The following is a 144179-nucleotide window of genomic DNA, read 5'->3' as shown; positions in this document are numbered from 1 at the left end:
CTGCTTGTATATTTATTTCATCCTTATTCCTTTTTGCATCTTCCGTTCTCCCGTCCGAAGTGCGTGGTTTAAAAGGCTTTTTTATTTTTTTATGAAAGGTGCCTTTCTACAAGTATCAGAAATAAAACTCAGAAGGACTGGCATTGGTCAGTGGCTTTTGAAACTGGAGAATGTCAAAGAAATGTAAATCATACTCTTCCAGGAGCATGAGTGTCTGTCTTTTCCTAAGACGTTTCGCAACCATTAACTCGTTGGACTCCATCACAGAGTATTCTGGCTGAGCCCGAACTGAATTCCGATCGTTTCTGTTTGTGGAAGGGCTGGGCTGTGGGAACTCACAGCGTTGGTCTGAGGGATTGGGGTTGGCGTGGGGTGTGTCTTTGCTTATTTCTGGCTGATGGAAGGGAGGACAATATTTGGTGGACTGAGGCCTGAGGGACAGAAGATGAGGAAGAAGTGGGATGGTGTTGGGCCTTTCACGTGGCCTTGAGGGATCTGAATGATGAGAGCAGGGTGAGCGGAGCTGGGGAGGGGTATCCTCACCGCATGCCCCTCTGCCTCAGACGCGGCCAGCTGGGGCTCCCTGAACCCAGATGCCTTCCAGACAGAAGGGGTTCAAGGCGTTTCAGGTCACCCTCATGCCGGACCTCACTGCCGTCAGCAGCAACAGAAAACACCAAAGTGTGTGACTGGGACCTCTTTTCTGATCTTTCCCCAGGGCCCCTAGGGCCTGTTCTCACCTTTGGCTCAGTTTCTGCCCGGACTCTGTCTAAAGCTCTACCTGTTTGGGGGACCAAGGGCACCATTCCGAGTTCTGCCATGCGGTCCCTGAGCTGAGGCCAGTCAGCCAGTAGGTAAGGACGCCACTGAGGCTGACAGCCACGCCCACAGCCTGTCCCCTCCTCCACTATAGCCACGCCCCTGGCTGTGACCACGCCCACGGTCTGTCCTCCGGCTCCAGTCACTCCCACTGCCACCGCCCATGGCTGAAACCACCCGCCTGGACATTCCTCCTCACAGCTGCCTTCAGCCAAGCGGCTGCCACCAAGTTCCTGAGAAATGAGTCACAGGAGACTGTCACTCTGGGGGAAATCTCGTGCCAGCTTTATTTGGATGTTGCAAAGACCAGTATGATGAGAGGCCAACAGAGTGGTGTACCTGAACTCTAAAGCTTTCAAAAGTCTGCATTTGCAACTTTCCACTTTCTAGGCTCTGCGCTTCCCTCTGCGCCCTCCTCTGGGCCCTGTTTGTTCTCTTTGAGTGGAAGACAGGCCAGCTTGAGTACCTGGCACTGTTTTATACCTCAGCGTGGCATTGGGGAGGGCACCTAAAAGACCGCTGGCCCTCCAGATGTAGCTGAGCAGCCCAATAACACTTAATTGCCCATTCTGTCCCTTTGTCCCTTGGATCCTCACCAGATCCGACGTGCCAGAGCCAGCTCAGCTCTGAGAACTGTGCCATGCCCCTCGGAAGCCCTCAGTAGGATTTGGACTGGCTGGCCAGCTCCTCCCTCTAGAACATGAGCTCTCCAAGGTCACAGGCTGTGTCTGCTTAGTCCTTGTTTACAGGACAGAAATTATTAGCGTGCAAATGTTCTTATGTCTTCTCTCTCACCCCTCCAGTCGCAACCTTGTAGTTGACGACGCATCTCATCTCCTCCCTCTCGCTGAAGGGTGGTGAGAGACTAGACTGATCCATCTAATAAAGAAAGTGAGAGAGGAGGGGAGAGGAACGTGTATCAGTGAGTGATTCTCAAACCATCTGCATTGGAACCACCTGGGGATTTGGTTAAACTGCAGACTCTGATTCAGTTGGTCTGGGCCGGAGCCTGAGACTCTGCATCTCTGACAAGCTTCCAGGTGAAACAGATGCTGCTGGTGTTCAGACCACATGCACAGCAAGGGTGTGAAGGAGTGGATAGCTGGGAGGTTTGCACAGCACTGGAGAGAGAAATTCTGTGGAGCAGCTTCTGCATGTGAGAGAAAGGGATAGAAGAGGAAGGGTTTTTTGTTTTTTTTGTTTTTTTTTTTAATAAGCGTTATCACAGCCTCTGTATTTAGCTCTCTTCATTCTCAAGAAATGCAAGGACATTTGTTGTTTGTCAGCTGACTCTATTCCTCAGCTAATAGCTCTCCAATGTCCTCTGATTGAATGGTGAGCCAGGTACCGTCCCTTCCCAGCACACGACCGCCAGCGAGGCCAGTGGGGGCTCCTGCTCGGAAATCTGAATCATGGATTCAGGTCCAAAACAGAGAACAGTTGGAGTATTCTCATTCCAGCCGAGGCAGCTAAGTGAGATTTTTGAGCATTTTCTGCTGCCAAGAACCTTCTGGAGTTGCTGGGTGCCTGATGGCTGCAAGCCTGAGTCTTTAGCCTTCCCTTTGCTCTAGTGTACTCTCCAGTATCCTTCCAAGAAATTCTCTTTTTTGCCTAGATCAGCCAGAGTCCGTTTCTGTTGCTTGCAATCAAAGCACCTAACAGATATACTGCTTAACCAGTATAACAGTTTGAGTTATTATTTTGAAATAACATTTCATTTCCTGAGTCTGTGTATGTGTGTGTGTGTGTGTGTTAATTAGAAGACCACTTCATCACTTAGGCTGAACCCATGGGTGCTGCCTTTATACAGCTTACATTTGGAGTCCATGCTTAGTACTGTGCCTGAGAGAAATGCAGTAGGTGCTCAATGAATGGACATGGAAAGAATGAGCAGTCACTTCACAGCATCTGTGCTGACCCCTGGCATCTGTCAGCTGCCCCTGTGCCTGGGGACATGTTAGATGGCCATCAAGCACTAAAATAGCAACAGCTTGTAGGAAAGCGTGTGCAAGCTTGTAGCAGCACTAGCTAATAAACTTCTGACCTTTCCCTTGGATTTTCTTTCTCCCTGTATTTTTTACAAGCAAAGAGCTACAGAATATCAGAATGGAGCGAGGTCTTTGTTCCATGAATATGTGGTGGTTCGATTAAAATATTCCCATTTAAATGAGTAGCACGCCAGCAGTGGTTAAGAATCCTCCTGCCAATGCAGGGGACACGGGTTCGAGCCCTGATCTGGGAAGATCCCACATGCCTCAGAGCAACTAAGCCCGTGCGCCACAACTACTGAGCCTGTGCTCTAGAGCCCGTGAGCCACAACTACTGAGCCTGTGTGCCACAACTACTGAAGCCTGCGCACCTAGAGCCCGCACTCCACAAGAGAAGCCACTGCAATGAGAAGCCTGTGCACCACAATGAAAATCCAATGCAGCCAATCAATGAATAAATCAATAAAATAAAAAAACAAATGAGTAGCACACTAGTATTTCCACTGTGGCATTTCCAGTTGTGGCAATTACTGCTAAAAAGAAGCAAACACTGTATACACTATAAAGCCCAGCCTAGCCTGTGGAGGCAAAAAGGTTTTCATCCAAGTCCATCCCAACTGTGCTGTGAACTAGCTGTCCTTGGGCAAGTTATGGTCTCAGAGCCTCAGTTTCCTCATCTGTAAAATGGGCACAGATGGTATTAGCATCTTCCTCAATGGTTTGTTATAAGCACTGAACAAGGCAATGCATAAAAGGATTTATGTTCCTTAAGGCAACGCATATAAAGTGCTTGGAATGGTGTCAGTACTCTGTAAGTGTAGCTATTATTAAAACACATTTTTCACTAAAACCAGCCTGTGTAATCCTTCCCTCCCACTCTTAAATAGAAGTCTTAAAAAAGTCTTTTGATCCAATTATGGTTAAAAAAAATTATCATATACATGGGGAAAAGACAAAGAAAACATACTACCATTTTAATGTTTGTCTCTGGGTGTAACATTATATATAATTTTTATTTTCTTCCTTCAGCTTTCTGTGCTTTCCAGATTCTTTGGCAATGAGCATGTACATTACTTTTATGACCAGAGGAGAAACGCTGACAAATGCTGTCTTTAAAAGAGAAGAGAAATATAGAAGTAAACTGCAACATGATTTTGTAGGAACTGGGTGAAAAAAAAAATTCCCAAGTTAGATGGAGAAATAGATGTTTTCTGGTCAAGAGCTTATTAGGAGGGAAATGACATCAATTTGGGTTCACATCAGCTCGAGTGGCAAATCATAATGCAAAATGAAAGTACATTCAGCGGGGCTGAACCCACGCTGGGATTTTGTCTCGTGAATCATCGAGCTAGAAATGACCTCAGGAGGACATGTGACCCTGCCCCCTCCCCTCACCTTGGGAAAGCCGGCCCTGCAACTTTTCAGGACAGATGAGCAATGGTCCTATTTATAAGCCCTCTAGGAACTAACTCTACATACATTACCTTCCTCCTAAGCTTCAGGCAGGCTTGATTTATCCTCTGCAGGTGCCCCCAACTAGCGGTCTCCAACCCAGTTCTCCTGCCTGGGAGAGGCCTGCGAGTTGGCCCAGGTCCTTCCTGCTCACCGTGGGTCCTTGCACAAAACTTAGTTCCCCTGGAAGTCCATTTTGACAACTGTATAGCAGGGATAGGAAGGATTCGAGAAGATAAGGCAGAGCCGGGAGTTAGATGTTAAATGGGGGGGGGGGGGGGGGGGCGTCTCTTCCGGCCTCAGAGCCCATGTGTTTTATCATGTCTCTATTACCCTGGTGGGAAAAGTGACACATAGCAGAGGTAGCCTGTCTGCAAAAAAGGTGATGGCAATTTGGAGTTGGGGGTTGCGAGCCAGTGAAAAGGAAGTGAGGGGGGTCTGGGGAGGGAAGAAGGGAGAGATTGAGAGGAGAGGGTCCAGAGCGATATAAAAAGCATCTCGGGAGAGCAGTGATCAGCAAGGGCATATGCAGAGCAGGAGAAATCCCGACAGCCAAGGAACTCAAGGACCAGGCTGCTGGAGATGCCCTTTTAACCGATGGCGCTTTGCAGGACTGTCGCTCCCCTCCCATCATCCACAAGCTTTTGGGAACCAGCCTTGTGTTCGTGGTGCTTTGGGAGGCGTGAAGGAAGTGAGGTGGTCCAGGGGTAACAGAGAGGGGGACAGGGGGCGGCAGCCTCAAGAGCAGTGGACGATGGTTAAGGACCAGGGAACAGAAGTGACCAAGGCTGCAGCCCTCACTGACCTGAGAAGGTAGATCTTTCTGGAAATCTGTGGAGGTTTTGAAGGAGACTTGTCAAAGCACTACTGTGGAGGTTGAAACTGTTTTCCCAGTTTATTAAAGGAAAGGGTGATTACTGAATTCCAAAGAACCTGGGGCTCTCCAAGGGGGAGGTGTCCGGGTGACAAGTATTAGCAGTGCTCCTATGAGTAGTAGTGAAGAGTATTACTATTAGTATTGATATTGGTATTGGCATCAGTATCTTTTATTCCTTTGCCTCCCTCACGTCCTCGATTAGCTCCTGCATCCATTCTCCTGGGGCCAAATCAATGAACCACCAAGACCCTGCCTCCAGGCATGCTGATGAGCATGGCGTGTGGTATCAAATTAAAAGCCCTCCTGAGGTCAGAGAAATACACTTACTGCTCTCTCCCACCCCTCCCCTATTCACACGCCAGGTCACTCCATCACGAAAGGAAATGAAATTGGCCTGGAATGAATTGCTCTTCCCAGAGCCGTGCGGGTCCCTAACCTTCCTAGATGGCTGCCAGCTGAAGGGATGGTTTCTCTTGCTGCTGTGATTACAGATCACCCCACAATTCAGTAGCTTAGAGTAACAATAAACCCTTAATTCTCTCACACAGTTCCTGTGGGTCAGGAAATAGGGAGTGGCTTAGCTGGGTGGCGGTGGCTTGGGGTTGCTCAAGAGTTTGCCGTCAGGATGTTACCCTGGGCTGGAATCATCGGAAGGTTTGGGGCAGGAGAATCTGCTTCCAAGGTGGCTCGCTTACATGGGTGGCAAGTTGGTGCTGCCAGTTGGCCTCAGTTCCTTGCTCCAAGGCCCTCCCCCTGAGCACACTTGTGTGTCCTCATGATGTGGCGGCTGGCTTCCCCCAGAGTGAGTGATCCAAGAGAGAGGAAGGCAGAGTCACAGTGTCTTTTATGACCTAGCCTCAGAAGTCACACTCTGTCATTTCTGCAGTATTCTATTGGTTACACGGGTCAGCCCTACTCAATGGGGGAGAATCCAAGGGCATAAATGCCAGTAAGTGAGAATCACCGAGGCCATCCAGGGCTGGCTACCACTCCCAGGTACCAACTGAAACTGACTAAGCTACCATTCACAGATACACTTGTTGTTTCTTTCTACATGAATGCGAAATTAGCCAATTTTCAGTTACATGAAAATGATAATCCTACTTGACATTTGTGCATCATTTCATCTTCTGAGAGCTATTTCTGCTCCATGCTGCAGATGAGAAAATGAAGCCTCATGGAAGTAAAGTGACTTGCCCAGTGTCCCAAAGTTAGAAGGTTCTAGAAGCCTGGGAACTGAACTTGTGTGTTGTAGCTCCTAATCCATTGCCCTTGCCGTCATACCACACAGCTGCCCCCAAGCCTCAAAGACACCACATGTGTCCCTATCTTCCAGGACAAATGTGAACTGGAGAGCAGTTGTAGTGGAGTGAAGGAAATCTTTTTATTTTTAATTTTTTTTATTACACAGCTGATCCATGCTCATTTGGAAAGGCTACAAAATAAAAAATGATTTTTTAGAAAAGGAAGGAAGAAAAGACATTCCCCCATAATAACACCACCCAGATCTAGCACTGTTAACATCTTAGTGTATTCCCCTAAGAACAAAGGAAACAGTTTTAAAATGCATTACATTTACTACGGCATCTCCAGGGCGGACGCTGAAGGAAACCCCATCCACTTGGCTTTGCCTGAGGAGAGGAAGGATGTGAAATATGACCTCTTGAGTGCGGTGGGCTGTGTGTGTGTGTGTGTGTGTGCGCGCGCGCGTGCTCGAGCGCGCTTGTGCACACGTGTGTACACGCCTGGTACTTCTCTGTCCAGGCCAGGGAGGTTTGGCACACCAACACTTAGCCAAGTTGGTGGGGGATTTATTACAACCTTAGCAGAGAGTGTTTCTTCAAGCTAGAGGCAGGGCAGCCATGGCTCCGGGCGGCAAAGTGGCTCACCCTCTGGTTTGGTTCAAGTTCCTCCAGGCAGGAGAAGGTTGTTTCAGTTTAATTCCATCCATTTGGCCTTCTACGCTGCCCGCTGAGAGGTTGGGGCCCTACGTGCTCCCAGGGCACCGCAAGGCCCCCTTTCATCGTGTTCCTTACACTTAAAATGTCTTATTTGTGACCCGCCCCCTTGCCCCTCCCCCAACCAGAAGGTCAAGCCCCCAGGAGGGTGCCTCATCTGCCTTGTTCACCTGTACCTACCTCCCAGCACCTGCCGCTCTGTCTGGCAGGTTGTCGTACTCAAAACATGTCTGAATTGACCGCAGGGTTTGGGGGTATACACAAGAGAGTTGCCAAGGGCATTCACAGTTCGTATCTACTAGGAACTAGATCCTGCTCAAGGGGGGCAGTCAGTGTCCCAGGCACCTTCTCTATGTCATCTATTTGTGACACAGACCCACCAAAGTCAGATGGCCACCACCTGGAGACAGAAGAGGCAGGCCTACATTTTTTCTTTGAAGAACTGTAAGAAGTGTTCCAATGTATTATGCACCTGTCTGTCCTCAGCTAGAGAGGTGGAATAAAAATGAGTGAGACTGATGAAATGGAGTCAGTCTCAGCTTCTGGAGATTCCATCCTCCAAGTACAGCATCTAGGAGGTAGTGAGAAGCAGCGTTATGAGCAGCAGACTTGGAGTCAGATGACCTAGGAATCAAATGCCGTGTCATCTACATTTCAGTTGTGTGAGTTGAGGGAGTTTTGTTGATCTCTCTGAGCCTCAGTTTCCTCATCTGTGAAATGGGAACAACAGCACTAAATTTTCAGTGTTGAGCTACTTCAGTGAGAAAAAAGTGAGAGTTGCTGGCGTAGTGCCTTGGCAAACTGTCTGTGTCTGAGTATATATACTTTTCCCTCTGGGAAGATCTCCTTTAACCTTGAAAATCTGAAAGCAGTGCCACCTACACGACTCCTGAAGCTTTTGCATGAGGAGTGCATTGATCAATTTTGCCCCTGCACAGCTCCCACTAAACTGCATCTCTATTCATGGACATAGAACCATCTCCTCGTGAGATTAGGAGATGCTGGAGCACAGCTCCAGGCAGTGAGACTGAGTGGCCCTCCCGGAAGTCCTGGAAGCCCACTCTCAGCACCAGTCAGGACCAGTCAGGGCTGAAGGAGAAAATGAGCAGGCTCTGCCTATAGGGATCTCCTTTTTTCTGCTTGGGTTGGGTTGGAGAGGTCCCTTCTCTAGCAGAAATCCAGGTTTGCGGGCTGAAGCTGAAGACCAAGGTTTCAGATGGTAATCCCAGAACCAGGACATTAGGAAGTGCCCTGTGGCTCCCCTGCCTCTGGACTTCTTCCCTCTCTTTGGGCATGTTTCCTGTCGAAGGGACTCTGGGTGCTTCAGGCTCTCTCACTGTGGTTTCTTCTCTCCCCATCACAACTTACCCCTACCAAGTATGACTCGCTAAACCTAAGTGCTTTGACAATCAGATCCATGTGAAAAAGTTACTCGGTCACAGTTTGCAAGGTGTGACAACTTACAGTTAACTAGGGTCTTCCTGCAGATCCCACCTGAATTCTCTGGGCGGGAGGACTGGAAATCGTGTCCATCCCGCCCCCAGGGTCTTCCGTCTTTCCACAGCATCTGGGAAAGCAGTCACAAGTGTTAAGTATTTGTCATCTTTGATCGAGACCAGTGTCCCAGCCCCATTTTATGGATGAGAAATCTAAGAATTTGAGGGGTGAAGTGACCTCCCCAAAGTCCCTTGGTAACTTTGTGGCAGAACGGGGGGTAGGGGTGCGGGTACAGATCTCCTGACCCCTTTCCAACTGCCTGTCCCTAATGATAGAATCTTTACACTCAAACTGAGATCTGTAGACCAGCAGCATTGGTGTCACCTGGGAGCCTTTTAACAATGGAGAATCTCAAATCCAACCTGAGACCTATCGAAACAGAATCTGCATTTTAACAAGATCCGCAGTTGATTCATATGCATTTAGACTTTGAAAAGCCCTGGTCCAGAACTCACTTTTCCCCCCTGGTTCCTTTCTCATTATTACTTTAACTCCAAGGGTCTGTGAACCTCCGAGGCTGAATTTAGCACAATCTCAACACATAATGTTCGAGTCCCAGTGTAATTACATACAGTGCAGTTTTCCAGTGGAAAAGATTTCTACTCTGTTTCTGACATTGTTTCCTTTGCCTTATTTAAAATTCTAAAAAGAAAAGCCTCATTAATGGGGTCCTTTTTAGAATGGGCAGGAGAATCTACCGTCTTAAATTTCTAGCAGAAAAGGTATGATAGACAGTTAATAATCATAACTGGCTGGTGAAATGTATGTGAAAGTACTTAGTAAATTATAAAGCAGCGCACAAATGTTACTGATTATAATTCCTCGGCTGTAGGAGCACAGAATGAGATCCTTCATGAGCCCATTCAGGGTGAAAATGTTTTTCAGGAATATGATGTGAAACTTTAAAGTTTTTAAATTATTTTCATTTTATTAGACATCCAAGGAGCTAGACTTGTGGTTATCAACCCTGGCCATGCATCGGAATAATTTGGGGAGCTTTATTTAAAAATATATGGCCCTGGGCTCTGGACCTAGATTCTATTTCTTGAGGTCTTGAGGGTGGGACTGGGCAAGGGTCTATTTTTAAACTCTCCCAGGTGATTCTAATACACAGTGAGATTGGAGAACCACTGAGCTGGAAAGTTGTTATTTCCAGGTTTACCGTAAATATATGCGAGCGAGCATTTTATCCATATTGATGATATGGCTGAAGTTCAGGTTTTCTAATTTCTACATCTTAGTGATAATCAAACCACCAGGAGGTATAGCCGGAACTGAAATACTAATGGCTGCTGATTCCAAAGGGTATTAAGTTGGTAGTGACCATTTATTTCATCCATCATTCATTCTTTCACAATTTCATGTCCTCGACCAGCTAACATAACAACATCAAGGACTGAGTGAAATCCTGACAGTCTGTTTGTGTGCAGACTTGTACCCCAGCATCAACAAACAAATTCTCAAATTCCATGTGGTCTTACTCCAACGATTAGACATTTTGACGATGCAGGTTTGAAAGAACATTGATGAGGATTTAGGAGGCCTAAATTCGAGGGAATGTTCTTTCCTGCAGTTGTCTGATACTGAGTCAGTTTCCTGCTCTGAAAAATGAGGGTGTTGGACCAGTGGTGATCGAAGCTGGCTGACCATCAGATACATCTGGAGAGCTTTGTAAAGCCACAGATTTCAAGATCCTAGAGTTACCGAATCTAGACAGCTTGGGGCGGGGAGAGAAGTGTTGTAAAGAAGGAGTTTTAAAAGAATCCTGAAAGCTGACTGAATGATCACCTGTGTTTGGAGCCATTGAACAAGATAAGCTCCTAAGTTCTCGGCTCTAAGAATCTATGACATGACACCTATTCAGTTAAATTCTTATATCAGAGGAAACTGGTCTGCGGTTGAGGCCTGGCCAGAGGGCGGGGTCTACAGGGGGTCTAGAAATCTGCATTTTTATGAGCATCTGAGACATCCAAACTGCTTTTGATCTCCCTGTAAAACTTAGTTGGCAGCCTTTCTCAAACTTCCCTTCTGATAAGCATCTCTTGGGTCCTTCAACGAATGAATGGATCAATAAAATGTGGTGTATCCATACAATAGAATATTATTCAGCCATAAAAATAAATGGCATATGGCTACCTGCTACAACATGGATGAACCTTGAAAACATTATGCAAAGTGAAAAAAGCCAGATGCAAAAGGCGATATACTGTATAATTCGTTTATGTGAACTTTCCAGAATAGGCAAATACATAGAGACAGAAGGTTGATCAGTGGTTGTCAGGGGTTTGGAGGGAGAGAGGAATGCAGTGGGACTGCTGATGAGTAGGGGTTTCTTTATCGGGTGATGAAATGTTCTCGGTGATGGTTGCACATATTTGTGACTATATTAAAAACCACTGAATTGTGTACTTTAAAAGGGTGAATTTTATGGCATGTGAATTATATCTTAAAAAAAATTCCCTGGAAATTTGCTTAAAAAACCAGATTCCGGGCTTCCCTGGTGGCGCAGTGGTTGAGAATCTGCCTGCCAATGCAGGGGACACGGGTTCGAACCCTGGTCTGGGAAGATCCCACATGCCGCGGAGCAACTGGGCCCATGAGCCACAATTACTGAGCCTGCGCGTCTGGAGCCTGTGCTCCGCAACAAGAGAGGCCGCGATAGTGAGAGGCCCGCGCACTGCGATGAAGAGTGGCCCCCACTTGCCGCAACTAGAGAAAGCCCTCGCACAGAAACGAAGACCCAACACAGCCATAAATAAATAAATTAAAAAAAAAAAAAGAGGAAATCTATTAAAAAAAAAAAAACAGATTCATAGGCCCTACCCAAAATCCACTGATTTAGTACCTCCAGGGTAGGAACCTAGGAATCTGTTTTTTAATAAACTCCCCAAATGATTCTTATCAAAATTGAAGTTTAGGAAGAGCTCCTTGGTGCTCAAGCCTGAGCTGCCCTTCCTCATGGATCCTGGAGACTCCATCTGTGGTTAGCAGCCTCTAACATGGCCCCCGTGGTCCCTGCTTTTGGTGTTCTGATCCCCTTGAGTGTGAACTGGGCTTATTTACTCTCTTCCAAGAAACAGAATACAACAGAAATGATGGGATGTTGTTTCTGATTTTAGGTTTCTAAAAGAATGTAGCTTCCATCCAAAGAAGATATACAAATGACCAATAAGCATATGAAAAGATACTCAACATCACTAGAGAAATGCAACATCATTAGAGAAATGCAAATCAAAACCACAATGAGATATCACCTCACACCTATTAGGATGGTCACTATAAACAGACACACACAACACACACACACAGAGAAAATAACATGGGATGGTGAGGATGTGGAGAAATTGGAACCCATATGCACTTTTGTTGGGAATATTCACTGGTGTAGCTGCTGTGGAAAACAGTATGGAGGGTCCTCAAAAATGAAAACTAGAAGTACTATCTGATCCAGCAATCCCACTTTTAGGTATATATCCAAAAGAATTGGAAGCAGAGTCTTGAAGAGATATTTGCACACTCATGTTCACAACTGCACTATTCAGAATAGCCAAGGGGTAGAAGCAACCCAAATGCCTATTGATAGACGAATGGATAAAGAAAATGGCGTATGTACATACATTGGAATATTATTCAACCTTAAAAAAGAAGGAAATCCTATCACATGCTACAACACGGATGAACTTGAAGACCTCCTAGATTAAGTGAAATAATCTAGTCACAAAAACCAAATAACTGTCAGTTCTACTTCTATGAGGTCCTTAGAGCAGTCAAATTCAAGTAGAACGGTGGCTGCCATGGGCTGAGGGGAGTAGGAAATGGGGAGCTGTTCAATGAGGATAGAGTGTCAGTTTTGCAAGATGAAAAAGTTTTGGAGATCTGATGCACAACAATGTGAATATACTTGACACTACTGAACTGCACCCTTAGACATGGTTAAGATGGGTTTTTAAAAAAAATAGATTGCAGCTTCCATTTCAGGCTCTCTCACTCCCTCTTGGTGTGCTCACTCTCTGGCTCTGGGTCTCATTCAGATCATCAGCTGCCATGTTGGGAAGACACTCAGACAGCCTATGGAGAGACCCATGTGGTGGGGAGTAGAGGCCTGCCAACAACCATCTGGGTGAACTTGGAGGTCAATCTTCTGAGGCCTGCCAACTTGTGAATAAACTTGGAAGTGGATCTTTAACCCCCAAGTCAGGTCTTCATATGAAACTGCAGCCCCGGCAAACAGCTTGACTGCAACCTCATGAGAGACCGAGGGACACTCAGCTGAGCTGCATGTGATTTGTGGGATAATGAAGTCTTGTTGTTTTAAGCTGCTAAATTTGGGGGTAATTTGTTATGCAGCAATAGGTGACTAATACACCATCCAATGCATTTTGCTCAGTTAGATTGCAGTGCAGACCCCACCGTGTTGCTCCAGCTGTAACTCTGCTTTTCAGGATATGAAAGAATATATATATATATATATATATACACACACACACACACATATTTTTATATATATATATATATAGTGGTAGGTCAAATAGTAGGACCCCCGAAATGTCCACATTCTAATCCCTGGAACCTGTGAATATGTTAGGACACATGGCAAAAGACCATTGCAGATGTAATTAAGGTTACAGACTTTAAAATAGAGAAATTATCCTGGATGATCCAGTGGGCCCAGTCGAATCACATGAACCCTTAAAAGCAGAGACCTTCCTCTGGCTGCAGGTAGGAGAGATTTGGCAGAAGTCGAAGTTGGAGAGATTTGAAGTGTGAGAGGGACCCCGCCATTGCTGGAGGGGACAACGTGACCAGCATGAGAATGAATGTGGGCAGCCTCTAGGGGCAAAGACCAGCTCCCAGCTGACAGCCAGCAAGGAAGCGGTACCTCAGCCCTACATCTGTCAGGAACTGAATTCAGCCAAAAACCTGAACGAGCTTGGAAGCAGTTTATCCAGAATGTCTCCAGGAGGGAATGCAGCCCTGCTGAAACCTTCATTTTGGCCTTGTGAAACCCAGAACGGAGAAACCAGTCCAGCCAACTGGGACTTTGGATTTACAGAGGTGTGGGATAATAAATTTGTGTTATTTTCAGTTACTTAGTTTGGGGTAATTTGGGCAGCGATAGAAAACTAATGTAATTATATGGATATGATATTTATTGGTTTTGAGTACTTTCCTATCAGGTATCATAGCTATGCAGATGTTTCACGATGCTATTTATCATTTTCCACTTATCCCACTGAAGCACTCATTCACTATCTCAGTGCCTCTCTGTACTGCAGGCTTGAGTGTTCCATGCATTGTTTTTCAAGGCTCTCTGGGAAAGACACTCCTTCTTTGGGAGCCTGGCGTCTGGCTGGAGGAAGACTGAGTGCCTGCTGGTTGTTTCTGAGGCTACTAATCAATACTTACCATTAGGACAACAACTCCATGCATCACTAAGCTTTGACCTCTGTGCCCCAGAGCCGTCCCAAGATGCCAATTGATGTACAGGCAATATACATATTCCTCAAATGCAATATCCCTTTCATAGACTTCCCTGAATTAAATTTTAGAGGCTTTAGCCATGGCAAAATAATGTTGCTAATGTACTAGCAAGCCCAGAATATTTAGAAAGTGTGCTTGGATGAAAGTAATTGTGTTTATGCTTTCTTTTTTTTTTTTTTTTTTTTTAAATTATTTATTTATTTATTTATTTAATTTATTTATGGCTGTGTTGGGTCTTCGTTTCTGCACGAGGGCCTTCTCCAGTTGCGGCAAGTGGGGGCCACTCTTCATCACAGCGCGCGGGCCTCTCACTATGGCAGCCTCTCTTGTTGCGGAGCACAGGCTCCAGACGCGCAGGCTCAGCAATTGTGGCTCACGGGCCCAGTTGCTCCGCGGCATGTGGGATCTTCCCGGACCGGGGCTCGAACCCGTGTGCCCTGCATTGGCAGGCAGACTCTCAACCACTGCGCCACCAGGGAAGCCCTGTTTATGCTTTCTAAAAAGATGTTTGGGATGGACACTGCATTTGGACTGATGGCCAGCTGTTCCTGTCTCCTACACAGCTGGGTGGTGCTGGCATAAACTGTCTCTTAAGTCAGCCGTGAAAATAAGTACATACCTACAAGCCCAAGACCTGAAAGCAAGCAGTTGCCCCCCTCTAGAAATCACAAGGCAGGCCTAAAAGAGCCTGAAAGAGCTTTAACTGCACTTTTCTGTTATCTACAGCTTTTGGAATTTTATTTCCCCAGAAGTATGTGTTTTTCAAGGAGCTCTTCCGAATGGTCTGCCGTCACATAACACTGTGGCGCTCTGAGTAAGACCCCTCTCCTCCTGTTTTCCTGGATCTATCCAAATGGGATCAATTGCCAAACAGTTGTTTGGATTAAATCCAAATAGTTAATCTAATCAGGCTTTCAAGAGGCAGTTATTTTGATTAAAGGAGCTATATCTGAATGACCTTTGGCAGCTTTTTATATCTAATCAGTGGGTCCCACACATTTAGCCCTTCTGTGGAACCAGGGGGTGTTGATTGCTCAGGTGAAAAGGGGTTTATCGAAAGAGAAGACTCACAAAACCCTATTGAAGAAAGGATAGCTGAGCCTCAAAGGCACTGAAAAGCCATTAAGAATCCAAAAGGGCTACTGCCTCTGTCTCTTTCTGGAGCCGCCTGGCCTCCCATCATTGCTTTACTCTGGAATTCTCTGCTTACTAGTTGGTGTGCGCAAGGCTGAGAATTCTCTTAGCCTTGAGTTTACATCACTGTGAGTTCTGTACCCATAACCATCATGATGAACTTCATCCTGAGTCTGAATTCCGATCCACTCAATTTTAAATTCCCAGGAGAGAATTTGATTGGCTTGGTGCGGTCAGGTGTCTAGTTCTGGTCCAATCAGCTGTACCCAGGATGAGTCGGGGTCACACGGCATGAAGGCCTGGCTCCTCCAGGTGGTGGATAGGGCAGGGAGAAAATGATGCCTCCAGAATTTTTTCTGAGCTGGTAATAGCAGATGCCTCTTTGCTACTTCTTTTCTTACCCAATCTGCAAACTCTTTAAGGGTAGAGGGGTTTTCTCATCTTTGTCTTCACCACCATACTTAGCTCAGTGCCTTATATAAAGATGCTCAGTAAGTTAAAAAAAAAAAAGTTTTTAATGCCAACTTCCAGTCATATGTACTTCTCATAGTCCTTACCATGCTGGTCTTAACCTATCTGGGTGTTTAGCCAAGAAAAGCAGGGTCAGATGGGCTGAGCACTCCCGCATTCTTTCTTCTAGCACTGCTTAGGTTAATAATAACTATTATGTATTGTCCATTTTCCAAGAGCCTAATGTAATGCAAAGTGCTTTATACATCATTATCCCATTTATTTGCTATGATAACCCTATAAGGATAGTGGAGTTCAGAGAAGTTCAGTAACTTGCCCAAGGTCACATAGCTCCAAAGAAGTATGGTCAATTCTAAACCTAAATCTATAGCCCTGTCCTCTTAAACACTGTCTTTGCCTTCCTCCTGGGACAGGAGGAGTTGTGAATGAGGCTGAGAGATGAAGCTAAAAGGAGAGGTGTTGGCTGAATCAATGCCAATTTTGTGAACTAAACAAAGGTGTTCTGTGCTAACAGGTTTTGAAAGCTTTTTGAACATGGCCTTGCACCTTTCATGGTTCTGAGGTTTTCCTACAACTCTTCTTAATTGAGTCTTTCCAGGCTGAGCTGCAGGATTTAAGTAATTCAACAACAAGAAAAGAGTCCTCAGAATTCTCTTCCTTCCCCTTTAAGCTGGGTGAGAAGGTGTCCCCCAGCTTTCTGCTTTTAACCACTGGAAAACATTCCAGGGAATCCGAGACAAGACCTGGATCAGGGCCGTCATTTTTTATTGTGCTTTGCATAGTGAGGGCTAAAATCCAGGCTGCTCTCCACTCATCAAGTCATGTACCCTGGCACCAGGCTGGCTGTATTGCTTGGAGGGAGAGGTGCCCTACTCTAATTCACATGCTAGGGCACCGTGTGGGTGCACTGTGGTCCAGAGGCAGCCCTGAATGGATTTAACATTGTTTTAGATCCCCCCTGCTTTAGGTTTGGATTATGATTTGTGATGATGCCATTTCTGGATAATACCTCTAATCTCTGTATTGGTAAGAGGAATCCAGATTCTTTCTCAAGGGAGAGAGGGGTTGACACTGGTGCCTAGAACTGAGTTTTCACATGCTGGTGGGAAGGCGGGGTCATCTCCTTGACACTTTCCAGCTGGTCTCTCCACCCACAACCCTAATCCAAGCCACAGTGGGTAATCTTAGCGGTCTTGGGAATGGTGGGGAAAGAAACTGAAAACTCAGTTAGCAAAACAACTGGTCCCAGCCTTAGAGCAGGCCAGTGTTAACCCCGAGAGAGGCTGGCTTGCCTTAGAGCTCTTTCTTTCTGAGGAATCTCAAAGTCCTTCCACCCAACCCCCAGGACACTACAGGCACAGCTAAAGGGTTACATAGTATTTATGCCCTCTTTACTTCTGTTTCTAGATACTGTTAAGATGCCTTTCCAACATGCTGCCATGATTTAAATTAGGCATGTGTGCTCATCCTGAAATATACACACTGGAATATATTTGGAACAGAGATAGGATTTTAAAGAAACAGAGAGATTATGAGTTTCAAGATCCCCTTCCTCCTGCCCCTCCACCAGGCTCATTCAATACCTGGAGATATTTAAAACGTGGCATTACCTTGGTAGTAACGCATAGTGGTGAAAAAACAATCAATCTGAAGGGACAGATCTGGGTGGGTTCAGATCTTATCTCTGCCACTTCCTAGCTGTATAACCTTAAGCAAACTGCTTCAACACTCTAGGCCTCATTTTTCCTCCTCTGTAAAACAGAGATAATAAGTTTCTTCTCCATAACCTCATTGTGAGGTTCCATGAGATAATGCATGTAAAACAGTGAGGACAGGGCCGAGAACATAGCACCCATAAATGCCAGTTCTTCTCACGTCTCGAGGTGGGAAGCTAAATTCTGGTTGAGAACTTGAACACGTGAGACAGTTTTTGTCGTCTTTTGTTGGAGGTCCCCCTGTACTCCACGTGAACGCTTTCAGAATTTGATCCTAGTGCCCAAAACCTTGTCTGCGTCGTTACTTCCACCAGGAAGACGTTCTGGTTACCATGACGTGCACTTAGCCGTCAGCATGCCTCTCTGTCTCAGTCTCCAGGCCCCAGAAGTGCAATGTTAGGCCAGGGAGCTTGTCAACAAGGGTGCAAAGCTGGAAGGAATGGGCTGTCCATTGGACGTACTTCAGTTGCAAAGTTGTGTGGAAAAATGAAATAGTGAAAACTCAGGGCACTGGTGGAGAGACAGAGCTCGTGGCAGCAAATTTTCCATTCTTATGCACAACTGCTTCTCTGTCTGGGATAAAACAAAACTTCCCAGTGACTTCTTTTTAATCTAAGGAGGCAGTCAGTGGATGCCGGGATGAGGCAGCCCTTGGTTAGCTGCTACTAGGAACCTCTGGCAAGTTATTGAACCGCTATATAGCCCAGTTTTCTCCTCTATAGCATGGAAATATTAATAGCATCTATCTATCTCACTTATGTTTTGAGGATTAATTGGGATAATGAATGTAAAGTGTCTGGCACACAGTAAGCACTCAGTAGGTGTACTTTATGGCCAGCATCATCGTAATTATTACCTACATCTTGGTGATACTCAGTATATGATCTGCAAAGCAATCAGCCTTCTGTCCAAAGTTGGTAAATAGATGGTGGATGGATGTCATATCTCTGTTGTGAATATCAACTATGAAATTTAATCATTCTTTTCAAAGCTCTCTAAGCGCTTGTCCCATTCTGTAAGCTCTCTGGGTTGCTTCCCCATGGCCCATGCTCACCCTATGAAAGGATGCTTGCCTATGGCAGACACTGCTGGTTACCCCCCCAACTGTCAGTCCCCCTTCTTTCTTGTGTATAGAACACCAATCTGTTCAGGCAGCCATGTACCATGTGCCTGGCCCCAGGAGAGAAATCATAATTGGTGTAAGCCATTTATGGCTGTCCCCTTTGCCTTTATCTTAATCGGTCTAGGAGAAGGCATGGGATTGAGTTTCCAATGAGATATAAGGGAAAGTCTCCCAATAAAAGGAGAGAGCAGTGTGGGGTGAGCCTCATTTTGGCCCCTGCTGTCTTCCTTCCTGCTTTAGGTACTGTCAGGTGAGAATGTGATGCTTGGAGCTACAGCTGCCATTTTGTAACCACGTGGTTATAAGCATGAGGATGACAGAGCAGAAAAATAGAAAGAGGCCAGCTTCTTAATGACATTGCTAAGCTGCCAGGCTGACTCTGGGGATGCTTGCCTCCAAATTTCTATTTTAGTATACAATAACTGTTCTTATGATTTGGCCTATTGTGAATCTGATTTTCTGCTGCTTAATTGATACCCTCCTTTTCTGTTTGCCAAGTCTGGAAAATGACTGCTATATAAATTCTGCCCAGATATAAAGACATTCAATTCCCATTTTCTTCCTCTATATTTGGATAATCAAGTGTCTTTAAATAAATTCCACACTCACCATTATAGTGAAACTGCTCTTGAAAAGGTCACCAATGACCTCTTGATTGATGTGTCCAACAGCTTCATCTAATTTCACATCTTGCTGAACCCCTGATCCATTGGACAGCTTGACCACTTTCTTATTCTTAAAGTGAGCCCCTTCCTTGGCAGATGTCACTGTTCTTTCTACTTCTCTGGTCCCTCTATTTTCCCTTCTCTTTCTGCCCTTCAACCATGGATGAACCCCGACACTCTGCCCTTTGCCTTTTCCTTCTCATCTCTCACTAGGAGCTTTCCCTGAATGCTTTCTCCACTTCTAAGCCTCCACGGGCCCGAGTGATCCCCACATCTGTGTCTCCCGTGCAGGTCTTTCCTCAGCATCAGATCCACCTATCTCTCTGTGCACAGAACGTGCCTACTTGGACGTCCCTTCAGGACTGTAGACACCATTATTTCTAAACTGAACTATGTCCCCTACAAATTACTTGTCCTCTATGACACACCTCGCCACTCACACTAGCCCTCAGCTGGAAACCTCAGAGTCATCCTCAGCATTTCCTTCTCTCCCAACATCCAGTTAATCACCACCAAGTATAAGAATGTCTGTATTCTCAGGAGTCTGTGGCAGCTTCCTCGTGTTCACGGCCATGGCCTCTGTTCGTCATCTCTGTATCGCAAAAGCCTCTCATGCACCTCGCATCTCTTCCCTTCCCAATCATCTGCATTGCTGTTAGAGTGGATTTTCTAAAAGCAAATTGAATCAGATTGTTGGATTTGAAATTTTCCAAGCGGATAAATGTGTGTGTGAGAGGTGGATGGGTGGGGAGACTGTATCAGCCCATCATGCCCTCCAAATAAAGTTCACACTTTAAAACATGGCATAGAAGGCCTCTAGTCACTCTGGGAACAGACTGGATTTTGTGTGTCGTCTCCTACCGTCTCCCCTCCACCTCCCCTGCATCCTCAGCTCGACCTCCCGGGGACTCCTCTTTCCCTCTGCCGTGTCCTCTGATTAGGTGCCACACCCCCATTCCCCAGCATTCTGAACGCCTAGCATCCTCTGGTTCTCACATCAAACTGCACTTCTTCCCCAAAGCATGCCCTGAGCCTAGGACTAAACCAGGGTTTCTCATCCTCGGCACTGTTGACATTTAGGGCTGGATCGCTCGTTGCTGTGGGGCTGTCCTGGGCATTGCAGGGTGTTTAACAGCACCCATGGCCTCTGCCTGCTAGAGGCCAGGAGCTCCCCTCCCCCACAGCTGCGGCAAGGAAAACATGGCCAGAGACTACAGAATATTCTCTGGGGGACAAAATCGTCCCACCACCCCCGTTGAGAACCACTGAGCTAGACTGAGTTCCCTTCTTATCACCCCATAGCTCCCTGTTCTTCCCCAATCATAACACCCATGGCGCGTTTTTAAAATGACTCGTCTGACTGTCTCATCTGTTTCAACCGACTGTTATCTCCAAGAGGGCATCTCCCAGGGCCTGGCACCCAATAGGCATGCAGTGTAGCTTCATGAAAGAGACGGCTCCATGATGGGAGCAACCTTGCTTGTCCTCTGCCTAGTGCCCCGTATGGTGCTAGCACACAGTAGGGCTCATAAATATCTGCTGAGTGAAGGAACGACCGAAGGATCCCATTCAAACACTCGTTCCCCTGTGAAACTTTTAAGTATCCGAGTGAACGTTAGAATCTTTTCTTCTCTTTACCCTGTAAGATTTTGTGCATGCCCCTGTCCTCCAGCACTTATTCCACTGAATGATAATTACAACCAACTTGTTAAGAAATGTTGGTAGAAATTAAAGCGTGCTCTCTCTCTTCAGGCCTTTTTCTAGAAACAGGAAAACTAGGTCCATTCCTGTTTCCAGGGATCGCATGGTCTCCCTTTTCCTTAAACTGCTACACCTGTTCTGCCCCCGGCTGCTCTCAGCCACACCCTCCATGCACCCTCCATACCCCTCCATACACACCTCATCCATCCTCCTCAGCTGACTTCAAAGAGGAGGACGGTCTCAGAGCTGCTGAGAATTAAGAACCGACTTCCACTTCAAGGCCCCTTTTTGCCCTGCTCTCCCCTGACTGTGCTCCCAGCCCTGGCAATGAATTCTGAGAGGTCTTAATAACATGGTGGTCACTCACAGCCTCTCCCGCTGGGAGATGGGATGGGAAAGACCACCTCTGCAGCATGCCCATCCCTGATGACTTGAAATGCAAGAGGCCACAGTGGGCTCCACGGTGGAAACGAGCCTTGTATTATTCAAGTGAACAAAGCGGTGGTCAAGAAGGAGAGCAGCCTGCTTGGGAAAAGAGATCAGGAGTCAGAGAAGAGTTGGGTAGCTTTTTCTGCACAGTAGACGGTTAATATGCATTTTTTAGTCGCAAAGGCCTGTAGGGAGAAGATGCCGAAGTTAATATTTATATTTGGCACCCAATCCTCCGCATAAATAACAGCACGGAGGCCCGGTGTTTGGTTTGAGGTCAGCTCCGTTTAAACAGCCAGGCCAGGTGCAGACCCACACGCTGGACCTTTGAACTCACTGTGTAGCAATCCAGATGTTCAGCAGAGGTGATGAACTTGGGTCACTGATGATGAGAGAGTGTGCAGTGTTCTTCTAGCATCTTCCACGGGGAGCCCTGGACAGTAGACTTGGCCCCGAGCCCATTTTCCTTGCTAGAGTCAAGAAACAGTAGCAGCTGCAGTTGTTGCTAGGGATGAGGGATCATCCACTGGGGAGTTGAAATAGCCAGGAGGGGGAGGTGGGTAGCAGGAAGGAGGTCATGAAATTGACCGTGCTTAGCCGCTGCCCTCATTTGGATTACTTGGAGCCATTCTGCAATGGGAAAAATATTAGGCTTTAAATGACAGCCCTGACAAACATGATCCGTGTGACCAAATCAGTCTCAAAAGCAACTGCTATCATTTATTAATGGAGGACTTGCCAAATCGCATGGTTCTTCTAGGGTTTTCCAAGTCCCACACTTTGCCTCAAAAATGTGCCGAGTGAGAGGGGTTTGAACTTTTTGAATTTAATGCAAAGCACATATGTTGTTTGGGGTTTGTTTGTTTGTTTGTTTTTACAGTTGCAAAATATGTTTTATAAAAAAGAACCATATAGCAATAAAATGGTAATGTAAACACAAACCCTCCAAAAGGATGCAACATATTTCTAATGAAAGGAAACAACCACCTTCGCTTCATCCACAAAAGAATAAAAAAAGATGAAGAGAGGCCGTTTCATTCGCAGATTGTGGAATCCTACCGTTTACTGCTCTCTGAATGAGTATTTTTGAGGCAAGACTTAAAAAACGGGAATTTTCAGAACGAAGCAGCTCCTGGCATAGCGGAAAGGGTGCTGATGTTGGCAGTCAGACAACTTGAATTCTGGTCTTGACTGCTGACCCCCTGCTTCCTGGCTTCCACCCCCAGCACTCCATTCGAAGTGCTCTTGTCAAGGGTACGAGTGACCTTCTAATTGCTAAATCCAAAGGGCATTTTTCAGTCCACTTCTGACCCGACCTCTCTTCAGCAGATGACATAATTGCCCACTCTTTCCTCCTTGAAATCCTCTCACCCTGAGCCTTCAATGACACCATCCCATCCTGGTTATACTCCAGATTTCCCCGTCACTCCCTCTCAGACCCTCTCTAGGCTGTTTTCTTTTCCACCAACGGCTACCAGCAGCTGCCGTGGGCTGAGGTCATGCAGGCTCTGTGTGCATTTTCTTGTCAGCTCCTCACAGCAACCCTGGGAGGTAGGACTTAGTGGTTCCACTTTACAGACAAGGAAAGTAAGGCTCTGAGCGATGAAGCAATCTTCACCCCAGGTCACATAGCTGATAAGTAGCTGGACTGGAATTCCCATCTAGGTTTGTTTGAATCCAGAGTCAAATTCTCAACGACCACACTGCCATTTATCTTCCCCAGGTAGCCCCCTAAATAGGCGTGTTCCCCGGAGCTCTGTGTTTGGCCCCTGTTTCTTCTGTCTGCCCCGTCCCTGTAGAGGTTCATCTACAGCCTTCCTCTCATAGCCCCTCTATGATAGCTTCAAAATACAGCCAAAATCTGTCCTGTGCTCCAAGTTGCCAGCTGTTCCCAAGATTTCTCCATTTGCATGTGCCACAGTCACCTAGTAGAGGTGGTGATGGTGGACTGACGACCATTCCATTCCTGATATTTTACCAAAGTCCGTGATTGCTTAAGGAGTGGGCGCATGACCTGATTCTGCCAGGAGAGATAGCTGGGAATGTCTAGCAATAAGGGGTTATTCTCCCTCTTAAATGGACACATGAAAAACGGTTCCTTTTCTTCTTCTAGATGATGTTGTGCCTTGTAATACTGCAGTGGTGACGACCATCAGCAACCACGAGGGGTAGGTTGAATCCAACAAGAGATGGAGGGAATCTGGGTCCTTAATGACCAGCTGATTGTATCTTACTGGGACAGGGGCTTCCAGCTATGTTAAATAACACATTTTCTCATTGTTTGTATGGGTTTTTGGTTTTGTTTTATTGTTGTTATTTGCAGCCAAAAGCATCCTAAGTGACACATCAAATTCATCATATCTACAACTCAACTCATTATGTCCTCCTCCAAACAGCCTCCCCTCCTATGACTCTATCTCTGTTAATAGCACCATGATTGACTCAGTCACCCAAGTCCGCAACCTGGACATCATCCTTGACTCGTCACTCTGCCTCACCCCCAAAAGTGCAATCATGAATTATGTCCAGGAGATTCTACTATTGAAAATCTCTCGTTTTTTCTTTCCACTTACCCTCTCCTTGTTCTTTTCAGTTCTTTGCCATTTTACTGGTTTTCTGCCCCCTTTCTCAGTTTGACTCAAGCCACCACCATCTATATTGCTCCCAACGAGATTTTTAAAACTCAGTACCAATCCAGCAACTTCCTTGATTAAAATGTGTCGACAGTCCCCTTGTCTTCAAGATGAAATCCATCCAATCCACATGGTTTCTAAGATGCTTCAAGATGGCACTTACCTCTCTGAACTCTCACTTCCACCGCTCCACACATGCTCTAAGTTCTAGCCCACTGATTTTTATGGTCCACGAGCCAAGTGTCACTGCATGTGTGGCTCCGTGGACCTGGGATGTCCTCCCTGACTTGTCTCCCTGGACAATCCTGGTTGGCCAGTAGATTCTTATGCACCTTGGCTTGCCACTCATACAACACAGCAGGTGTGAATTTCAGGCATGCCAGAAATAGCTTCCCTTACTTTCATCTCTCTCCCCTTGATTTTTATTTTGAACCCCCATCCCAACTCAATCTTGGTCCATTTGGTGCGTCCCCTTTCTCTGGCATTGTATCCAAGTTCTAGACTCTCCGGCATTGTATCCAAGTGTCAGGGTGCTGAGGGACGTGTCTGCCTGGTCTCAGGGCATCTGTTCATCACAGGTTGCCATAGAGACATCCCTGGTTTTCTGTTCATGGCCCCTTCCAGTCCAGGAGTCATCTTGGCAATGCCCACTCCATGCTGGGTCCCTGGAATCTCTACAAGGTGGCTTTTGCTGTGCCCGCGTAGGCACCCCTCTGCCTGCTCTGGGGTCTTGCCACCTTCCTGGGGGTTTGTGGACGGACACCCCTGCTCTCTGGCCCTTGCCCTCTCCATCTCGTTACCTCCTTGCCATCTCCCCCTCCTTCAGCACCTGGGAAGTTTTCTTGTCTCAAGAAAGCACATCCATCTGCTTTCTTCTTCCGAACATTTGCTTATTCCTTACTTCCCCTAAACTCCCCTGTGGGAACGTGGAGAGTTTAGAATTAGGGAACGTGAGAGGCAGACACTGACAGGCCTTATTTGCTTGTACTGTGTCACGTTGCTTCCTTCAGGCAGAGAATTAACTGCTTGGGAAAGAGGAAAATGCCAGGAGACAGAAGAACACAGAGGGACCGTTACAATCACCTGACCACTGCTGCCCTCCCCACCCTGCTGTCATTATCTGCTTATGGCCCGTTTCTCCCAGCCCGTGCGTTCCAGCGGCCCAGGCCCGCCGTGGCCTCCCCCTCCCAGGGGTTGTCAGCACCTGGAAGCTGGCACATGGTAGATGCCTCGTAAACAGTTGTCAAATCTAAAGCTAAAAGTTAAGACGAGAGTAGACGTTGGAGCCAGGGAGAGCTGAATGAATCCTGCCAGCTGCCTTCCCGGGGGTGTGACCTGGGGCCAGTTTCCACAGCTCTGTCTGTGGGCAGTAGCCACAGGGAGGTGAGGACTCGAAGAGGAGGTGAGAGACAGTGCTCCTTAAAGCCCTGGCGTTTGTACACCCCCTCCTCCTCGCCTGCCCAGATCCTGGCTCAATTTTATCATCTTCCCCTCACCCTTTGTGTAGCCCAAACTTCTATATCAGACGCCTCTCCTTCGCAGATGCATTTGGTGAGACCAAACGTTTTTGCCCTGACCCTTCCAGGTGGGTCCCTACTCTCCCTCCAGCGAATGACTTTCAGGATTCTTGAGTTCCAGGGATTCAGTTTGTGATAAAGTGCAGAGAACTTGGAATTCTGGTTCTGCCATGCCCTGGCTGTGGGAAGTTGGACAGGTTTCTGAGTCTCAGTTTCCTCATCCGGAAGATGGGAATGATGGTAACTAGACTCAGGCTGCCTGGGTTCACATCCCAGCCCTGCCGCTTTCCAAATATGCAGCTCAGGGCAAGTGACTTTTGTCTTCATTTCCTGTCTATAAAAGAGGCATCGTCATAGAACCCATCTCACAGGATTATTGTTAGCGTTCACTGAGTTAACAAACCTAAATTGTTTAGCACCTCGCCTGTAAGCGCTCCATGTATGTTGGTTATCATGATCCTGCGGTGGCCTCTCTTTAGCTACCTACAATCTTATGACACTTTATTAGTCTGCTTGGGCTGCTGTAACAAAATACCACAGACAGGGTGGCTTAAAACAACAGAAATTTATTGTCTCACAGTGCTGGATGCTAGAAGTCCAAGATCAAGGTGTCTGCCGGTTTGGCTTCTCCTGAGGCCTCTCTCCTTGGCTTGCAGACAGCCGCCTCCTGCTGTGTCCTCACGTGATCCTTCCTCAGTGCATGTGCATCCCCAGTGTCTCATCCTCTTCTTACAAGGACACCGGTCAGATTGGATGAGTTCCCACACTAATGGGCTCATTTTAGCTTAATCACTGCTTTAAAAGCCCTCTCTCCAAATAGTCACATTCTGAGGAACTGGGGGTTAGGGCTTAACATATGAATTTGATGTATGAATTTGATGTAAAGAAACCCCACCATCAGACGTTCTTTGGGGGAGCCTCTTTCTTAACCTAATTCTTGATTAATGAATCCCAGGGTGTTTGGGTTTAGGGGATTTCTTTTGTGGTTTAGTAGAGAGGACCCGCACTCAGAGAAGCAGGTTTTGAAGCTCCAATTTAAAAGCTGCTCATGGGTCTGTGGCCTGCCTGACCCTCAGCGAGCGTCTTCATCCTGAGGAGGAGGATGGTAACTCACATGAGGGTGGCTGTGAGGACCAAGGGTGCAGTGTGGGTGAAACCCTCCACAATCTCCACATCCCCAGGTTTTTGCCTCTGACCTAAAAAGACAGAACTAGATGGATTGTCTTGATTCTCCTTTGCATCCTCAAAATTCTATGACTGTGATTCTAAGGGTGGAAATTCAAGCATCAAGAACAAGCTGCTGGGGAAGCAGTTTCTGGGCCCAAGGCATCAGCAGATATTGTTGAATCAATGAAGGAAATCACACCCATCTTAGGGAGGCTCCCACTCTGCATATTCCCAAGGCCCAAACTGCAGCAGTGCCGATGTGTATCATTCAGTCCCTGGGTTCTGGCACATGTGGCGTGTCTGCTTTGGCAAGAACTCACAGTAACGTGGGCTCGTTAACTAGGTGTGCAAGGGGCAGAAAACCTACTTGTCTTTAAGAGGACCCCGGGATGCTCTGTCAAAAAAGACCACTTGAACTTCCACATCTGTCCACCTTCCTCAGGCTCCCTCCAAAACCGGCTGGTTCTTTTTCAATGCAAGGTGTGCTCTAGAAGGAGAGATGAAGGGATGGAGTCAGAGAGTCAGATGCCGAGTTTGAATTCAAACCCTGTCCCTGGCTCCGCGCACATCACTGACTCAGTTTCTTCATCTATCAAATAGGGTCATAATAGTTCTTGCCTCACTGGATCATTTGAAGTTTCAATGGGGTAACAGATGTAAAAGTGCTTCATTCATTCCACCAATAATTTTTGAGCTCCTGCTACGTGTAGGAACATTTCCCACACTGTTCTAGGCACTAAGGATACAGAATGAAATGAAGCAAAGCCATTGTCCTGAGAGAAATTAAATTCTAGTGGAAGAGTTAGGCAAAAACAGTGCACCGTGCGATGCCAGATCATGATAAGGATGTAAAGAAAAATGAAGCAGGATGAGGGGATGGCACTAACTGGGGGTGATGCCACGTAAGATGGCTTAGTCCGAGAGGTCCTCTCTGAGGAGGGGGCATTTAGCAGCCAGCTGAACCATGAGAGAGATGGAGCCATGGGAACATCGGGGGGAAGAACAGGTAGAAAGGCCCTAAGAGGTGGCTGCACTTGGCAGGAAACTGCAAGAGGCCCGTGTGCCTGGAGCTGAATTGGGAGTGCATGAAGTCAGCGGGCCTTCAAGACTAGGGTCAAGATTCTGGATTTTAGGGCATTCCCTGGTGGTCCAGTGGTTAGGACTCTGCACTTTCACTACTGAGGGCACAGGTTTGATCCCTGGTCAGGGAACTAAGATCCCACAAGCCACGTGGCGCAGCTGAAAATAAAAAAAGATTCTGGATTTTATAACCTCTAAGCATTATATGTAATGTTTAGCTATTAATTCCATTTAGCTCATGACTCGCTCAGGAAAATGTATGATTTATTAATTTTTTATGTACTGTGAGGTTGGAATAAAAACAGAACGTTTACTTTGTCATCTCAAAATTGATTAAGAAGAAAAGATCAACATCCTTGATACATTTTATATTGATATAATAAAGAATATTAAATGTAAAGACAGAAGGAAAATGTTAGAGGAAAAAAATAAAAGATTCTGAATTTTAACCAAAGTGTCATGGGAAGTCATTAGAGGATTTTCAGCAAGGGGAGTGACTTTGTCATCTACATCCTAGAAGGATCCTCTGATTGCTGTTTGGAGAAGAGACTTTAAGGAATCATGGTAATCACCAAGCTGATCGCCAAATATTTCCTGCACCTCTCGGGCACATGGTGGGCTGCACTTTCTGTTGCCAAGTGACCAGTGAGCTGGGGGCAGAAGTCCACGAGTGTCATTTCCAGGGCAAGCAGTCAGTTGCCAGTACAAGACCCTCCGGAGTTCCTTTTCCCTCTGTGTCAGCAACCAGTAATGTTGGAGGTGAAGCCTGGGTTGCAGGGGGAGGAGACAGGGAAAAGAGCTGCAGCTGGCCTGCAATGGGCACATCACTTCAGCAAGAAATCAACCTTTGTCAGGATAAATCATGAAGATTTGGGAGCTGTAACCATAACCTAACCTAACCTATCCTAACAGGTACCAGGAGCAAGAGGGGAAGTAGGAAGCCAGTTAGGAGGCTGGAAGGTGATCCCAGCTCGGACTGGAGTGAAAGCAACAGAGGATGAGGAGTGGTCAGGTTCAGGATATACTGAAGCTTAAGTACAAAGGATTTGCTGACGGACAGGAGGTAGGGTATAAGGGAAAGTGAAGAGTCACGGATGACTCCAGGGATTACGGCCTGAGTAACTGGGTGAATTACTGAAAAGAACACCCAAGAAAGCACAGGGTTACCCACAGTGCTAGGTGCACAGCAGAACTACAAAATGCTAGCTCTGTGGTTAGTACTATGAAGGGAGCAGGCAATGTGGAATGTAGAGGCTTTGGGACCTTTTCAATCCAAAACGATCAAGAGTCAGATTTATTGAGGCATAATTTATATACAGTGAAATTTGCTCTTTGGTGTGACTAGGTCTGAATTTTGACAAATTCATTTTGTCTTGTCACCACCTGCACAGTCAAGATGTAAACTGCTTCCATCACTCCCCCAATTCCCTTTTGCTGCTCCTCCCTTTGCAGTCACATCCTCCTTCCACCCCTAACCCCTGGCAACCACTGATCTGTTCTCCATCCCTGTCGTTTTGCCTTTTCTAGAATGTCACATGAATTCAATCACACCCTGTGGGACCTTTGGAGGCGGCTTCTTTCACTTAGTTTAATGCATTTGAGATTCACCTGGGCTGCACAGATGTGTCAATAGTTGATTCCTTTTCCTGGCTGAGTGGTATTCCATGGTGTGGAGGTACCTACCACTCTTTGTTTCCCATCCACCAGCTGAAAGACATTTGGGTTGTTTCCAGATTTTGGTGATGATGAATAAGTATCTGAGTACAGGTTTTTGTGTGAACATATGTCTTTATTTCTCTTTGTAAATTTCTAGAAGTGGGATTGCTGGCTCATATGGTAAGTGTATGTTTAACTTTGTAAGAAACTGTCAAACCGTTGTTGCAGAGGAATCATACCATATTGCACTCCCACTGGTGGTGTTTGAAGGCGGCTCCATGTCTTCCCCGGCACTTGGGAATGTCAGGATTTTTTGATTTAAGCCATTCGAATGTGCAGTGGTACCTCGCTGTGGTTTAATTTGCATTTCCCTAATGAATAATGATGTGGAGTGTCTCTTCGTGTGCTTATTAACCATTCATACCTCTTTTTTGACAAAATGTCCATTCAGATCTTTTCCTCATGTTTCATTAGGTTGCTTGTTTTTTAATTGTATCCTAAAAGTTCTTCATGTATCCTGGATACAATTCCTTTATCAACTATGTGTTTTGCAAATATTTTCTCCCAGTCTTTGACTTGTTTTTCATTTTCTAAAGTGTCTTTCAAAGAGCAGAACTTTTTAATTTTGATGAAGTCCAAGCTACCAACTTTTTCTTTTATGGGTCATGTGGTTTTTTTTGGTATCATATCTAAGAAATCTTGCTCTATCCAAAGCCACAAAGGTTTGTTCTATATTTTCTTCTGGAACTTTTATAGTTTTAGGTTTTACACTTAGGTCTCTGATCTATTTTGTTTGTTTATTTATTTATTTATCAACGGCTGTGTTGGGTCTTCGTTGCTGCGCACGGGCTTTCTCTAGTTGCGGCGAGCGGGGGCTACTCTTGGATGCAGTGTGTGGGCTTCTCATTGCAGTGGCTTCTCCTGTTTCGGAGCACAGCCTCTAGGCGTGTGGGCTTTAGTAGTCGTGGCATGCGGGTTCAGTAGTTGTGGCTCACAGGTTCTAGAGCGCAGCCTCAGTAGTTGTGGCGCACAGGCTTAGTTGCACTGCGGCATGTGGGATCTTCCCGGACCAGGGCTCGAACCCGTGTCCCCTGCATTGGCAGGTGGATTCTTAATCACTGCGCCACCAGGGAAGCCCTCTGATCTATTTTGAATTAATTTTTGTAAATGGTGTGAGGCATAACCCAGGGCAAATGTGACTTGTGATATTTCCTACTTGTGCAAGAAGCAGATCAATAAAACTTCCTATCTCTGATGAGCACATGCACAGGTGACAGTGTGGCTCGTTGCAAAATCTGGTTAAGGTTCAAACACAGCCCGGTCAGGGAAGCTCCACCTCTTTCTGACTCAGGGGCTGCTTCTTCAGAAGTTAATCCTGTCTTCTGTAACAGCTCCACAGATGTCGCCAGTGATATCAGCACATGCAGGCCTGAGTCTTTCAGTGAAATGAGCTAGGTTTTCCCCAGTTCCTAAGATACTCCAGGTAGTTAGATGCTTCAAGAAACAATGTTCTCTCTTAAACCACTGAAGGAACATTCAGTGCAAAGTAGGGCATTAAATCTTTGCAATTACGATCAAAATCTTAACCTTCCTAGCTTCCGTCCTTCGTGGGTGACTTTTTCAGTCACTAAGTGATACTGTTTTTTCCTTACTGTTCCCCTCAGTAACACCATCTTGAGAAGTTTCATTAAAATTATTTAGATCTTGGTACACTTAAAACATCAAGAATAAAATTGATGAGGAGAGTTAGGAAGCCAATAGAGAATTGTCCACTTGTGATTTGGTCAACTGAGGACATTTTAAGCAAGGCAAGTACTGTCTACTATTGCCAACACTCCATTTAAAAAGGAGGATTTAAGTTACCCAACCCTCCAAGAAAAGAAAAAACTTGGAAGGACATAATCTCAGAATAAAAAATAGTCTTTGCTGAGAACCAACTAATTGGTAATTTACTTGGGTGTAGGAAAGTATTCATACATTTCCCCTTTAGTTTTCTCATTTCACTGCTGGTTGGGGAAAACCTCACCCCAAACCACAGTTTGGACTCAGACCATAGGAAGGTGTAACATGGGTGGGGCGGAGTAAGCCCTAAGGTATCTGGAGAAAGGCTTTTTTTTCTCTCACTTGTGTGTAATACCTTTATTGGGTGTTGCTAAAGTTCAGAGCCCCAGTCTTAGTGTTTAGGTTTTCTGCCTGGAGTAGCACTTGCAAATGTAAAGGCAGGAGGAAGCTGAGCTGATAACATTCCAGACCCTTCCTTTGACAGGCACCAGTAGGTTTTGCTTCTTTCTGGAGCATAAGAAAGGGGGGAAGCTCTTTTAGAACTGCCCTTCCTTGTCCAACTCCCAAGCTAATCTAAAGGTCCTCCCCCTGCCTCCCTGCTCTAAGGGGTCTGCCTCTCCCAGTTCCTCATTCATGAAGGCAGACCAAAGACAGTCCCAGGCAGACAGAGAGTCTTGGTAAACTCATCAGTGGTTTCCATGGCACTCAGGATAAAGACCCCGCTCCCATCTCAGCCCACCCTGCCGTATAGGACGTAGCCAGGGGCTACCTCTCTGGCCCCATCTCTCCTCTCTCACAGGGCGCCTGGCACAGCTGCTCACCTCTGTCTCCTTCAAAGCCCCACATCCCTGAATGCTCTTCCTTTCTCTTCTCCTAGGCAATCTTGCCTTGCTTCCTGTACTTTGTAGCATTTGTCACAATCATAATTAATTACTCTGATGAAGTCTGCCTGCTCAAGTAGAATGTAAACTCCAAAAGATCAGGAATTAAGTCTGTCTTGCTTATCTGATCTTCCCATCCCTGGCATGGGGCAAGGCATGGAGTTGCTGTGCAATAAATTACTGTTAAATGAAAGAAATCCTCTTCAATGCATGTTTACCAGGCACTGTTCTAGGCATTTATATATCACAGTGTGTGTGTTTTGGAGGGGGTGGGGGGGTGTGGTGAGGAGAAAAAGAAAAAAAAATTCCTTGCCTTACAGAGCTTCTATCCTACTGGGTAAAGATCTGCTAAAACAAGATAAGCAAACAGCATGGTATGTCAGATGGTGATAAGTGCAAAGGAGAAAAAAGAAAGGCAGTTAAGGGACACACAGGGAGCTGGTGGACGATACTTTTAGATTTGGTGACCAGGAAAAACCTCATGGAGAATGTGACTTTTGAGCAAAGACCTGAAGGAGGTAAGGCAGCTGAAAATGTGGTTATCTGGGAAAAGAGCATTCTAAGCACAGGGAACAGCAAGTGCAAAGGCCCTGTGGTGGGAGCATGACTTGTTCCTGGAAGAGCCCTTGTGACTGAAGTGGAGTGAATGAGAGGGAAGGAGGCAAAATGTCCAAATGTGGTCTTTTAATTTGCCCTGTGTATCCATGGAATCATTTACACCAGACATTTCTTGGGAAGTGCTTCTAACCAGCGTCTTTTCTAAAACCACGGGCTTCTAATAGTTTTGAAAGCAGTAGAACCCTTCCTTCCAATTAAATATGAAGTGGAAGTTCAAGATAGGAAACAGAGGAGCAGGAAGGCAGCTCTCTGTCAACTCCCACTCATCCCTTCACCCCACACTGGTTCAAGGTTACGCTGTGGCGGAAGATTTGTTCCCCACCCAGCTCAGGTTGAAACCACCGCTTTAGAATCATAGTCTGATGCTCTGCCTAGAGTCATGCTGTTCTCCAGCATGAAGTAGTCTTCTCTGGCTCCTGTAACTATAAGGAGACTTTGAGTAGATATTTACGTCCAACATGTGAACGAACTTAGAGCTTCTACAGTTACAACCACATGGGGATGTGTGGGTCTGATATGTTCCTAGAAACTAGTTCTCTATTCTGGAACTTCTTTTTTCTTCAAACCAGTTTTTAAACTTTTTCTTTTTTTTTGAAAAGATAAAACAGGTCAAACACACACACACACAAATACACTAAAAAAGTCAGTCTCCTGTGGATAACTAAATGACCGTGTATTGGCAATGGAATTTCACACCCTTAAGCAAACAAAAATGAATTACTGAGATAGGCAACAGTATGGATGATTATCACAAATATTTTTTTGAGCAAAAGGTGCCAGCTAGACACTTCAGTACATACCGTGTGACCCATGTGTATGATGTTCAGGCAAAGCTAATCTGAAGGGAGAGGAGTAACTCGCCAGAAAGATGAAAAGATTCTGTATCTTGATCCAGATGGTGCATGCAAAGTTGCAGTGGATACACATAAAAATTCACGGAGCTGCAAAACAATTCGTGCATTTTACTCTTGGTAAATAGTAATAAAGTCCATCTCCTTCCCACTACCTGTGGCTCCCAGCTACCCAGTTTCCCTCCCACAAGGCCACTCCTCCAGCCGGGATTTCTTAATGCCCCTTTTCTCGCAGTACCTTCACGCTAGGGGCAGAATCCTGGGAGCATGCCAGGCAGACATCAGAGGCCAAGGCTGCGGGCACTGTGCCATGGCTTGTGTGCATGCCCCTTGCCTTCCTCTGGCCTCTTTGGCCCTCAGCCCCGTGCCTTCCTCCTCCTCTTCCTCCTTTCCTCCCAGGAGGGTAGCGGGAGGTGGCTGACCCTGGCTGAACAGTGTTGTCCGTGCTGGCCCTCCAGGGTGTGCCTGCCTAGAAAGGACAGCGTGTGCTTATCAAGCTTATTGTTGACACATTCCCTCCCTCTTTAATTCTCTCCCTTCTGATCCCTGGACTGATCCTAGGACTTCTTGCTCCCTGGGCACTCTGTCTCAGGGAAGTGAGCTTCCCTCGTCTCCTGCCCTGGAATGCTTCCCTTTTATGGGGCAGTCTTGACAGCAACCCACTTTGTGTTTGCATATAAACTGGGGGGAGGGGGGCTGTCTCAGTGGAAGCTGAGGGCCCATCTTATCTTCCCCACCCACCCCCCAACTTCTAGCATTATCCCTTGAGCCTGTCCCTACCCCACCCAGGGCTTCAGCCCAGCCAAGCCTTTTATCTTATCATCTGTGGTTTTCCCCCTACCACGATTCCCTATTGCCTAAGGCCAAAGGGCCCTGAGTCACGTTCAAGTCAATTTGGCAAGCGTCCTTGGAGCAGGGCAGAAAGTAAAGGGTACTACTTGTTCCCCGCCTCTAAGAAGCTTCTAAAGCAGGGGAAATGGTGCACAACCCAGGCCCAGTTATAATAGTTCTCAACCCACTACTTTGTGTTGGTCCTTCCTAAGTGCCAGGCACTGACCTGCCTGCTTTTCGTGCATTACGTCTCTGAATTTTCCAAAGAACCTAAGGAGGATGATTATTAGCCTCATTTAGGAGATGAAGGCGCTGAGACATAAGGCTTAAACTGTTGGCATGTGGCTGCCCGGATCTGAACAGCAGCTTCCCTAGGGAAACGCCCTATTTAGGCTCTGGGGGGTTCAAGCAGGAGCTGAGTGTCGGGCCTTGGGGGACATTCAGTTTTGCCACACCCTTTCCGCACAGTTCCCTCCGGCGTCAGGGGCCTGGGAAGGGGCTTCGGAGCGGTGTATCGGCTGGAAACAGGGACTTCACGAGAGGCAGATACAAAGCTCCGCGTGGCAGAGGAGCAGAAGGGCGCGGGGGAGCCCGGGCCAAAAGAGGCCCTGCCGGCTCCCGGGGCACCACAAGCCTCGAGGCGTTGCGAGCGTAGCGGCTGTTGCAAGCCCCAGCGGCGCGCGCAAACTGCGCCCAACTACTTCCCCGGGGCGGCTTCGGGGCCCGGGGCCCGGCGATAGTCCCACGGGTCGGTCGCGCGAGGCCCGAAGCCCAGACCCGGCACCCAGGCGCGGCCACGTGCGCCCCGCCGGCCTCGCACGCTCCACCGCGCCGGGCCGCGGGGCCACCGGCAGGCACGCGCGCCCCCAGCGCGCACACACTCCCGGGCACGCACACCGACGGCCCGGCCCACGTCCGCCACGCCCCGCCCTCCCCCGCGCCCCGCCCCCGCCCTCGCGGCGCCGGCCGCCGCCTTCCCATTGGCCGCCCGGCGCGTGACGCGCGGCGCCCGGCCCCGCCCCTCGTCAGTCACTCGGCGGAGGCGGCGCTGGTGGGGACTAGTCTCGTCCGGAGACTGGCAGCGGCGGCGTCGGCGGCGGCCGGAGCTCGAGCCCCAGCGGCTGAGGGCGGGCGCGGGGGAGGGAGGGGGGCCGGTCCGCGACGACTCCCCGGACGGCGTTTCTCCTCCGAGCAGCGCCGGTTTCGGCTTTGGGGGGGGCGGGGGTACAGCCCATCCATGACCATGGGCGACAAGAAGAGCCCGACCAGGTACCTGCTCCGAGCCGAGGGGGCGGAAGGGGAGGGAGGGCTGGGGGCGGGCGGGGGCCGGCGACGACTAGGCCCCGGAGCCACCCGGGGCGGGGGGAGGCGCTGCTAAGATGGAGATCCGGGGGCGGGGGGAGGCGGCGGCGGCGGCGGGCGGTGGCGGCGGCGGCGGGAGGCGGTGTCGCTCCCGCTCGGGGCCGGCGGCCGTGCGCGCCGCAGCCATGGCGGCTCCTCCTCAGCCGCCCTCCGCCGCCGCCGCCGCCGCCGCCACTCCTCCCAGACAAAGGGAGATTTAACCAGGTGGGGAGGGAGGGAGGACGCGAGCATGGGAGGGGAGAGGGAAGGAGCCGGCCCACTCCCCGCCGCCGGCCTCGGGCTGCCCCTGCGCGCCCCCTCCAGATCCGGCCCGCGGCTCCCCTCCCGGCCCCCCCAGCCCCACGCTCAAGTCCACAAGTCCGCCCGCTTCCTGCGCCCGCCGCGGCCCTTCCCGGGGCGCCGCCGCCGCCTACTGTGCGAGGCAGCACGGCCCGGGCCCGGAGGCTGCATGGTGCCGGTGGGGGCGCCCCGTTCCCTCCCCCAGTTCCTCCTCTCGGCCCCGAAAAGGGTGGGTGGGTGGTCGCCAGGGCGAAGTTTCCAGCGCCGGATTCCTGCGAAATTACGACGGCTCACCAGCGCCTGTGTTTTGCTGTCTCTCCCCCTTTTTCCTGCTCTCTGACTCTTCCCTCCCCTTTCCCCCACTCCTCACTCCTCTCTCCTCTGAAGGCCAAAAAGACAAGCAAAACCTGCTGCAGACGAAGGCTTTTGGGATTGTAGCGTCTGCACCTTCAGAAACAGCGCCGAAGCCTTTAAATGCAGCATCTGCGATGTGAGGAAAGGCACCTCCACCAGGTACTTGAAGCTCTGTGTTACCTTTTGTTATAGGACTTTTTTTTTTTTTTTAAGGTGGGGGGAGAGGGTTGTGAGCTCTACTTTCTGTCTTCTTTCCAACTTGTTGATTACGGCATTTTCTGTACGTGCGGAGTGGGGTGGGGGGGATGATGTCGGTTTGGGTTGTGTATCTTTCATGTTGGGTGCAAAGCCTCATGTTCACTGATTTATGGGAGGGAATTTTTCCAGGTTTCGTCTTGTTTCAAACAGACGCTGGGTTTATTTGACACTTGTATCCATTGGCTTATTGGTATTGGCTCCAAAAGAGAGGAAGCTTTGCTATGGATTGTAGGACATTGGACCTTTTATTTTTGCCATGTGCAGAATGTTTTTAATTTGCCTGTCCTGAATTATTCTTCTCTTCCCTGAGAAATTTGGTGGTGGTTGTACAGTAACGCGGTGGTTGTGCTTTTCCTGTCTTGAACTGCAAATGTCTTTTTTTTGTTTTCCTTGCACTTGAAGATAAATGCTGGGGTTTGATAAAGTGCATTTTTTGGAAGACTGAACTGTCACTGTGTGTGTGTGTGTGTGTGTGTGTGTGTGTTTCTGATTAGCTTATGAGGAATGGTGATGGAGGACGATTTTTGCAAAATGTAGAATGAATAGTGTGATTATACTGAAGTTTGTGTTTAAAGCTTTATTAAAATGAAAAGAATGTTGAAGGAATTCCTCATTTTAGTGAAGGTGGTTAACTGTGTGGTATCAAAACGAGTTGAACTACTCCAGATTTAACATTTAGATATACTTGAATGAAATGTAGAAGCTGATTTTGTAGTCTTCTGTCATCTTTTAACTTGTAACTGGAATTTGTTTCAGTGATTAGAGTTTGAAGTTAAAAACTATTCTTTGTGTCATTTAATGGGCAGACATTGGGGGGGGCTGTGTGTGTTCGTGTGTGTGTGTGTGTGTGTGTTTGTGTGTGTGTGTGAGAGAGAGAGAGAGAGAGAGAGAGAGAGAAAGCAAGACGGAATGAGTGAGTTCCTTGGGGATCTTTAAAGTTGATTGCCAAAAGTCTCATTTCATCAGGTACTTGTTTCTGAATTGGTGGCATTCCAACATGACCGTGTAGTAACACTGCACAGTTCTAACTGGTTATTGTTCTTTGATTAAATGAATGTGTCCTGTTAGGGTTTCATTGCTTTATTTATACCTGGGAATAAATAGGGTATTGGGCAACTTTGTCCAATTACTGGTGGAACAGTTCTGTGAATTCCACTAACTCTAAATACTGAGACTTTTGAATAAAAATATTCCAGAACTAAAAATATTTCCCCATAGGTACTTCCCCCCCCCATAGGTACTTTTTAAAGTAAATTCATATCAATATTTTGTATTATCATAGAGCAGATTTAGTTAAAATAAGCAACACTCATTGGGAGCTTAGTAGATTTTGTTTTGCTATCTAAAACAAGGAATTCCGTCAAATGGCATGAAAGTTTAGAAATGTATTTGTTATTTAAAGCAATAGTGATTGTATTTTATTTGAGTAATGTTTTTTTATATGTAGAATCCCTCAGAGGCCAAACCTCTTTATTGTGGTTTTGCTTTGAGTGTTACCGTAGATGATGTTAAAGTAAATGACTAGGAAACTCCTAAGAACTTGAGAACTTTACTAGTGAAGAGAAACTTAAAGCAGATTCAAAAGTTTACATCCAGTGTATTGCTGGGAACAATTATCTCATAATAAAGTGCATTTCAGTTTCTACACATATAAAAAAAATCTGACTCATCAGCTCTTTGGAAGCACGTGGAAGGTTTTGATTTTAAAAACAATATAGATGTTGAAAATTTTTTCAGAGTCACAGATGACAACATTGGAATTGTTTTTTTAACAAATATATTAAATTACTAATAATGAAAATGTTTCAGGAACAGGATACTCACCTACTATCTTCAAAAGTCTGTGACTTTTTTAGGTCTGTGGTTGTGTAGGATTTGAAGACAGATTTTAGAGATCTGAGGATTTAAATTCTTACCAACTCATGATACTTTTACATAACTTAATTTCATCTTGGTTATTGTCAATATTTTTGTGTGTTAGATCTGGAAGTCTTTATAAAAGATTTTGTTCTAGAAGTCATTGATCAAAAGGCAAATAACATTTGGCTTTCTTATGCTGTGAATGGGTTTCATGTGGAAGGGTGAATTTCACAGGTTTTCCTCCTGTGTTGTCCAGTGTATTAACTGTTGGTTAATTTTTCTGTGACACTAGTTACTACTGCTTTGTTTTTTTCCTGGGCCTTTTTTGTGTGTGTGTAATTTTCTTGATACAACAAAGATTTGACGTTTGTTGCCTTGTATAGTTTTAATCAGACTTGGTATTGATGGCAGTAGAAAACTTGTTGGGTTTTGGATGCTGGGTAATAGGCAAAAATTAGTGATTTTTAGAATAATTTTTAAGTAATAAAAGGACTTCTAACCTGTTGACTGGCATAGAAATTGGGTGTTATTGCTCTGAGCTGATGTTTTGTATTATAACAGCCTCGCTGGTTGGGTAGCCAGTGGTAATTCTGGAGTTTGTTCATCACTCTTGTCACTGTCGTTGCCATCATCTGTCTACCAATCAAGCAAGGAAGTCAGCTTTGAATTAGTGATAGTCCACTAGGACGTAGAGCTGTATTTACTCTTTGAGAATAGAATTGATATCCTCAGTTTCATTAGGAAAATATTGCCACTCATCCAAAAAGCATTTATTAAATTACTAGGGTGTGAAAGAGTCTGCTCAAGACATTGGGGACGGGAGGCGGGTGTTGAAAGGTTGGTAAGACATGTATAGGAATGGCCGTAATCCAAGTTATAAAGGCTCTAAGAGAGGTATAAATAACGTGCTACGGGGAGGTCTGAGCAGTCTGGCTTGGGCATCAGTTAGAAGAATTCCCCCTCCCCTCAGTTCTTCTGGATAAGAAGAATTGATTTCTACAGAATTAGCTGCCATCTTTCACTATTATTGCCATGTGTACCAGATAAATTTAATTCTGTGGGTGGAGTCATGAAAGTGATTCAGAAGGTCTTTTCTTCTTTTTGTAGCAGCTTAGAGCAGAGGGTCAGAAGTTCGAAAGGAACGTGTTAAGGGAAGAAGGAGACAACACTTAATAGGCTACTTGGAGGTTCAGGGGGCAGTGGAGAGCTTTATTTTGGATGTATTACCAATTTTGTTTTGGGTCTGTTTAGTTCTTAAATACACTCCTTTTTCCACTTATACTGTTCCACTCTCTGCCCTGCTGTTTTTTTTTTTTAATACCTTTATCAAGACATAATTTATATACCATACGATGCACCAACTGAATAAGTGTACAATTCAGTGATTTTTGGTAATTTTAAAAAGTTGCACAGCCATCACCACAAACCAGCTTTAGTACATTTCTGTCACATTGAGTGGCTTCCTCATGCCTCTTCTGTGATACACTTTTTTTTTTTTTTTAAATAATAGTACCTCACTGGCTAGTTGTGAGGATTAATTTTTTTTTAATATTTATTTTTTTAGTTTATTTATTTATTTATTTATTTATGGCTGTGTTGGGTCTTCGTTTCTGTGCGAGGGCTTTCTCTAGTTGCGGCAAGTGGGGGCCACTCTTCATCGTGGTGCGCGGGCCTCTCACTATCGCGGCCTCTCTTGTTGCGGAGCACAGGCTCCAGACGCGCAGGCTTAGTAATTGTGGCTCACGGGCCCAGTTGCTCCGCGGCATGTGGGATCTTCCCAGACCAGGGCTCGAACCCGTGTCCCCTGCATTGGCAGGCAGATTCTCAAGCACTGCGCCACCAGGGAAGCCCCTGTGATACACTTTTACTAAGTCTTTAACACTAGAGCGTGGAGGAGGCACCTGCAGCTGAGAAGTTCGCCTCCCCACCGTGCTGATGTACTCTGAGCCTTTCAAGGTAGTAAATAAAGGAGTGTCTGTGGAAGGTGGTGGTGAGTGGGAAAGAAACACTGCCCCTTCCCTAGGTAATAGCCAAAGTAGTATTTCCCAGCCCACTTTGCCTGTCTCATGAAAGAGGATATCAGCTTTTAAAAGGAAGAAAAGCAACAAAACCACAAACTCACAAATTTACCTAACCGTTGTTCTGCTAAGTTGAAGTTTTTGAGTATTGGGCAGAGTAACTTCCTAGACATGGTGATAAATGAAATATATTTTACTTTTGGTTTTGTTATTTCTCTGAATGCAATGATTTCTATTGTAAAATTAAAATTACTAAAATATTGCTGCAATTCTTCTTGATTAGTGGTTCTTTGATAATAGTGCTGCACTGAATACTATTCCCCTGAAAAATGTACTGTATTTAGAGTTTTTACAGACAAGTAAAAGTGAGGAATTTGCTTTAGATGTGTAATAAGATTGTGTGGCTTAAAAAAAAAAAAAACAAAACTCTGGTACTAAGGATATTGAATGGGAAGTTGGTAGTACTCAGTAGTTTGTGTGTAAAATATTTTCCTTGTCCAGGAACTCCCTGATTCTTTGCAGTTGTAACTTTGGACTTTTTCTCCTCTTAAATTCAGATACCCTGACAGTTGAAAGTCTCTTGACTAGTCATGAAGTACTTTAGAAGTTTTAGGGGAAAACACACATATTTAGTGAAACGTGACAGTTTTGATCTTTGCTGGAAGCTTCAGAAGAGCATCATCCTGTGGTACTTTTCGGATAGGAAGCCTCCCAGAAAGCAGAGGGGTGCCTGACCTAGAGAGGAGCCGGGCCCTTCCCCGCAGTTCTGGGTCATTCGCCACAGTGGTTCTGCTCCTTAGGCCACATTGGCTTTATTGTAGTGTTTGTCTTTTGTAAAATTTCTCCATAAAATACATAGAAAAATTACCGGTCCTCCAAATCATCAAACCTTGTCAAACCTTTTGGCCTCGATGCTGATACAAAAGCAGGTACAGGTTTAGAGATCACTCTTACCCAGAAACGGAGTGATAATTTATTTTGTGTTTGCTATTACACTGGACTTAACTGATTTATTAGTACTGACTTGATCTTATGTATACTTGGTGACCTTAAAGTAAATTACCTGGGTAGTTGACAAGTTTTCATTGAGCACACAGACATCTGGGCTTTGGGTGTACAGTGGTGTACAGACAGATGAGATCTTTGTTCCTGTGGAGCTTAAAGTACTATGGCGAGGACAAGAAAATAAACAAGTGAACAGAAGAATAAGATCATTTCAGCTAGAGACCAGTGCTCCGAAGAAATTAGAGCAGAATAGGGAACTACAGAGTGGTGAGAACTGGGCAGAGCGACTGCTTTGTAGACAGTGTCGAGATACACATTTGCCTTTTTAGGAAACACTAAAGCTGCTTTCTTTTGGAGCAAGGGGCTAGTTATTTCTGGAGGTTTACCTGTGCCAGTTAGCTCATTTGGTGGGGGACAGTTTAGAGTTCAAGCCTTTCTGCACAGGCTACTCAACTTTTAGCTACACATCGTAGACTAAAGTCTGGCCAGCTAACGTGCCAGTATATCCTGTTGCAGTTGACCCTTGAACAACTGGAAGGTGAGGGGTGCTGATACCTACCCCCCTGTGCATAGTTGAAAATCCACGTAACACTTGTCCTTTGGTATCTGAGGGGCATTCGTTCCAGGACCTGCCACGGATTTCCCCGGCTGCTCAAGTCCCATAGTTGGTCTCCGTATCTGCAGGTCTGCATCTGTGGATTCAACCAACCACGGACTGTATAGTACTGTAGTATGTGTTTATTGAAAAAAATTAGTGTATACGTGGACCTGCGCAGTTCAAACCCATGTTGTTCAAGTGTCAGCTGTTACTAGGATGGGAGGTTTTGAATGGATTCAGTATGTATTATTTTTTCATGCATCATGTATTTATTGTGTGCTTCCGTAGATGCTGAAGAAATTCCAAGTGGCTGTGGTTTACGAAAATAGTTATCAGCACTAATTCGGTTCCTTAGTACTTTAGGGAATAGTGGGTCTCCAAAAGTCTCCTTTACAACTTGAAGTAAAACATTCTATAATCACTGTGGTTCTCATTTGCCCTCTTGTCCCATCGCCAGGGCCTTTTCTCTTTGTGACATCTTCCTTTATACTTCCTATCACTATCTCTCCTCCTGTTTTTTCTTTTTTTTTCTTTTTGCCTGTTTATTTTTAAGTAAACTTTTTGAACTGTAGCATACATACAGAGAAGTGCACAAATCATAATTGTAAGGCTTGATGAACTTTCACAAAGTGAGCATACCTGTGTAACCAGTACCCAGATTAAGAAACAGAACATTAATTACCAGGATCCCAGAAGCCCCTTGTTCACTCTGCAGTCACTTCCCCCTACCCAACCCCTATCCTAACTTCTGACACTGGAGATGAGTTCTGCTTGGTTTTGAACTTTATTTAAGTGGAGTCATACAGTATGTACACTTCTGGGTCTGGCTTTTTTCACTCATTCTTATGTTTGTGAATATCCATGTTGTGTGTGGTTCTTGTGTAGCCAATCACTGCTGTTTTATCCTAAGAATATCTTAGAGCTCAACTCTACATACAGACCCCTAACACATTGGAGAGATGGGCTCTCTCTGCACCTTCTGTTCATTACCTGCACAGTTGAACACAGCCATCTCCTCCCAGCAGCAGCATGAAATCCACACATCATTAGGTGAAAGGAATAAAACCTGGTGTGTGGAACTTTCTGGAGTATGCAAATGGAGTAAGCTTCTGGCTCTCATGAGTAATATTGTTCATCGGTCATTTATATTTCAAGGCACTGGTTGAATAAACAAGGAACCTAACAAACTTGTTGAAAAGATAAGACCATAAAAAGATAGCCAGTGGTGTGAATGCAGTGGTAGGCATGGAGTGAATGGGTACCTGGTAGAGACCCTAAGTGCTTTTTAGAGGAGGTAGAGACAGTATATGGGGTATGTTGGGGAAGGCCTCACTGAATCTGAGGTTTGAACTAGGCCTTTTTCGTTCTTGGATGTAGGGTTTGTTGTACAGGTTGGTACAAGTTAGTTAGTTCTTTGCCTCCTACCTCCTTTTTAACTGTTCGCTCTCCTTAGATGTCACCCATACCTTTCCACTTGTGTTCACAGGCTGGTAATTCCCAGATACTGTTTATTAACCACCTGTCACCACCCCCATGTACACATAGACGTGACAAACAGATCCGACTGGTTCTTGGGCCTCTCCATTTGGACAGCTTAAATTATCTCCTGGTTCTCATTGCTTTTAGGGTAAAGTCCAAATCCTGAGCATCACAAGGGGCTCCTGATTTGGTCCTCTACTGTTTCTTTAGAATTTCTGGAAGCAGCCTGCCACCACCCCACCTGCCCTCCACACACAGCATGTGTGTGTTTCATACCGAACTGCTTGGTGTTTTCCTAGCATGGACCGTGATGTCTCATTTCCATACTTTCACACATTCTTTTCCTCTGGATTTCTTCTAAAATGCCCCTCCTTCCTTGTAGCCTGGCTGACTCTTACTTGTCTTTCTACGTGTCTCTGGAAGCCTTTTCCAGCGCCCTACAATCATGTATACCTCTTCATAACATTTGAACTGTATTTTTGTTTGATCACCTTTGTTATGTTTTCACCTTCTTTTTGAGGGCACGATCTTTCTTTTCGTATCTTTTCCTGTGTCTGTTGCAGTGCCAGGCACTTGGTAGGGGTTCACTCAATGTATGTAGAATAGATGAAGAGTGGGAGTTTGGAGTCGCCTTTATACTGTTGCAGTTAAGAGTTCTGATACATATTCTTGCCCTTTGGGGCTTGTGTCTTGTCTGTAAAGTTATTGGATTACGGGAAATTTGTCTTTATAAAGTATGTCCTTAAGAAGTAGTGTTCTCATTTTTCTGATTTTGTTTTCTAAACATGTTTTAGAAATTAAACACAGACTTTACAACCTTGGAGACCTTGGGCCATGCATTTAAAGTACTTCCTGGAGTGGTTTTGGGCTTCAGAGCTTTAGCACACTTAACTAAATAACAATAACTGTGATGATTCTTTTTCCTTTTTTGTTGCCCATTTAGTGATTTAAGCTGCCGAAAGTCATGTCGAAAAGTGTGCTAATAAAGCAGAGGATCAGTCACGTTGTGGAAAACCAGTTTTGAGGTGTGATAAGGAACTAGGTGGGTGCGCTTGTAAGCTGGCACCTAAAGGGAGTTTAAAAATGGCTACGGAACATTTTGGGTGTTTTTGGAAATGTTTTGCTACGCTGTTCATTGTGTTAAGTTCTGTTGTGTTAACATACCCATAACTTGATAGTTGTACCTTGTACGTGGTATACATTACTGTTATTTGGATTAATTACTGCTGTTAAATCTTGACTCATTAATTTATGTGGCTATTTTTTCACTTCTGTGCAGTGATTGACACAGACTGTGGTGCCAAAGATGAATTCTCAGTAAAGGCATTGCAGATAAACTCCCGTGTTACTCAGAAATCATAAATACAGGTTTTTCTTGACTTTAAATGGGGTTGCGTCAAGATAACCTGTAATAAGTTGTCATAAGTTGAAAATACCGTAAGTCAAAAATGCATTTAATACGTACACCTAACTTGCCAAACATCACAGCTTAGCCTAGCCTACCTTAAACGTGCTGAGAACATTTACAGTACCCTATATTTGGGCAAAATCACCTAACACAAAGCTTTTTTTTTTTTTTAATTTTGTAAATTTATTTTTGGCTGCGTTGGGTCTTCGTTGCTGCGCTCAGCCTTTCTCTAGTTGTGGCGCGCGGGCTTCTCATTGTGCTGGCCTCCACCGCTGCAGAGCGCAGGCCCCAGGCACACGGGCTTCCGTAGTTGTGGCTCGCGGGCTCTAGAGCGCAGGCTCAGTAGTTGTGGCGCACGGGCTTAGTTGCTCCGCAGCATGTGGGATCTTCCCGGACCAGGGCTCGAAGCCATGTCCCCTGCATTGGCAGGCGGACTCTTAACCACTGCGCCACCAGGGAAGCCCACAAAGCCTATTTTTAACAAAGTGCTGAATATTTCATATAATGTATTGATACTGTACTGAAAGTGAAAAACAGATTGGTTGTCTGGGTACAGAATAGTTGTAAGTACATCGGTTGTTTGCCCTGCTGGTCACGTGGCTGACTGGGAGCTGCGGCCCCCGCCTCTGCCCAGCATCACCAGAGAGTACTGTACCACAGATCTCTAGCCCAGGGAAAGATCAAAATTCAGAATTTGAAGTGCGGTTTCTACTGACTGTGTACCACTTTTGCCCCATTGTAAAGTTGAGAAAGCCATCGTAAGTCAGGGACCATCTGTAGTTGAAATCACAAGGTAAACAGATGAAATTTTTATTTTTAAGTATGATTAGCTCTTTATTCCTCCTCTCCTTTCCTCTCTTTGTCAATTTAGAAAATCTATTTAAATTATCGTTTGACTGGGAAAAGAAACTAGGAAGGGGGGACGTAAAAGAAACATCTTAAAACTTGTTCAAAACATTTTCTCTGTAATTTCAGATCGTAAGCAATACAATTGAAGAGGAAACTTTGATAGCCTTTGGGAGGGACAAGAAATTAAGGGTGATATAGGATGTCAGTTTCATCAGTTTATCGGGTCTTAAAACACAAAAGTGCATGGTGGTTTCTCAGAGGGAGAAAACAAACCTGGTGACTGTTTTCTAACAACAGATCAGATTTCATATGTAGGCTATGAGGTTTTGATTAAGTAGGTCTGGGGTATCCTGAGAATTTGCATTTCTTACAAGTTCAAGTCCAAGGTGATGTTGATGCTGCTGGTGTGGGGAGCACACTTTGAAGACTGGTTTAGATGACCTTAAATTCTCCTTTAAAGAGAAGCCAGCCACGCTTCCTCATGAAGCTGAAGATCGTTTTTGATGTCTGTTTTGGAAAAATTATGTCTTGGTATTTTGAAGTGAGCTTAAGAGAAGTAAGTGATCAACGTTCTAGGAACCATGTTTTTAATCCAGAGATGGCATTAGAGGTGATTCCTTAATTAATAAATACGTTGTGTGAAGTATAGGAATTGATAAATTGGGGGACCATATCAACTGAACTAGTTTAATTTTTACATCCTAAAATCAGCAGTTATCTTGCATTACTAACACTTGGCTTGAATTTCAGACGTTTATTTTAAAAACCTATATTTTTGCAACATAAGTTAGAGAGACAGAACCAGGTCTTAAAATCAGTGAACCAACATTCCAGTAAAATGTTGGCAAAGAACATGAACAGGTAATTTATGAAAGAACTGCAAATTAAGTTAAGAAGTGTGGGAAATGTATACAACCTTCCCATTATTCGAATAAATACAAAACAAGGTAACATTTTTTGCAAGTAAAAAATTAAAGATTAAAAAAAAGTTTTTAGTGAGGCTAGGAAGTGGGCATTTTCACAGACCCTTGGGTGGGTGGTGTGTAAGTTGATTTAAATTTTCCAAAGGCCATCACGGCAGTTGGTAGCAGATGCCTTTAAAATATTTGTATCCTGTTCCCCAACAATTTAATTTACAGGAATTTGTGTGATCTGCATGTGAAAATTCTGTGTATGTATATTAATAGCATCGTTATTTTAACAAAAGATGAAATTACCTACATAGGAATCAACAAGGAATTGTTAGAAACTATCGAATAGCCATAAATATTTTGCACCTCTTAAAAATGGTTTGAGATCTCTATCAAGTGGTGGTGGGAATGTAGAATGGTACAACTACTCTGGAAAATAGTTTGGGCAGTTTTTTATAAAACTTACCATATGACCTAGGAATTTCACTCCTGGGCATTTATTCCAGGTAAATGAAAACTGATATTCACACAAAATCTGTTCACAAGTATCCATGGCAGCTTTACTTGCAATAGCCTGAAACTGGAAACAAAAATGTCCTTCAGTATGTGAATGGTACATCCATACCATGGACTGCTACTTAGCAATTAAAAAGGAAGAAACTATCAACGCATACAACTGGCATGGATCTCAAAGGGCCCTTATGCTGAGGGAAAAAAGTCAATCTCTAAAGGTCACCTATTGAAGGATGCCATTAACATTCCTGAAGTGACAAAATTACAGAGAGAACAGATTAGTGGCTGTCAGGGGTCAGGGATGGTGGGAAAAGGAGGGAGATGCCTGTGACTGGAAAAGGGGTAGCAAGAGGGAGGTCTTTGTGGTGATGGAACAGATCTGAATCTTGATTGTAGTGATGGTTTCATCTATCTACATGTGTGATTAGATGGCATAGAACTGTTTACATACAGTATACCAATGTAAATTTCCTGGTTTTGATACTGTACTATAATCAAGAAGATGCAATTTGGGGGGAATTGGGTAAGGGTTATTTGGAGCCTTGTACTATTTTTGCCACTTCCTGTGAATCTATAATTATTTCTAAATAAAAATTTAAGAACACATTTAGAAATAATACGTAATATAAGAAAATGCTCTTAATATATTAAAAGAAAGCAAGTTACAAAATGATAAACAATATAATCCCACTTGAAATAATATTTCATACCATTTCATCTAATATACATATACCTAGAAGTAATGACTGATCAAAATACTAATTCTGCTTGGTGGGGTGATGGGGTTTTTTTGTATTTGTGCTTTTCTCTGATTTCTGTAGTGTGGATGAGTTGGTATCAGTTTTGCAGTTGGAAAAACCAGTTTTCATAATAGGAAATTTTTAAAAATCTAATTCTAGAATATTGAAATTTAAATAAGCAAAATCAAATTTTAGATTAAGGGAATTTAAAGTTTTGTTTATATTGGTTACACTAACTTAGTATTAAAACAGCTGTTAATATTGGAACATATCTGTATACTCTAAAATATGTTCTGTTTGTAAATTTAAAATTGTTTTGTGCTCTTGTATGATATCGCTTATATGTGGAATCCAGAAAAATAATACAGATGAACTTATTTGCAAAGCAGAAATAGAGACATTGATGTAGAGAACAAATGTATGGATACCAAGGGGGAAATGGGGGTGGGATGAATTGGGAGATTGGGATTGACATATATACACTACTATGTATAAAATAGATAACTAATTAGAACCTACTGTATAGCACAGGGATCTCTACTCAGTGCTCTGTGGTGATCTAAATGGGAAAGAAATCCAAAAAATGGGGGGATATATGTGTATATATATACAGCTCATTAACTTTGCTGTACAGCAGGAACTAACAAAACATTGTAAAGCAACTATACTCCAATACATATTAATGAAAAAAATATTAAAACATTTAAGAAAAAAAAATGTTTTGTGCTCTTTGATTTACAAAATCCTGTATAATATTCTAAATCAGTGTTGCCCAGGAGAAGTATATGCATTATAAGCCACATGTAATTTTAAACTTTCTACTAGCGACAGTAAGAAAGTAAAAAGCAGGTGAAGTTATTTTTAGAATATATTTTATTTAATCCATTATATCCAAATCACTGTCATTTCAACTTGTAATCAATATTAAGTTGCAGTGAGATATTTTACATTCTTTTTTCATATTAGGTGTTCAAAATACGGCGTGCATTTCACAGTTAACAGCATGAGTCAATTCAGACTAGCCATGCTGCAAAATGCTCAATAGCCACAGGTGCCTTGTGGCTCCCATATTGGAGAGTAGTAGCAGTAGTAGTGGAAAGTCAGGGCTTTGGTCGTCAAACCTAAGTTTGAGTAACACCAGCTCTGTCATTTGCTAACCTTGTAACCTTGGATATGGTACTTTAAAACTTGTGCTTTAGTTTTTCAGTTTTGGATAATAACTTCTCTGTAGGAGTATTCTAAGGATTAAATGAGTGAATGTATATAGCATAGCTGGCACAGGACCTGGCACAGAATACATACTGTAAACAATATATAACTGATGGTAATGTTACTATTCCAATAGATTGTGTATTGATTGAATGATCAATCATTCTAAAGGCACAACTGATTTCTTAATAATATTACTAGTGAATAAATATGTAAGGAGTACATGAGATAACCTTTGTTTTCCAGAGTTAAAGTTTTGGGGCCTAACTTTAAAGTTATGACTGAATGAATGGACAAATATTTGAGCACTTATGTGCAAAATATTGCATGAGGCACTTGAACATTTAGACTGTAAGTCATAAGATGATATCCTCAAATACAGTGTATTTGCATAGTACTTTACATTTTGCATACCAGTTTTTTGTCTTGTTTTCCCAGTGCAGTACTCAGAGCAATCCTGAGAGGTAGTTGTTATTCTAGCTTTCACAGTTGAAGAAGCTGAGGCTCAGCAAAGTGAAGTAACTTATTTGATTTCCTACCCAGTTAGTAGAATAGAAGAAATAGAAAAATGACTATAATTAAATGGACAAATTAATATGGTACGAAAGTGTTTGAACTGTATTCTTTTGATTCAGAATTGTTCTGTCATTATTATTAGCCTAATCAGATCACCTGTGATGTAAAAAGTTAATACAAGCCTGCGTAGATTAGGTGGTGTATTTTGCTTGTTGTGATGTTTCCCTTTATAAAGTTGAGTGTTTATCATTTTGTTTCTTGGTTAAATATACTCATAAAAATGGGCCAAGAATATGCTATATATGCTGACTGCCTTAAAAACAGATTATTTGAAGTGCTATTCGTCTCAGAAAATTAAAGAATTCTTTGAAAGAACATTGCATGCCACCATTAAAAGTCAGTGGTGAGAGGCAGTTTGTGAATGATTGACTCTCCCCGTGTGGTGGTGCAGTGGAAGGCAGTCATCTCCTGGGCAGAGTCAGGTGCAGCATATATCATCAGGTATTCATTCTTTGTGTTCTAATATGTAGATTCTTCTTTCAGTGTATGCATTGCTGACGTTTTTTCTGGTTTCTTCTTCAATTAAGAAAATTGAGGAAGTCACAGGACATCCAATTTGTTGCTGGGTACCCTGGGACAGAATGTGTGACAGTAAACTATCAAGTCATCTTGACACAAGTACTTTTGGTGTGCATCGTTGAAGCACATTTATAAGAAGGGAAGTTATGTTTTGGTGCTCAGGACCGAGTGATGACAGGGGGAGGTAGGTGGAATGTTCTTTGCCCCTTGGTTTTCCCTCTGCCTTTTCGGATAGTTTTACTTTGGCTCAGCACGATTTGCCTGACAGTGTCTCTCTTCCTGTCTGTGTAGCCTTTACCCTTATATAGTTCAGGGCTGTAAATCTTACACGAAGAACCCATCAGAACTCCTACGAAAGACTCATCATTTCTGATCTTGGTGATTCTTACAACATGAAATTCTGCTTTGGTATTTTTTTTTTCTTTGTTGAAGAGTTGTGAGGTTTGTGGAATGTAGCCATTCTGATTGACTTTGGGGATGAAGTTTGATGTTATCATGTTTCAAAGATTTCTACTATTTTGGCAGGGGCAATCTTAATGCCTAGGATTTCTTAAAAGTTTCACTATACACAATGTCCGCTACTACAATTATATATATTTTTTAAGTAATATATTGTAAAATATATATGTACAGATTTGTGTGCTAGGTTGGAATGTAAAACTGTGGGTTGCAGTTAACACTTGAAATGCCCTGAAATTCACAGAATGAGATGATGTCTCTGTTTCCTCCAGTTTTGAAATACTGTGATTTATGTCAATTTTGTTAGCTTTTAATATAATGACTCCTGAGTATCATGATGCCAAATAACTTGTCTTAAAATATATAGAAAATAATGTATTTGTAATGTCTTACCCTCCACCCCCAAGATACATCAGTAGATACACATTTCAGAATCTCGAATAGGAAAACTTTATTTGTTAAAGCTTTTTGGCATTGTCAACTTTATGTGTAACTAAATAGTTTCCTATTTAAGTTATAGTTAATCTTTTTATTTTTAAATTCTTCATTTATGGGTTAATAAATCCTTGTCCCTGATTTTCCCAAATAAATTAAGCTCATTGTAGACTGACCAAAACACTAGATTCATTTCATCTCCTATTAAGGATCTTTAAGATAAGGGCTTTGGGACAGAACACCTGGTGTGGAAGATGAATGGTTTTTTTTTAAGTACAGACAGGTGTACTGCAGCCCTAGGGGTATGCTTACTTGGTCTTTATTATATCGTTTAATTAAAAGAAAGACTGTAGAATGGATGAACAACAAGGTCCTACTGTATAGCACAGGGAACTATATTCTTACCTCTTACTGTTGCCTAGGAAATGCCACCTTCTGCTTCTAGACGTAGCTCATGTCAGCTCTTTTGGGAACTCCTTCTTCATTCTTTTTTTCTGTGATCACTTTTTTCTGTGAAGCACTTTGTATGCACCTCTAGCATAGCATAGCATCATTTTTGTACCGAAACTTCTTGTTTGCGTTTGTTGCCCCAAGTTTACGTTTGAAGCCCTCATGGGCAGGCACAGTGACATACTGTTATGTCTTCAGAGGCAGGGTCTTCTGTGCTGCTGCTGTTGTATTCTTCATGGTACCCTTTAGAGTGTAATCCATTCTCCTAATCTCTTAAAAATCTTGTTTCCTTTTTAAAATAATTGTGCTGTATATTGGTTAACCCTCTCTGCAAATGGGTATGTCCATTTAAAAAAAGAACACCTTGGTAAATGACTTGGAAATACTGCTAACCCTAGTTTACCTCCTCTCTTTAGTTTCTAATTTTACATTACTCTTTGCATAGTCTGTTGTTACTGTTCTGTTGTTACTGTTTAGATAGGTCCCTTGATTATCTCCCTTTCAAGTTGATACCTGCTTTTCTGCTCACAGCTGAGAGGACAATTGATTGCAAAATAGAATTCTTCTGAAGCAGTATCTTTTAAAAAGGTGATCCTTCTCAGGAGAACTCCTAAAGAATGACCTCCTCTTAAATTCCATTCCGCTTGCTGGCTTAAGGTTTTAGAAACAGAGCTATCTTTAAAGGTTTGTAAAACAGTGACTAGAGGGTCTACTAGACTCAAGAGTATGGCTTAAGGAGGAAAAGGTGGATTAACATTGACAAGATCGTGAAGTCTTTATTTTTCTTAGAAATTTTGCAGCTACATAGGACTCAGAATGATTGTAATTCTCTTAGCAAAAGGATGTTCAAGAGATGGGCTAGAGAATTTTTTGAATTGTTTAATAATTTAGACATGTTGGAATTTTACCTATTATTTTTCAGGAGTGAAGTCCCAGATCGTTCCCTTTCAGCTGGTACTGTTTTATAAACAAAGCCTCTGAATTGTTAGTATTTTCAGAAATCTTTGATCTAATAATGAATTTCATGTGAGAAGATATTTTCCCTGATTAATTGGGATGTTTTGGTAAAAAAGTGAATTTGTTGCATTTTAAATAAAACTATTAGCTATTAATAAGCACTTAATAACTGAAGTGTGAATTTTAAGAATAAATTATCAGTGAAAATAGAGACTAAGGTTTCTAAATAGATGTTAATGTAGAAACTTCTGTAAAGTCAATACCTAGTTTTAAAGAATATTTACAAGCAGGAAATGTCTTTACAAAATTGAATAAATGTAGTACACAGCAACCAGGCTGATCAGTAGATTGGGAAACTTTTGCTAAACTTAGTATTAGAGTTAATCCTAATACTTAATCAATTTATGCTAACTTGACGAGTCATTGTGATCCTCTTGTGGTTTTGAGAGGTGTATTTTCAGAATTAATTTTGTTCGTAACATGCTCACAGAAAAGTGGCATAAGGATATTGCTTTGTGTTTCTCAGTGACCAATAGAATCTTTAAAGTGTCCTTTTTAGTTTTGTTTTCCTGTCACTGGAAGTTTGTTTTATTTCCAGTTCAGTGATTTTGTCAAGTAAACAGGTCCTGATTATCTTTTCCTATTCCCCTTTCCTTTATCCAGGCTCTATAGTTTTGTATGAAATACTGCTTTAGAAATTTTTGTAACTCTTGTTCAAATGTCTATAAAGTAAAATTCAAATTTACAATAGTTTTTATTCTCCAGCTTCTTAGTAATAGGCAGTGTGGTCAAGTGGAAAACCTTTCAAAGTCTGACATAATGACATATATATTTTGGATTTTTTTGTGTCATTTTAACTTTTCTAACCCTCGTGCTAATGAATGAGAGTTTCGATAGGTCAGAGCTAACTTCTAACTTCGACTTTATGGTGGTGTCTGCTACTGTGAATTTCATTTTAAAACTCTTTTACCTTTATGTAATTGAGTAAACCTATCCGGATTGTAGAAAGTAAGGTATAGTATGTGGTCTTCTTGTGTTCTTTATATTTTCCTTTAAAGAATAGGCTTTTGGACTTACTGATTGTTCTTTAGGGTCAGAATATTTGTAGTGTGCAGGTAAATCAGACTTTTTCTATAGTTCTGTTCTTGAGGATACAGTTTGACGTTCAGTTTAGCATATATTTGTGGAATACATTTTATTACCTGTGAATGAACACATTTTCAATTCTTTCCATTGGCTGTATTTAGAATCAGAGAAACCAGTTTAGTTGGCCTCCCCTGCTTCTGCTTTATGAGATAAAGCAAAGAGCGATGAATGCAGAGCATTAGAGCCAGTTTCAGTTGTCTTATATGATTTAGAATTTCCTCATCTAACCCCCAAATTCATTTTAGCTTCAAACTTTTTATCATTTCCCCGCCCCCCACCCCACAAGAAAAATCCCCAAACAAAACACCAAACAGCAGACACTGGAATTAGACCACACGAGGCTTCTGGCAAGTGGAAATTGATATATACTTTTCTTTGCTTACCTCTGGCTTTTCAAGACTCATGGATTCAAAAGTAGGGAAAGAAGTCCCAACTCTCCGTGTCCAGCCCCATGAGAAGTTTTAGGTGACGTGAAGCAGGGAAGAGCTAACTAGGTAACTGACCATTCAGTAAATTCAGCCTGGCTGTGTTTCGTCCCTTTCATATCTTTTCTTGTGCTGGACATGAAATTGTTTGGATCAGATACTGGTGTGGAGATAAGAAGAGTAGGATTACTCTACTGTAGGGAATGTGAGAAATAGCATAGCGACCCCAAATACACGACACGAAGTTGTAAACAAGCTAGATTTGTGATCTCTTCCAGTCATCAGGAAAACCACTTTATGCCTTGGTGAAACTCTGGCAGTGCGGATTGTTTCTGAAGAGATGCATGTTATAATTTATAGGGTGTGTTTTGTGTGTGTGTGTGTGTGTGTGTGTGTAATGGTAATGATGGTATTGATACTAAATTTACAGCTAAAATGTCAGGCTCTATTGCCAGTTAAAATTACTAGGAATGAAGATAGAGTATTTTGAAAATACTTAGAAGCTAGCAAGAAAATAACTCTGCTCTACAAGAGGATCTATTTGTAGCATTTCTACAATGTGTTGTCAAATAGTACTAAACAGCTAGATTTTTTATCTCCTGATTTTAAAAGATGATAAACAGTAAAACCTGTATAAATTTTGTACACTAATGTATAATTTCTAGTATTAACTCTGTGTGACTTAATCCTTTGTATTATTTAAGAGAAACCAAGAAGTATTATACTGCAGTCAGGAAAAAAAAGCACAACATCTTGTCATCTGCGTTTCTTTCTCGGTTTTATTAAGGTATAATCGGCATATAAAAAACTTCACATTTAAAGAGTAAACTGGGAAACCACCACAAAGAAGATAATGATCATATCTATCACTCCTAAAAATTTCCTCTTGCCCCTTCATAATTGCTTTCGCTCCTTTCTGTCTCCAGGCAACCACTAATCTGCTTTCTGTCACTATAGATTAGCTTGCATTTTCTTGAATTTTACACAAATGTAATCATACAGTATGCACTTCTTTGGGTCTGTTTTCTTTCAATCAGCATGCTTATTTTGAGATTCATCCATGTTTATTACTTCTGATTGCTGAGTAATATTCCATTGCATGCGTATTCTGCTATTTGTTTATTCTTTCATCTGTTGATGGACCTTTGAGTTTCCATTTTCTGGCTCTTACAAACAAAAAGCTGCTTTGTACTTTCCTGAACAAGTCTTGGTATAGATGTATACTTTCACTTCTCTGGAGTACACACCTAGGAGTAGAATCAGTGGGTGTGTTTAATAAACTGCCAGACTTTTTTTTCAAAGTGGTTATATTATTTTAAATTTCCAAAGCAGTGTATGAGAGTTCTAGTTGCTCCACATCTTGCCAACCTTGATGTGGTCAGTCTTTTTAATGTTAAGAGGGCTTCTGATGGTATCTCATTGTGGTTTTAATTTGTGTTTCCCTAATAACTAATGATGTTGAGCGTGTTTTCATGTGCTTAGTTGCCATCTGTGTATTTTCTTTTTATTATCTTTTTTATATCTTTCCTCCATTTTAAAATATGGTTGCTTGACTTATGAATTGTGAGAGTTCTTCTAGATTCAGATATATGTTTTGAAAGTGTATTGAAGAGCAGATATACTAATTTTGATGAATTTTAATTTCTTTTTTCTTTTATAATTTTTTGTGTCATTTAAGAAATCTTTCCCAAACATCACTAAGATTTTCTCAGATCATCTTCTAGAAGTTTTATAGTTATAATGCCTACATTTAGGTCTTTAGTCTATTTTGGGTTAACATTTGTATACAAATTTTGTAAGGGTGAAGTAAGTTGGGTTTTTTTGGTTTGTTTTACATATATGGCTATCCAGTTGTTCTAGCACCATTTATTGAAAAGATTATTCTTTCCTCATTGAATTGCATTGGCATCTTTGATGAAAGTCAATGGACTGTATATTTGTCACTCTATTTTGTTCCATTGATATATTTGTCTTTCTTTACTACTGTCTTAATTAGTATAGCTTTATAATGTCTTGGAATCAGGGCATATGGTAGATCCTCACTATCCATGGGGATTGGTTGTAGGACCCCCTTTTGATACCAAAATCCATAGTAGCGCAAGTCCCCTATATAATATGGTGTATTTGCATGTAACCTATGTACATTCTCTTGTGTACTTTAAATCATTTCTATAGTAGTTTTACTATTTAACACAATGTAAATGCTATGTAAATAGTTGACGACATATGGTAAGTTCACGTTTCGCTTTTTTGGAATTTTTTTCCCCCAAATATTTTTGCTTGGTGCATCTGTGAATGTGGAGCCCTTGGATACAGAGGCAGACTGATAAGACTTTTAACTTTACTTTCAAAGTAGTTTTTGTTATTCTAGGTCCCTTGCATTATCATATAAATTTTAGAATCAGCTTGTCAATTTCTACAAAAAAGCCTGCTGGGATTGTTGTTTGGATTCGTTGAATCTATAGATGAACTTGGAAAAAATGGACATCTTAACATTAGATTCCATATTCCAATCCTTGAACATGGTGTAGCTATCCATTTACTTAAATGTTCTTTGAACAGTGTTTTGTGGTTTTCAGTGTGTAAGTCTTGCATATTTTGTATCAAATTTGTCACATTTTTGATGCTTTGTGAATGTTGGTGCTTTAAATTTTTCAGCTTCTGGTTGTTTGTAGCTAGTTTATAAAAATACAGGGTTCTTGTTTTTTTTCAGGTTCTGTAGTTTTTTTCATCGACGATCTTGTCTATGAATTAAGAGTTTTACTTTTCCAATTTGGATGCCTTGATTTTTTTTGTTTGTTTTTTCTAACTTGCTTATTGCACTGGTCAGTTGTCCAGTACAATGTTGAATAGAAGTTGTAAGAGTGAAAATCCTTGTATTGTTCCTGATTTTTAAGGAAGTAAAGCATTCAATCTTTTACCATTAGGTATGGTATTGGATTTTCTTTTGGTAGGTTGAGGAAGTTTCTGTTGTGGTTTGCTGAGAGTTTTTTTGGGGGAATAGATGTTGGCCTTTGTCAAATATAGCTTCCCCCTGGATTTATTAAAACAGTTATACAGGTTTTCATGTGTAATGCTGAATTACATTGGTTGATTTTTGGAATTTTAAACCAACCTTGTATTTCTGGGATAATCTCATTTTGTCATGATGTATTCTCAGGGCAGTAATCCATGTTGGATTATTTTGTTAAGGATATTTGCATCTGTGTTCACAAAGGACATTGGTTTGTAGTTTTCTTACCTTGTATTTGTTTGGTTTTACATTCAGGCTAACGTGGGTCTCATAGAATGAGTTGGTAAATGTTCCTTCTCTTTAATTTTTTGTAAGAGTTTGTATGGAATTCATGTTATTTCTTCCTTAAATGTTTGGTAGAATTCACCAGTGAAGCCATCTGGGCCTAGAATCTTCTTTATAGGTAGTTTTTAACTACAAATTATATTTCTTTAAAAGGTATAGGAATATTGAGATTACTTCTTTCTTCTTGCACAAGCTCTGACAGTTTGTGCCTTTCAAGGAATGTAGAACTTTGTCCATTTCACTGAAATAAAGTGGCTTATAATATTCCCATATCATCCTTTTAATATCTGTAGCATCTGTAGAGATGTCACCTCTTTTATTCCTTATTGGTAATTTGTGTTTTCTCCCTTTTTCCTTATGTGTCTAGTTGGGTTTACCAGGATTTTATTCATCTCAATGAGGTTTTGATTTCACTGATTTTTCTTTGTTTCTCTTTTGTATTTCATTGATTTCTGTTTTAGTCTTTACTATTATTATACCTTTCTAGTTTTTTAAGGTATAAATTGAGGTCATTGATTTGAGAGCCTTCTTTTTTAAATACAGGCATTTGATGCTATAAATTTCCCTCTCAAGTGCTATTTTAGTTACAACCCATAAAATTTGATAATGTGTTTGCCTTTTCAATCAATCCAAAATACTTTTTTTTCCCTTTAATTTCTTTTTTGACTGATGCATTATTTAGAATTATGTTACTTAGTTTCCAAGTGTGTGAGGATTTTCCAGATATCCTTCTCTTTGACTTCTGGTTTAATTATCTCAATTTTGTTATTACGGTGTCTAAACATTTAGAATAATGTCTTTTTGACGAATTGAGCTCTTTGTCATTGTGAAATAACCTTATTTATCCCTGGTAATTTTTTGCTCTGTTACCTACTTTGTCATATATTAATATAGTAATTCCAGCTTTCTTTCAACTAGGGTTAGCGTGGCATACCCTTTCCCATATTTGTATCTTTATTTGACGTGGGTTTCTTACAGGCAGTATGTAGTTGGGTTTAGTTTTTCTGATCAGATATCACAACGTTGCCTTTTTAATTGTGTTAAGACCATTTACATTTAATGTGATTGTTGGTATTATTGGTTTTAAATCTACTGTCTTACTATTTGTTTTTTATTTTTCCCACCTATTTTTTTTTTGATTATTTATTTTTGGCTGTGTTGGGTCTTCATTGCTGCACGCGGACTTTCTGTAGTTGCACTGAGTGGGGGCTACTTTTCCTTGGCACATAGGCTTTTCATTGCAGTGGCTTCTCGTTGCGGAGCACGGGCTCTAGGCACGGGCTTGAGTAGTTGCAGCACGCAGGCTCAGTAGTTGTGGTTCGCAGGCTCTAGAGTGCAGGCTCAGTAGTTGTGGCACATGGGCTTAGTTGCTCTGCGGCATGTGGGATCCTCCCGGACCAGGGATTGACACTCCCTGCATTGGCAGGCGAGTTCTTAACCACTGTGTCACCAGGGAAATCCCTTCCCACCTATTCTGGATTCTTCGTTCCCCCTCTTCTTTTGGCTTGAGGTTTTTTTGTTTATTTGCTTGTTTGTTTTTGTTTTTTTATTTCACATATGTCCTTTCTTACCTTCTCAGCTATTACTCCTCAGCTGTTGTTGCTTTAGTATATATACATCTTTAACTTAGTTTACCTTTAAGTCATATTACACTTCTTTATATATAGTATAAGAACCTTATTGTAGTAGCCCCTTTCCTGTACCTAGTCTTTACACTATTATTGTCATAGATTTACTTCTGCGTATGTCGTAGTCTCCCACAATTAACTTTTGCTTTAATTTGTCAAGTTACCTTTTAAAGAGATTTTAAAATATAACGAGAAGTCTTTTATATTTTCCCAACATATATTTTTGGTGCTGTTCATTCCTTTCTGTAGATCCAGATTTCCATGTGGTAATATTTGCCTTCTGCCTGAAGGACTTCCTTTAACATTTCTTGTTAGTGCAGGTCTGCTGGTGATTGATTCATGTTATAGTCCATAAACAGTTATTACGATCTTCGACTTCCAACATTTATGTTGTCTTTGGAAGTCTGTGGTTTGGTGTGCTTGACAGGTAGACTTCTTATTTGAAATGAGGGGGTTCGGGGCGTGAACTTTCTTTCTCTTGACATATGTTTCCGTTCTTCAACCCATCTAATTTCCCCCAGTGGGAAGTATGTGAGAGTGATTGGTGTTTTTTTAAGTTGCCATCTGTATCACATCCATAGCACTTCCTTTCCCTTTGTAAGATGTCCTTTGTTTTTAGAATCCTTTCATATTGATTATTCATCTTGATGACTTTCTTTATAGATAATTGTGGAGCAGCTGGCATACTTTGACAGAGGTAGAATGCTTTACATGTCTTTTTGAAGCTTATCTGATTGGTTGTACATTTCTATGCATTGGAAACATACTGTCTAGTGATGTGGAACAGCCAAGTCATCTTGTCTTGCAGAGTTGAGGTTTGATGAAGCTGGTTATATGAGGCTCTCAGGAGGCCATCTAGAAGGACATGATGAAAAGAGTTTTTGAATGGAAAACTGAAATGATAAAATATTTTAGAGAAAATACTTAAGAAAATATATGAGAATTTTTTTAAAATCTGGTTTATTGAGGTATTTATATATAGTAGTATCTAACCTTTTCATGTATTAGGTCTGAACTTGGTCTTTTAATTACAAACAAGGAAAAGAATATTTCCTCATCCTAAAAGTACCACTTGGCATTCACGTCAGTAGTGTAGGAATTCCATTTCTGTGCATCCTTATCCTTCGCAGTACTTGGTATTGCCAGTTGCTGTTTTGTGTAGTAGGTTGTAGTGGTACCACATTGTAGTTTTTAATCTTCATTTCCCTAATGAATAATGATAAGCCTCTTTCCATTTGCTTATGTAACTCACCCATATATCTTTGGTGAAATGAGGTTAGGGTTTTTTTGCCCATTTTAAAATGTTTTGTTTCTTTGTTATTTAGCTTTTAGAGTTTTTCATGTATCCTGGATAGCAGTTCTTTATCAGATATGTGTCTTGCAAATGTTTTTTCCTAGTCTGTGGCCTTTATATTTTCCTAATAGTGTCCTTCAGCAGGGAGGGAGAATTGGAATGAGATGGTTAAAATGTACGAACTTCCAGTTTTAAGAGAAGTAAGTAATAGGGATGTAGTGTACAACATTATGACTTTAGTTATCACTGCTGCATGATACACGGTAGTCCCCCCTTATCCATGGGAGATACTTTCCAAGACCCCCCAAGGGATTCCTAAAACTGTAGATAGTACTGAACCCTATATATACACCATGTTTTTTTCTATACATACATACCCATGATAAAGTTTAATTTATAGATTAGGCACAGTAAGAGATTAACAACAATAATAATAAAACAGAACAATTATAACAATATACTATAGTAAAAGTACCTGAATGTGTCTCTCACACACTCACTCAGAATACCTTATCGTATATATTTAATGCCTTTTTCATCCTGTCTTAGCATGCATGGTGGCCATAACTTGTGTAGTTTGAGGTGTGACAGCAAAACTAGCATAGATTCTCTCCCCCCCACCCCTTTTCACACTTTGATGGATAGGCGATGCATTCTTGCCCTAGATCTTAGCAACCTCAGCAGACAATTTTTTTTTTCTTATTAAGTTAAGAACTTTCACTTGTTTACTTAAAGGAAGCACTTTATGGCTTCTCTTTGACAGATTCAAATTGCCAGCATCACTACTCTTGTGATGTGGGCTTGTTACTAAGTAAAATAAGACTTAACTTGAACGTAAGCGCTGGACTACTTTGATATTCGATCGGACAACCAGGACAGCTACTAAGTGACTCATGGGTGAGATATACTGGACAAAGGGGAGATTAACATGCTGGGTGGGATGGAGTGGACAGCACGAGATTTCATCACATTACTCAGAAGGGCCCACAATTTAAAACTTATAAATTGTTTATTTCTGGAATTTTCCACGTAATATTTTCAGGCCACGGGTGACTGAGACTGCAGAAAGTGAAACCGTGGATAAAGGGGGACTCTATTCTATAGGAAAGTTAAGAGGGTAGATCTTAAGAGTTCTCATCTTTTTATTGTATCTATATGGTGGATGTGAACTAAACCTATTTTGGTACCCATTTCACAATATATGTAAATTAAACCATCATGCTGTACACCTTAAACTTATATACAGTGATATATGTGAATTATTTCTCAATAAAAGGGGAAAAAATAATGTCTTTCAAAGAGCAGACATTTTTAATTTTTATGAAACCCAGTATATCCATTTTTTTCTTTTATGGCTTATGCTTTTTATGTTTTATGCAAAGAATCTTTGCTTAAACTGGGATCGTAAAGATTTTCTTTTATGTTTTATTGGCAGCTTTATAATACGTTTGAGGTTTTACAATTAGGTGTATGATCCATTTTGAGTTAATTCTTACAGATGGAGCATGGTATGGATTGAGTCTCTTATTTTTGCATATGGACGTCCCAATTTTTTCTGCACCATTTGTTGAAAGACTCTTCTCTGTCGAATTACATCGGTGTCTTTGTTAAAAATCAAATGTGTGGATATATTTCTGCACTCTGTTTTTCCATGGATTCTACGTGTCTGTCCTTTTGCCAGTACCATGCTGTCTACTGCAAAGTAGTCAGCGTAAATCGTGAAATCAGGTAACCTTCAACTTGGTACAGTTGGCCTTCCGTGTCCTTAGGGTCCGCATCCATAGAGAACCAAACATGGATTGAAAAAATATTTTTTTAAAAAACCACGATTCCAGACAGTTTCAAAAAAGCAAAGCTTGGAGTTTGCTCCTTGCCAGCAGCTATTTGAGTAGCATTTACTTTGTATTAGGTACTATAAGTAATCTAGAGATGGTTGAAAGTATCTGAGACGATGTGCATAGGTTATATGCAAACACTACTCCCTTTATGCAAGGGACTTGAGCATCTGTAGATGTTGGTATCCGTGGGGGTTTCTGGGACCACTCCCCCGCAGACACCAAGGGACAGCTCTACTTTTTCAAAATTGTTTTGACTTTACTAGGTCCATTGTTTTGTCGTCTAAATTTTAGAATCAGCTTGTCGATTTCTATGAAACTTTCTGGGATTTTAATGGGATTGCATTGAATCTAGAGATCAACACCGCCCAACAGCAGTAGAACTTTCTGTAATGGTAGTCATGCTTTGTAGCTACACTGTCGAATACATGGTAGTCACTAACAACATGTGCCTATTGACTTCTTGAAATGTGGATATTGAGACTGAGGAAATGAATTTTATTTTTTTTAATTTTATTTTATTTTTGGCTGCGTTGGGTCTTCATTGCTGCGCGCGGGATTTCCCTAGTTGTGGCGAGCAGGGGCTACTCTTCGTTGCGGTGCATGGGCTTCTCATCGCGATGGCTTCTCTTGTGCAGAGCACGGGCTCTAGGTGCACGGGCTTCAGTAGTTGTGGCACATGGGCTTAGTTGTACCGCGGCATGTGGGATCTTTCCGGACCAGGGATCTGCATTGGCAGGCGGATTCTTAACCACTGCGCCACCAGGGAAGTCCGGAAATGAATTTTAAATTTCATTTGATTTTAATTAAATTGAAGTGTAAATAGTCATGTCACTAGTGGCTACTTTATTGGGATAGCTCAACTGTAGATCATTTTGAGGAGAATTGAGTTCTTAAAAATACTCAGTCTTCCAATCCACGAACGTGGTGTATATCCCCTATTTAGTTGTCTTTGATTCTCTTGTCAGTGTTTTGCAGATTGCAGCATACAGATCTTGCACATATTTTATTAGATATATCTCTGAGTATTGCAGGTGTTTTGATGCTGTTGTAAATGGTACTTTTTCATCTTTAGATTTCCATTTGTTGTTCATTGCTAATATGTAGAAATAAAATTGGTTTTTGTATTCACTTTTTTTTTTAGAATTTTTTTGGTATGTTCCTTGGGATTTTCTGCATACACAGTCATGCAAACTATGAATAAAGACAGTTTTATTTTGTCCTTTTAAGTCTGTTTGCTTTTTATGTATTTATTTTTCCCCCTTATTCCATGGGCAAGGACCATGGGCAATGTTGAATAGAACCCTTAGTTTGCTGCCTTTTTGAAAATTATGATGAATGGATGTTGAATTTTATTAATGCTTTTTTACTGCATTTATTGAGATACAGTTGTGTTGTTGTTGTTGTTTTGGCCACGCCTCTCAGCTTGTGGGATCTTAGTTCCTGGACCAGTGGATCGAACACAGGCCCTCTGCAGTGAAAGAGAGGAGTCCTAACAGTGGACAGCCAGGAAATTCCTGAGATACAGTTTTGTTTTGTTTTGTTTTTTAATCTGTTCTTCTTGGCCAGGGAGGGAGAGGTTCTTCTGGTTTTGTTATTTTAATTGCTGAAGGTTTTTAAGTACAAATCAGTTTATTTAGTAGATATAGGTCTATTTATGTTCTCTTTCTTCTTGAGTGAGCTTTGGTTGGAAAAGTTCCTTGACACATAGTTCATCTAAGCAGTCAACATTAAGCGTAAAGTTGCTTGTAATTTTCCCGTATGTATTTAATGTTCATAAGAGTTGTAGTGATGTCTCTTCTTTCATTCCTGATACAGAGAATTTTTATCTTCTTTTTTCCTTGACTAATATGCTAACCCCTTTCAAAACTTAAGAAAAAAAATAACCCTGCAAGCTAACAGAAAAGTACAAAAGAGTAGGAAAAAGTACCTCCATACTCTCTATCCGTTGTTAATAAATGTTAGCATTTTTTCCTACATCTGCTTTGGGCAGTTTTAATTAAAATGTTTAAATAGTGCACACTAGTTGGGCTTTAAATGGTGAGTACACCGCTGTTACTGAAGCAGATGTATATCATTCATGTGCATATTTTCCTGTTTTTAGTACGTGTTTGTATGAATTCATTATCAATATAAACCTTTTTTCTTTGTTTGGACAATCAACCTAAATAGTGTACAGTACCTGTCTTATATCTTGTTTTTTTCACTCAGCATTGTTTGTGATACATCCATGTTGATACTAGATCTGACTTGCACATGTTAACTGTTGTGTAGTATTTTATTGGGTAAAATACAGCTTGTCTATTCTTAGATAGATTTCTTTTCCTTTTCTTTATTATAGATAGCACTGTTGGAAGCATCTTTGAAATTTTTTTTTGTGATAAGTATGTGAGTTTCTTTAGATTAGAGATTTTTAAGTGGAATTGATGGATCATAAGATACGAGCTTCTTCAGTATTAAGAAACACTGTCATCCCTGGGTATTACCACGGGATTGTTTCTAGGACCCCCTGCAGATACTAAACTCTGAGGATACTCAGGTCTCTTAAATAAAATGGCATAGTATTTGCATATAACCTACGCACATCCCCCCGTTTCTAGAAATTTTTTCCTTTTTTTCTAATAGTTTTGGTCAGCAGTTGGTGGAATCCATGGATGTAGAACCTACAGATAGAGGGCTGACTGTCTATTAAATTGTCCTCCAGACTCTTCTTGCCAGCAGCAGAATTCCAGTTTTCCTTTGCGTTTCACAGGTGATGCATTTTACACATGGAATGTTGTGGCAATCCTGTGTCAAGCAAGTCTGTTGGCATTATTTTTCCCAAAGCATTTGCTCACTTTGTGTTTCTGTGTCACATTTTGGTAATTCTTGTGATATTTCAGACTTTTTCATTATCATTATTATATCATGATGATGGTGATCTGTCATCAGTGATCTTTGATGTCACTATTGCAAAAAGCTTACAACGCGCTGAAGACTCAGATGATAGTTAGCATTTTTTAGCAATACTTTCTAATTAAGGCGTGTATTTTTTTTTAAAGATGTTAACACTTAATAGACTACAGTATAGTGTAAACATAATTTTTATATGCACTGGGAGACCAAAAAGTTCCCATGACTCACTTTATCGCTGTGGACTGAACCCAGAATATCTCCAAGGTATGCCTGTAATTACAACACTTAGGGTTATCAGATTTAAATTTGAGAAGGGAGAATGGAATCTATAGGATGGGAAAGGGTTTTTCATTGTTCTAATTTACATTTCCCTTATCAAGAACGTTAAACATCTTTTCACATGTTTGTTAGCTATTTGAAATCCTTCTGTATTTGTTAACTGTGTTGGAACGTTGAGAGGGTTTAATCTTCTGAACATACTTCCCTGAGTTTGAACTTTGGCATTCCTTTTAGTTCCTTTAGCATCTCTTCCCATGTTTTGTTATCCTTTTGTCTTTAGTTACCTGTTTAGTTCAGGGTGCAAAAAGACTACAGTATGTGCCCATTTTGCTTTTCTTTCTATTGTTCTAACTATCAGGTAATGTTACGGTTTTTCAAATGGCTACTTTACAGCTGCACCTTTCTTTGAAATGGGCAGGAAGGCCTCCCCACCTCTACCCAACACTCCTTTTCCTGGCAGCTGTCCATTCCATTTGAAGTCTTGATGGTGCCATCAGTAGGTCACCAGATTCCAGGGGCGGAGCTTCACAGGCTTTCAGTGGGCGATAGTAGGTGAAGGAAGATGAAATTAGGCACACCGAAGACAGGTAGAAGCAGAATGGCAGTTTATGATGATAGTTCTTTCCGCTAACCAGAATGCTCAGATATCCTTATCAGTTGCACTTTGTTACATGTCAGGGTGCTGAGGAACCCAGGTTAGTGATTTGAACTTGCTTGGTAAACCTGGAATTCATAACAAAAGCTGTGCCTGTTTGTGTGTCTTATAGTTTTTTAAAGACATGGCTTATACCACACTGTAGAAAATACCTTTCTGATTGATAAGATTGTTCTTGTTTTTGGTGAAAATTTTAAGTCTACTTCCAGAGGTTGTTTTATGTTGCTTGGTGTAGAAGTTTTAAGTGCTGAATTTCTTTCCTACCTTTTTTTCTCTGGTGTTTAGGGGTCGAAAGTTAATGATTGATTTTGATCACAACTTTTCTTCTGATGAGGAGGTTTATGCCCCATAAAAAAGAATAATACATCATAAGACTTAAACATAATGCAGCTTCAGATTATGTGATTTATTGGTATTCCACAGAAGAAGTAATGCAAATATAGTGCCTTGATTTTTTTTTTTAAACTTAAAAAAAACCTTTATCTTGAAATTCTTATAGGTTCACAGGAAGTTTTAAGAAATACTACAGAGAAATCTGATGTATCCTTTTTACCCTGTTTCTCCTAGTGGTAACATCTTGCATGACTAATACCACTTCCAGAAAATTGACGCTGATACAACCCACAGACTTTATTTAGATTTCTGTAGTTTTACTCAGACCCATATGGTGGTGGGTGTGAAAGCATACATATTCGCTTCTTTGTAATGTTGTCACACGTGGTTTGTGTGACCACCATCAAAGTCAAGGTGCAGAATTGCCATCGCAAGAGCCCCTCAGCTACTCTTTTACAGCCACAATTACCTCCGGCACCCCCAGCCTCTCTGGCAACGACTGATCTGTTCTCCAGCTCTATAATTTTGTCTTTTCAAAAATGTTATATGGAGTCATACATATGTAATTTTTTGAAATTGGATTTTTTTTTCACTCATCATAATTCCTTTGAGATCCATTCAGGTTGTGTGCATCAATAGTTCATTCCTTTTTTTTTTTTTAAGAAATTCACGTTCTTTAATTAATTAATTAATTTATTTATTTATGACTGTGTTGGGTCTTAGTTTCTGTGTGAGGGCTTTCTCTAGTTGTGGCAAGTGGGGACCACTCTTCATCGCGGTGTGCGGGCCTCTCACCATCGCGGCCTCTCTTTTTGCGGAGCACAGGCTCCAGACGCACAGGCTCAGTAATTGTGGCTCACGGGCCCAGTTGCTCCGTGGCATGTGGGATCTTCCCAGACCAGGGCTCGAACCCGTGTCCCCTGCATTGGCAGGCAGATTCTCAACCACTGCGCCACCAGGGAAGCCCAGTTCATTCCTTTTTATTGCTAAGTGGTATTCCATGGTATGAATATACCACAGTTTTAACATTCACCCATTGAAGGACATTTGGGTTATTTACAGTTTTGAGCTATGAACAAATAAAACTGGTCTAAATGTTTGTGTACAGCTTTTTATGTGAACATAAGTTTTTCTTTCTCTAGGATAAACACCCAAGAGTACAATTACTGGGCAATGCTTTTTTCTTTTTTTTTTTTTTTGACACTACAGATAAGACTGGAATATGTATGCTATGTTAGAATTTTCTAAACAGCGTGTCTTAAATGGGAAACTGCTACTATCGAGTTTCCTTTAATTCTAATACAATTTATATTTGAAAACAGTCTATTGTCTAATTGGTAAATAAAGAATAAGGAGTGAGAATATTTTGAAAATTAGCTTCTATATTTAAAAAATTTGGAGGATTGGGTTAAAGTTAACAGCTTTATTGCATTATTTACTATACAGCTCACCCATCAAACAATTCAGTGAGTTTTAGTGAACTTATGCAGCTGTACAGCCATCACTAAAGTCCAGTTTTAGAACACAACACTTCAGAAACTTCCCTTGGGCCTGTTTTCAGTGAGGCCTCACTCCAGGCAACCATTGATACTTTTATAGTCTCTGCATAGATGTTATGGCAGTGGAATCATTCACTGTATAGTCTTTTGTGTCTGGTTTCTTTCACTTAGTGTAATGTTTTTGAGGTTTGTCCACCATGTTTCATTATTGCTCTGAAGTATTTCGTTTTCTGTATTCACCGGTTAATGGATTAGGATCATTTCCAATTGTGGTTGTTATGAATAATGCTGCTATAAATGTTTGTGTGGTTATTATTATTATTATTATTATTATGTTGTTTCTCTTGAGTAGGTAACCTAGGGGTGGATTGCTGACTTGTAATTGTATATTTAACTCCAACAAAACTGTCAAAGGGCTTTCTGAAGGGGTTATACCGTTTTATATATTCCCACCAACAACATGCAGGGGTTCCATTTTCTCCACATCCTCACCAGCACTTGGTTGTATTGTATTTTTTATTATAGCCTTTTTAGTGAATGTGTTGTGGAACTTCATTGTGATTTTAATTTGTGATTCTGAAATCACTAACGAAGAGCATCTTTTCTTGTGCTTACTAGCCATTTGTGTATCTTCTTTGGTCAAATGTCTATTCACATATTTTTGTCCATTTTCAAAAATTGGGTTGTCTGTGTTTTTAGAATTGTAAGAGTTCTTTCTATGTTCTGAATGTATGTCCTTTATCAAATATATGTGCCTTTTCATTTTCTTATTGATGTCTTTTTTTTTTTTAAAGATCAAATTTATAGAGAATGTTTTTGCTTATCTCTTTTAAATTTTATTTTTATTTATTCATTTATGGCGGTGTTGGGTCTTAGTTCCTGTGCGAGGGCTTTCTCCAGTTGCGGCAAGAGGGGGCCACTCTTCATCGCAGTGCGCGGGCCTCTCACCACCGTGGCCTCTCTTGTTGCAGAGCACAGGCTCCAGACGCGCAGGCTCAGTAATTGTGGCTCACGGGCCCAGCTGCTCCGCGGCATGTGGGATCTTCCGGGACCAGGGCTCGAACCCGTGTCCCCTGCATTGGCAGGCGGATTCTTAACCACTGCGCCACCAGGGAAGCCCCTTATTGATGTCTTTTGAAGAGCAGAAGTTTTAAATTTATCATTTTCATCCTCTTATAGAAAAATATTTTTTAAGAAGGCAGTCTTACTAGTGAAAAATGATATATTTTGACCTTTGTTAGTCTGTTTCTAAAATGATACTGGGTTCCTGACTTGATTATTTTCTTGGTTTTTAGCTTTTTTTACCCAGCAATGAAACAACAGCTTATAACGTCTATCTATATTTTTGCCCCAGAACCTTCTGAATGTATTATAAATCTTGTGTGAAAAGTTAGGTTTTCATCATTTTACTTTATAGTGAAAAAGCAGTAAATAATTCTACCCTAGGCCTGTTCAAGACAGTTTCTTGAACAAGTAATTAAGCTTCATTGAGATACACAATATATATTAAAACTAACACCAAATGGCTCAGATTATTAGAAATTCAGGGTAGTGGGGAACAGGTGTCTGTGTTTGAGCTCTTTTTCTTCATTCTGTTTAGAACTCAGCAGAAGAAATAAAATGGCTTTTTAGTTTCTCCTTTTGTAACTTTTTAATGTATATTTTATTGATGCAGCAAGCTTTTTAAAAATTGCCATCTGGAGATCAATCACAACAGTGTAATTCTGGCTTGAGAGTGTCAAGTTTTTATCATCCTTTTTCTTCTCTGCATATCTCACTTTTGTCTTAGTTTGACGTTGGCTCACTAGTAATAACTTCCTAAAGTGCAAGGTAGATCTTGAGTAAATTTTGTTTTAGAAAAGAAAACTTGATAAAGGAAGGAATGCAAACTGTACACCTAATTATGGCATTCGAGTTGGATTTTCTTAGCCACTCATCATCTTCATATGCAGAGTCATATGCAGAGGGCAGCAGAATGATAACACTTAATTGAAAGTGAACTTCTCAGGTGGATTTCAAGATGGGTACAAGTTGAAGGTTATTTGAGTACTTTTTCCACTGCTTTGCATCAACCATCTTTTATGAATTTTCCCTGTGGAGAACAGTCCTAGCTTTGGTGCAGTGTGTCATCATGTATGGACAGCAAGCTATATAAGAGACTCTGATAATGAAGATCAGAAACTAGAGGGGACTGAGATCACCTTTCAGATAGGACACATTAGTATGAACTGTGTGTACACTTCCTACCTCATATGCATATTTTTGCCAGTAGAAGTTAGAATTTTTCTTGCTAAGAAGTAAAATGACACACCGAAAGTTGGTCATAAGATGGGGGAAAAGTTAGTAGGAGTTTAGTTGTTGCTTCACTGAGTGCCTCTTAAATGAGAGAATTCGATGAGGGAGAATGTGCCTGGCGTGCGGAGTGCTGGCAGAGTAACTTGTTAAGCTCTTGTGCAGGCTCATTCCCATCAGAGAATTAGCTGTGCCTTTTTGGAAGTCGTCTCCTTTGTTTTGCATTGTACACCATGCCGTGGAGGTTCATCTTGTAGACATGGAGCACCTGATTGTGCAAACAATTAACTTGGTGCAGTTTTTCCCAGCGTAGTTGATAGCACAAAAGTGAAAATACAGGAAAGTGTTTTAATAAGCATGCTGTATATAATCTTTTAAACATCTACTCTCTTGGAGTTTGCCAGAAATGTATTTCAAGTACGTAATAGTTTTCAGGCCTTCTATGGTGATGGGTCCTGCTGAGTTAACCACAAACTTTTGGTTAGGCTGCAGTTAGCCAAGCAGCAGTTAGCTATACAGGCAATCTGATCCTGTCCCCTTGTTACCTGCCAGGGTTTTTGGCCTCCTTAATCAATAGAAATTGATCAGAGGCCAGACAAGAAATTCAGGCAAGGCTTTATTGGGGCCCCTGCTGCAGCAGGGGGGCAGTGGGAACAAACAGCAGGTTCCCTTGCTTGTTCGCTCCCCGGGGGGGCGGGGGGTGGTGAGCTTGTTCCTTACATGGGGTGAGGGTAGGGGTGTGGCCAGGGGTCCGGCCAGAGGGGTGGCTGAGGTGTTTTGCCCACCCCTTAGGTGGTGGTGTGTGCAGGGGGCATGCGTGCAGTACCCTGCTTTTGCTCCCGATGCCCTGCTTTTGTTCCAGGCTCTTCAAAAGTGGCAGTTGGGTTTTTTGGTCTCTTTGTATCTTTTGTCCAGAATTTGCCCCAACTGCCAGGCACGCAGTTATTTTTAGTCCCATACGGTTTTCTTTGTATTTTTTTTTGCTGGAGGAGAGGTGTGTCCAGGTGCAAGCATTGCAGCACTGCAGCAAAGGGTCCCAGGTCCTAGCCTGTCTCACCCTTACCAACCTAGTCTAGTAAACGGAGGGCGCTCCAACCTGGCTTGTATGCCTTCCCTGAATTACAAACCAGGGTGCATGTTTTGCAGACTGTTGAGGAAATGTGGAGAGTTAACAAGATGACTGGACTTAACTTCCTGTCTTTAATTCTCTTCCCCAAAGTGATGGTGTTGCTCTGACTGGCTGTGTTTTCACTATATGATATAATAAGGTTTTCTTCACAGCATTTAGGGCTGATGATGAGTTTCAGTTTTCTGTTTTTGAAGAATATTCTCTGATACACTTGTTTGTCAGTGTCAGACAAATGCCAGGGAGGGTTTTTGGGGAAAGAATTTTGATTTGGCCAGGAAACTTGCACTGGTGGATGTCTAGGCTGCTCTATTGCACTTAAGCATGAATATGCATAAAGAAAGTGAATGTGCTAACAAATAATGGAATCCCATTTGCTGCAATATAGAAAAAATGTTAGATATTTGTCATTCTTTATTTGCACCATTAGTATAGCTGCATAGGGTCGATGGGGACCCTTCTGAATCTCTTGAGTGGTAAGAGTGACCCATCCTCACTGTCGCCTCCCTGCAGATCTTGGCCTTTAAAGCTGCCAAGGTGCATATGTCATCCTGGTCACCTGTGAAATGATTTCATGGGCTGTGGAGGACCCTCTTTTTACAGTAGGTTCTAGAGGTAAATACTGAGGTGGCTTCTCATCACAGATTTACAAATTGGCTGAATCATCTTAATTTTTGCTATTCGTTGGTCTAGGATTTGTCATGTGGGCTAAAGTTGATTGATTGCTCATTTCTCTTACATATAAATTATACTTAAGTTTGTGTTCTGAGGTGTCTGTATAGTTTAGAATATACTTTAAAGTTTCTAAGTAGATCTTGTCAAAAAGTTAAGTAATAACCACTTTTAAAACCCATGGCACCTTGTAAAGCAATTATACTCCAATAAAGATGTTAAAAAAAATAAATAAATAAAATAAAATACAAGTTACTGACCAAAAAAAAAAAAAACCATGGCACTGTGAAAATAAATGACTTTGGCTTAAGCCAAGTAAATTCAAACTTTCCTCATTCTGAAGGTATAAATGAGACATGAGATGTTAAGAAAATTGAATTTGTAAAATATTTTCTTAGAGAAGCCTTAAAGAGGGAATTTGTATTTTATTTTTAACTTTAATTTTCAAAAATTACTACAGAATTAGATATCTATAAGTTAGATGGTCTTAGCATATTTCTCCTGATAGTAGTCAGTTTTTCACTGATGAGAACAACAATGTCACCAATAAGTAAACAAATCTAAAAGTATTTTCACACTTCAAAAAGTTGACATTGAAATGCAACCGGCCAAGCTTAGTTACTACAGTGTGTGTTTCAAGTGAATATAAACGGTGAATTTGGGAAGCATTATAAAGTAATGCTTCTTCTTCCCCGTCGTTGCAATTGCTAATTATCATTCCATTATATATCCTTTATTTTGAAGTGGTGTATGTCAGCTGTAAAGAGGACGGGTAGTGAACGCAAATGGAGAGTGCCTGCAAAGGCCTGAGCTCCATGCAGCCTCTGCCTGAGCATGGGGTGTGACTCTAAACTTTCCCTGGCTTTTGTTTTCTAACCTATCAGATAAAAGGTTTATATTTAATAGATCTCTGTAGTGCTTTCCAGCTCCAGATCCTCAAATTTCATGGGTTGTAATTTTTTTACCCAGTTTTGTTCTAAATAAAAACATCATCTGATATGCTTAGCAATTAAATTATTTGCAAATACTTTACAGACTGTGGAAACTAGCATATCTTGCTGCCTTCCTTCCCCCTTTCGCCTCTGAGAAAAAACTATAACACCAATGGAAATTCCTTACCGTCTACTAACTTTCAGATAAGAGCAGAAGCCTCAGGTTGAGTTTCTATACATTCTGTATTCAGTGTTAGGATGCCTGCACAGAGTTCTTAAATCCAACAGACTTCCTTAAATGGTTCTGAAGAGAATTAATCTCTACTGCTCTAAGGCTTCCGTTGGAGATAGTGAATTACCTTCTCTCCTATGCGTTCAGAATCATACGTGTGTGTGTGTGTGTGTGTGTGTGTGTGTGTGTGTGTGTGTGTATGTATGTATTCCTATCTATATCCTTGGGAGACTTGAGAAAATAATCAATGAATGACTTTTTGGTGTTCTGTGGTTCAGGTTGAAAAAGGCTGTGGACACTGTGATGTGGTATAATCAATTCTTATGTGAATTTACAAATGCAAAACAAAACCCACAGCAGAGATGTTCTTTGTACTTGAGACTTCACCACCTGGCGTATGCTTTTAGTTTTCCAGCAACCCAAACACTTAGTGAACACATACAGTCCTTTCTGTTACTGGTGATCATGTGCTTTGGCTGCCCAAATTATTTGGCGTTCCCCGCACTTACTTGTTTGTCTCTCCCCTTGCATTTATTTCCCCCTCCTCGGAATATTCCCTTTGTTCACTGGTTCACTGCTTGAAGACTCCCTAGTCAGCTTCCGTTGAACTCATCTCCCAGGACAGTTGGTTTTGCCTCTTTTGTACGCCAGTACCTGGCCTGATAACCATCATCTTTCATATTTGAAAAATCGTATTTTACAGAATCATCTCACCAACCCTGTCCCTACCCATCCCCAGAAGGACTGCTAGACTTGTCAGCACCTGCTCTGTGTTGGTTGACTATGGAATGATCCGTTTACACTCTCTTGCTCAGTGTAATGATAGGCATTTATAGTATGGTTTTGCAGCAGTAACAGCAGCAGTGTATGGGGGTACCAAACAGCAAAACACCTTGGTCTACGTGGAGACAGAAATGCAATCTTGGCTTCGTTAACACCACACTCAAACCACCTGAGCCCATAAATGCTGTTACTGCCTGACAGGAGCATAAAGACATTAAAAAACAGCTTAAGTGATGTAAAGACTGTATATATCAAATACAGATATGTAATTAGTGGCATAGAACAAGCCAGCAATGTCTTTAAAAAATAAATAAATAGAACAGCGCTTCAAAGGAGGTACGTACCCAGGAAACCTAAAATGAAATTGCCTACATTGTCACTATATGGACGGTCTTAAAAGGTCAGTACCATTCTTGGGCCTCTCTCATAGTTTTCTCATTTGTGAAATTGTTGTTTTGAGAGAATTGCTTGAGGAGGATGTATGAGCAAGTGTGTTGAAAGTGAGAAAGCAGCAAAATAGAAGTGTGAAGTGTTAGTGAAACCGAACAGATTCTACGTTTGAATTGTTGAGAGGTTTCTAGGTCTCATCTCTTTTGTCAGTCAAAGAGGTTAATACATAAGGTCTTACATACAGTGTATGTTCAGTAAATATTTGTTGAGTCAAGGAAACAAGTGAGGCTTGGGGATATAATGAACAAGAATGACACTGTGGGTTGGATTGGGGTGCAGAAGAGTGTTCCAGACAAAAGGATCCTCTGGAGAATGTCTAGAAGTGTCAGTGCTACCTGGCAATGGATTGTGAAGGTAAGAACTTTAGATCCGGCTCCCATTGCACGTGGGAACTCGTGCTGATACTCTGAGGAAGGGAGTGGTGTAAATCAGTGACAGAGAAAGAATGAACTTTGACACTCTTGTGGTAAACTAAAGAAAGGACAGTATTAGAGGCCCGGAGGTTTGTAGTAGAAGTAGCTCAGGTGAGCTGTACTTTGATCCACAGTGGGAGGTGGAATAATAACCGTTTATTGAGGGACCATGATATGCCAGGTCTGGTATGAGGCATGTACTTTTATCTTTACAGCAGCCCTGGAGACACCTGGTATTACTTCCTTTTTAAAGATGAGGATAGACGTAACCCATCCGGAACGTACGTGGTGTTAGTATGATGTACTAACTCGAGTTGCAGAGAAAGGCGTTACACGGCAGAGAAAAGTGCGGGTAGGGTGGCAGCTGGGGTGGGGTGAAATATGGCCCTTAACGTGTGGGCCTCTTGAGGCGTTGCCTTTACAGCTTTGGTGGAGAAATACCACCCAAGCTGGTGCTGGTAGCTTGGTGAAGCTCATTTTGATTTCTTTGGAAACATTACTTGTTTTTGTTCAAATTGTTTACTAATTATTATTTAAATAAGTCAGACCTTTATATGTTTGTTCTGTTATACTGAACATTAGCCTTACTGCGAGGAAGGATCTTTAACCACTTGGGAAATGCATACTACCTGTTTTAAAGAGATCATTTGATGAATGAATGGTGGTACTGTATTGTAAAAATTTTGAATTGGGGGAGAAAAATAACAATTACTACATATGTTTGAAAGTAAAACGAAGAGCTCTGTCCGGTAACTAACTTGCCACTTGAGTAACTTAATTTAACTACATTAACCACCCAAAGAAGAAATGAAAGTAAAATTTTTTATCATTCAAATATTTGGCTGTGTCCACTGTTTCTGTTGTTTTATATGCCGAAGCCCCTTCCTTGGACAGATGACGTTTTCCCCTCTGATGTCTTCACACTTCTTTGCCTTATATAGATCTTACAGGTTTATACACAGCAATCCACTTCATTTAAGCTTTCTATTCCTGCCTGCAAGCCTCCTTTCTAATTGCATTTCTTTCTGAAATGCCTTATATCAGCTTCTCAGCTTCCTCCCCTCAGTAACCCCAGAGATTTGAGTCAAGTAGATTCCTATAATATCAGGAGGTGCAGCTATTCTATAGGGAGTCATAATGATTTATTGCAGCATACTGCTAGTATTCCTTTGCCTATTTATTCACCAGTCTACTGAATGCACTGTTTAGCTTGATAAGATACTTTGTTTTTTTTTACTGTGTATGTTCTGAATGTTTTTATAGGTCTAGACCATAATGTCCAAAAGGGAACTGTAATGTCTTTCATTTGTTTGGCATTGAGCTTAGTCCAGTGTGAACAGGCTCATTTCTTCAAAAAAAAAAAAAGGTTTTAGTAAGAAAAAAATTTAGTGTTTTTTGTGTGTTTTAAACTACACCAATTGGATGAAATAGTAAAGGTAGAGAATATGATTTTAGGAATATGAAATTGCTAAGTTTATAGAAACAATTTTTAAGTATCACACGAAAAGCATTGTATTTGTGAAAGATGCCTGATGTATTATAAAATAATTTTGACTTGTTTCTGCCAGTCCAAAGATTTATATTAAGTTAACGTTTTAAACACAAAGACATACTGTTGCCTTAGTGGTGGTGATGATGAAATAGGACACATTTCCAAGAATGCAGCCATCGTTAAAAGGACTTCTATTGGATGGCATTTTTTTTTTTAATTATGACATTTATTTATTTATTTATTTATTTATTTATTTATTTATTTATTTATTTATGGCTGTGTTGGGTCTTCGTTTCTGTGCGAGGGCTTTCTCTAGTTGTGGCAAGCGGGGGCCACTCTTCATCGCGGTGCGCGGGCCTCTCACTGTCACGGCCTCTCTTGTTGTGGAGCACAGGCTCCAGACGCGCAGGCTCAGTAGTTGTGGCTCACGGGCCCAGTTGCTCCGCGGCATGTGGGATCTTCCCAGACCAGGGCTCGAACCCGTGTCCCCTGCATTGGCAGGCAGATTCTCAACCACTGTGCCACCAGGGAAGCCCTGGATGGCATTTTTAAGTCATCTCTTTTTTTCAAAGTGTAATTTTCAGGAAGGAAATAAAAATCTGAACGAAAAGTGTTTTTTATTATGTCATCAAAAGGTGGAATGAAATATTCTTGTTCCTGGATTTAAAGAATAAACATTTCATGTATGTTTGAAACTTAGAAGTTTGGAGGTGAGAGGCATTTTGCTGAGCAGACATTGCTTTTTATTTCATTAATTCCTTCAGGACTCTCCTCAAGACACTTGATGTTAGGCTGACAGTTCCATGTTAGTTCAGGCACAGTGCCCAGGGTTCAGCCTGTAGCTAACGAAAGTAAAGGCATTAAGAATCCCAGTAATCCACTCTCACTCACATCAGCTCTGTATATTCTGGTCAGTGGAACTGGGGAGAAATTGGGGGCATTAAGTGGGCTAGACAGTGAAAGGCACTTCTGCCATTGATGTGTGAGACTCTTTAAATGGAAAATGACTTCAAATAATGGTGCCAGGATGGTGTCCTTTACAGTTGGCCCAGGTTCATCTTAGAATGGAAAGTTCTTGGAGAGAGCTAATTTTTCTCATTGTGTCACCTGTAATTGTTCTTAAAATGGCTTCACTTTTAAAATAGAGAAGGTGAAAATTGCATCGCATCTTTTGAGATAATTTTCAGCAACAAATTCTGATTTTTTTTTTCCTTTGTAAAACTGCCTACTTAAAATCTTTATGCTTTGTGTATCAACCTCATACTCAGGAGATATGCACAGAAAATCCAAAGTTGCCAGTGAAATCTGAAATTACTCATAAGTTGCATTTAATTTTGAATTATTATAAACATGATCTTTGTATATAACCAGAATTCGGGGGTAGAATCCTATTATTACAGATAACATCGACTAGCAATTTTCTTATATAACAAACATAAGCTATAGCCAAAGTCTCTCTGCTTAAACTCTGGCAATTTTAATAGCTTAAGAGTTGACCTACATTGACTTGTGTTTGGGTTCCTAAGACTGTTCGATGCTTGCAGCTTCAGGAGCAGGTTTGAATGCCCTCCTCCTCCTGTTCTTGGCATCCTGCTGTCTAATAGTCTCTGTTGGTTTCTCAGACCTTTTTGCCTGAGATAGCAAGCAGACACGAATCCAGTGGTTTCCCTTTCCCTGTTCTTTTTCCTTTTTTTGGCTGGTGTTGGGGGTTGGGGGGAAGCTTCTCTTGGACAGAAGTCACCCTTCTTGTTTTGTCTGCCACCTTAGGGATTTTACTCCTTTCCCACAGACAGGAGTTTTGACTAGAGTATTCAAGGCTGAACTTACTTTCAGGGTGGTTTTTTTAATTCCAGCTTAACACCTCACTCCATCCCCACCTCATTTTTTATACCAACTTGATTGTTTGAAAGGGTGTGGAAAGAATGAGTGTGGTTCCTGGGACTTAGCTCTTCAGATATGTCTGGGGACCCCAGCAGTTGGGTTAAGTCTAGGAGGAATCGGGGGCAGTGTCTAGCAGTTAAGGAAGGGCTATGAGAAACACAAGGCTATTTCTGAGAGGCTTGTTAGGAGAGTATCCCTAAGAAAGATGGTTCTCCATGCAGACGTCACATTAGCCTCCTGGGGAGCACAAAACCTTTGTATAGGTGGGGGCCCATCTCGGACCCATTCAGTCATTGTCTCTGTTGGTGGGACCGGAGCCTCATTCTTCGTTAAAGCCTCCCATGTTGATTCTAACGTGCAGTCAGTTCTGAGAGTCACTGATCTAGCGGTAAAACATAGTTGACAATCAGTGGTATGAATCTGGTAGGATTGTCTACCAAGCTGTTCATTTCTTTAGCAACTTTTGTGTCTCTTAATACTTTAGCATATTCCTGTTGTTGAATTTAACTTTTCATTCAGCTAGTGAATTTTACCTTTCTGGTTAAGTAGCACTATGGTAGACAGTACAGAGGGTTTACAGTAGCTGAGTACATGTTCCCTAAGTAATAGTGTTGATCTGGCTCCCTGCCTGCCCTTCTGGCCTCATCTTCTGGTGCCCAGTCTCTGCAAATCTGCCACCTTGGTCTTCGTATTACCATACTATTTTCCTTCCAACCACAGGGCCATTTTCCATACTTTGCCTACCTGAGACTGTCTGTCCTTGACTCTTCCCTCCCCCCATTCTGGTTAACTCCCTCACCGCCCCCGCAAAGCCACTTTCTTTGAATGTGCCCTTCATGTTCCTGTCTTTTGGAATGCTTTCCTCAGTTGTAATTTCCTACGTATGTGTGTGATTATTTGCTAGTTTGACTCACTATTTAGACCTAGCTCTTTAAGAGCAGGGATCAGGCTGTTTTTACTCACCATGGGGTATTTCTAGCACCTAGCACAGTGCTTGAGATAACAGCGTGTGTTGAATGAATGAATAAAATGCAAGGTAACGGGACACAAATTCCATTAGCTTGTATATGTCTATAGAACCAAATAAATAGGAGAGTTGATAGGAACTCAAGAGACTTCTGAGGCTTCAGATACTGAGCAGCGTACAGGTTTTATCTTAAAGCCTTCAGGAGTGTTGTTTTGAGGATTCTGGAGCCCCATTTGGGCTCTGCTATGTTTGCTCTGGGTTTGGAAGGGAGAGAAATTATGCTGGCTATTTGTCCTCCAAGGGCTTTGCAGGATGGACGCTGAAGAGTCACTGTGGAGAAATAGTGGTTTATAAAGAGTGGTTATTTTTAGAGAAATTGTTACTCAATGGTGGCAAAATTTATGGACATAAGTAATTATGACTTTTCTGGGCACCTTTTTTTTTTTTTTTCTAAGGAAATGGGGATAATTCATACTTTTTTAAGTTTAAAATTGGCAAGCAAACCAGTTGTTCATTAAATCACCTGCTTATTAATAGCAGATGAGTTTTAGGATACATGTCTAATACTTAGGAGTATATTTTCACATATCTATGAATATTACTTTCAGAATATTTACATGAATTTTATAAGGAAGGCAGTGTTATGGGATAAAAGGATCAAGACCACTGTACCCAGGAGTCAGAAGACACTAAATAACAATAAAGCCTTTGGCAGACCGCTAGGTATCTGCATTTCATTTTTGTCATCTGTAAAACAGAAGAAATTGAGCTAAGTATTTTCTCACAGGGAAGAACCAAGAGAACATGGTTAACTACTACTCTTTTTTGTCTGGACTTACCTCACAGCTTAAAAGAAAACGCATTGTAATACATAAACCAAGGGAAAAAAGGTAATCATAGATGGCTCCCCACCCCCCATTAATTCCTGTTTTTAATTGTCCAGGGAATAAAATGCATGGGGATTCACCACTGTTTTTTTGCTAATGACCAGCCTTGCAGGAAGCCTAAGGCTTAATTAAGCTCACTGGAAAGCATTAGCAAAGCCACAGTATTCATGGCAGTAAAACGAAGACCTTTCTGTGATCTTGGTGGGCAGCTCTTCTGAAAAGTTTCCAGGCAAAAATCACCCTCCATCGCCTATCATGTAGAACTTTAGGGGGTCAGTTTAGTACCTGTACATGTGCTGAGGTGGGCTCTCTAAATAACAAGAAACGAGACTGCCTGCAGCTGCCTCTGCTTGTTCACCTGACAAAGGGGGTCGTTGGCCTGGTTTAAGTGCCGTAATTGTTGTCATGCCTTAGGACTCACCTCTGTATCTGGTTGCTGGTGTCCAGGCCCTCATCAGAAAATTCCTCCTCCAGCTCATTTTGTTCAGCTTCTTCCAAAAATTGCTCCCCCCAAAAAAATTACTGATAACAAAAGATTAGAGAGACTCAACAGTCCATTTGTCCCTAAATTCTTTCCCTTAAGGATCTAGGGGCCCTAAGTGGAGACTGTTGCCCATTGGTTTTTAAAAGTACCAGGGAGCCATGGGAACCTCAGCCAAAATTTGCATTTTGAGTAACTAGAGTGACAGTGTCAGTGCCGTATATTCTTTTTCCTGGTCCTAATTTTCTGCTCTGGTTTTCATTAGTATTGATTTTTTAAATATATAAATATTTAATCTGTGATTAAGAAAATTTGTAATCCACTGCCTCCTTTGTGGTATACAGTGGAGGTAGAATAACGGTTAGATTTTTGAGAAAATGTAAGTTTTCTTAAAGCATTGGATTTCCCTAATGTACTTAATATTTTACAATTTTTAAAGAATTTTACTTCAGTATGGACTCTAAATACATTCACAGCTTTATGCTAAGTATGTCTAAAATATTGAAGACTTTAAACAATATCTCAATACGTAGCATACTTGGATTCAAACTGGATCCTTACTTGTCACTAGATGTCAAAGATAGGATAATGAGGTCTTCCTTAAATGCTCTCAGCCACCAAGCAAGAAAACTGCGTTAACCAAGTGAGTGCAAGACTTTATGTATAATTTCCCAGTGAGTACCTGGCTACCCATTTGTGGCAGATGGAGCTTGATCCTGTTGTTTTTCCTATGGGGATTTTCAGGGTCATTGATTGGCCCACCAGACTGGTTGCAAGCACTGTCAGTGATATTTCCACTTAAGAGAGGACATTTAACAGGAAACCTTTACTGGGGGAAAAAGATTTCTACTGAGAAGATTAATGGGTCTACAATTTTAGAGACAGAGACAAAACACTGTCTTAAGGCAAATTAAACAATGAAATTGGCATTCCCTTTAGAAAACATTTCACTGGCTTCTTAGAGAATTTTCATAATACAAGAACATAAGCAAATGATGTATCTTCCAGCCCTTAATTTTTCTTCATTGTTCTGCCTTTTTTTTTTTTAACTATAAGAACACCTGCTTACTGCCTAATAGCAGTTAAGTAGACAGAATTGAATTATTTTAGGCTTTCTCATATTTGTTTTAAATATATGTTAGAATCATGGTCTTTTGTCATTCAGAGGATTCAGATGTAATAAACTTGAGCTGCATCATGTAGAATCTGAATCTCAGAGAATGCAAATGACTGGGAAAGGTTTGAACAGCTAGTCACAGAGTATAAGGACTAGACTTGGGAGTCTCCTGACTATTATATTGTTACAAGGGCTAATTTAATAGGATTAACCTCATTTTAGGCATCCAGTGGCCCACATAAGTTGAGTTTGCAGAACTGCGCTCTCTTTTTTAAAAAAATAAATTAGGAAACCTGTCACTTGAGGAATTTTACAACCAGAGGATGTGATAAGGGCAATAGTTGAAGGTGAATTATATATGATTCCTTGCTGTGTTGGTTAACTAGTATGTCATTTTTACTACTCAGACCCCTTACTTGTTTAATGATAAATTTATTTTCTGGAAACATTACCACCATCGTTCTCTTGCCCCTAATATCCTGACTGAAACAAATTTATATTTTTTCCAGTTTGACAAGAATGTGTGTGTCTTTGTTCTTAGAGTTCCAGTGTTGATGTTGTTTTAACTTTGGAATGGCAAGTCTTGTTCTCTTATGAAAAAGCAGCTATTCTAGTTTCAGTTGCTTTTTTATTAAGATTTGCATAATATGCAGCCTATGGGGAAGTCCTTTGACATACAGACACTGAAAGCTTTGGATTTGCTTTAGTGTGAGAAACCGTATGCTCTTTGTAGTCTAGACTTGTAATCGGCAAACTGGCCCACCACCTGTATTCTGAGCCTGGGAGCTCAGAATGGTTTTACGTTTTTAAATGGTGGTTGTTTAAGTGTCTACGTAATCTTCTTGATTTTGTCTCTTGGCCTATAAAACCTAAAATAGTTACTGTCTGGCCTCTTACAGAAAAGTTTGACCCCTGGCCTAAAAGAATGCAATAAATATTATTGATAATATTTAACTGAGTATCTGAAGAGTTGACTAGGAGGTCAGAGCTGAGTTACTTATATTAATTAAGATTCACTTCGGGCTTCCTTGAATTAACCATTATTTCCTCTAGAGTAGATCTGATCAGAATGTAAAACCGTAAAGGTTTTGTAGAAACTCAATGTATTTTAACATGGAACATGAATCCTCTTTCGTAGGCATTTTTCTTTACTTTTAAACTGGTGTCTCTTTGAGAAATGTGGGAAGCATGTGTCTGTTTGTGAACTATCTATTGCTGTGTAACAAATTATCCCCAAAGTAGCAACTTAAAACAAATGTTATCTCACACCTTCTTCTTTCAGTTTTATCGATATATAATTGACATATGAGTATACACACACACACACACACATATATAGCACTGTATATAAGTTTAAGGTGTATAGCATCCCTTGACTTAGATATATTGTGAAATGATAACCACAATAAGTTGTTAGCATCCATCGCCTCAGATACCAAAAAAAAGGAGAAAAAAATTTTTTTCCTTATGATGGGAACTTTAAGATTTACTCTTTTAGCACCTTTCAAATTACTATACAGCAGCAGTGTTAACTGTAGGCATCATGTTGTATATTACATACTCAGTACTTATTTAATTTTGTAACTGGAATTTTGTACCTTGTCACCACCTTTATCCAAATTCACACACCTTTTAAAAGGGTTAGGAATCTGGGGGTGGCTTAGCTGGGTATTCTGGCTAATGAGGTGGTATCAAGGCGTTGGATGGGGCTGCAGTCAGCTGAAGGCTTGACTGAGGTGAAAGGATCTGCTTTTCAAGATAACTAGTCCTTACGTGACTTGGCTGAAAACCTCAGTTCCCTGCTGGCTGTTGGCAGGCAAGGCAGGAGGTCTTAGCTGCTCACCACATGAACCTCTCCTTAAGGCGTTGTAAGCGTCCTCAACACATGACTTCTGGCTTCTCACAGTGGTCCAAGAGAGAATGAGGAGGAAGCTGCACTCCCTTTTTATTCTCAGCTCAGATCACTTAAGTCATATTTTGTTTGTTACATGCATGTCATCAAGTGAAGTGACAGAAGGAAGGTACAGGAGTATGTATCTTTTGGGTGGAATTAGGAACACTGGTTTATTTGGATGGTGTATTTGTGTCTATTTCGTTGGTGTCATGGTGTGTGTGTTTGAAGACCACGTGCTTTTGGGGGGTGTGAAACTTGTGTGGGGTGGATTTGGGGGATTGCTCAAGGGGCGTGGGTGGGCATGTGTATGTGTCTGTCTGAAGAGGGGTATGGTGTGTCTGAGATGAGATTGAGACAAGGTAACACTGGGATGCTGTTTTTATCAGGAAGGAAGGCTGACTGGTGGGAAAAGGTAGACTCTTCACTCTCCCAGGCGGGTTGAGGTTTCATTTGGAGGCCTCCAAGAGAGGCTACGTTTCTGCTTTTGGAAGCTGCCTTTGCCGTCCGTGAACTGGGATTATTTCATTACACACATACATATATATATGTATGCATATACATATATGGATTTTTATATGGATGGCTTTTCTACACAAGCCTGTGGAATTTGCCTCACCCAAGCTACCCCATTTTAGTCTGCCCCGGTCAATTCAGTCAGGGATCTGTTTGAGGTATCACCAGTACATTTTCAAACTGGGCCCAGTGGATTCAGTTATGAAGGAGATTGAATAAATCTTTGTATACAAAGTCTTATTCCCTCACGTTGAAACATATTCCAAAACATTTCGATTTTGAGAGGACTTTAAAGTGCAGATTTTGAATTCAGGGCTATTGTCCAAGGTGTCACAGGGGAAAAGAAACACAACATCCTATAATACTAGACATTGGTGATTTTCCTTAATCTTCAAGATAATATTTTACGGAGGCTTATATTTCAAGAAAGAATAAAAATATTCTTGGGTCACAAAATGCTTACAATTTATTAGTTATGGAAATTAATACACAAGCAAAAACTCACTTTAAGAATAGATAAGCAAGTTTAAACTCTGTGTTAATTCTTCTCTAGTAAATGGTAATGATGGGACCAGGGTGGAGAGGGAAAGGTGGAATGATTCTTGGATGTGTGTGTTCTGTCCGCACCGTACCGCGAATAATGTCGGTGACTGTATCTATAGAAAAAAGGTGGCATTTGTGTGTGGCCATGTTCAGCCATTTCCATTTAGCTAAGTTTTTGGATACTGTTCAAGGACTGATTCAACTTAAATTCAGCATTTGCAGTTCTCATAGTTGATAAAGGAAAAGTCAGACAGCTTCAACAGTAACATCCTGAGATTCTGAAAGTCCCAGATGGAATCTTAGCTAGTCATCCCTGTTGTTCTTGTTTGTTTTTATACAAACTGGTATTTGCCGGACCAGTTGTAACTGTGGGATCTACACATCTGAAATTGCACGCCATCGTTTACTTGTTTGTGCTTTTTTCTGAGTAGGTTAATAGCATATTCGCAGAAGTTTCCAAGAGGGACCCACGTACTCACCCAGGTTAAGAACTACTGAAGAATCTATTTGCGATACTCGTAGTGTTCTTTATCTCTGTTTCCTCAGCACTTAGCACAGTGACTAAATATGTCCCAGGGATACAAGCTGGTATTTTTCTGGGAAAATTTTATTACTATAGATGTCTCATGATTCCCTCTATTAACCCATGTTTTGCTTCCTTTTTCTTCTTGGGCCCCAGAACCTTTTAAAGAGAGCACTTCTCTTGGATCATTTGGAGAATTTTTATTTTTTAAGGCACTAGATAGACGTGGTCTGAAGCTTTTAGGGGAGAAGTATTAACGAAAGTTAAATATTTTGGATTAAGTGGGAGTAGAGGGGAAGAAATCAAAGCAGACCTCAAAACGAGAATACTAAGAGTATTTAAAAATTGATTCAGTTTTTTAAATCCAGTTTTATTGTTAAGCGTGATGTCTTTTTACTGCAGTGGTAGTAGCAGCGACTGCGGACAGGCATAGAGGGGTCCAGAGGAGTAAATCGCGTCACACCGTGTTTTGCCTGCTCTGTCACATTCCCATATTTTAACCTTTCTGGCATGGTGGCACGTATTAATATTGTTGACATCTCAGCTGGCGTTGGAAAGTAGAGGTGTAAAAATTTCCCTTTGACATGTGGTAAGATTAAGAAAACATGACATCAGTTGGGGCTTGGAGTAGATGCATAGTTTTAGTTATGCACTGACCCTTCTGCTAAAAACTGGGAAAATTTTTTAGGAGTCTTGGTTAGGCACTTACCACTGTGTGGAGAGGCAAATTAAACCCAAATTCTTGAGAAGATTGCTAGCTTTCCCTAAGCCTATTGCTTATCTGTAAAATAAAGGAAATTTTTCATTATTATTAAAAAACAATTACTTTGAAACTAAGCAAAGGAGAGAGAGTAGCCAGTGTACTCCAGCAGCCTCTGCAGGTGTTCTCCAGTCTCTGTCTGCATTCTTGGATGGCAGTTATGATCATGCAACCACAATAAGATTACCCTGGGAATTGTAATGTGTGAAATGCGTAAACTCATTACCCTATTGGTTGCTAACTCAAACTTTTATCACAGACACATAGCACTTTGGGGAATTAACTTTTATTACTAGAAAAAAGGAAAACAGTGAATCACATTTTCGTTTAGGATAACAGAAAATACTACCCCCATCCTGCTCTCCTCAAAAAAAAAAAAAAAAAAAAAAAGAGCACCAATCCTCATACTTTAATTTAGTTCGATGGTAAGACAGATGGAACATGAAAAGGACACTGTATGAAAGTTAGAAAGTCAATGAATGTAATAAATAGGGAAAATAGCAAAACCAAAGACGGTTCTTTGATCAAAGCAATGTGGGATCATTGGGTAAAAACAATGCTATGCAGATTCAGTGTAGAGTTTTTTGGTCTTCAGTGTTTACCGTCTGTTGTGAACTTTAAAGGGGATACTAGGACGTATAGTTCTCAAATTTATTTCTTCAAGAAACTCCTATTTATACCTCACCAAACACTACTTAGCAACTGCTCTAGGTCACATTATGACCACGAGTCTGAGCTAGGTCTTCAGAAGCTTGAAAATCCTGTTTATTTCCTACATTTCACTTGAAACCTCCTCCCCCTTAAGCATATTTTTCATCACACCAACTGGATGTATTTTCCCCTTTGAACAAAATTCTGATACACTTTGTACCTTTGGGGTATTTATCCTGCTGTATCTCATTATGGTCTCCCTGGCTTGTTCACCGTTATTTTCTTGTAACATCTAGTATGGGGCCAGTTTTGCATTTACTAGACCCTTAAGGTACGTGCTTGAACCCCATCCTCCCTGATAAGGAACAGAAGTGAGAGACAGGCTTCTGGTTTTTTCTAAGCACCATTGATTTCCTCTCTTGGCGGCTCGCTGTGCACAGGCAGTGCTGGGGCTTCGGGCAAGATCCTGTTGACCAAGAGATGGGGTTTTCAGGAACTTAGGAAGAGTGTGGCTCTCAGCCCCCTTGTCCGGTCTAGTCACTGCAGCCTGTGGGTCTTGAACTGTGGGTAAAACTAACTCTTCACAACTCAAAAACTGAGTGGAGGTATCGCTGTATGCTGTGCCTCCCCCCACGATTGACCCTCTTGCTCTCCTTATCACTTCTTCTATTTTAAACATGTTCATATTTTTCTTAACTCTGTGGGAGAGTATGTTTAGTTTTGCCAAAACATGGTCAGCAAGCTGTTCATCATATTCTTCAGTAGTTGAGAAGGTTGAATGAAGCTAATTCTGTTAGAAGTACAATAAAGAAGATAAATTGGTAGTATTATTTAGAGTTTTGTGCTTTTCTAAAAATTCTGAATTGAATTTGCTAGCTCTTTAGGAGTCATTTGTTGGGTAGGAAACACCTCTACTGTGATGAAGATTTTAATGGTTAGTCCTGATGTCCTCACCCGTATCCCTGCCAATCAAGAGTATTATTTCCTAGCTCCTGTTTGAAGGGAAGGGTTTTGGTCTTGATTTGCTATGTTTGTTGTTCCCAGGAGTTAATATTTTCTGCTTATAAAATGAGTATGACTACTGATGAGTTTGTGTCTTCCTGAAGGTTCCTTACTAGATTTTAAGTTTGGCACGTGCATGCATATTGAGATTACGTGGCTGTGGCTTATTTGTTAAGAACTGTTAGGTATGGGAAGTTTTAAATGTATTTTTTATGATTGATGCATTTGATGCAGTAGTAACTCATGTAAGAGGACAAGTTCCTTCAAAAGACACTTGGACAAGACCCTGGATTAGTGGTCAGAAATTGAATACATTGTAATCTGCTTCTGAAAGAATTGTGTTCTCAATTCTAGCATGTTATTTTAAGTGCATTCCAGTTTCCCAGAACGAGGTCTGGGTATGGGTGTGGATGGATGGCTCTTATCTTAACAGGAGGAACAGTGGACAGCTGCTAGGTAACAGAGATGGCATGAGTATAGGACACGATCATTGATCGACACCATGAAAACAGCTTTATGGGCTGTACAGGGCTAGAGCAGCTCTGCACTTCTCCAGGGAATTTCAGTTTAATAGCAGCGTAAAGTAACCAGAAGGTTAAATTGTTTTCCATGTAGTCTTTAATAATACAAGGAATTAGGAATACAGTTTTTCAAAACCTTTAAAAAAAGAACTATTTGGCAAATTGGCTCATGACTGGTGGTGCTCAGTAAATGTAGTGTGGCAATTAAGGCTTGTCTTTTTTTCTTATTGAATGATTTTTTTATGTAGTATCACCTCTCTGAGGCATATATTGGTATGAAACTTGGGGAAGCATTCTTCTGTTTTTACTAAAACCAAAATTTTAGAAGCTTGCATTTGCTTTATGACTATGCATACAAAAGTGTGTGTGTGTGAATGTGAAAACCAAAATAGCTCTGCTATACTTGCCCCCTCCAAGTGTATGTTTTGCTGGTTCCAACATTTTATCTCGCCTGTACTGAGAAGAAGGTAGGACAGGTATTGGTTGGCCAAAAGGTTCATTTGTTTTTTTCTGTAAGGTGGCTCTAGTAGTGCTTAGTTGTCTTTAACTTTGTTCGAAACAATTTTGTTAGATTGAATTGTGGCAGCTGTCATATCAGAGTGCATTAAAGAAAAACATCAAAATTGGTGAATTTTTGTGTAGCCATTTGAATATTGAAGATGGAAGAAAAGCAACCTTTTCGGCATATTATGCTTTATTATTTCAAGAGAGGTAAAAACGCAACTGAAACGCACAAAAAGATTTGTGCGGTGTATGGAGAAGGTGCTGTGACTGATCAAACGTGTCAAAAGAGGTTTGGGAAGTTTCGTGCTGGAGATTTCTCGCTGGGCGATGCTCCACAGTCGGGTAGACCAGCTGAAGTTGACAGCGATCAAATCGAGACATTCATTGAGAACAATCTTCATTATACCACGTGGGAGGTAGCCGACATACTCAAAATATCCAAATCAAATATTGAAAATCATTTGCAGCAGCTTGGCTGTGTTAATCGCTTTGATGTTTGGGTTGCACATAAGTTAAGCGAAAAAAACCTTCTTGACCGTATTACCACGTGTGATTCCCTGAAATCAACTGAAACATAACAAAAATGTTCCATTTTTAAAACAAATTGTGATGGGTGATGAAAAGTGGTTGCTGTACAATAATGTGGAATGGGAGAGATCGTGGGGCAAGCGGAATGAACCACCAGCAACCACGCCAAGGGCCGGTTGTCAGCCAAAGAAGGTGATGTTGTGTTTATGGTGGGATTGGAAGGGAGTCCTCTATTACGAGCTCCTTCTAGAAAACCAAAGATTAATTCCAACAAGTACTGCTCCCAGTTAGACCAACTGAAAGCGGCACTGGGTGAAAAGCATCCAGAATTAGTCAACAGAAAACGCATAATCTTCCATCAGGATAACGCAAGACTGCACGTTTCTTTGATGACCAGGCAAAAACTGTTACAGCTTGGCTGGGAAGTTCTGATTCATCTGCTGTATTCACCAGACATTGCACCTTCAGATTTAAATTGATTTTGGTCTTTACCTCTCAATGGAAAAAATGTCAGTTCCCTGGAAGACTGTAAAAGGCACCTTGGAACAGTTTTTGCTCAAAAAGATAAAAAGTTTTGGGAAGGTGGAATTATGAAGTCTGAAAAATGGCAGAAGGTAGTGGAACAAAAGGGTGAATACATTCAATAAAGTTCTTGGTGAAAATGAAAAATGTGTCTTATGTTTTTACTTAAAAACCAAAGGCACTTTTTGGCCAACCCAATATTTTCTCTCTTTTAACGGTTGGGAAAACTGAGGCTGACGGCTGTGGTTCTTATAAATCATTCTGCAAATTGGTAAGAGAACCAGCAGTAAAATTGCATTTTCTTAACATCTATGACTCTTTTCACTAGACCAGTTACATTCAGATTAAGAAATACAGCAAGCAGATTACCTCCGTAAATATTGCTTTCCTGTGACATCCTATTGTCTGATATCAAATCTGTTATTCCAGTTCGCTGAACCCCTTCAGATTGCCATTCTGTCATCCATGGTGGCAGGTATCCCTCCAGCTCACCTTTCTAGTCTTGCCACGTGTCTACATCTAATGCATTAATTTGTACAGACCTTTATATCGTACATACACTCTTATTCGTCTGGAGCAGCTGGGTAATTTTTAAGAATTAGTTGATAGTAGGTTCTTGAAAAGCTGTTTAGCTCAGAGTCAAAATGCTTTTATTCCATTACTCTGTACCTAAATAAGACAAGTAGTTGTCTTTACTTTAATTCTCTTCTTTCTGAATCCTTGTACCTCAGTTAAGACCTCAACTGAGGTCTTAACTGAGGTACCTCAGTAAGATATTCTCAATAAGATTATTGAGGGGCTTCCCTGGTGGCGCAGTGGTTGAGAGTCTGGCTGCCAGTGCAGGGAACACGGGTTCGAGCCCTGGTCTGGGGGGATCCCACATGCCGCGGAGCAGCTAGGCCCATGTGCCGCAACTACTAAGCCTGCGCCTCTGGAGCCTGTGCTCCGCAGCAGGAGAGGCCGCGACAGTGAGAGGCCCGCGCGCCGCGGTGAGGAGTGGCCCCAGCTTGCCGCAGCTGGAGAAAGCCCTCGCACAGAAACTAAGACCCAACACAGCCAAAAAAAAAAAAAAAAAAGTTGTAGAACCATTAAAATCCCTTAAAAAAAAAAAAAAAAGATTATTGAGAATTATTGTACCTCAATAATTATTGTACCTCAATAAGATGTTCTCTGGGCAGGCAACCCAGCAGGCTTCTGGTTTATTTTTAACTTTTTTTCAGTGGACACAATTTAAACACAGAAGTAGAGACATCGGTCTCTCTGCCCATCACTCAGCTTCAACAGTTATCGTATTGGGAAGCTTCTCGATCTTCACAAATACTATAAAAGCTTACTGTTTCCGGGAAGCCATCAACTGCATTTGTGTAAAAATGCATCCTGGACAAAAAGTTGGCTCAACATCTTTAGTCATTGGGGAATTGCAAGTTAAAGTCACATTGAGATGCTACTGTACACGCACTAGAGGGACTCAAAGAGACTGACAGTAGCAAGTGCTGTTGAGGGTGCGGAGCAGTTGGAATGCCCATACTTTGCTGGAGGAAGTGTAAAACGGTGCAGTCACTTTTGAAAAAGAGTTTGGAAGTTTCTTCTTGTCAAGTTAAATATATACTTGCCATAGGTTTTTTTAGCCAAGGGAAATGAAAACAGGTCCACACTAAGACTTGTATGTGAATGTTCATGGCAGTTTTATTCATGAGAGCTGAAAACTGCATACAGCCCAAATGTCCATCAGTAGGAGCCTGGGTAAACAAAACACACAGCAACAGGGATGAATGTCAGAAAATACTTTGCTCACTGAAAGTAGCCATAAGAAACAACGAATATATACCGTATAATTCCATTTATGTGAAACTCGAGGAAAGACTCATTCAGTTCACAGTGAGGGAAAACAAATCCGTGGTCTCTTAGAGCTGGGAGTGAGGATTGTTTGGAAAAGGACGCTAAAGAACTTTGGTTGGGGGTGGTGATTACACTGCTCTATATATTTGTCAAAACAAACTGTACCCTTAAAACCACGTGCGTTTTGTTGTGTAAATTGTATCTCCTTAAGATTTGTCCCAGGCAAAGATTGTCCAAGTCAGCAGACCTCAGCAGCAGTTGCTATTTCTAGCCCCCCCCCCAACCCTACCCTTTTTTGGGGTGTTTGGATGGCAGGTGATCAGGCACCTGTAAGCAAGCAGGGAGTAATTTTGGGGGTCCCTCTCTTCTTTAGTGCTTTTGGAGCCGTGGAGAGGGCGCGATAAAGTCAAAAGGAACAGTGTCGTCGTTGCTTCCCTCCACCACAGGCTGTTTACTCTTTGGAACATGCACTCAGCCTTGGCTCTTGTACCCTTATTCCTCATTCCAGAGTCTGAAATCTTTTCCCTTTCCCTCTGCAGAATGCCAGAAAAATACATTGTGTGTTCTTAGAGGACACTTGTCTAACTAACTGGAATCTTATTCCACCTGGAATTTTCACCTCTCGCCACAAAATGTTTGATGATGAAGTATGTCTTTAGAACACAAAAGTTTTCTGTTAATAGAGGCATTAGATAAGTGATTACATTCTGAGAAAATGTACTCCTTAAGATATCCAGAGCTCTCACTTGCTTAGCTATCACCCAGCTTTTGTTAGTGGTTATGCTGTGTGGAATATAACGCTGATTGTGATAATATGTAATGATTCATCACTTCGAATGACTGTTTGTTTTGTTCCTTCTCTAGCTTGACTGTAAGGGTTTTCTTTGAGTATAGTGCTTAGGAATGTAAAATAGTCCAAGGAACATTGGATCCTAAAAACTTCTAGGGCTTCCCTGGTGGCGCAGTGGTTGAGAATCTGCCTGCCAATGCAGGGGACACGGGTTCGAGCCCTGGTCTGGGAAGATCCCACATGCCACGGAGCGACTAGGCCCGTGAGCCACAACTACTGAGCCTGCGCGTCTGGAGCCTGTGCTCTGCAACGAGAGGCCGCGACAGTGAAAGGCCCGCGCACTGCGATGAAGAGTGGCCCCCGCTCTCCGCAACTAGAGAAAGCCCTCGCACAGAAACGAAGACCCAACACAGCCATAAATAAATAAATAAATAAATAAATTTATTTAAAAAAAAAAAAAAAAAAAACAAACTTCTAGACTTTTTGGGATCAAAAAAGGGTGGGGGCTTGTCAAAAGAACTCAGCCTGAAGGAAGAGCTCCTAATGGCCACAGCTGGAACAACTTAAGCAACAAAATAAATAACGATAGAATTGGGTTTTAACCCATAGGATAAGATAAAAAGCCATGAATTCATACTGATAAAAATAATTGAATGAATGAATTTGAAGAGACAGCTCTTACTTAAAGAAGAATTCCAGTTAATAAATGTGGAAGACCAAATCATCATGGGGCCAAAACAAAACAATAGCAATATTTGCACAGTCCACGTTTGAATGCTGAAGTTAGTGGGTGAAAGTTTGAGAAGAAACGGCATATTGGTATATAGAGTCTCAAGGTAACTCTTTTAAAGTCTTTTATTTAATAGATAATAACTTTAAAGTGGAGAAACCTGACAGACACTACCTTAGTCACCTGGTCATGGTTAACATCGGGGATAAGACATGGAAACATCCGGAACCCCTTGCTGTGATGCAGTCAGGAGAACGCACGTCTTTGCTTTGGTATTGTCAGAATGTACAACCTCATTCTGGTCATGAAATAAACCCAAATTGAGGGATGTTTCTCCAAAACAACTGACTAGTACTCATCAGGAGTGTCCAGGCCGTCAGAGACAAAGAACCTGAGGAGCTGTCAGAGATAGGAGGAGACTGAACGTGAGGAAAAACAAACGGCAGCGTGGATGCCTAGATGGGAGGCTGCCGGGGACAAGGACTTCCGTGGGGAAACGAGTGCGAATCCAAAAGAGTGTCCGGTTTAGTTAAGAGTACTGTATCAGTGTTAACTTTTCTGGTTTTGATAATTATCCTGTTTATATAAGATGTTAACATTAGGAGAAGCTGAGTGAGGGGTATGTGGGAACTCTGTGCCATTTTGCAACTCTAGCTTAAGATGAAACATTTAAAATTCTGTTTTAGACTTAAAAAAAAATAAACCTTGCAAAATCTCCATTGTACTTCTGCAAATTAGTGAATCAGATGTTCAGCAGATCTTTGATGACAGTGCACTTGCAGCAGTGTAGTTTAAGAAGAAAAAAGTCCCTTTCAGACGAAGACATTTCAAAGTCATTTTTGGCACACACAGGCCTTACCTTGTTGGAAACTTATTACAAGGCATGCAAATTCGCTTACTTTGATGCCAAAGGGAGATGCTTCAGAGTGGAATACCAACTTGAAAAAAAGTACCTGTACCAGAATGATGCAGATATGTGTGTGTGTGCAGTATACCATCGTCCCAGTTTAAGTGTCCCTTTTTATAAGCTAAGGATTTAGATAAATCTGTGTAACTGGAGAGCTTGCTGGTAGTGTGAGAATCCCACTTGATTCCACAGTACTTACTCTGGTGATAATGTGGTTTCTCTAAGGTTAAGTAAGCAGACTTATTAATTGTGTCATGCTCTGTGAAGTCAGTAGTTACTACCCATAGATCTTTTTTACTTTGATAGAGAAACAGAAGACCAAGAGCATTCCTGAAGGACTTAGACTTGACTTCCTAAGAATTTTGTCCTAATTCCCTAGCCCTAGATATTTAAAAATACAGGCACTGCAGTACAGAATGTCATAGTCTGCTTTTTTCATACCTGTATGGTTGTGAGTATAGGTGGAATATGTTGAAGTAGTTGAGATATTTGAGGTAAGAGGAAAGGTGGAAGGGTTAAGGGGCACATATGTGACCTAGTGAAGGAATGGAAGAGAAACACTTCGTTTGGAAGGGCACCTCCTTGACTGGCAGATTCAGAGACCTGTTTTCAAGTTTTCATTTGCTGCAGTTTTCAGTATTACTGACTACTTCATGAAAACTTTCTCCTGCTCTCTTTTTAGTGTTTTCCTTTGTTTTCCTCACTTTCACTGGCTCCAGTTGGATTCCCTTTCTTCTCAAGGTTCTTTGGGTTGGGCCATGTGGCTTAGTGGAAGGAGCATACACTTGGGGTAAAAGGTCTCAGGATTCTTCTTTCCGAATCCTACCCTCTTATAACCCCAACCAGTTAGAATGATGAATATATTATATATATTTTTGGTAGATATCTTTGGATAAAATTCTGATGGGTCAAGTGCTATTTTTTGCTGGGCTGCCTTCCCATGTTTGTAAATGTTTCTACTCCTTTTTATTATATTCTTCTGTAGACCAGTGTTTCTCACCTGGGACTGATTTTGCCACCCAGGGAATATTTGGCAGTGTCTGTCGGAACTTGGGGATGGGGGCGCCACTGGCATCTGGTGGGTAGAGGCCAGGGATGCTGCTAAACATGCCACACTGCATTAAGCACAGCCCCACAGCAAAGAATTACGAGGTCTAACATGTCACCAGTGCTGCGGTTGAGAGACCATGCAGTAGACGTCCCTTCCAAAGTGATGATAGGCTTTTAGAAAGTTTTGACTACCAGCGATTTAGGAAACCCATTATAATTTGACCGTGAACTAACCTGTTTGTTAGAACTCTTATTTTCTACTACATGTGTTTTTGTTTTGTTTTAAGGATTAGGTTTGAGGGAATCCTTAAGATTACCTTAATTTAGTCCAACCCTCTAATTTTACAGGTGAGAAAACCAAGACCTGAAGAGGGCAACTGGTTTGTTAGATCTTGGATTTCTTTAAATTATCTAAATAACGTTTTTTTTTGCCGGGGGGGGGGTTTCCCTCTGAAGAATTACAAATTCTTCTGTGTGCTTTGTAGGTGCCCAGTTTTGTGGCATGAACTGTAATTTCAAAATGGTTACGTGCATTTTAAATGGGATCTCTGAGAGCTATAAAGTAATTTTCAGAGCAGATTGGATTGCTTTAGTATAGTTTCTTGGAGAAAGACTTGATACATCATCAAGTTTATTTGCATCTGAAGATATATAGTTTACGAAGAGATTTGTAGTGTCTTGTGATCTTTCTTAAAATCATTTGCATGATTTTAAAGGTAATTTTGTGTATCTTCTGGAGAGATTGGGAGAGGTCATATCAAAGTCACTAACCCAGCAGTATAGTTTGTCGAATGTAGTTAATGCAAACTTGCCTGTACGTTAAGAACAAATAACTGTATTTGGTTGTTTTTATTAAATATCGAATACAAGTATCTGAGCTGAAGGAGCCATAGAGATTGCTTAGTTACTCTATTCTGATCTCTTTTATCAGTGAGGAAACTGCAGTCTGGAGAGAGTATGTAATTCATCCAAGGTCATGGAGTTAGGTTCTAAAATAAATACAGAAAGCAGAGGAGAGAGCTGAGGCACCTCAGCCTGCTAAGTCCTATGATCCAACTTGTGTGAAAGGGAGCAGCCCAGAAAACACAAAGGACCCTCAACAGAGATCTTGGCTGTTGAAATCTAAAGCGTCATATTTTATCAGCTTCTTGGAAAAGAAGCATATACCCGTACTCAGAGTGCAGAGCGCCTGCCTTGGCATAGAGTAGACACCAGGAAAAGTCTGTTTGATGAATTTGGAAACATAAGCCCGAATGCCGGAGGTGAAACCAGGACAAGAGACAGCACGAGGAATGTTGCATCTCTCTCTGCTCCTTTATTCAGATGGGCTTTCGAGGTAGGGACGCTGGCCCAGAGAGTTGGGATTTGGTAACCTACATGAGCTTTCCCCCTCAACGAGGCGGGCGAGGGGAGGTGTGTCTCCACCACTTCTGTAGTCACAATACCGCAGCTACTGTAATTCTCACACTGCCTCAAGCGTGGCAGCGATCCTAACACTGCTCAGACGAAATCCTCAGCCAGCAAAACACCTTTCCACTCTTAACACCAGCGTCTTTTACTGTAGAATAAAATTTGTATTGAAAATTTGGAATGGCAGGTATCAAAAAGAAATGCAGTTAGCCATCTTCAAAGAAGGTCCATTTTGAAGACAATTTAGGAAACATTCTTCTTCACATGATGTCAACTAGTCCATTCTTTGTCAGTGGATTTACTTTTGGAGAAATGCTGTGAGAGATCTAAAGGGCATATTTATTATGGGACATTTACTTTAAATATTTGAATGACCACAATGAAATTCTGTTATTTTAGGCACCACAGGGGAGAGGAAGTGGAAGGAAGCCAGATTTATCGTCTGTGGTTGAAATACTTTAAGCCTTGTTCTTGAAAGTTGTGCTTGTGTTTAGGAAGTTTAAAATTTTTTCTTTATCTTTGAAATGTTCTCTTAACCTGCATTTGGAGGTGATGCTGCTTTTCATGGTGGTGGGGGTTTTTTGTTGTTTGTTTTTTTGAAGTTTGCTGAGCAAGAATTTAAGCTTGAGTTGTTTTAGAAGTTGTCTTCTGAAGAAAACCTCTTCTTTCTTTACCTGTGATGAAGCAGCAGACTTGCACAGTAAAATATTTGTCATGGTCCTAGGGTAGCAGCTCTCAAGCTTTTTGGTCAGAGGATCTCTTGCACTGTTTAAAATTATTATGGACCCCAAGTAGCTTTGGCTCATGTTGGCTATACCTGTAGATACTTTCCACATCAGAAATTAAAACTGAGCAATGTTTAGAACACAGGAATATACAAACATACATTTCATTAGCTCTCAGAGCAATGATGTCACGTGTCATTTAGTCTTTGGAAAACGAAAAGGCAAGTATTACTGTGGAGGTAATTATTATAGAAATAGTTTGCGCCTTGTAGACCCTCCTCAAAGGGTCTTGAATGCCCCCAGGAGTCGCTGGACCACACTTTGAGAACCAGCTGGACTAGGCTATCTCTCCATTGCTGCCAGCTTCGTTTATAAAATAAGGGTTTTGTTTTCAAGAGCCTCAACCACTTGTAGCTCCGTTTACTTTCTGAACATCTGTTCCAGAGTTGCAGAAAAGTTACAGTGCCGACGGTGACTGGTGCTCAAGTACTTTTTAAGTAAGTGTGTTTTCGGAGCATAAGAGACATTTGAATACAATGATAATTTTGAATCTGTAGTAGAACATTTCAGATTCTGCTGTTAAGGATGCTTATGTTAGTTCTCTTGGAGCCAGTTGTTTCTAACCAAGTTGTATCATCTGGTGAGTTTGTGCAATACCATGTATAGTATTGTAAAATTGAAGTCCGGTAGCCTCCCCTAAAGGCATTCTCTTTTAAAAGGAATATCTGCAAAACTAAAATTCTGTCTGAAGTAACGCAGAAAAACTGACAGCTAAGTCAGTGAGGATCTTTAGTGCTGCCTCTGCTACCAGACAGCATGATTAACATAGGACAGACACTAAGCTACGTGACGGATTTCTGTCTCTAGAACCATTTCCGTAGGGCAGAGCTTACCAGCTTCTTTCATTTGTAAATATTTCCATTGGCCTCCAAGTGTCTGTGGAAGGGTAGTAGATGCATCTACAGCTGGAAAAGTTAGTACTTTGAAATGTAGATATTACTTTTAAGGGGGATTATTTTGTGGAATATCTGCATGTTCTGTGTACATGTACTATGACGAGCTAAGAGAACTTCACCTCCTTTAATCTTGAGTTCAGCCCTGTTATATTAGGTGTGGCCCCCTTTCCATTTTGAGTAATTTACCCAAGCTCAGTAGCGGAGTCTGGATAAAGTCCAAAGACTGTCCTAACTCTAAAGTCCGTACTCTCCCTATTACCTGTGAAGGTGAGGATGGAGAGGTAAGTGGAATAAAGGGGATGGCTTGACTTTTTTTTTTTTAATTTGATAGCTGGAGTCCGAATTAAGGGGGAAATTTTAGTTTTCTGGTACAAGGCAGAGTGGTTCTCCTGAGTCAAGGATGTATATTGGTGGGAAAGAGTAACCTAGAAGATGAACTCAGACCCCTTCGGGCCACCCAGTGGCTCATTCTAAAAGATTTGAGAAATTTCATGAAAACAGGTGTTTACATGAGAGGCGAAAGAACTATTTAAGAGAGAAAAGAACAGCAAGAAGAGATACTATTTGGGGAGCAGAGAGAATTTAATAATGCCACGCAGTGTATGATTGTAGCAGTGAAGGTCACAAGGTCATAGAAGTTTCGTATTACCCTGGTGTAGCGTGGCCTGACTCTGTGGCAACAGCAGCTCTGGGGAAGGAAGGCCATGAGTATTCATCTTTCCAAAGCAAAGCCAGCTAGGTCTGCGTAATGTTGAACTGAGCCTAAATCAGCAAGCTGAAAGAGCACCCTAGTCACTGGGACTGACAGCTAGTACAAGGTCTTATGTTTCCTGCGTCAGGAAAGAATTTGACTGGAGCTCTTGTATGGTTTCATCCCGTAACTGAACAGATGAATATTTGTCCATTGGTCTCTTAAGATAATCAGCCCTTTAAAATAGTGGCAAAGAAGGTGCTTACCTAGAAACTCCCTGGGAACTTATTTACGAAACTAGATTATCTGCCATATTTCCTCATCTATTATTCTTCATTGGGCTGGATTGACTCACCTGGGTGATTCTTAGTAATAACTGTACTATAACGTGCATCAAATATGAAAAGGTACAGAAATTTTCATGAGATTAAAACCCTTTGTTACAAAACTCTCAGCCTAGCATGGTACACCTGAAAGACTACCAGACTAATTGTCTCTGGTGTAGTTGTAAATCCTCTCTCTCTTTTTAAACTGAGAATACTAGTGGTTGTGTAACATATCTTTTAGAATTGTTGAGGATAAAGTGAGGCAGTAGTTGTTAAAATATAAGTATAGGTGGAGGGGAAAGAGCCCTGAAGTAGCCTAATTACTTCAAATCCGTTCTACCTGTGCATGTCTAGAGTTTAAAAGAAGTCTTGTATCACCCTTTAAGATCTCATGGTCAGGGCTTCCCTGGTGGCGCAGTGGTTGAGAATCTGCCTGCCAATGCAGGGGACACGGGTTCGAGCCCTGGTCTGGGAAGATCCCACATGCCGCGGAGCAACTGGGCCCGTGAGCCACAACTACTGAGCCTGCGCGTCTGGAGCCTGTGCTCCGCAACAAGAGAGGCCGCGATGGTGAGAGGCCCGCGCACCGCGATGAAGGGTAGCCCCCACCTGCCGCAACTAGAGAAAGCCCTCGCACAGAAACGAAGACCCAGCACAGCCATAAATAAATAAATAAAATAAAATAAAATTTAAAAAAAAAAAAAAAAAGATCTCATGGTCATTGATGTTGGAGCCAGAGTCCTGACTTCTGTGTTCTGTTCACAGCATTTCTCCTCTGCTTTATCTTTGGTTTGTAACATACAATGGGTCAGCAGCGGGTGGGTAAAACGAACAGAAAGCGAGTTGTTCTCGTAGGGCCTCTTTTCTGTTGTGCTCACCGAAGCCAGGAGCCAGTAGTGTGTGGTTGGCAGTGTTGCTGGGACAGACCCTGAATCTTAATGCTTACGTGGCCTTGGAGCTAAATACAGGCGTTAGCCGGCGTGAAAATGGGTTCACAGCTTCTTTTAACTTGGAATACATATTGTATGCAGACAAAGATCAGATTTATTTACCCTCATTATGGCTTTAACAGGTACTTCTGCAAAGAAAAGTGTGCAGTTTATAACGCACTTTACACATTTGGCCCACCCGCTTCCCTGAGGTTGTATTTACTATTCCCCTTTCATTTTCAAAATATTTTAGTCGGTAACGGCTGTGCAGAGTGCTCTGCTGTGTTCCCAGCTGGTGTGTGTGTGTGTGTGCGTGTGCGTGCGCGTGCGCGCGTGTATCGTGGGCTCAGTAATACAGAAGTTCAGTCATTGGTGCACACGTGTAGAATAACCTTTTGAGTGTAGGGACAGGGAAATGGGTCATGTGGAGAAGTCTCCTTTTAATTACAGAGCCATGATGTGATCTCTCATAAAGACTCGTGGGCTCCTGATAGAGTGAACTAAATGGACAGGCATTTTCAGAGTAGTTCAGTCCTGGAAATTGCTAATTTTTCAACCGACAGATTGCCAAGGCAAGGAAGGGCTTGGTGGGGGAGGTAAAGGCGATGGCAGGAGAACTCAAGGGCAGTGTCAGTTAACTTGGCAAAGATGTTTTGTAAGTTGCAGGGTACTTTTTTTTTTTTTTTTTTGGATAAGTTGATTGTCTGATTTCAGAGCCTTTAGGGTATTTTAACTGAAAATGGAGTTCCATAAGTGGACAAAACATAAGTGTTAGTTTAGGAAGAGCTGAATATAATCAAGAAAAAAAAAAAAGGATTTGTTATTGCTCTTTGTTGCCTGAACTACGAGAAGATGGCTTTGTCCTGTTTCTCATTGTGGGAGCTGAGATACAGAAAAGCACATGAGAAATGATCACAGATCTCAGGTTCCGCTGAGCACACAGTGGAGAAGGAAAGTGTTGTATGGGGGAAACATATGGTTTGCCCATGTTCCCCCAAAGCAGTCCAGGAAGATAGCTTGTTTTTTGCTCTCATTTGTGTTCATGTGTGCTCGAACTCTGAAATTTTTCTTTTTCAAAAATTAAGGATGTCCCTAGATAAAGATTTGCTTCACTTTATGGAATCAGCTGTTCTCTGAAATATTAGCTGTTCAAATGCAAATAAATAGACAAGATTTCCTGACGATGTCCATTACTGAAATGTCACAGCAGATTTTCCTTTGTAAACTCTATTGGAAAAGTAACAATAAAGGTATGAAACAATTTTCAGAAGCCTAAAAATTTTTTATTAAAAAAATACAGTTTTGAAGAAGATCGGAAAAAACTTTTGTTGGCAAACGTACTTATAAAGGAAACCAGGCCCCATGTTATATACTATATAGTATTTCTGGTCAAACAGGACTTTTTGTTTGTTTGTTTGTTTTGCTGGTGGTTAATGGGCTTTGAGGTGTAGTCACCAAAAGCAATAAGCCATGTTCTTTGATCTAATGTTTTCCCCTGTATTGGGAAAGCTGTCAATTGCTTATTTAAGATTTGTTAGTTGGGAAACTTAGGTAATTTTGGAGAACCCCAGACTCTCAGCTCTATATTGAAGAATTGACGTCCTGCAATATGCTGGAAATTCTGCCCATTAAGCGAGCTATATACAGTGTGTTGTATGACACTTAAAAGACTGCGTTGAGCAGTGTAAATCTGTGGGAAGTAACTATTTCTCACTGATCAGCAGTGTTAAATGTCGTGATACGGGTTCATTCCTTACAGGAAATGTTAAAAGACATTGGAAAACATACTTTGCCATCTCCTCTCCCCGTGCCCCTTCCTCTCTCCCCTTAAGGACAACCAAGTAGTCCTCTTCTTACCCCAGTGACGATGGTGGGGCTAACGAGAGTGCTGGAATTCTTGGGCAGGTATCTGTTGAAACCGTAGCCTGCGTTGACCTGGGTCTTCCATCCCTAGTACCCTGTGCCCCCTCCCCGCCCCCCGACACACACACGGTGGGGAGACTCATTTGAAGTTACTTTCATAAGAGGAGTCTTTGGGGACTTCCCTGGTGGCGCAGTGGTTAAGAATACACCTGCCAGTGCAGGGGTCACAGGTTCGATCCCTGGTCCGGGAAGACCCCACATGCCACGGAGCAACTAAGCCCGCGTGCCACAACTACTGAAGACCGCGTGCCTAGAGCCCGTGCTCCGCAGCAAGAGAAGCCACCGCAATGAGAAGCCCATGCACCACAAGGAAGAGTAGCCACCACTCACCGCAACTAGAGAAAGCCTGCGTGCAAGCAACAAAGACCCAACGCAGCCATAAATAAATGAATGAATGAATGAATGGAGTCTTTGAAAAGTTCAGGTGGATCTGGGTTAAAAAATCCCAGTTTAGCCACTTACTGTGAACCTTAGACAAGGTTCTTGATCTTTCTGCTCTCAGTCTCCTTAATTTGTAAAACAGAGACAATCACTTCTGCCCTAGAGGATGTCGTGCTGACCCTGGCCTCGCAGTGTGCCTGTCCTGTGGTGGCTGTGAGGTAGCTCTGCCCCTGCTGCTTCCGGGCAGTTCATAACATCTAACCTGGGGAGCGCGGCCGGGTCGATTGGGGTGCGCGTGGCTCTCCGTGGAGGTGGCACGTTCCCACCCTTATGCCGTCAGTGTGCCGGCCTGCAAGTAAGTAGGGGACGGATGGCAGGAGCTGCCACAGCAGTTATGGCAGGGTGGCACCTTTGGAGGGTCTCCCACCGATGACCCTTCTCATTTCTTCACCTTCTCCAAAAAGTATGCATTTTGTTCAGCAGCACCGCACCATTTCAAGATGAATTAGGTGCATCTCCCCATCTCACCCTGTTCCCTGGTCTGAGAAGGAATGTGGGATTTGTTGGGGGAACTAGTTTGAAAAAACCACTCTAATAATTAAAATAATAAATTCCCACCTGTTGGTGAGGGTTTTTTGTGGGGAAGGAGCAAGTGATGATGGAAGAATTACTAGGTTGTTATTTGAGGACGTTGAGAACACAGCGGTACTTGTGAAACAACACAGGTGCTTTTAGCAGACATCCCATATTTCTTGGTAATAATCTGATCCCAGTGAGCCTTGGGTCCTTTTCATTTGTGAAGTTTCAGTTTGGTTGCCCATTAGAGAGGAGGAACACTTTCACTATTCTAGTCAGACATCATTTTCTTAGGAACAAGTGAGAACATCGGCGCGGTTGTGCACACGTGCTGCATTTGAGGAGTTGCCACTTATGTTACCGTGTGTGTGTGTGTGTGTGTGTGTGTGTGTGTATACTGTCCTACAGATACTGGATTGTGGTACATGCACTGAAGAATTCTGAGGGTTTGCTTGCCTTGCTGAAATGTTAGAGAGTGGTCGTCCGCGGGAGGAGTATGAGACAGGCACCTGGCCTGTTGCCCACGCTGTGCCCATGGCCTCGGCGAGCCGCCTGTGAAGGGATAATCCATCTTGGATCAGCACGGCGTCTGGGTGGTTGAGAGCTGCTTGCAGGTGCACCGCACGCCTGCCGTTGGGGCTGTTTGTGAGGCGAGGGTGACTTCCTCTACTCTCTGCTCTTCCCTAGCTCTCTGTTGTGCTGGTAGTGCCAGCTGCTCGCCAACCCAGGCGCCACTTCTGAGGTCCATCGTTTCAGGATCTCTCACTTCCATATTCTGCCAATAATCCCCCAGTACCTAGCATCCCTCCCGTCTCAGAAGAAAGTGTCTCTGTTCCTTTCCCAGCACTTTTTTTTTTAATTTTTGGATTTTATTTATTTTTTTATACAGCAGGTTCTCATTAGTCATCAGTTTTCTACACATCAGTGTATACATGTCAATCCCAATCCCAGCGCTTTTCTTGATTGTATTCTTTCCCTCCTTTGCCCCATGGCTAACCCCTCTCTTCTGCCTGCCTTCAGTCTTTCTCCCTTTTCAGTGTACAACATGATTTTTAAGCTTCCCGTTCCCAAGGAAATCTCCTCAAACCCTGCTGACCCCTTTCTGCAGTGGCAGGGCTGTCCTTAACCTCAGCACCACAATTCTCAAAAGGGTTCCTGTTGGCCGCCTCTAGATTATTCCTCTGACATCCTGTAATCCCTTCATCTTTGCAGCCCTGATCGCGTGTGGCTTGCTCTCCTGAAAGTCGGCAGTTGACTTCTGGATCACCAAAGCTTGGGCCCTTTTCTCAGTCCTTATCCTACTTTGTCTTTCTCTGAAATTTTCGTTTATTCTTTATTCATCCAGTAGGTAATTTTATTGGGTACCTGGTACTGTGCTGAATGCCACAGTGAGAAGGATGATTAAGACACGGTCGTTCCATTCTGGAGTGTACATTTGATTGGCAGTTACAGTGCGGCGTGCTAACTGACATCACAGAACTCTGTAGGATGTGCTGGAGTGAGACAGGCCCCCCCAACTCAGACTGGGTGGGCTTGGTGATGGGGCTGGGGGTGGTTTCTCTGGGGCAAGCGTCTGGTGTGCCACGTGCCGTTGGTTCTTCTCGGTGTTGAAGGTGGTCTTGGACTGGTGTCCAGTTGTCCTCTCTTGTCAGACTTCCATGCAGTGAAGTACACATACTGGCTTAATTGAAAGTCTCCCTCAAGGTGTAGTTCTTCATAAAGTTTTATTCAGTTAGTTAGTTTTCACTTGGCTGAGTTATTTCATTTTGACACCTGAGTATTGGTTAGTATATGACAATTTGTTTAAACTCTGATTTAAACTGCTTGGTAATCCCTGTAGACAGCTGGTCTGTTTGTGTCCCCTGTGAGTACTTGTGAAATAGTTTGTAGTGGTGATTATCTTCTCTGTAAGTATTAACAGATACACATCCTCTTTGAAAGAGTAGAATGTGTTAGAATGGCTGCTGCTGCCTTTGTTAGACCTGTAAAGAAAGAATGTTACCTTTCACCTTTCACTTGAGGGGCGGGGGTTTAGAGGTTTTGTTTGTTTTTTTTTTTTGTTTTTAATTTATTTTTGGCTGTGTTGGGTCTTCGTTTCTGTGCGAGGGCTTTCTCTAGTTGTGGCGAGCGGGGGCCACTCTTCATCGCGGTGCGCGGGCCTCTCACTATCGCGGCCTCTCTTGTTGCGGAGCACAGGCTCTAGACGCGCAGGCTCAGTAATTGTGGCTCACGGGCCTAGTTGCTCCGCGGCATGTGGGATCTTCCCAGACCAGGGCTCAAACCCATGTCCCCTGCATTGGCAGGCAGATTCTCAACCACTCTGCCACCAGGGAAGCCCCAGTTTAGAGTATTAAGTACCTTCCTCCCTTTGTCTCGGGGCACTTCACATCTTTGAATCCCTTGCTAAGTGGCATGTGAGGCTGCTTGTGGTCCAGCCTGAGGTGACTGTACCTGTTGTGGGCTTCATCGTATGCCGCCGTAACCAAGGCCTGTGTTTGCCGGAAACCATTAGGAAACTTGCTCTGGGATTGCTCCTTTGTTGGTGTGCTTTCTGCAAAGCCACACTATTGTGGAACCAGCACTGAGACACTCAGAACAAACCCAGTGACTTCCCCTAGCAGGCTAGCCTTGATGAAGTCAAGGAGTAGGTGTCTGTCCCCTCCTTGTCCTGTATTTCTTCTTCGCCACATCACACCTCCTCCCAAGAGGTGCTTCAATAACTGTGCTTAACTTAGGAGCCAGCGTGTCCTGTATCTAGCAACTCTTTTTGTTTGTTTTCTTGAAAAAAAAAAAATGGTGGAATTATTTAAGAAAGAAACTTTTGTTTTGTTTTTCGTAGGCTTTTTTTAAAATTTTTTTTCCATTTCCGTTCTTCCACCACTGGCTCCCTCATTGATGAGGCAGACCTTGTCTGTCCAGTTATTTTTCTCTGGCCAGTGCCTCCATCGTTGGGAACAGAGGGGGATGTAGGGTCTGAAGGGGATCATTACATCATGGCAGGTGGTTGCTTCACCTCATTAATCACCCACTTAGATATGTGTTTTCTACCTTGTACTTGGAGAATTTATTATATTGTAAATGTCGATCTAGATGCTAATGTCTTTGAAAATTAATATTGTATAGAAATAGTGCCTAGGTTTTCCTTTCTCCCTTTACCATTTGGGTCCGAATGGTTATGCATTGTGAGAAGCGTTTGGTACCGTTTAGAACTTGTAAACAATAGTGTTAAGAGCCAGTGTCAGTTGGAGACTGGTGCAGACATAATGGTTGGTGGCACAATGAATGTATCACTCGTCTAAGATTTTTTTATAGTGACTTTGTCTTCACCCCCTCGGAAGCTCGTATGAACCACAGTTACCTTTTATTGCTCTGTACGTGTTGTCTGTGCCAGTCGCAGAGCAGCAGGGGAGCAGAGCAAGTCGGAGTAATTAGATTGAGGAGTGAATGTCACACTTCTAATTTCATTCTCTTTTCAAAGGATTACCAGTGTCCATTTAATAAAATGAGATTAACCCTCTGCAGCAGGAGTATTTGAAAGCTGTCAGTCAGTATAATCTTGACAGCTCAAAAGAAGTAGTGTTCTCAGCACTCTGAGAAGCAGCGTCATGTTTGATTGGCTGAAAGTCTTGACTGCACAGGGATGTGTATGTTTGTGTGAGCACATGTGTTTATGTCATTAAAGGTAGATGTACGGAGAGTGGATTTGAAAGAGGAAAAGTTTTATGGACTTAACCGTACTATCTGGAAATAATAAACACCATATAATTTACTTTGAGTTGCCAGATACCAGTAATAAAATACCTAAAAATTATGAGACCAAAATTTTAAAATTAAAGAAACAGTTAAAAAGCAAATGATGAGGCATCTTTTCTTGAATGTTTTAGAAAACCTCGGATCAATTCTCAGCTGGTGGCACAGCAAGTGGCCCAACAGTATGCCACTCCACCACCCCCTAAAAAGGAGAAGAAGGAGAAGGTTGAAAAGCAAGACAAAGAGAAACCCGAGAAAGATAAAGAAATTAGCCCTAGTGTTACCAAGAAAAATACCAACAAAAAAACAAAGTAAGTTCTTGGGTAACTCAGTACAGTACTATATTATTTTGCAGGTGAATCAAAGATGTCTTTTAAATGCCTCTTTTTCTGTCTCCCCATTTAGACCAAAGTCCGATATTCTGAAAGATCCTCCTAGCGAAGCGAACAGCATACAGTCTGCAAATGCTACAACAAAGACCAGTGAAACGAATCACACCTCAAGGTATTTGAAACTAGAGTGAAATACCACGTCGCTGCCCTGATTCACCTGCTCATAATCAAGAGTCAGGGGTGCTTTTGTGCCTGTGGGTTTGTAGGCTAAGAAGGGGTGGGGTGAAGATCTGGGGGGGTGGGACTGTTAACTTTCAAAATACATGTACATAGATACGAGCTGCTTTTTATATGACTGAGTCCAAAACAGGAGAAAGATAAATTGATCATAATTTGGCAGTGGTCCGAAGCTTTGCTAACTGATGGCGGTTTCATTTCTTGCTACGCTTAGTCGGCAGATTTGGTAGTAAGCGCTGGTATCCGTGCTGGCATTCTAGATTCATTGCCACAGCGACATGCAGTCTGTGTGTGTGGCGGGGTGACGTTGGGCCCGAAGTCCTTTGCATCCGCAGCCGATTTCATGGGCTGTCCCCCTGTGGTGTTGCTTTCAGGCCCCGGCTGAAAAACGTGGACAGGAGCACCGCACAGCAGCTGGCAGTGACTGTGGGCAACGTCACCGTCATTATCACAGACTTTAAGGAAAAGACTCGCTCCTCCTCGACCTCCTCATCCACAGTGACCTCCAGTGCAGGGTCAGAACAGCAGAACCAGAGCAGCTCGGGGTCGGAGAGCACAGACAAGGGCTCCTCCCGCTCCTCCACGCCAAAGGGCGACATGTCAGCAGTGAATGATGAATCTTTCTGAAATTGCACATGGAGTTGTGAAAACTATGAATCAGGGTATGAAATTCACATCCTCCACCTGCCCATGCCGCTCGCACCCCTGGAGAATCTTCTGTGGACATCGACCTCTTAGTGATGCTGCCAGGATAATTTCTGCTTGCCATGGGCATCTGGCCCCCAAGGAATTTCGCACCCTGACGATTACTCTTGACACTTTTATGTATTCCATTGTTTTATATGATTTTCCTAACAATCATTTATAATTGGATGTGCTCCTGAATCTACTTTTTATATAAAAAAAAAAAATCTGCTGTGCACAATTTTCCATGTACATTACAACTGGTTTTTGTTTTTGTTTTGTTGGGGGGGAGTGGGGTGGGAGGGGGAGGGAGCTTTTATTTATTGTGTTCACAGACTCCATCCTTTCAGCATATCCTTTTAAGTTTAGTTCTTTCTTCCAGTTATACTATGTACTATCAGTTTTGATATAACTATATATATATAAATATAAAATTATATATAAAGGGTTATTTGAAACCAATCCATGGCAACGCTGGTGCTTGATACACTGTGAAGTGAATTCAACATTGAACAGTTACAGATCTGGGACGGTCCCTTCTATGAAAGTGCTGAAATTAAGTTAAAATCAGTCTTACGTGAAGTATGTTCCAACCCACGTGGGAACTTGACTCTCTCATCTGTCTAAAGAGTACTGGACGATAGAAAAATATATATTTTTTAAACAATGTGATCTCAAATTAAAGACTGCTCCAGATAGCCTGCATTTGCGATGGAATAACTGACAAATCACAAGTGGTTTAGTTGGGAGGGCTTTGATCAGTCAAAAGTAACGAAACTAGCTCCAGAATGCCAAGTATTCGTGTAAATTACGGTTACATGTTAACATTGCTGTTCTTACATAAGCATTCATGAAAATGTGGTATTCTGTAACTCGAATTCCATCCATTTTCCAGACCTCTACTCATGTCTGAGGTAAATTGATAAATTGTCTCTTAGTTTTAGGATTCAAACTGTCTAACCTGTATTTTTGGGCCATACAAGAAGCAAATCCCTGTCTCCACTTTGCATGTGGTGTTTTGTTTAATCGAACTTTGTTTGCCTCACTTCCCCTCGTTTCCCTTACCCTACCCATTCAGTTGTGAGAATTCTTTTTTCTTTCCTGAAATCTAGTCTTGTTGTTTTACTGAACAAAGGTTATCAACCAGTACATGCAGTCCCCACATGGAGCTTTTCAGTGTTGGGAGACGTGTCTCAATTCCCTGCTGTGGGAAGGAACTCAGTGGTGAATAAATGGTTGAAGTGCTGGCAGCCAGAGTTGCAGGGAAAGCTCCTACTTCCTGCGAGCCTGTGATCTTTTTCTTCCTCAAGATAAAGATAGCTTGAGTAAACTCTCTTTTAAAAAAGATTCTTTTCACTCTCTCTTTTTTAAAACTGTCTTGCAAAAACAAACAAAAAAAGGGGGAAAAAAAAAGACCGCTAATATGAATCCACCCCTCCTCATTTTAAAAATGTTCTGTTGTTTTGCTTTGTTTAGATTTAGGGTCTGTCTTCTCTTTGACTCTTACATTCATATCCGCAGAGTTCATAGACTTGAGAGTCATTTCAAGCATGGGAACTTGATGTCACCTTCCTTTATTTGATGGTACTTCCGGGAGGGTAGCAGATTAGTAATGAAACACCACATTTTGGTGTGAAAAACCTGGTCTGCTTAAGAATAGAAGTAACTTCTGTCTGTGGAGGCAACAAGTAAACAGAAAAATTAACAGCTTGATTTGAGTAGCCAACAGGAAGGCTCCTTTCACGTTTACATTAAAACTATTCCTTAGTCACTAATGTACCATCATTTAAATTCTGTTCTCAAAGGTATAGATGATAAAGCAGTGCCATTTGTTGCTGTGGTCCTATTCTCAAATGCATGGACAGTGTTCCCCTTCTTTTTAAAATACTGCTTGTATCTGGGATGCAAGCTATACTTACCTTTTTAAATACATTTTTAAAGTATTTATTAATGAACCAAAGGAAATCAGATGCTTTCTGTAAGCATCAGGATATAGAATACATAGTGATTTGACTATGAATTTTAAATCCACATTTTAATATTAGTGGAGTATTGCAAAGACATTCCTTCTAAAGTTTTAATATTCCTTTTATTAAGGGTCTCAGGGAGGGTGAATTAGTCAGCCATATTTATTTTCCAGAGGTGTAAGGAATTGCTAAGTTTTTTAATTAACTTTTTAAAAAAATTTAAACGTCACCAAACTCATGTGGGTTGCACTGCTTTTGGAACCAGTAAGTGTTGGTTTGCACTTTGTTCAGAAACACTGTGTACTTTTTCAAAATTCGTTTCATGTAAAGTGATTGGACCCCGAGATGTGTGGGAAAAGCTGGTTCACCAGCTACTCAGAGGCTGCTAATTGATTCATTGCCAATGTCTTGGTATTTCAGTTTTGCCTCCGTGATAAATTAAAGAATGGGGAGGGGTGAAGGAAGGGAGGATTGCTTTAGAACAGGTGAGAGGATGAAATGGCCATTTTGGTAGAAACTGCAGCGCACGGTGGGACTGGTCTCAGCAATCAGATGTTCTTGGGCCCATCCTTTAGCTGCTGTTGTGTGTTCTGTTACGGTAGTGCGGTGGTAGGTACTTCAGGCTTTTGATTTCCGAAATGGATGACATCCCTCAGGCATGTATTCTGGAAATGGAATTCCTGTAACTTTCTGCATTTGCAGTCTGCCCTACAATTAGTAGGCAGTGTGTGAAAACACTAGTGTAGATGATAAAGATACATATTAAAAGAGGACCAGAAATACTTGGTATTCAGCGGCACAGTAAGCAGGTTATAAAAACAAAACAAACAAAAGCACAGTGTTACGCTTGCAAGTTTCCATTTGTTTTAATACCACACAATTCTTCACACTCGTGCGTGCGCGCGCGCACAGAGCTTATCTGACCTGCTCTGCTTGAGTCATGCAGTTCAAAAAATAATAGTAGTAATAATAAGGTAAAGACATCTTGACACCCAGAAAAAATTTTAATCAAAATCTTTCAGTTTCAATCTGGATATTCAAAACATTGGCAGAAGCTTCTGTGAGTTTAGTTCCACTAAGATGTTTCACCTGCCTTATCAAGACCATTCTCAGTCTACTTTTTTAAGCTACCGTATCTTAAATTATTGAAAATTTATTAATTGCTGAATATATAATAACCTTTGCTTGTATGTAACCGAAAATGGTTTAAGAGCCAACATTTAGAGTATGACAATGGAGCTGAACAGTTTTTAATGCGCAAGCAGTTCTGTTCTTGTGTATGACTTGTAACCTTAATTTACTGTGTAAAGATGGTTACATTATTTCCTTAGCTTTGTTTGTTGGAGACAAATAGAGAATGCTTGTTAAGTATGTCAAAACATAATCTTACCTTGTGAATTTTTGTTAATGTATTATACGAGCTATATTTTTCATTTGCCCAGAAAGACAGCTTGTATAACGCTTTTGGAAGTTCCTGCTCTGTAACGTCTTTAGAGCTGACAGTCTGTTAGGTTTGTTTTTTTTCTTCATGCTAAAGTGTCGGTGGTTTTGTGAACTGGTCAGAAATTCACAGGTCTTAAATGTTTGGGGGAAATTTATATTGGACACTGCTCTTTGTCTAGCAAATAAAAGATGTTAATATATTCCTGTTACTGGCATGTGCACGACTATGTTATTAGAAGCCACTTTATCGTTTTCCTGCTTTAAATAGAAATGTCTATTTATGAATTCTGCTTGTAGTTTTTTCACAAATAAAATAGTAAAATTTACATTGAAATCTTTATTTTTGTCTGTGTAGACTTTAGCCTGTAGGAAAACAGTTAACTTTTTGTACTGAGATTTTTCACTTGTGTAATATTTCCAGTAGAACAGGAGGCCAAGAACTTGAGTTTATCAGATGCTGAAGTTGACTGGGGTGTCTCAGTGCACGGCTCAGAGCTGCAGCAGAAAATATAATGGAACCAAAGAATGGCCGAACTTTGGAAGAAAGCGAGCTAGTGTCTGTAAATGCATCCTTTGAGGTAGGTTGCAATGATTTAAGGAAGGAAGTGGAGATGATGGGTAACGATGATTAATTCAGTGCATGACTGAAAACCCTCAGAAGACAACCCCTTTCTGGCCAACTACAGTTAGGTAAATTGTGACTCTGATGTAAAGGAAATGCAGTGTCAAACCTAAAAGCCCCACAAACAAAGCCGGCTTATTGCCCCGTGCTAGGGAGACTGCTGCTGAGACAGTCACTTCCAAAGAATGTGGAAGTCACTTAACAGCACTCATAAGAGTCATCTGTGATTACTGTTCTTTGGCCCGAGTCTGCACTTGAACTAGCACGGAGAGGAGGAGAGTATAAATGGTGCAGGACTGTAATTGGAAAATGGGTTCGTCCTGGTAAAAGAAAACTTAGCAAACTTCATTCTTTTTTGTCTTTGCTCCTGGCTCCTCGGGAGTCTTGGAAAGGATCTGGAAGGATCGAAGAGCAGGGAGCAAGTGGTCTCTGATGTTTCCCAGGGCTCTCAGATAAGTGATGGGCTGTACCCCGACCCGTCAGCTTTCCTTGATACCTGAGGAGTCCTTTTTGAGGGTCCCTGCTGCCAGTGGCACTGGCACCACCTTTTGAGGAGCACGGAGGCTGCTTCCCACACCAGATGGAGGTGTACAGCAAGATGTTGGCCCCTACAGTGAAAGTGCAAGGATGTCTTTTAGGAAGAGTGGATTCCTTGCGGTTGTGAAGATGAGAAGGGAGGTGAAGACTTCTTCCCTGATGTCTTTAGCTAAACCCCAGCCTTGATACCACATGTCCATACCCCTACTGAGGAATACTGTGGCCGCGGTGGACACCATCGAGGTAAGAAGCTCTTGCTGAATTAATCTTGGTCAAGGGTAGGATGATGTGTTCAGCCGGGAAGTAACCAGGCCGTGCTCTGCTTTCCTTGTCCTGTAACATGGAAACAAGGGCAGCGAGGAGAAGAAGAGGGCTCTCAGGGAGGCCCTGCATCTGTTTCATCCTTGACCTCCCAGCAGTTCTGAAGAGCTCCTCTGAAATTTTAACAGCATAGCAAGGAAAGCTTCAGAGCCATTGTCGTGTTAGGCTTAAAAACTCTTGATCAAGGTCTTGTTTGTTAATCATCAAGAGAAGCCAGGTTCTAATCTGGCTGCCCTTAATGACGTTTGTCAGGAAAGGACAGTCTTCATCCCAGCAGCCTGGGCTCTGTAAGCTCAGTGGAAATGAACCACTGAATACTGCAGGGAAGGCTCTGATTTTTCTAGAAAAGATCGTAGGCCATGTCTGGAGAGATTGAAGGGAGGGGGCTCAGATCTGGGTAGACCCTAGAGTGAAAGTAGGTATCCAGCTGTTGTGTTCTGCCTGGTCAACCTGCCTTCTCTCCAGGCATAAACCGCAAGGCTGGGGCGGAAGCCAAGCTGTAAGGCATCCAGTGCCCAGTTACACATCCACCGTGGTTCTGAAAAACAGCAAATGGGGCAGAGTGTGTGGAGACAAGGGCACGGGCTGAAATTGGCCCATTCCTGCAGGTGCTTTTGACCTGGACCACCGACCCTGTTCTCCCCACCTCGAGCTTGTGCCAGGCATCACAGATCGATCACAGTACTGTTTTTCAGCTGAGTTCAGCCTCTGAAACCTCAACACAGCTCTCCAGGCATCCTTACCCCACGTTCCTGTGAGGCAAAACTCATTTGCCCTTCCTGCCCTGGACCAAACCCACCCAAAGCAATCGGGGAACCCTACAAGGCAGTTTTGAATCAACCGTTCGGTTGTGGAGCACTTGCTGGAGCCATAGGGACTCCAAGCAGTAGGCAGCTGAGAGGCTTGAAGGAGTCAGGAAAGAAGAGAACAAAATACCCAACACCAGCTCTTACCACAGTTCACAACGGGACCAGAGGAGGAGGCCGACCTTGAGCACTGCAGCTTTGAGTGCCAGACCAGCAGCCCGCCATGTAGGCTGGACCAGGACCTGCCCAGGCTGTCACACCGCTTCTGCCAACTCGGGGACTCTCAGATGACAGGGCAGAACACCAAACGGGTGTGATTCCTGGAAACAGCAGGATACACCTTTGGAGCCAGATTCCTGGAAACAGTAGGATACACCTTTGGAGCCAGAACTGGGTGAGACTCCCACCTCCACCTGACTGGGTGACCTTGGGCAAGTCAGCTTTCTCAGGCTCATTTTCCTCACCTCTGAAGCAAACTTCTCCTGCCCTGGTCTCTGCTCCCAGGGGCCATGGGCCAGTGGCCCCGTCGTTGCTTGTATTTTGCTATGTTTCTAATAATGGAGAGCAAAACTTTTCTCGAACGTTCATTCTGATGCTTCACTGATGTTAACACCAGGAGTGAATGAGAAGAGTTTGTTTTGTTTTGTGATTGTCTTGTTTTTGAATATTTCCTTTATCTGTCCGTCTGTCTGTCTTTCTCTCTATCTGCCACTTCCCACCATGGAGGCCACATTTGGAACCACAGTAGCTTTGCGAGGGGATTGCTCGTCTCACCTTCAGGTACCAATTAGTTGCAGAGATAGGACCATTCAGAGCTGTAAACCGGAACTGCCACCACAGAAGAGGGAAGGTTCTGGCGCTGTAATTGCAGATGGGGAAATCCTCCTGGAACATCTGCGTGCCAGCACCGTGGCCTTGGCGGGGTGCCGGCTCCCCTCCCTGTGGGGTTGTCCACCGTCACTTACCAGGGAGGATTTAACAGTCTGCTCCGGCTGTCAGCCGTGCTTTTGGATCCTCTCTCATCTTAGTCACACTTCTGCTTAAGTGAGTCGTTCTTGACTCCCTGGACGCCAGAAGCCTTTCTTCCTGACAGCAGGTGAGATGCTGGCAGCCTCTCGACAGGGACCATCCACTTCAGTGCCTGCGAAAATCCCCACCGCCCCGCGACCCAGACATCTGAAGATTTTGCTTAAGAGAGTCGGCTGCCACTGGAGGGAGGTGTGCTGGGCTGGCGGGCCCCCCCCCCCCGCTCCCGGGCACCGCTGCCTGGGAAAGGCTGGTGCTGCTGGAGGGGAGTGAGGGGCGGGGGCAGGCCGCCTGGCACGCAGGAGGAGCGAAATTGACAAGATCGATTCCGGAAGCCTAGGGGGTGGTGACATACTACTTCAGCGTGAATTTTCACAGTAAAACGCAGGACCTCAAAGAAATTTCACATTCTCCGTATACTCTGCTGCCTTGACGGGTGCTTCTGTTGAAAAGTTTGAGGAAGCCTGCTATTTTCCTGCTCCCAACCGCACAGAGCTTAGTCTGAAGAGGGGATGGAGAAGGCGGTAAATATATATTTGACAAGGCGTGGGTTCCAAGGCCCTGCTATGGGCGTTTTCTAGTCTCTGGCAGTCGGCAGATAGAGCCAGGGCCTTCTCTCACACATCCGCCTGAGTTCCTCTAAAAAGCCTGGCACTCAACCACGTGAAAGCTGGCCCGTAACTTCCCTCTTTTCTTAGCCGGTCTCTGCCGCTGTGAAGCCATCCCCCCTCACAAAGCCCAGCACTGACTCTGCTGCTGTCTGGTGGTAAAGGACATAGTTCCAGGACAGCGGCCAGCCGGTATCCTCACCCCCTTCCCCACTCCTCCCCACAAGGAAGGTTCTGGCTTCGCCTTACAATTCTCGTGGAGAACAGGCTCTCCCACTCCAGGGCCACCAGTCCTGCCGGGAGCTTGCATCACAAGAAGCAGCAGGCCCTGTGGGAGGAGCCGGGATGGTGGCCAGCCTCCCACCGTCATGTTGAAAGACTTAACATTTTATTTCCTGAGTTTTGTTTGGATGGCTTGGCTGCTTTTCTCTTTATTTGTCAGATGTCAGCCCACCCTGGAAATGACAGTCTCATCTGGCCTCCCACTAAACCACTGCTGTGGACCATACACAAACAGAACTGTCCTTACGTCTTGACAACCCTCACTCAGGGTCACAAAGGGCACAGCCAGCCCGAGCCCAGGCCTGTCTGATCAGAAGGGCCATAAGTGAATATAAGAGCAATAACATCTCCCAGTTATGCAGTAAAGACCCTTAATGTCCTTGAATGATGGAAGGGAGGCAAGCATCCTTATGCTTTGCCTGATTCCTCAAGCTTTCAGCTTGGAACTTGAATGTGATGGCTGCAGCTCGGTCATCTCGGCCTATGAGGTCGCCTTAAGGATGGAAGCTACACAGTAAGGATAACAAGAGCTGAAAGATAGCAGCCTGGGCGCCCTGCCCAGCTCCTGACCTCTCACAGGTGAGACATAAACGTCTCTTCTATTTAAGCCATTCTGTATTAGTTAGGGTTCTCCAGAGTAAAAGAACCAAGAGGAGATGTACAGTTGACCCTTGAACAACACGAGAGGCTTAGGGATGCAGACCTCCTCCCCATGCAGTAAAAAATCCAAGTATAACTCACAGTTGGTCCTCTGTATCTGTGGTTCTGCATCTGCAGATTCAACCGACCAGAGATTCAACCCATCGCAGATCGTGTAGTGTTGTCGTATCTATTTATTGAAAAAAATCCGCATATAAGTGCACCTGACTAGTTCAAACCGTGTTGTTCAAGGGTCAACTGTAGATAGATAGATAGATAGATAGATAGATAGATAGATAGATAGATAGATAGATAGATAGATAGATGAGGGATATGTATATCTATATATATCTACCTATCTAGAGAGAGAGATTTTTTATAGAAATTGGCTCACATGGTTATGGAGACCAAGAAGTCCCACAATCTGCCATCTGCCAGCTGGAGAAACAGAAAAACTGGTGGCTTGATTCAGTCTGAGTCTAAAGGCCTGAGAATTCGGGGGCTGATTGTGTAGATCACCTCAGTCCTCCTCTTTCTTGCTTTACTCCCTCATTTTGGCGGAGCTCATCCTCCAGTAGCCTCCTGAGAAAGAGTGTATGTGTAGGAGGCATATTCTTTGAGTCCTTTCCAGACCAATGACATGTTTATTCTTCCTTCACACCTGCCTGGCACAATCGCTGGGTTGGAAGTCATTTTCCTTCCTCACAGCCTGGTGATCTGATGCTCATGAGAAGCCTAAAGCCCTCTGGTTCCTGACCTGTGCATGGGACCGATTTTTTCTCTCTAGACACTTAAAGAACTTTTCTGTGTCCCCAGTGCACTGGTATTTCATGGCTGTGCTCTTTGGTGTGGGTCTCTTTTCACCACTCTGCTGAATGCCCAGTGGACCCTCTCAATCCCCAAATTCAAGTCATTCAGTGTTCACAAATTTCCTTGAAATATTTTGCTTATGACTTCCGTTCATTTACTCTCCGTTTTCTTGCTGGAACTCCTGTTATTCAGATATTCAGAGAATCACCTCCTGTGATTTTCTTGTGATTTCTCTTTTGTGTTCTATCTTTTTATGTTCTTGTTTTTCTTAGAAAGAAACATCCTCATGCTATGGGTTGAATTATGTCCACACAAAAGATGTGGATAACCCCGGTGTCTGTGAATGGGGCCTTATCTGGAAATAAGGTCTTTGCAGAGGATTGGGTTAAAATGAGGTCAGTAGGATGGGCCATAATCCAATATGACTGGTGTCTTTATAAAAGGGGAAATTTGGACATAGAGACAGACATGCACATAGGGAGAATGCCACATGGAAATGAAGGCAGAGATTGGAGTGATGCTTCTACAAGCCAAGAAATGCCAAAGGTTGCCAGCAAACCAGCAGAAGCGAGGAGGAAGGCAAGAAACAGACTCTCCGTTGACAGTCCTCAGAAAGACCCAACCCTTGCCAACATCTTCATTTTGAACTTGCAGCCTCCAGAACTGTGAGACAATACGTTTATGTAGCTTTAAGCCACCCAGTTTGTGGTACTTTATTACAGCAGCTCCCAGAAACTAGTGCATCTCATCTTTGCCTTCCACTTCTTCTGTTAAGCTCATTTCTTCTGTCATGTTTCTGATTTCCAAGAGCCTTTTGTTGGTGTTGTTTTTCTCTGTATATTTTCTTTTTGTCACATCCTCTTCTTATATCATGCCTGTAGTATATTCTCTCATCTCTCTGAGAAAATTAGTGACGATTTAAAGTTTTTTTTCCCAGAAGTAGTCTCTACTGTTAAGGTCCTTGTTTTATGCCCGGTTAAAGGCTTTCCTCAGGTGTCTCCTGTTGAAGAGGGGCGGGCTGAAAGGCTGAAACACCAAGCCGAGAGCAGAGCTTGTTATCTGTTGAGGGATGTGCTGGGGCTGCTTTTTGGGAAACGCTGAATGTAAATGTCTTTAGGTCTGCCCACCTCAGGAGTCTCAGACCCTTCCAAATTCCTGTCTGGAAGTAAAGACCGACCGGCAACAGTCTGGGGCCTCAGTCTCCATCAGGTAAAGCCATGCATCGTCTGCTTCACCTTCTTGGGGGAGTAAACCTTCATTCTAGGGTGGAGTCGGGGAGGAACGGGCACCCTGCCTCCGGGAGTGAGAGGTGGGCCCAGCGAGCTCATCTGGGAAACCACCCACTTCTTTAACAGCTTTAACCAGTTCTCCTTATTCAGTCAGTCCTACCCTTCACCTCGACTTCTAGGGTTACACGAGGAACACATTCCTGACCTTCTGAAAGATTTGGTTGATTGGTGGTTTTTACAGCTTGGCTTGAGGTTTGGCTTTCTTAAGGCAGTGGCCACCTACCCATCTATTTCCCAGCTTAAATCTTTTCTTATTGTTGTCTCCTCTTCGTTCTCCCAGACTTGTGTTTGTTTGTTTTGTTTTTTGGGTTTTTGTTTTTGTTTTTTTGCTGAAACAAAAAACCGGCCAAACAAAAAATACCCCCCGCCCCCAAACCCTAACCAAAACCTCGACTCTAGTTTAGATGGTACGCCAAGAGGGAACGAAATGATATGTGTGTACAGTGCTCCATCTTTATGCGAAAGCCTCAAGGTCTCTTTTTAAAACTAACTTTTACCTTCATGATGAAAACACTCAACAAACTAGGAAAGGAAGACAACTTCCTCAACCTGATAAGACTCAATACTGGCCAGGCAGAGGGTCTAGGCGGTGGGTGGTACTACCCACCGGCTACAAGGAGATTTCCAGGCATGGCTGGAGAGAAGTGAATTTGGGAAGGCTGCAAAGGGCTCGTGGTGAGCAGGGAAGCTCACTGGCACAGCTAACGGTGGGGGAGGGCTGAGCCTTGGCGCTGGGGGTCTGCTCCCTACTGCACCGTTCCAGTTCTCGCTAGGAAAATGAGGCCTCTCCGGCTTCCTCGAGGCTGAGGAATGCCATGTGGTATGCATTACCTGCCAAGTAACAGGCCATTTACCTTCCCCAAGGCCAGGAGCAAACAGACCTAATTGATGTAGCCACTGGGATATTGTATGTCTCTCACTGTGGTCCCAGAACTGGAGACCCTCTTCCTTTTGCAACCAGGATAACATGTTGAAAACATGGTGGTCTTCAGTCTCAATGGAAAAAGCAACAAAACCACATTTTAGACGGTTTGGGGGGGTGGTTTGAAGTGGTTTCTGGTTAATCCCAGCTGCATCAGGCCATCTGAGAGGTTGGCTACAGCTGGGGGCTGCTAGAATGAGGAAACGATTTCACTAAGCTGGCCTGCGTCTGCATTCCCAAATGTGGAGTTCAAGGATTCATCTTGGAGAAAATGAAACAGAAGCTTCCAACAAAGGGTTCTTGGAAGTCGGTTTGTAATTAACCTTTCTGTGTAACGTGAGATTTCTCAACTAAATGGAGGGGAGAAAAAATAGATTCAATTTTAATAATTAACAGGTACTTGTAAACAGCAGTTCCAATGTGCTTTATAGAGTATTGATTACCGTATGCTGCGGGTACTGGTCGAGAGGCATGTCTCTGATCCAGTCTATCTCTTCCCTTTAATTTGGGTTTTCTCCTGTACTTGACAAACGGGTTGGGTCTGGCCTGGCTCTGTGTGGGAACGGCTGCACAGCTTCTGGAGCCCGGGGCCCCGGTTCCAGTGTCTGCCCTCATTTAATCTGTGACCTCGCGGAATTGTCTCCAAGCCATAATTGAACTCCCATTTGACCTCATTTCCGCCCCCCCCCCCCCCCCCGGAGCCGATTCCCTGGGGACCCGACAGGCTGTAGGAGTTGCCACCTGCGCCCTCCTGGGCAGAATGTGGCCTCCGGACAAGTCTTATTTGGCCACCAGGAGTTGAAAAGTGTTGTTGCGTGTGCATGCCATTTGTGCCGTATTAGCTTGCTAGGGCTGCCGTCATAAAGTACCCCAGACCGGGTGGATTAACAACAGCAATCTCACAGTTCCTCGGGGTTGCAAAACCAATGTCAAGGTACTGACAGCGTTTCCTCCAAGGTCTGTGAGGGAAGGGCCTGTTCCCGGCCTGTCTCCTTGCCTTGCAGGTGGCCATCTTCTCCCAGTGTCTCTTTGTATCATCTTCCCTCAATGTGTGTCAGTCCCTCTGTGTCCAAATTTCCCATTTTTTTTTTAAAGACACCAGTCATACTGGGTTAGGACCACCCTAACAACTTCATTTTAACTTCATCATCTGCAAGGACTCTGTCTCCTAATAAGGTCACATTCTGAGGTCCTGGGGGTACAATTCAACACATGAATTTTGAGCGGACACAATTCAACTCCTAAGGATGCCATGGTGCTTCATTTGCCGTGATCCTGTCTATCCACTGGTGCCTCGTACTGGCTGCCGCCCACTAAGTACATTCCCTCCTGGCTTCTGTACGCTTTCGGGTATTGTGCCCCTGCCCTCATTTAGAAGTTTGGTCGTTCATTCATTCATTCATTCATTCATGTGTTTAATCGAACATAACACCGCTTACTTTGAAAGATTGCTGAGGGAATTCCCTGGCAGTCCACCGGTTAGGACTTGGCGATCTCACAGCCAGGGCCTGGGTTCGATCCCTGGTCGGGGAGCTAAGATCCCACAAGCCATGTGGCGTGACCAAAAAAAAAAAAAAAAAAAAGATTCCTGAGAAAATGAAATAACATATTTACATTTTTAGCTTCATGTCTGGCACATAGTAGGTACTCAACCGCATTGATTCATCCATGCATTTACCAATATTTATTAAGCAGCCCTAAGGCCAGAAATGGGGCTGGGCTGAGCCTGGAAAGCCAGGTAAGGTACCTGCCCCGATGAGCTTAGAGGAGGGCAGACTTGATCCAGTGGCCCCAGGAGAAGTGTGTGAACCAACACTGGTGAGTGCTCTGTTAAGCTGGGGGTCCCAGGGAACCTGGGGCTGGAGCAGAAAGACAGGGGCAGGAAGGCACAGCTGGGCTCCCAGGGCAGGCCTGCAGAGCCTGTGGCCCACAGGGAGGCAGCTGAGCTTCCTCCTGGCGTCCCGGCTGATGCTATTGGTAGATTTTCAGCAGAGGTTGACAGAATCAAAGCTGTGCTGAGGGGATCAGGTAGGACTGGGGCAAGCAGAGATTCCGGGAGAGGTCCTGGCAAGCTGCAGCAGGCGCCCCGAGGGGAGAGACGGGAGCTGGGCCTGGAGGGTGGTGGTAGAGACAGGGAGAGGCGGTCGGCTCTGAGAGGTGAGGGGTAGAGTTGGCAGGACGTGGGGATGGGTGGGTGGGCGTGGGAGGGAGGAACCAAGGATGGACTGGCTTGCAGAGCTGGCTGGGTGGGCGGAGGTGGCTTCCCTCTGAGAGAAGCAAGAGGGTCTGGTTGGTGGTGAGATGTTGCATTTGAGGCAGAGGAGTCTAGACTCGATAAAGCATGAAGTGATTGTCGACCGTGTGCTCGCTCATTCCACAGCTATTTATGGAGTGCTTGTCCACGGCAAGAACAGTGCTGGGTGTCAGGGATACCGCAGTAAACAGTGCAGAGCCTTATCCAGTGGACGTTCTAATGGGGAGATAGACAACAAGCATGGGAGCACATAGATAATAAGGTCCTTCCAGACTGTGATAAGGAAATGCAGCCAGGCGAGGCGATGGGAGAGGTTAGGGGCTACCTAAGTTGGAGTGGACAGGAAAGACCTCTCTGAAGAGGTGATATTTGAGCTGAAGCCTGCGTGGTGAGAATGAGTCAGCTATGGAAGAACCTGGGGAAGTTCTTGGTGGGCACAGCATGTGCAAAGGCCCGGAGGTGGGAGAGGAAGCCTCAAAATGAGGTTGGAGTGAAAACCAGGGGCCAGGTCGCTCAGGGAATTACAGGCTAAAGGAAGGCACTCATAATTTCCCTGGGGCTGTGGAAAGCCAAGAAGCCTTGAAGCAAGAGAGTGCCAAATTGAAGAAAGCCAAAGAGGAATTCTAGGGACCCTGCCCCTACGTTTCTCGTTTTGCTCAACTTGGTTTGAATTGTTTTTGTCACTTGCCAAACTGTCTTGATGAACACATCTGGGAAGAAGAATCCTTCTTGGGGGGCATGTGTCAGGATCTGAGAAACACAGAATGGCAGAGCTGGATGGGGCTGCAGAGCTGGGCTGAGATAGTTGAGTGCAGACAGCTCCCCTGGAGACTGAGGGGCGCCAAGACCCAGGCCGCTATTATCTGCAACAGCTGCCCTGTCATCAGTTTTTCACATGGGGGTCTGCGTGCTCGTTCACTCGTGCTGTCCTTGCCTGAAACAGTTTGGAAACCACTGAGCCAAGTGTGTGATGGGGAAACTTTTACAGATGGGGAAACTGAGGCTCGGGGAGATTAGTGCCTGAGCGACACAGCTGGGAAGAGGTCGTTCCAAGAGTGGGAAGCAGGTATGCAGCCCCTTATTCCAGGGCTCTTTGCAGTGGAGAAGGCCGACTGCCACAGAAGCCCGGGGTGGGGATTTTGCTCTGAGGACACAAGGCTATAGCTTGGAGGATGCCCTTCCTGGATGTGGCCAGCCAGGGGCTTGGAGGAGCTGCAGCTTTGGATACATCCCTCCCCAGAGAGGACCAGGACCATACACCCAGGACCAGGCAGTGCAGCCTAAAATAGGGATTTGGGGCATAAGCTTCGGAATCAAGGGTGAGTTCGAGTCCTGGAACTGCCCCTGGCTTTCTGTGGGATGTGGGCACATGACTTAAAATCTCTGAGTCTCAGTTTCCTCATCTGGGATAAAATGTGCAGCAGCCCAGCAGGATGTGGTGAGAACAAAGTGAGCCTGCACACCGAGCATGTAATATGGCTCCTGGCACCCGGCAAGCCCTGAATTAGCTCCTGCTCGGCTACCACCGCTTCACCACCTTCATTCCAAGGCTCACACTGCAGGGCCGGGGACAGGAGGCCCCCAAAGGCAGAGCCTGAAGAGGGCTGGACCAAGGCTGGTCTGTCAATTGGCATGAAAATCCCACCTCACGGGAAATTTCCGATGGAAAGGAAGCGTGGGAGTTCGATGTTTTCCCACTTAAAGGAATTGTGACTTCTCTTCCTGCCGTGGCTCTTTCTCATGGATCAAAGTTGCAGCAAATGCTGTCGCTGTTCTCAAGTATCTGTTTTATTTTTGTTTGTGTGATGAACGATCAAAATAAATAGACTGTGTGATTTCAAGGAACTAAAACAAAAAGAGAAAAACCTGCCTTGTCATGTTCTAGATTCTTCTGCCAGGTTCAGGCACAGGGGGCTTCTTGTTAGGGGCACAGACATGCTTATTCCATGATGTTCCCAAGGCTCAGAGGAGCAGACTCAACCTTCAAGCGCATCTTTACTCCTGTTGTAATTTAAAAATAAATAGAAAGCTAACATTTATTGAGCTATTTCAATGCACCAGGAACTGTGTTTTATATATATCCTCTTGATCAGCTCCCCTCCAAAGCTAAGGATTAGTCTTATTCCCTTTTACAGATTAGACAGTTAAGGCTAAGAGAGGGCAAATGACTTGTCCAAGGTCATGCAGAGACCCTGGAGGGAGGGTAGGGCAGCTGCAGGGCTCCAAAAAAGATGCTGAAACTCTTTCTGGCCTTTGTGCCAGTTGAAATATGATGTTGTGTTAAAATCTGGTGGTTGTGCCTTTCTGGGTTCCCAGGGCATCTTGGCAGAATACAGACTGGCTACAGCTCAGAGTACTAAGGCCCTGAAACACTGTTTACTTCAAAGAATAGTGGTCTCCCTCAACATAAAGCCTCCTAAACTTTCAAAGTGTGATAGTCAGATTTTGCTATGATAATGCTGCATGACAAACAACTCCCTTCAAATCTCAGGCGCTTACAGCAATAGCCACACATGGGTCTTGCTCTTGGGTCTGTGGCCTTCTGGGGTAGCTCTGCTTTAGGCTTTGGGTCTGTGATCAGGTATGTTCCAGGTGTTTCTTTGTTCTGGAATAAGTTGTTACCCAGAGGATGTCTCATGGTAAATGGCAGAAGCACAGAAGACCAAGTGAAATGAAGCAAACACATTTAAAACCTCTACTCGCACACACTCACACTGTGCTGACCAAAGGCAGTCAAATGGCCACACACACCATCAATGTGGGGAGATGTACAATGCACTTCTTCTACCAATCCCATCTGCCATTCAAAGGCGACTGACACCAAGGCCAACTTGACTTGCTGCAGTGGGCAAAGGCTTTGCCTCTTCTTTCTATGAGGATAAGGCTGGAGATTTCCCAAAGGAAATTTACCAAAGACTGAAGGAGGAAACAGAGAGGCTACTACAGTGGATGTCTGTTGGTTCTACTTGCCAAGAATCCATTCTGCTAGTAAGTGGTTCTCGATTTCCCTTTGGTGAGTCACTTGCCTCATTCTCAGCCTCTGTGATTTGGGGGTAGGGATACTGTCCTCACCTGCTAACTTCAGGGGTGGACACCTGATCCATTTCTGGCCAGTGGGAATACTGTATCCCCTTAACCAAATGATTGGTTCTGGGCTGGTCATGTGACCCAAGCTGGGTCAATGAAACTAATACTCAGGACTTGTGCCAGAACAATTAGAACAGAGTGTCATGTTTCCAGAGATTCCGTGAAGTAGAGTAGAAGACTGAAGCCTTGGGTAGTCATCTTTGTACCTCTGGTACTGTAAAGTGAAGCTAACACCGAGGAAAAGAAGGCCAAAGGATGAGACAGAATTGCGAGAACCTTGTTTGAGCATCTGGATCCAGCTGTGCCTGAAAGCCCTAAACTCCACAATAAATTCTTTTGGGGAATGGAAGTGGGCTTAAGCCATTTTGAATTGGACCATTGTCCCTTGCAACTGAAAACACCTTACTAGTTCAGAACTAGAGCTAAATGTAGTAGAGTGAGATGGCTAAGACCAGCCTTGGGTTCAGATCCTAGCCTTGCCACTGAGAGCTGCGTGGCCTTGTTGAGCCTCAGCCTCCTCATCTGTAAGATGGGAATAGTAATACTCAGTTTGATGATTGTTGTGCTGCTAAACTATATAAAACAGGTTGTCTGGGTTTGGCAAGTTGTAGGTACTCAGTGAATGGTCGATGTTATTAAAACCAGAGGATTCAGAAGTAGGCTTCCTGTCCTCCCTGGGCCAGCGTCCAGCCTCACAGTTTGTTTGTCCGCAGATCCCGCAAGTCACACGACAGCCCTTCCTGTCGCCCGTGGGAGGATGGGGTTGGCATGGGCTCTGAGCTCTGGCAGCTGCACCCTCTCTCCGAGAACCTCCCTCTCGCCCGTCCTCCTGGCCCGTCCTCCCAACCCATCCTCCCGACCCATCCTCCCAGTCTGTCCTCCCCGCCCGTCCTCCTGGCCCAGAGGGCTCAGCATCGTGGAAATGCTGCTGTCCCAGCCCCACAGACCCGCCCTGGCTCTGTGCCTGGGGGGAGTCCTCTCCCTCTCCAGAACCACAGGCTCTTAGAGACGGGGAACTAGGGGGCCTGGGAAGTCCTGCTTTGGTGGAGGGAAGATGGAGGCTCTCAAGGCTCTTCTAGAGCCAGGAAGCGCACACCCAGAATCCGGACCCTGTTCTCCGTCACCGCCCTGCTCCCCACCCTCAGCTCCTTCCCTGAGAGGGAAGGTGTGGGACTTTGTCAGCACGTCCCCACGCAGGGGTCACTGACAGTTTTAGGGCACATGCCAGTGAAGGTTTTTAATTTTAGCAGCTTTGTATTTAGTTGGGTAATGATCCCCACCTGCCCCTTCCACAGGAGGAAGCCAGTTCGACAGGAGAGGGGTTCCTGTCTGCTTCATCCCTACCGTGTTTCCAGAGCCTTGAGTACGGCCCAAGACATAGTCAGCGCTTCATAAATGTTTTGTTGACTGAATCAGGGAATAACAGGGTGGAGTGAATACACGGCCAGCGGTGCTGGCTCTCCCCACTCAGAGCTCACGTTCTCTCTGGAAATCCATTTGAGTAGGACAATCTTAGGTCAGTTTGAAGATAAATATTAAGGGATGCGGAGCGAGCAGCGTGTGTGTGGAGGTGGCAGCAGCGGTCAGGTGGAGACCGGGTGCCTGGATTGAAGCAATGCCGGGTGACTCAGACCCCATGTCCCTTCTAGCAAAATACTCTGTGATTCTCTGTGGGCTGAAGCAAGAAGTGAGCCTGCCTCTCCCAGATGTACTAGTTTCCTGTGGCTGTCTTAACCAATTAACCACAGCCTGGCTGGCTTACAGCTAACGAAATGTATTTTCTCCCAGTTCTGGGGGCTGGATATCTGAAATCAAGGTGTGGGCAGGGCCACACTCCCTTCGAAGGTTCAGGGGAGGATCCTCCCTCACCTCGTTCCGCTTCTGGTGGCTCCAGGTGCTCTGGGGCGCGTGGCCCCGGCGCTCCAACCCCGGCCTCTGTCCTCACAGGGCCTTCTCCTGTGTGTGCGTGTTTTCCTCTCTGCTGTCTCTGAAAAGGATACTTGCCGTGGGATTTAGGACCTACCCTGGTAATCTGGCGTGATCCCATCTTGAGCTCCTTCACTACGTCTGCAAACACCCTTTCCCCCAAGGTTCTGGGGGTGAGGACTGGGACCTATCGTTTTGGTGGCCACTGTTCAGCCTATGACACCTGGGGTCTGGACCCTGTTGAGCACCAACCGCAGTCCTGCAGTGTCACCTTCTCCAGGGAAGCCCAGCTACGTCCCAGAGCCTCTCGGGTGACAATCTGGGGGACATTTGGTAGGGTCTGAGTGAGGAGTAGCGGACTCCTTCCTGGGGCGGGGCTACCCGAGGGGGGCCACCATGGGGCCCCTCTTCCCTGGCGGGCAGTTCTGAAGGAGGAGGAAGGGAGTTGGGCTGGGAGGATTTAGTCCCCGGGGACTTCACTGAGGGCAGGGATCTGCCCATCCACCTCTCTGGAGTGGCCTAGTCCCTCTGCAGACGTTTGTGAATATGGCTTTCTGAATGCTTGTGGGAAGGAAGAAAGGATGGGCGCATCCTCTGCGTGAGGAATGTGCCTCGGGAGTCCCACAGGCCTGGACGTAACACGTGGGTGCTGCTGTCACTCAGCAAACATTCGTAGGTCACCTACTAGGTGCCAGGCAGTGGAGAGAGAACGCTGAACCACACAGAGACAGTGCAGCCCTCGTGGGGCTGGCAGCCGGCAAAAAAGAGAGTAAAAGTGAACCTACAGATAAAACGATGACAAACTTTTATCCCTGCTAGCCAGGAAGCAGACTGAGTGTGGGGATGGAGCATAACTAGAGGGGAGGCCTTTCAGAGGAAGTGGAATTTGAACTAGGACTTAAAGCTGGGAAAAAGCATTCCAGACAAGGGGACAGCATGTGCAAACGTCCTGAGATTAGAAAGAGCCTGGCACATTAGATAAACGGAAAACTGTCCGGTAGGTTGCAATGTAACCTATGGGGGCGAGAGGGGAGGAGGTTAGCAGGAGCCAAATCCTGCTGGGCCTGTGGCCTGTGGGAGGAAATTTGGATTTTATTCAAAAGATTTTAAACAGGTTGTGTCGTGACGAGTGAGCTTTCTGAAGGATCCCTCTGGGGAACGGACAGAGAATAGATAACAGGGCAGGGGTTGGTAACCTTTCTCTGTAAAGGTCCAGAGAGTAAATATTTTGGACTTTGGGGGTCATCAAATCTCTGTCGTGACTTATCAGCTCTGCTGTCGTATAGCACAAAAGCAGCGAGAAGCAACTTGTAAGCAACCAGGTGTGGCTCTGTTCCAATAAAACTTGATAGAAACGGGCAGCAGGGCTTCCCTGGTGGCGCAGTGGTTAAGAGTCCGCCTGCCAATGCGGGGGACACGGGTTCGAGCCCTGGTCCGGGAAGATCCCACATGCCGTGGGGCAACTAAGCCCGTGCGCCACAACTACTGAGCCTGCGCCCTAGAGCCCGTGACCCACAACTACTGAAGCCCATGTGCCTAGAGCCCGTGCTCCGCAACAAGAAAAGCCACTGCAATGAGGGGCCTGTGCACCACAACGAAGAGTAGGCCCCACTCACCGCAACTAGAAAAACCCCACGCGCAGCAATGAAGACCCAACACAGCCAAAAATAAATAAATAATAAATTTATTTAAAAAAAAAAAAACAGGCAACAGCTGGACTGGCCTGCAGGCAGTGGTTTGCTGATTCCTGTTGCAGGGGGAGCAGCATGGAAATGAGAAGAGCACTGTGGCTCTGAGCAAGTGACTTAACCTCCCCGAGCCTTAGTTGTCTCATCTGTAGAATGGGCACACCTTACCTCAAAGAAACATTTGTGAAATATCTGAGTATTAACGGAGAGAAAGGGCTGAGCGCAGAGCCCGGGCTCGTGGTTGGAGCTGGACACACGGTGGCCACACACCAGCGGCTGCTCTCTTACCGCATGGAACCAGCGTGGTTGAATGTGTAAAGCAAAGGCTTGAAAGCATGGGGTCAGTAGCGTTAACCACCTGCTGGTCCTCGTGGTGCTTCAGTGGCTGATTGGAATGCTTGCGTATGGAATTGCATGAACCTGGCAGTGCCATAGATTAGAGCCTCTTCAGTGGGGACCACATTCCTTTTGTATATTTTCCTCCCTTTTCCTCAGTGTGGCATCACTCACCTGCCACGGCCAGCTCCTGTCATTCTCTTCTCCCTTTGGGGAGATATCTTTGTAGCCACAGCTGCCACTATGCTATCCCTCTGGGCTGCAGATGGGGTTTAATTACATACTCCTTGTTTATACCTTCCCTTGCCTTTTTTTTTCCCCTCTCTCATCATGGGAGATTTCTAGACTTCTCTTTCTGGCAGCTTGGTTGGAAAGAAACTACGGAGAAAGGTAAGGGTCGGTTTTTCTTGAAAATCCTGGCTGGGGAAGGGGGAGGTAAGACAGAAAAGTGTTTGGGAGAGTCTGGGAGAGCCCCTTTACCTTCTCCTTCTGGCCGATCCAGGGGAACGGTTCAGGAGAGAGAGGGAGGCTCATGTGGGGCCTTTTCCACCATGTTTCCCCTTGTTGTTGGGGGGTCATTACCATGGGCACTGACATCGGAGAGCAGGTACTTCAGGGGAGGGCGGGGCTCCTCCTGAGGTACTGCTGGGGGGGACCCTGTCGTGAAACTCAGAGAGGCAGAGGCGAGAAGGATGCACAGAGAGGTAGGGAATGTGGCCAGGACGTCAGGGCAGGAAAATGGGTGGTCCCCAAACCCAGAGAGAGAGAGAGAGACGACAGATGGATGAATAGAGCAATAGACAGATAGATAAGATAGGTAGCTAGATGATAGATAGGTACATCGACACGTAGGTACTTAGATATAGAGCACGTCTTCTCTATGCAATCAAGTGAGAGCCATTCATTCAACAACAAAGACGGCTCGAGCACCAGCAACGTTCCGGGCATTGTCTGGCACTGATTACACTGTGCCGGGTGAAACAGGCATGCTCCCTGCTCTCACAGTACCCTCAATCTGTTGTGAAATCTAATGCCCTGGGCCAACAGAAACTATTTTTATTCCTCTGGTTATTTCCTAGGGTGAATCACCCAGCAGCCCACAATTACCCCATCATCAACCAGGAGAAGGCAGAGGGCAGGTCCTGATGGCCTGGTATCTACGTAAGTGAATTTTAAGAGGCTGACAGGCATCCTTGAGCCAAACCGTGAAGGTATGGGAGCCAGACCCACCTAGGTTCAGATCCCTAGCTTTGCCCCTTAATAGCTGTGTGATCTTGGGCAAGTCACTTTACCTCTCTGAACTTCAGGCGCCCCATTTGTTTATTTGTTATTGTAGGTGTTGAGGATATAGCAGTGAACAAGGCAGACAAAATCCCAGTCTTTGTGCAGTTTACATTCTTGTTGGAGGAGACGATAAACAAATACGTGAATTTCTAATACACCAGTTGGTGATGAGTGGAATGGAGAAAAGCAAGGCAGGGTAGAGGAATGAGGAGTACCAGGATGTGGGTGAGGCGTTTCATTTGAGCACTTGAAGCGGGTGCAGGAATGAGCCAAATGGCTATCTGGGGGAAAAGCATGCCACGCAATGAAAAAAGCAAGGGCAGAGGCCCTGAGGTCAAGAGAGTCTTTCAAATGTGATTAACTTAATGATTTTGAGATGGGAGATTCCCCAGGTGAGTCCACTGTAATCACAAGGGTCGTCATTAAGAGGGAGGCAGGAGATTGGAGGGATAGAAGGCAGCGTGAAAAGGCAAGCAAGAGGTTCACGTGATCAAAAGAAGGGCCACAAACTGGGGAAGGTAGCTGGCCTCTAGAAAGGCGAAAAGACAAAGAACCAATTTCTCCACTGAAGACTTCAGAAGGAGCTCAGTCCTGCGGACACCTTGATTTTCTTTCGACCTCAGACCTCCAGAACTGTAAGAGAATACATTTGTGTTGTTTTAAGCTGTCGCGTTTGTGGCAATTTCTAACAGCGTCCAGAGGAAATGAATCTAAGAAGTAGCTCCTTTCTTCTTTGGTCAAATGGAACAGTGATAGCCCCTGCCTGAGGGGCCGTAGAATAGGGGGTGTGGGGAACCCAGCAGCCCCGCCCCAGGCAGGAGAGCTGCTCAGAGATGGCCTGTTGACCTGGCCACTGCCAAAAAGATCCCTCCCCTGGTGTTCCCGGGGGCCAGGAGTGAGGTCCTTCCTTCTGCCCGTATCCCTCCCCAGCCACAGACCTAGGGCCTCTTTTCCTGCCCCGTCCCCCTGGGACTCCAGCTCCGGCTCCACTGGCTGGTCCGGGTGGCCCCAGATGTCCTGCTCTCTCCAGCCTCCAGGCCTTTCACAGGGCCTCCCCTCTGCCGGAGCCCCCCAGCTGGCATAGCCTGTGTCTTGGGTCAGCCCTACATGTCTGTGACCCTCTAGTCCTTTCTCATTCCCTCCGTTAAGTGGAGGCATTGTCACCCTCCTTAACTTAGCGCTTAGCACGCCCTTGGTATTTAAAGGCTTCCTTCTTTGCTTTCCCCTCTAAGGGGAAGACAAACAGCCTTTACTGCGTGCAGTCAGGGTCGCTGCGAAGAGCTGCAGAGGCCATGGCTGGTCGAGTAGGCTGTGAATAGCACCTTCTGGAGCTGTGCAAGGTGGGGGCCACTGTGCTAAGCGACCACTTACTCATCGCAGTGACCTGCAGGGTGAGGTTAAGCCCCTTGTGCAGACGAGGAAGCTGGTGTGGGGGAGAAGGGACAGGCTCCCGGCTCCCTCAGCCTTACATTTATAAAGCGTTGACGGAGCATTTTGTCCAGTCCTCTCCATGACTCGGTGAGATGGATGCTATAGTCACCCCCACTTTAAGATGGGAAAATTGAGACTCAGGGGAGAAGTCGCTGGCCCAAGGTCACAGGTCTAGTAACTGGCTGAGCTGCCAGATTCACATGCAGGTCTGCGCAGCTCCCGAGTCTGAGGTCTTAAGCCTCAGGAGGAAATGAATGAGGAAGGAACGAGTCAGGAGGGGACCTTCAGTTCCTTGGCTGTGAACTTGAGGCTGTTTCATCCCGGTGTGTTGGAATCCGCAGCTACAGGTGGCTCTGAAGATCCAGTGGGGCCGCGTCTTGGGCAGCACTTTGAGAACAGGGCAGCAGCATGGGGGTGGGAGTGGATCTTTCTGGGTTCACACCCCGTGCTCAGCCTCCTGGCGAAATCCCGCCCCTCGGTGTGCCCTGGCTCCGAGGCGAGCCTGGCCTTTTCTCCTGGCCCTGGAGGGCCTGAGACCCTGGGCCTTTCTGGAAGAAGCCCCTGCCCTACCACGGCTACTCAAAACCCCCGGGCCCTTGGCTCTTCCCAGGGGAACCCCTGAGAATTTCCTCCTGTTTTTACCTCCCTGTCCCTCGGGGGCCAGGCCCAGTGGCTGCGGTGTCAGCAGCAGCCGGTGTCCCCAGAGAGTCTGTTGGATCCTTTGGGGGCCCGGGGGCATCTCAGGGCCGCCAGCGAGGGCCTGGCTGGGCTCAGTCAAGGGTCTGTCGCCAGGCTGAGGGGCTGCTCCCAGCGCTTTGGGGCTGAGCTTCCCGGCTTCCCTCCAAAGATCTTCACTGATCGCAGTACCTCTCCTGTGATAGGAATGCGCATAATCCTGAAAGCTCACATTTCTCTGTTGTTTACCGGGTGCCAGGCCCTGAGCTGCAGTCTTTATCTGGATTCTTTTTTTTTTTTTTCTCTCATGACAAGCTTATGGAGTAAGAGCCATGATTGATATTATTCGCTTGGTGGGTGAGGAAGCCGCATATTCAGTAAGTAGCAGAGGGCTCTGTGAGCCCGATCTCGGTTCTACCAAACGGCCTCCGACTAGAAATACCTGTTTAACAGATGAGGAGGCTGAGGCTCAGGAAGGTAGAGTGCCTTGGCCAAGGTCATGAACTTTGCCCCTGAAAACCTGCCGTCCAGTGCCGTGCGGGAGAGTGAGAGGGGCCTGGGGCTCTCCGTTTCCCTGGGCTCCGGTGGCCCCGGGAGGGCTGTGCTCCGGAAAATGCCCCGGGCCCTGTGGGCCTCTGTTTCCTCGGCTGTAAAATGGCAGCGGTAACAGAGGTGCGTCTGGCAGACTCGCGCTCTTTCCTAAGCTTTCCCCAGCCCTGTGCTACGAGGCCTGCGTCTTCTAGGGCCGTGTCTGGCCCCCGGCCAAGCCCTGTAACCGGCAGCCCGGGGGCCCACCTGGCTTTCCTCCTTCCCCTCCCCGCACCGAGCTCCTATAATTGGCATCCTCTGTGTGGGTTATCGGCTCAGCATTTTTACAGGTTCCCCCCAGCTCCCCTGCCCCTAATAAAGGAGCTGTAAGACTCGAGCCAGAAACACAGCTCAGAGCACGTGTGCCTGTGGCCCAGCCCCTGTGAGGAAGGAGGGTAACGTGGAGAGCTTTCCACCTGGGCCCAGCCCTGGGCAGGGCCTGTTCTCTTCTCCCTCTGGTGGCTCCTGCCTCCACCTCCTGCTGTTCCGCAGAAGCCGCTGGGTCGCCTGGGCTGGGCCGGCTCCCTGTAGGGCCCCTGGTGGTTCTGGGACAAGTCGGGACTGTGTGTGCAGGCGGTCTGTCTGTCACTGTCTCCCACACAGCCAGGGCCACACAGGGAGGCAGGGCCCCTCACGACTCCAGGCACAGCTGTGCTCAGCCGCTCGCCTGGCTGGCCTCCCCCCTCCCCCGCCCCCGGCGGGCAGTGACTCACACACGGGCTTGGCTACACCCAGCCGCCGCCGTTCACCCAGCCAATCTCGGGCGGCCAGTCAGTCGCTGCTCGTTGTACAGTCAGGGCTGCCCGGGCAGACACGGCCACTCACGCTGGGGGTCACAGCCGCGGTCGGCGGGCCTCCTGCCAACCAGTCAGCCAGTCAAGGCCGGGCCGGTCAGCCCACCGCCGACAGCCCGCCGATCACCTGCGTCACCCCGTCCTCTGTCTTCCAACGGCCCGTCGGAGCCGGTCAGCCAGCGGGCACGTTGCCCCCAGTCGGCTGGTAGGATGTTGTCTCACGGCCAGACTCAGCTGCACGGCCGGCCAGGCAGGCGGGCATCCGTCTGTCCGGTCCGTCCTGGGCAGCCCGCGGCCGTCAAGGCGGCTGGACGGTCAGTTTTCAGTGACCTAGGCAGGTAGTCGGTCCACTCAGCCAGACCAGTCAGTCGGGCACAGTTTCTATCCATTGAACAGTGGGTCACCGGCAGCCATCGTCCGTGGCCAGGTCACTTCCAGCCACAGGGAAACACCAGCCAGCCGGTCGGTCAGTCTCAGAGAGTCAGTGGTGCCCGCAGGAGCGCCAGCCAAGGCCCTGGGGTCGCAGGCAGACACCCAGTCGTCTAGTCAGTCCGAAAGCGATGACCCCTCCCCCGGCCAGAGTCGTTCAGGCAAGGTCACCAATCAAGGCCGTTGGGCAGGGGGTCATAGTCACCCAGTCACCTAGTGAGTCTGAGTCAGCCAGCAGCCACGCTGAAGTAGTCAGCCACGGGACTCAGGCGGTCAGAAAAGAAGGTCCCGGTGAGTTCCTAGTCGTCAGCTAGCCACCAGCAAGCCCATTGTCGGGGACCAGTCATGAAGCCCGTGAGTCAGCGTGCCGGCCAGCCCGTCCCTCGGCCAGTCGGGCTCCATCCATGAGCCCAGTTTCGGGCCGCCCTGTCAGCTGTAGTTCGTTGCAGGCTCCCACAGTCTGAGGCCAGGTCCATCCCAATCACAGCCAGCCGGCCACCATCGGTCAGTCACTTAACCTCGTCCACACCAAGGTGCAGGCCGGCTTCTTACAGAACCAAATGAATCACTAGCAAACCCCTGACAGAAATCCTAAATCAAACCCCAAACATGGCTTAACCCCCTTCAACAGTGTCCGGAAATAATGGTCCCAAATCAGCCTCTGTTCCTGATTTGTCAGGAAGAGGGGGGGTGAGGGGCAAGTAAACTGACTTTGGACTCCAGTGGAACCCACTTGTCAGCCAGAGATGCTGAAGGCCACCGGGAAAGGGCAGGAGACCCTAGGACATGTTTCTACCCACACCACCTCTGTGCTCTTGGGGGTTTTCTCAGAGCAGGGACCACCCCAGTGCTCTTCCCAGAGGAAGGAGGCGGGGAACAATGGGAGCAGGAGATGCCCCTGAAACCCCTGGCACCCTCCTTTTCCTCGTGCCCCTCCCCACCTCTTGTTTGCCCCTCCCTCCTCCATCCTCACCTCCCAGCTGCTCTGCCCAGGTCAACGCCCACCCCTCTCCCATTTCAGATCCTGTCCTTGACATAGTGCCGCTCACCTCCCCTACACACACACACACAAAGGCATGCACACCTCTCTCCTTTGCTTGCCTCCAAGCAGCCCGGGGTGGAGGACACTCAGGCCCCCTCTGCGCCCTGTCCCTCCCTTTCTGCTCTCATGGATTCTGCTGCCCAGTGATGCCCTTATGGGACCCCCTCCTGGCATGAGCATCGGGGCCAGGATGCAGCTTTTCCTGCTGCAACGCCTCCTCCTCCCAGCTCTCCTGGAGGAGAGGGGTGACAAGCAAAAGCCCGGGAGGGTGGTGTCCCGCTCCCTGAATTCCTGTGCTGGCCCCAGGCTTTCCCTGGAGCCAGGCAGCGGTGCTCATTACCGGGCAAACGCTGGCTCCAGTCCAGCTGGGGCGTCAGCCAGGATTCCTCAGCCTGAGGGGAGGAGTGTTCACCTCGGAGGCACTGAGGCTGCTTCCTGCTGTGGTGGAGCCTGCCCCCTGGCAGGGCGGCTCTGGACCCCTTCTCGCACCTGGGCTCGCCCACTTACCAGCTTGTGACAACACGGGGCACAGTAGTTGGTTTTCAGAGACTCAGATACTACCTCCTAGGGTCTGGGTGGGGATGAAATTAAGAAAACATGGAAAGGGATTAGGTCCCTGCTGACTTGGAACTAATGTTTTCCAAGCAGGCAAACTGACGGCCCAGACCAAAGGGGCTCCTAGAAGATTCTTCCCATGGTCCTTCTCAACCTGGTTCCACACGTCACACAGCGGGCCCTGTCATCAGTTCCAGTCGCTGAGGGCTTCCTGTGTGCCCAGCGCTGCTGGATGGGCTGTCAACATTTTACTCGCAAAGTAACCCCATGAAGGCCGTGCTTTTGCTCTGCCCATTTTACAGAAGGAGAAACTGAGTTTCCATGAGCTGGAGTAATTTGCCCAAAGCCACAGTGGTGAGCGGCAGAGCCAGGACTGTCCGACTCCTAAGGCCCAGGGCGGCGCCTTCACCTGTGCTGAAAGCCACATGCGCACCCCATGCCCTGCCCCCCAACATTTCATTCTGGTCTTTCCTCCCCGGGGGAAACCTTACTGTCAGCCTCCCTTTCTTCCTGACTCCCCTTTCTGGCTCCCACTCCCCGGGGCTCCGCTCTCCACTTGATGTTCTTCAATATTTGTTCTTCCTTTTTTAGAGATTGAACCTCCAAATATTAGGTGGGCACATGACCCCCCGGGATCGAGATGACATTCCCCAGCTGACCTTGCAGGACAGTGTGTACGCCTATGTTAGGGCCGATAGGATGCAAAATCGGCCGCTCTTTGACTTCAGGATGACTTTTCTGTGAATCAGAAAAAGCCTTTGGTTGTCTCGGCCTGGGCTCCGTGGCCCAGGGCCGGGCCAGTGGCTGGCTCTGTGTGGATTGGAAAGTGCAGCCCCGGGGCGGCCCGAGTGTGGACTGGGGTTTCAGTCTCCACTCCCACCGTGTAAACCAGTCCTGGCACTGGGGGGCAGCAAGGGGACCGGTCCTCAGGCCCAGCCCCCAGCCCTGCCCCAGGCGCGGTGAGGGGACTGTGGAGTGCTTGCCCCGGAGCTCTGGGGCCTGGGACTGTCCTCACTCAGCTTCCCTCCCCTGCCCCTCGGCCTTTCTTCCCCTGCCCTCTCCCCATCTCCCTTCCCTGCCTCTCAGCTCTCCCCACCTTCTCTTCCTCCTCCTCTCTGCCTGTTCCCCTCTCCCCTTCCTCCTCCCTCTCGCCTCTTCCCTCCTCCACACTCAGCCCTCCTCCTTTCTCCGCTGCCCCATCTCTTCCCCTCCTTTCTGGGGTCTCTCTCCCTCTGGAGATCCTCTGTCTCATTCCCAGGGGGTCTGTCAGTTAAAGCCTCCTCTCGCCCTCTCCTTCAGTCTGTCTCTTTTTGTCTGCCTGTCTGCCTGTCGGCTTCTTCTCCCTCCCTTGCTCCCTGCACCCCCCTTTCCTTCCTTCCTTCCCTCCTCCTCTGGTGAATTCAGCTTTGCAGGATCCGCCCTCATGTCTGCATGTTCTGTAAGATAACCTAACCCCGACTCCAAGCCCCAGGCTGCGTGCTGGTGGGACGGGAGGATCATCTCGTCTGTCTCAGTCCCCTTGGAGCCTTCCCAGCATCTTTGCTGCAGGGTTTGTCTGCACAATAGGGCCGCCTCCAGCCTTTCCCCACCCTGGCCACCTCATCGCCAAGTCCAGCCCATCCTTTGAAGTCTCCCAGGGCTGTTCCTTCTGAGCCACACTCGGGTCTGGCATTTGTTGGTATCAGATCTGGGGGATCAGTGTCCTTAGGGATCCCACAGAGAGGCCATCATCTGCTCACTCCAGCCCCGCCCACCACCCTGGGGGTGCCCGGAGCACTTTCACATTCCCTCCCCTTCCTAGGCAGTGTTCCCCTCTCTTCCCTCGGGGGAGCCCAGCCTCATCCTCTAGATTTCACAGCAGCCAGAGGCTGTCTCCAAGCCCTGCAGTCACCCCGAAGGGCCTGGCTCCCTGCTGGTGCCACCGTGCACCAGCACAAACAGCGCTCCTTCCTCCTGGTCCTGGTGCACCAGCACAAACAGCGCTCCTTCCTCCTGGTCCTGCCCCGGCAGCAGAGACAAAACAAACATACATAAACAGCGGTCTCAGTTAAACATCTCCCCACCGCCTGCCTTCTCTCTGCTCCCAAGTCCCTGTTTTGCACGCCCTTGATCTCCGTTGAGCCTTGCCCCCTGTCTGGGTGTAGATGTGGGGGGCAGCCCCCGTGTCCTGCAGGGGATGTGCAGCGGGCCCACGTGGGAGCACCGTTCAACCAGGTTCCCGCCGGGACCACCACCCAGCCGTCTGGGCTCTCCTGACAGCCTCTGCTTGGACAGTCTCCCGGTTTAAAGACAACTCAAGCTTTTCTTAGAAAAGAGCGCTAGGGGCCTTTGCAGAGGGGTTGGGTGCTTGTTTTCCTTATCCCAGTGACCCCTCCCTACCCGCCCCCCCGCCCCCACCGCCCAGTTTCTGCTCCGTCTCATAGTTACTCAGTAGGCTGTTTGCTGACAAGATTTGCTGACCTGGGGTGGGTGAACAGTTGAGCAGATATCAATGGAGACAGAAGGCCCTCGGGAGACTGGCAAGGGGGACATGGCAGCCCCAGGGACACTTCAGAAACTCTGGTTTGGCTGAGGAATTTGGATATGAGAGGAATGTAGGCAAAGACTGGGAGACCCAGAGAAGCTATCCTCTGGGTGTGCAGGAGGTGGTAGGAGAAAGGCTTCTGGCATCCAAATCTCCACATCATGTGAGCCTTGGTCCAGACAACAGGAATCTTAACAGCAACTCTTTACAGGCCCCAGCTTTGCAGGGGGTGAGGGTTGTGTCTTGATCTATAAACTTTCCCATTAGCAGTAAGGGCCTGGGATCCCACCCAGTGCCTCCTGAGATGGGGCTGCCCTGTAGGAGAGACTTCTTTAAGGGACCCTCTGATGGCCTCCCAGCAACAGTGCTCCCCGTCCCCATCCCCAGCAGCTCTGTGGAGGCCTTTATTTGGATTCACGCTTGGCAGTGATGAGACTTTTTGAAGGGCCTGCTGGGTGGAAGGCAGCATCAGAAGCCCTTAATTCCGAGACGAGGGGGCTTTGCAAAGACAGTTCCTCCCCTGCTAAGTGCAAACCCACCATTTCCCTCACTTCCAGGTTCCAAGTAGGAGGGCCAGGCCACAGTGTGAAATGCTCTTAGAGGAATCCTGCTGCGGTGACAAGGCAGAAGAAAAAGGCAGAGGGCTCCCCACTGCCCTCGGGATGACATCCAAATGGCCTGCCTGCTGGATTCACAAAGGCCATCCTCATCCCGCCCCTGGGCACTGCTCCAACCTGTACCCTTGTCACGTGCAGCCTATTCCAGCCACTAGAACTTCTTCAGTCCTCGGACCAGGTCTCCTGGCGCCCCAAGCTACCCCGTCTATAGAGAACACTCTTCCCTCCCATTAGCTCTTAGCCAACTCCTATGCATCCCTCGGGACTGAGACGTCACTTCCTCCAAGAAGCCTTCCCAGAATGCTTCAGGGGAGAGGCAGTAGTTTAGAACTGTTAGGAGTTCAGGCACAGTTGGGTTAGACTCCCACTTACTAGCTGTATTAGATGCCTAGGGCTGCTGTAACAAAGTACCGTAAGCTGGGTGATTCAAACAACTGAAATTTATTGTCACATAATTCTGGATGCTTGAAGTCCAAAATCAAGGCATCAGCAGAGTTGATTCTTCTGAGGGCTGGGAGGGAGAAGCTGTTCCATGCCTCTCCCCTAGCTTGTGGGAGCCTCAGGCATTCCTTGCCTTGTAAATGCCCTTCTCCCGTTGCCTTTGCATTGTCTTCCTTCTGTGTGGTCTCTCTGTGTCCAAATGTCCTGTTTTTATAAGGACAACAGTCATATTGAATTAGAGCTCACCTTAATGACCTCATCTTAGCTTAATCACCTCTGTAAAAAGCCTATTTCTAATTAAGATTGTACGTATTCTGAAGTACTGGGGCTTAGGATTTCAAGGTATCTTTTGGGGGAGACAGTTCAACCCCTAACATTACTCTGTCACCTGGGGTGTGTTACTTAATTTCTCTGAATCCTGTTTTTCCCATGTGTTAAACGAGGGTTGTGAAAGGGAAAAGCATTGCTCCAGGATGCTGGGGACTTTGGTTCAAGGCTTTATTCCACTGACCAGCTTTGTGACCTTGGGCAAGTCCCTTTACCTCTCTGAGTCAGTTATCTACTGCAGCAAACAAAGCACTCCCAAGCTTAGGGGCTTAAAACAACAACTATCATACGTTTTGCTCACAAATCTGCCATTTGGGCAGGGCTCGGTGGGGAGAGCTTTTCTCAGTTCCATGTGACACATGCTGAAGCGGCTTGACTGACGCTGGAGCTAAGGTGACTCATTCGTGTGCCCAGCAAGTAGATGCTGGCTGGGAGCTCAGCCAGGGCTGTGAGCCAGGGACCTTGGTTTCTCACATGACTCTCTCCATGGGGCTGCTTGGTCTTCCTCACAGCATGGTGACTGGCTTCCAAGAGTGTAGCTTGGTGACCAAGTCAAGCTTCCACAGACTCAGGATTCCCACAGACCTCGCTGGTGCCACTTACTTGTGTCCCCTTGGGAAAACACTTCACCTCCCCGAGGGTTCAATTCCCTGTCTGAAAAAGGAGTCTGAGAATGGATGCTTCACTGTGGGTAGGGAAGGAGACGGTGCACGTGGAGGTCTTTGCTCAGGACCACCCCCGGCACACGTGACACCCTCTGTTAAGGTGTCTATTTTTATTCATATCCGTTGCCTCCCAGGCACCTGAAATGGAACTAGTGTCAGAGGCGGGGCCCACAGAGGGGCTCCTTGAAATCACTGTTTATGGCCATACAAAGGCAGAAATGCAAGGAGGACCTGTGACATACACGAATGAATGAATGAATGAATGTTTTCTGTCTTAGGCTGGGTCCTTTCAGAAGCAGACTCTGACGCAAAGATTGGGGAGGACCCCAGAAAACACAGGTAGGGGTGTGGAGAAACGAGACAGGGAAGGGAAGCAGCCTAGACAGGGTACGTTAATGAACAGGTCACTGCTGTGGGCAACTGGGACTCAGTGCCATTGGGTCCCCGGGAGAATTGTCCCTCTTGAGGTGTGAGAAAGCTGGGTATTCGATCCCCACCTCCCGACTGTTTTGCTTGAGGCTGCTCCTGGGGACGTTAAGGGCATAAACTCTGCACGGCCCGGCTCACTCCGGAGGCCAGGGGCTCCCATGGACAGGGAGCCCAGGTGTTTGCCTGAGAAGCCTTTGGGTGTCAGAGCCGGGATGTAGGTGAAGCACCTACAGGTGCCGTTTGGGCTCTCAGGGCTCCCTGGTTCTGGACGTCCTTCAAAGGCAACACACGATTCTGTACATGGTCACCCTGTGGTCTTCCGCCCTCCCTTACACTCTGAATGTCCCCACAGAACGATGGGTGTCTGTCTGAGCGCGCCTCCCTCCTGCTGGCGTCTTCTCCGGCGTTTCCTCCCCATAGCCTCTGAATCAGGTCATCCCACCAGAGACTGCAGATTTGGGGCCGGCTGGGAAATTGGTGGACAGGTCTGGGAGGATCCGGTTTGCGCGAGAGCATTTAAAACATTTTTGGCTAAAGGAGCAGGGAGGTTTCCTGCACGGGTGTCTGGAGGTTGGGCACGAACCACTGGCCTGTTGTTTGCGCCCCCCAGCCCCTCCCTGCAGCCCCACATGTGGCTCTGGGTCCTTTGGAGGAAGGAGCTACAAGCAGAAACTGAAGTCACCCTTCTCTGTGGGATGAGGGGACAAGCTGTCTGCTTAGCACAGGATGGGGCCTGACCTTGGCACTGCACTTGATGTCAGGCTTGGATTCTAATCCTGGCTGAGCTACCTTCTGGTCGTGACCTTGGACAAGTTACTTTCTTCTCCAGGCTCATCCTTCCGCATCTGTAAAACGGGGCCAGTTCTTCACCTCTACCCCACAGGGCTAACGTGAGCATGGCACTAGATCTGCATGCGTTTGGTAAATGATGCAGTGGGCTGAAGAGTGTCCCCCACTGCAGCCTGGAACCGAGGCTTCTAGGGGTGTGTTCTTGGAGGATTTGAGCCTTTGAGGATCCAGAGAGGCACACACGCTATTGGCCATCTTGGCAATGGGGACATGATTGAGGACCCCCTCCCGAGACTCCAGGCAATGAAGATTGATGGAGGAGGAGCTGCAGAGGAGAGGGTGTCCATGGCAAATTCTGGAGGCAGCAGGTTCATAAGACTGTGTGAAACTCAGCTTGGAAAACTCACCACGCCCAGGGAAAACAGAGCAGGGTAGGAGGGGTCCTGGGGGTGCAGTGGGGATGGAGCTACACAATGCTTGCTGTCTTTTTTTTTTTTTTAATTAATAGAGTAGTTTTGTTTTTTTAATATCAGATTTTTTTTTTTTAAAGAAGGCATTGGGCCTTTTTTTTTTTAATTTGTTTTATTTTTGGCTGCGTTGGGTCTTTGTTGCTGTGCGCGGGCTTTCTCTAGTTGCGGCGAGCGGGGGCTACTCTTCGTTGCGGTGCGCGGGCTTCTCATTGCAGTGGCTTCTCTTGTTGCGGAGCACAGGCTCTAGGCGTGCAGGCTTCAGTAGTTGTGGCACGTGGGCTCCGTAGTTGTGGCTCGCGGGCTCTAGAGCACAGGCTCAGTAGTTGTGACACACGCGTGGCTTAGTTGCTCTGCGGCATGTGGGATCTTCCCGGACCAGGGCTTAAACCTGTGTCCCGTGCATTGGTGGGCGGATTCTAAACCAGTGCGCCACCAGGGAAGCCCTAATAGAATAGTTTTTTAAAAAATTAATTTTTTTTTTTTTTTGGCTACGTTGGGTCTTTGTTGCTGCGTGCTGGCTTTCTCTAGTTGTGGTGAGCGGGGGCTACTCTTTGTTGCGGTGCGCGGGCTTCTCATTGCGGTGGCTTCTCTTGTTGTGGAGCACTGGCTCTAGATGTGCAGGCTTCAGTAGTTGTGGCACGTGGGCTTCAGTAGTTGTGGCGCACGAGCTCAGTAGTTGTGGTTCGTGGGCTCTAGAGCGCAGGCTCAGTAGTTGTGGCGCACGGGCTTAGTTGCTCCGTGGCACGCATGTGGGATCTTCCCAGAGCAGGGATGGAACCCGTGTCCCCTGCCTTGGCAGGCGGATTCTTAACCACTGCGCCACCAGGGAAGTCCCAATGCTTGCTGTTTTACTCACAAAAACTAGCCTTGACTGAGTCTCTACTACGTGCTCGGCACCATGCTGAGTGCTTACCACAAAAAATCATATTTTATCCATGCAGCAATGAAATGAGGTAGGGACTATTATTGTCTTTGTTTTATAGATGAGGAAACTGAGGCTCAGAAAGGAGAAGCAGTTTCCCGGGGGGACACACAGCTAATAAGTGGCAGAGTTTGGGCTTGAACCCATGTCTGGGGGGTGACTCTACAATATGGATCTTCTCCACAAATGCAATTAAGAGAAAGTCTTGCTATATTCTGAACAGGAGGAAAAACCAGGTGATGAACTAGTCTAGCATGCAGCTCAGAGGAATTTGCAAAGAGGGCAGGAGAATTCTCCAGCGGGACTGGTTACATAATTTGTTGGACTCCATAATTTGCAAACTGAAGATATGGGGCCCCTGGTTACAAAACGATGGAGAATTTCAAGATGGCGACCGCACAGCATTAAACTGAATGCATGGCCCTTCTAAGTGCCGGACCTGTGTGACCACTTGGGTCACACACCCATAAGGTCGTTGGCTCTGTACCCCTGCTTTGAACAGATGGGCTTCTCTGTGGCAGGATAAGTACAGGGCAAGCTCTAGGGTCAAGTGGGCTGCATTCAAATCCTGACTTCCCAGTTTCCTAGTTAATGACCCTGAGTAACTTCTTTAACCCCTCTGAACCCCAGTTTCCTCATCTGCAAAATGGGATGTTGTTAGCTCTTATTTTCTAGGAGTATTGTGAGGTGGAAATAGTATGATGCAGGTAAAGTGTTGAGCCCGGTGCCTGGTCCACAGTTCATAGCAGCAGTACCAGGTACTAGAGTTAATCATCCCTCCCCCACCCACCTCCCCAGGGCACAGATGCCAAGGAAATGCCAGCTCCCAGCTGTCATTCCCTCTGTGCTGCTCAGCCTGGACCAGAAGCTTGGAGGTTGCAGTTTCTCTGCTCCGGCAGCCCCTCCTCCCGTCCCCAACCCCCAGGCTTTTAATGAGTTTAGTATTTTCATCAAATCATTCTTCCTACAACACAGGGCTGGGAGAGGCTAAAAATAGCTCCCCGAGTCACATGACAGCTCCAAATGCGGAGGCTCCCAGCAAAGGTGCAAGTGCGACTCCCTGTTTCCTAGGAAATGAGAGTCATTGTGATGCCTGACGCCAGGCCGCCGCCAACGCAGCCAGGGTGCCAGCAAAAGCACATTGTTTCCTGTGACATCCCCGCGTGTGACAGGCAGAGGGTGAGGGCACGGGGGAGGCAGAGCCCCTACAGCTGGCAGATCCATAGCCTGGTGCCCTCGGGTCTGAGCCAGAAGCCGCCCCTTGCCTTCAGGAGTAGGGGGACCCCAAGGCAAGAGCCTCCCCACGCGTGGACCCTCTGACCCCATCCTTCCAGCTGGGAGCAGGCAGGGAATTGCTTTGCCAGCAGGAAAGATGTTTTGTTTTTTGGTTTTTTTTCTGTTACCTACACTTTCTACCCCTTGTTCTCCTGTCAGCAACTTGCAACTAAAGGTATCGTGTTGTTTGGTAATGAAAGTGAACCTGTGGACAAACATTCTCCCATGGGAACCTTGCTGGGCTTCCCCCACCTCCGCCCCTCCTCCTCCCGGTATAACTCCCAGTCTGCTAGACCAGTCTCAAGACTCCCAAACTTGAGTGCATCACCGTCACCTGGAGGGTTTGTGAATCACTGGATCCTGGTCCCTGCCCCAGAGTTTGTCATCCAAGCTCTGGTGTGGGGTTGGAATCAAGAATTCGCATTTCTAGTTAATTCCCACAAGATGCGGGCACTGCGCTCCAGGAAGCAAACTTTGAGAACCGCTGCCCTAGATGCTGTGGCCCAGATTTTCCCCCAGTCGCTCCTTCCCTTCCTTCTCCGTTCTCATCACCTCTTGTAGCAACCCTACATCGCTGTTAGTCCT

The 144179-nt window shown here is 44.4% G+C and overlaps 1 protein-coding gene and 1 long non-coding RNA gene across 2 annotated transcripts; one reads left to right on the top strand and one right to left on the bottom strand.

The window, feature by feature from the left end:
* Positions 1-26391: 26391 nt before the first annotated feature.
* LOC118904555 lies at positions 26392-33571 on the bottom strand. Its single transcript, XR_005022011.1, has 3 exons — positions 33445-33571; positions 26995-27114; positions 26392-26656 (listed from the first exon to the last, which is right to left on the bottom strand). It is a non-coding gene; the product is annotated as an uncharacterized LOC118904555 (long non-coding RNA).
* Positions 33572-35454: 1883 nt separating this feature from the next.
* On the top strand, positions 35455-111510 carry LOC118903072 (RING1 and YY1 binding protein). Its single transcript, XM_036867748.1, has 5 exons — positions 35455-35595; positions 36355-36480; positions 106656-106832; positions 106927-107025; positions 107465-111510. The coding sequence occupies exons 1-5, from the start codon at positions 35564-35566 to the stop codon at positions 107715-107717; spliced, it is 687 nt and encodes a 228-aa protein (XP_036723643.1). The 5' UTR covers positions 35455-35563; the 3' UTR covers positions 107718-111510.
* Positions 111511-144179: the final 32669 nt, after the last annotated feature.

Source organism: Balaenoptera musculus, chromosome 11 (genome assembly GCF_009873245.2).
Source record: "Balaenoptera musculus isolate JJ_BM4_2016_0621 chromosome 11, mBalMus1.pri.v3, whole genome shotgun sequence".
NCBI classification, from domain to species: Eukaryota; Metazoa; Chordata; class Mammalia; order Artiodactyla; family Balaenopteridae; genus Balaenoptera; species Balaenoptera musculus.
The sequence above is the reverse complement of the archived record's forward strand: the minus strand, read 5'-3'. Positions and strand labels throughout refer to the sequence as shown.

Excerpts from the sequence above, each read along its gene's own strand:
- LOC118903072 (XM_036867748.1), top strand. The coding sequence starts at position 35,564 with ATGACCATGGGCGACAAGAAGAGCCCGACCAG. Across the intron at positions 35,596-36,354 it reads GACAAGAAGAGCCCGACCAG|GCCAAAAAGACAAGCAAAAC; the intron begins GTACCTGCTCCG and ends TCTCCTCTGAAG. Across the intron at positions 107,026-107,464 it reads GAAACGAATCACACCTCAAG|GCCCCGGCTGAAAAACGTGG; the intron begins GTATTTGAAACT and ends TGTTGCTTTCAG.